The sequence below is a fragment of the Amblyomma mixtum genome, chromosome 8 (genome assembly GCF_055824585.1).
Source record: "Amblyomma mixtum isolate Tamu chromosome 8, ASM5582458v1, whole genome shotgun sequence".
Classification (NCBI taxonomy): domain Eukaryota; kingdom Metazoa; phylum Arthropoda; class Arachnida; order Ixodida; family Ixodidae; genus Amblyomma; species Amblyomma mixtum.
The window spans coordinates 39269206-39397082 of record NC_143019.1 but is presented as its reverse complement, the minus strand read 5'-3'; the positions used below and the strand labels follow the sequence as shown (position 1 = coordinate 39397082).

General features: G+C 46.2%; 1 long non-coding RNA gene across 1 annotated transcript; it reads left to right on the top strand.

Moving 5' to 3' along the window:
- The first annotated feature begins 51650 nt into the window (after window positions 1-51650).
- On the top strand, window positions 51651-127420 carry LOC149332151 (uncharacterized). The gene is made up of 3 exons (XR_016284877.1): window positions 51651-52289; window positions 122964-123077; window positions 126714-127420. It is a non-coding gene; the product is annotated as an uncharacterized LOC149332151 (long non-coding RNA).
- Window positions 127421-127877: the final 457 nt, after the last annotated feature.

Here is a 127877-nt window from a genome sequence, read left to right as displayed (position 1 = left end):
GACAAACAAGGCGCCGATTCATCTCAAACCTTATAATCTTGAACCCCATTGAATCTCTGACGATATTCAATGGGGTCAACGTGGATCATCTCCGGTCCGCTTGCCCCACGGCCACACGTTCCCCACACTACCCCAACCTTCCTCCTCTCCAGTGGCGGGCGTTGTCGGCCTCGAGCACTCACGTCGACCAGTTAGCACTTCTCCAATTTGCAGAAGCATATTTATTAGGTCTTAATGCGACCGTTCAGTAACGTCTTCATCTCTGCCTATCTTTGTGACCCTACTGAGTACCTGACATAATGAAAATGCATCAAAAACGAAAAATACACCCTTTGCCAGGATGCACAGTTGGATTTATGCCAAGTTGCCGTTACCTGGTTTAAGGTCATGTTTGTAGCAAAACAGCGCAATAGCACAGGACCAACGAAAAGCAGAAGAAGGAACAGAATTGACGAAAGACGTTGCGCTGCTATGTTAAAAACATGGCGTGAAATAAGCAGTACCAACTGGCCCATTATTTAACTCTACTAAGGTAGAATCTAGAACATAGGATACAGTTTGCGAAGTATGCTGCTTTTCTGTTCAGATGACTATCAGGGATGTCCGTGCTAATACTTGAATGCTCTAAGTTCTCCCTTTCTTTTTCTCTAATCGTTCCATGGTTCAGTATTGTGGGGAAACCATCAAATACGTTCCCAAGATAGTCTCACCTACTAAAACCGACTCTGAAAGCTCATCCATGTCTCCTGAACTGCAAGATGCTTGTGCACTCGCTTGCCTGCTGTGGTTTGGCAGATAGATAGCTGGCCTTCGGTGTCTCGCTCTAGACATGCCGAGCAGAATCAATGTGGTCTCGTTGCCATCGATTTTTTCCACCATCTCCACCGAAGCACCGCGATTGCGCACTTGGCACGGCCCGGGACGTTACCTAACATCTCTTGCATGTCTGTGCAGGTGATATCGTTATACTCCATTGCCCCATAACTCTTCCGAAACCGAAGGCATGTTCGCAGCACTGAATACTTGATGAAGAGCCGCTCGCCACTGTAACTGAATCACGGCGCTGACTTTTGACCTTAGCAGCGACTGAGGCGCAGTGATTGACGTCAAGGGCGTTTCCGGAAAATCCGCGAAACAAGTAGCATCTACTATCTCATATGTCAACCCGCTACCGCATGCTCATTCCCAGCCTTTTCTGCTTCGCTCTACGCAGAGCTATTCGGCAATCTTACTTAGCAACGAATGGTATGAATAAGGATCACGCGTGAAGAATGTTTCCCAGAAACACAGTTATGCACAGCCTGGTGTTTTACAGCGGTGATTTTATATGGAAGTGGGTGATTGTATATGCGAAAAAATTCATGGCCACAATTTTTTCGGATATTTCAAGATTTCACAATAAGAATCAATATATCCGCATATCTGACGTAGGCAGGGTTGTATTTTTTGCGCTTAACGACTTTACTATCGTACAAAGTGTTACCCTTTCTTTTTCTCTGGCAGTCTTAACTGCTCGATGCGAGCGACGGTAACACTATAAAATAAAGAATTTGCTGCAGATCGGAAGAATGGGCCATTACGTTCAACATTTCTCTGCCAGTAAGTTACAACAGTTTTTCAATATTCAAAATTTTTGTCCAAGAATGTTGGACATGTGCTCTCTCAGATAACATGACACCCATATGTAACACACGCACGCACGCACGCACACACGCACACACACACACACACACACACACACACACACACAAGCACACACACACACAAGCACACACACGCACGCACACACACACACACACACAAGCACGCACGCACGCACACACACGCACGCACGCACGCACACACACACACGCAAGCACACACGCACACATACACACAAACATGCAGCGGCATTTGGAGAAGATTATACGGGGAGGGGGCAGTCGACTGCGTCAGCATCTGATGACATTCCGCCGCGCTTAATCAGTTCGGCGCTCTGGTCTCGGGGCAAAAAGCACCGAGAAGCTCAGTGAAATCATCCCAGCCGCCTACGTATGGAGCACCGCCACTACGGTCCCGTACCTCTCTGTTTCTAATCCCGAGAACAAACGTGGTCATTAAATGCCGCCGGCAGCCGCTTCCTCACGGTGCGTGCAAGTCCGCAACTTTTTCTTCTCTTTCTCACAGCCGCAGCCTTTCTCTCCTCTCCCCCGCAACCTCAACGAGAGCCGCATTTGTCTCGCACCCCCACGCACAGTGACTAGGCAATGCGCTCCAAACAAGCAGCTGTGAAAATTCCTTAACACCCGAGCCGGCTAGCACATCTACAAAAGCTGGCTAGTACAGTCCATGACTGCAGCCCCACCAACTTTAGCAACTGAACTAATTGCCGCCGGGGCATATTAATGCGAGAGCATTATATGGCTCTGTCGCATCAGCAAAAAGTGTCCGCAATTTTGTCCGCACGATTACGTTGTTCTCTCAAAATAAATGTGCGAAAGAGTGATTGCGACAGATAGTTTGTGATAAAATGTCGCCGCGAGAAAAATTTGCTTCATAAGGTGTAATTAAAATTTGCTTGATTAGGTGTTGTTACTTAAACGCGAAAACATGCGAAAAATACACTTAGATGTCAAAATAGCCACGGACGTCGATATAGTACATGAACGTCACAACAGCCACGGACGTCGATGCAGTATGTGGATGTTTTGCTTTCGCATTGCTCCAATGCGGGTCGCCGCAGTGATCGCAAAGTTTTGTTGTACTGTACGAATGGAGCGCTGGTTCGATCGCCGATTTACTTTGTGTAAAATCTATTACTTTCAGGCGGTCGCGTTATTTTTTTCTTCCATCCTTTGATTAATGTCTTTACGCTAATTCCTGGCCAGACTTTTTATGCGGTTTATTTCCCTTTGGGTGCTCCGGTATGAGCGATCTGGGAAATGGGAAGACATATGCTCTCCAGTCTACAGTTTATAGATACGAAACGGGGCTGAGAGCTCGCATTCTGCTCACGGTTGTCGGTTTCTGCGATAAGCTCAGGTTCCGCTTTCTTGCCAATCCTGGCAACGGGCGCGTATTGGAGATGCACGAATCCGTGCGCAACTGCTTCGCCAATTTCCTAACGAATGCTCGTTTAAATGAGGTGTGATTGATGAGCAGTTCTGCCACACTATAGTTGCTCAGGCCCGACTCCTAGCTGGATCGCCAGTTTAGTGTCTACACTATGTTTTTGTTTAGTGTCTACACGCTAGCTATGCGCCGCTACTGCGCATGCGCAACTGGCGAGCGCGGCGGCGGCACCTCTGAGTCACCCGCGCAGCGATGGCGGCGGCGCGCCAGCTGTGCGCCGTGTGACGTCACTGCTCCTCGCGCATGCGCAGTATGGCCATTCCTCGGCTCAGCGAAATGGCTCGGCGACTAGCGTAGTGTTGCTTTCGCAACAAAAAATCGGAGGGGACGCTTAAGCTACCTCTTAAGGATATGAAGCGATAGCTAATGCGCTAATGCACATATATGCAGAATTGGGCATTATCTACTCAACATTCAAATTTCCCTGGGAGTCTTCCTACCACTCCTGGTGCAGTGGTGCAGCGGTTAAGCGATGCGCCACTGCCCTGCGACGGCAGGTACTCCCAGCGTTCGGCCTTGTGCAACCCTGGTTGCTCTTTCCAGCAACCTCTCTCGAACAATCATTAATTTAACTACCACCTTCCACGGTATGCATTCTGTCACAATCCGGCAGGCAGGTTGGGATGACGCCACAGTGTCACGTGACCTACGTGGCCCACCTATCTCCTTGCTAGCTACTCTGGGGATTTTTCGCTCACGGTGAACAAAACCGACGACGTCGACGATGACGCTGAATTTTTTGCGACACGATCTCCTTGAAGCAATCGCGTTAACGAATGGTCATGAGCTTCTAGTAGCGTACAGGAATAACAATGGATGGCTTTCCTCGCTTAGTGCTTCATGTGAACGCTTCGCTGATAGGACTTTCGCAGGAGGGTCCGGGTGCGATCATAACTTAACCTTGAGCGCGCAGTACTTGACAACGTTTTGACTGTGGTGAATTTTTGTTTTGCCATTCACCAGACAGCTTGGGGTGATCGTTTTCTCTGACAGAGCAATTTTACTAAGCTATTTGCTCAGAAAGGGTTAGTGTGTTGTATGAATATTGAAAACGCAGCCAGACGAATTCGCGCACCGGATTTCTCAGCGTTCCTCGAAAGAATGTGGTACGGCGATTTGGACGGATGTACGGAAACCGAGACCAGAATCGTCAAACTGGACAGGCCAGGACATACCTGCAAGAGATAAAGTTATGTGGAAGATGAATTAAGGATAAAAGAAGAATGAAATGCTCGGAGCAAAATGGCGAAATTTAGAGAGTCCCTAAGGAAACGGGGAATTCGGGTCCCCATCTTCGCGGAGAGACCGTTATTATGTGCGGCCGAGCCGAACTTGGGAGTGAAAGGTTGAGCGGAGATGATTGCGAGCCGGAAACGATGCGCGCTTTGAAGTTCCTCAGCGAGATCCCCAATCGAAGCTGGGCCTCATTTGGGTGCATCGCCTCCAGCAAATTGCAGCTAGAGGGAAGAAGAGGGTCCTGGGCAGGGCTGAAGGGAAACTTTTTTCTTCGGGTTAGAGCTTGATGTGATGCCATGACGCAGGCACTAATTGCGCTTTCAAGGTCACGACCGCTATAGAAAACACCTCCCTGCCCCTTCCCCCCCCCCCCCCCTTCATATACCAACACAACGTCAAAAAGTAATGCATCTCAGAACACGCTTGTCAGTTTTTCTCCTGTATTTCTCATTTACAATTCTTGCAGTTCGTTTTGCGTGAATACCTCACCGCTTTTAGCATCGTTGAAAGAATGCAGGCAGCTTCTTTACTCACTCTGCCGCAGATGGCGACGCAATGCGAGAGTTGGGACTCACAACGAGTCATTCACTATATCGAAACTAACAGGCGATAGTTGGTTGACCCCGTCCCGACTCCTCGGCGTTCCAAATGCCGTGATTTACATCTAGACGGGACAACGTTACGAGAAATCGACGCGAGCGGCATACCATCCGCGTTAGTAATCACAGTAGTTCCCGCCATTGGTCTCTTTCGCAGACTGTCTAATTGTTTTCTTAAGTGCACCGCGCAGCATGCATCTGATACCTCCATTTATTCGCGCTCAACTTTCTCTGCCTCTGCAGCTAAGGCTAGAGATTAAGGGAAGGAGATGAGTCTCTGTCTCCTGAGGGCTGGAGGACAGAAGCTTATGCGTCAATGCGCAGCCGAATATAGTCCTGAAGACAACGGTGACGGCGCCAACAAGTTCACAGAAAGGAATCGACCCCACTCACGTTTAGCAACTAAAAGACCCCCTCCAGTCACCGTTCGCAATTAGAGGACTAAGTCATTGGTCGGGAACGGGCGGGGGACAAGGCACGGCGGGTGAAGGCGAATAGTTTTTGGCCACCCCCTCCTCACGTTTACTGCATGAACTACTTGGCGCAGTAATACATCACGGCCTTGTCTCCTTCCCTTTCCTGCTCAACCTCGGCTGCAGTGGCAAAGAAAGTTCATCGCGAGTATTATCGCCTCTTCTCCACCGTTCCTTATGGTTCGCATCTGCTGACGTTGCTGTAAACTACATCAATGCTTTAGTGTGTTAGCTCTGAGCTTACATTTATCCGCTTAATCTGTTGTGCGTGAGGTCCCTCTCTGTACCCGCCGAGTTCTGGACAACCTGCCCTACGGCACCCCTTTCTCTCTTACTTCCTTGCCTTATGGCGCCGTTGAGGTGTCCACCGCGTAGTGAGACAGTTACTTCGCCATTTCCTTCCCACATAAACCACTAATTAGGTGGCCCACCTGCCACCTAGGTGGCCCATCTAGATGGGAGGTGGGTCTCCTAGGTCACGTGACCATGTGACGTCATCACATCCTGCCCATCCGATTGTTAGGAAACTGCCCAGCGTGGCAGACGGCAGTTTAATTAATGACTGGTCACGAGACAGGTGGCGTTGCACGCAATACGGGTTCGCTGCGCACCCGAGGGATGGCAGTAGTGTCACTCGCGTCAGGGTCATCGCAAAGTCGGCGCGATTTCTTCCAACACACTTTTGCATGGATGAAGAGGTATTTGCGCCACCTTGTACGCGAGAGAGGCGGTGGCGTTATGGATGCTACGGGAGAACGGTAGTTAGCTGCTTCGTAATACACAGAACCCTGCGGATGGGAAGGAGAAAGCTAACACAGCCGTGCAGCAACCGGCGCTGGAGCTCCGATACATGCACCAGTGAGTGCTTGGAATGGTAATACATAGTTGCGACGTCAGCGATAATAATATAAGTGGCAGAAGATTGTTTGGTTTGGTTTATGGGGTTTAACGTCCCAAAGCGACTGAGGCTATGAGGGACGCCGTAGTGGAGGGCTCCGTAAATTTCGACCACCTGGGGTTCTTCAACGTGCACTGACATAGCACAGGCCGCCGGCGAAACCAACGCGGCCAGCATCGAATGCGACCATCCCGTGCGGCTGGGCCGCTCCTAAGTCCCCTCCCCCGTAAAGGGGGGGGGGGGGGGGGGAGACAGAGCGGCACAGGCCAGCGCCATCTTGAATTTGCGCAGGCGGTGTGGTGATTATCTGTTGGACAATAAAAGTTTTCAACAACAACAAGGAGCGGCGTGTGGTCTCGAGTTCAGTTCTTCGACTCGTGGAATGGACGAAGGTGGGGTCTTACGGCACTCCCGCTGATTTTTGCGATGTGCGAAGCGTAGCATAAAAGTTGCGCAGTTTTTGTTGGTGGAAGCAAGACAGAAAAGGCCAGAAAAGGTCATTAGGAGGAACGTCTCTCTTCTGGTACTCCGCACTCAGCTAAAGGAAATTATACATGAAAAGAGAAGGTGAAGGCATAACGAGGTGACTCCACGAAGCAATTAGCATTATGTTTATGTTATTACAATTGAAGTGTGTGTATGCAGATAATCGCAGAGACTAATGGTTATGTGGGTGCCTGCTAGCGAAATACTGATGTAGTTAATTTCTTTCGTTTTGGCACACTTATCCCTTTTCATGCAAACCTGTTCCTCAGCTTTACGGAACGCGTTGAACTCACTGAATTATATTTCTGGACATGAGTAACAGAACAAAGTGAACAATGTTCAAATTTGAAAAATGAAAACTGATTTTTTTTTCTTCAGTGGGTTAAATTTCTTTTATATGTGTTCTTTTCACGTTTATGCACCAAGAAGTAATCGTTCCGCCGGTTATTAAAGGTTGTGTTATTTTTATAGGGCCAAAGCAGCGACGAGGTTGTCTAAATTATGCGGAACAACTTCAATGTATGAGTCTGCGTTTTGGCGCCCTGTACCCATGATGCAATTCGATGAACTGCGCTGTCATCTTCTGCACATGTAGAAATATAGAAGGCCGAAAATGATCTCCACTGCAGAAAACACCACAGAAAAGTGCAAAGTAGTTCGCAGAAAGTCATTAACTGTGCAACTTATTCATTCAGCCGAAATAAATAGCCGTGAACATTAGGGTAATCGCTGAAGCGTACAAGAAGCTAGCAGACTGAAGGGAGCATGACTTATTACGAATATTTTTTGTTTATGCTTTGTTTCAGTGTCAACATAACTGTTAAGAGAAATTATTCAATAGAAGGCTGCTCATTACAAGCTAATGGAACATCTTTACGTCCAGTATAGAGAAACGAACGAAGAGTAATGTTCGCCTTTGTAGGGTGATATACCTCGGCGTTAGCAGTCGCTAGCGAACAAAATATTGCGATAAACGAGAGAAACAAATGCTGGCCCATGAAAGAAGCAAGCAATAACTAACTTTATCTAGGCGCTGCTCACTATTGGTTCAATAACTCAAGCGTCGTTCTAGTCAAGATGGGACGACCACTCTCCAGTCGAAGGTTCAGTTTTGATTGGCCGTGAGAGAGGTTATTCTGGTGCTCGCGAAGCGCACGACGGAGAGAGAATTACAAATAATTTCTGCCACGATTTTCTCAGCCGGAGAGACATCGTCGAAAGCGCGTTGCGGACGGCGTTGAGGGAAACGTGCATGCGATAACAAAACTTGTGATAAGGAAAACAATTGGAAGAAAAATTTAAAAAGTTGATGTTACACGAAGCCAGCCGGGGAGGGGGGTGGGGGGGTGGGGGGAGAGCTAATAAATCTAAACGCTCTGTAGGCAGCGAAATAAATCATTAAGCTAGAGACAACACAACGAACTAACATTTACACCGTGTCCCGTGACACTAATATTTTTCAGCGTCGCGGGAGCTGAAGCCGGCTTAGGGCAATCAAAAATTGCCGAAGAGGTAACACCGCTGCAAGGCTGGTTGATGCCCTTTCTCTGTCCCGCCGTGATTGGTCAATGACTAGAGCCAATCACCAGCCGCCTGTCCTTCTGAACAAAGCCTGTCTTCTCATCAGGCGTGCGTTGGCGCCTGCAGCACTGAACTGTATATTAGTGAGAATGACTTTAGTTTCAGTGGGTTTCATCTTCAAATTTGGGCTGGGTTGGAACTTTTCCGTGTAACTCCGGCATATTTTGGACCTGAATACAAAGACCAGAAGAAAGAAAGAAAGAAAGAAAGAAAGAAAGAAAGAAAGAAGGAAAGAAAGAAAGAAAGAGAGAAAGAAAGAAGGAAAGAAAGAAATAAGGAAAGCAAGAAAGAAAGAAAGAAGGAAAGGAAGGAAGGAAGAAATAACGAAAGAAGGAAAGGAAGGAAGGAAGAAATAACGAAAGAAAGAAAGAAAGAAGGAAAGAAAGAAAGAAAGAAAGAAGGAAAGAAAGAAAGAAAGAAGGAAAGAAGGAAGGAAGGAAGGAAAGAAAGAAAGAAAGAAAGAAAGGAAGGAAGGAAGGAAGGAAGGAAGGAAGGAAGGAAGGAAGGAAGGAAGGAAGGAAGGAAGACAGAACGGGAGAGAGAAAGAGAGAGAAAGAACGAGTGAAAGAAAGATGGAAAGAAAGAAATATTTCAACCCGAAAGAAAAAAAAATACGTCAAACAAGCGAGTGCCATTTCCCGAGCTCGTGACTTTGTCTTCAGGCTATTTATCATAAAGCCTGACATTTGTCTCGGCGGTTCCCCAGCCTCCCCTTCACTCAGAGGGAAAAGGGGAAGCCGGAAAAAAAGCGGGAAAAAAGGAGAGGCGGTGACTTCTCAGGCATTCCGGAAATAACGCTGATTGCAGATGACGTGGTTCCGTGACGGCGGGCGACTGCACCCGCCAGGCTGCAGGCGATGGGAGATCGTTCCTGACGCGCCCACCGTTGCTCGAGGCTGTCACCTTCCGGTAAACATGCCGACGCGGGGTACGAAAAATTCTTTCCGCGCCTCTGGCCTGGGGGAACGTTTTAAGGAAAGAAAGAAGTAAATATTCAGATGTGAGACCGACTGGCAGATTACGTACGATGCGACTGCGGTGTCGTGTCAGCTAGCCCGTGGGGATGTGCCTTAAATCTTAGTTTGTTGATGAGCTGTCATGAGAAACGCACTGAGGAAGACGTGAAAAATGAATGTTTCCTCTATGCGAAATGAAGGAAGCATTTTCTTTTCATGGAGACTAGCCTTGCAGTGAAATGCGTCAGGTACGCATGCTCCCCGCGGGTGAATGCCGATGGTGCTCCAAGACCCACACAACTAACCAGTTGCTTCACTCCACAGTGGAGTCTGCCCTGCCGCGGTGGCTCAGTGGTTACGGAGCTTAGTTGTACTGGAGAGGAAAATAAAGTATTGAAGACTGCCGTGTCATCCAAGAAAGAGCAAGCGGTCGAATAAAATTTCAATTTCATTTCATATTTTGATAAACCGTCTCTGAAAAGTAAGCATACAAAATGCCTCTCCCAAGAGCTGGCAGCGGTGGAACGTAAATTCACTGCCGCGCCACTTATTCTTGATTCCACACGCTGATGGCAACAAGGCGCAGACATCCAGCCAGGCCTGCACATCCCGTCGAGTTTAAGAAAATCCTAGTGCATCAACTGAAGTGAGTTAAGAAAAAGTCCATCTGTTTCGAGGTCACACAGGCGCGCGCCGTCTCTTTTGCTTAAGCGTTGACGAGAGCAATGCGCTCCCCTTCAGGACACTAATCAAGTTGCCCTTCACTGCGCGCGAGCCTAAGCTCCAAAGTTTAACGGAAAAGTTTTCCCTTTTTGGGGACTCGTCATTCCATCTCCCCATCGATCTCGCCTGTGACGACAGTACCTCGTCATTCCTGTAAGTATGCAGGGCTAAAGAAGTTATTAGGCCTACTCGCGCCAGCCAATCATAACGCGATTTCATGATTGAAGTGGCACGTCACTGCCCGGCACACTTACGCTGGCCAGTCATTGACTGCCACCGATGCGATGACCAAGACGGTAACCAATCGCGATTCCGATATATGTACACGGCTTCGCGGAGGTATCTCTATAGACCAGAATCCAGAGCCGTTCCCCGGCACGGCCATTTTCCGCCTACTGGCGCGCCGCGTTGCGGGCGTTTCTTTGGGGACTGCGAAGCTGCGGCAGTTCCGCGGCCGCGCCTACATATAGCCGCGCCTCGGGCGCAAAAAAAAACATTGTCGAGCATACTTCCGCAGCGTGGCTGTGTTGCAGGAAGTATTTACGTTGTCAACAGGTGGACACTGATGCATTTTAATGACATTTAGTTTGACATTCACGTTAATTGTACCGGCGCTTAGAATGCGCTCGTGCTTATATCGATACCGTATTGGTGCTCCACCGCAAAGAAAACTTTTTGTTCAATATCAAGCATTAGGTGTGCGGCTAGCAGGTAGTTCCAATTCCCATGTACTCTTAATCCTCCCTGCCGGCCATAAAGCAACTCCCCCCCCCCCCCACAAACAGGGATTTCTTGTCGCGTGCGTGGTGCGCCAGTTTATCAACAAATTACCGCTGTGAGCTCAACTGAGTCGCAGCGCCAACAGAAAACAATTTTTTTCATGGCTTATGCAACCTGATGCATAAAAACGTACTTTCGCTCAATTTATCGAAGCTTGAATAGATATTAGCAGAGAAGCCAGCTTTCACGAATTCTGAGGTCGAAGTCGCGTTTATTTTATTCGGGAACTCTCGCCGCGTGTGAAAGCGTTGCGTAGCCGTTTGGCTAAGTGCCACAGAATGTAATAAAAGCACGTATATTTTCCTATGATTAAGGTAAATAGAATCAGCAGAAAGATACTAGGATAAACCCTTTACACCCTCTGGCATGCGTGCGGAAAGAAAAACTGAAATTGGTAGCGGTCGTGCTTACATACCTGTGCATGAAATGTGCTGAACAGAAACAAGAGCAAGCTCAGCGCTAGGAGGCCGAAAACGTTCTGGTGATCGAAAACACGCGCGTCGTATACCGACAACCTTCAGTCTGCAGCTGGCCTATCCGGTTGCTACACTATTGAGTCAAATCAGCAAATCTACATTCTTATGCATAAAGTTATCATAGATGATAGCGCACGTAAAATACTGCAACAAACGACACGCCAGCGTAGAAATCTGCTTATGAGTACCGGCTTCCAGTCCGTACCCTACCTGGTCGACTACCTCGGTTGTCACGTTAACGAGTAACTGCGCGCAAGATAAGCGCAGTACAGTCTGGAAGAGGGAAAATGTGAATAGTGACGCATAGCACACACTCTCATACGTTCGGTGATTCAGCGAAACAGCGACCGAAGGGAACACGTTAACACGCGTTCTACGCGCGGCGCCGGTGTGACCCGCAGTCCATCGGGCCGCGCGTGCCGACAGATGGCGACCGGTGTCGAGAGTAGGAGCGCGCCCGCAGCCTGCGTACGATGGTAAAATAATCTGGTCTATAGCAGGGATTTAATGGTATGCAGTGACATTAACTCCCTGTAGGGGAGTCAATTGTCATCGTAAGGGAGCCAGTAGTCAATGTAGGAGAGCCAATAGTCTTCGCACCAAGTATGAATCACCAACTAGCCTAACACTAGAAAAAAAAAAACGTTCTTTGTGTCCTGTCGTTTTCCCTTCTGTGGTTGCCCTTTTTGCGCTGTCTTCGTTCCAAGGGAGTCAACAGGTTAATTCAGGAGCATCCACAGATCCAGGAGATACATAATTAGGGATGATCCCTAGAGGATACGCATTCAATCCTATCGGCCGTCTGGCTTCGATAAAGTAGACATGAAGCCATAATTCACAAGGAAAGGTAAAGTCCTGTGTGCGGTGACCTCGTTTCAGGATCTCACGAGGCGGCGAAGGTAGGACGCGCCGCACTAATGGAACCTTTGGGCGAAAATCAGTCTGTTCCAGGAAGTATACTTGGTGCTGATGAGTGAAGCTAAGTCGATTGGGGGTTGGAAGGCCCTTGGAATTTAAAATTAAAAAAAAGGCCGTTGGCGTACGGCGGGGGAACAGTTCAAAGTTCAGCATTAAGCGGCCTTGGTTAGCGCCCACCATTTGCACGATTTGATAAACCGCACGTACCTGGCAATTGTGCTGTATGCACCTTATAGATGGTTAAGAAATGTAGAGCACATTATATTGAAATCACAACTGTGTTGGGGGGAGGGAGGGGGGGAAAGGGATTCATAAAAGCCGTAAAAAGTCCCTAATCAGCTAAACTATGCTGTATGCGCACTTCATTTAGATGATGACTACCATAGCGTACCATACCATAGACCACCACACAAAAAGGAGGTGCTGCCACATCGTTCTCTGTTCTTTTGTGTGTGATGCCACGGATAAATGCGCCATAAGAGAGCCAACCGCTGGTTTTCGGCCTATGGCATTGCTGAGTACAAATTTTGGCTAAATAAAAAGCATGCGAACAGTTATTGTTACTTGTCAACATTTTAAGCAAGGTTTGTGCGCGAACACGAACGCAAAGCGCAGCATTTAGATACTCTCCTTCTCGGACATTTTATGGCACTGGCCAGAATTAAACATAATTTTTTTACAGGTTAGAGCACTCAGCTACTGAGCTGGAGTACCCGGGTTCGAATCCAATCGTGGCGGCTGCGTTTCGGCGGAGGCAAAACGCCAAAGGCGTCCATATGCGTGTGCTGCGTGATGTCAGTGCACGTTAAAATAATCGCGAGCCATCCACTACGGCCACGGTGTAAGAAAATATTCTTATACCGTGACTACGGCACATACTTCTCTTTTTCGTCTTTCACTCTTACCTTCTTCCCTTCTCTTGCGGCGCGGTTGAGGTGTCTGCCGAGAAGTAAGAGTTACTGCGCAGTTTCTTTTCCTCTATAACCACTAACGTTCTTTCAGGAAAAGAAATGGTGGATCACTTCTCCATTCGATAAATGAATTGTCAAATGCGAACTTTAATTCTCAATGCTGTAAGCGAATTCAGTTGAACAGAATTTGATGACACAAAGTGTGTCACAATAATAGCGCACAGCCCTCTGCACCAATCGTAATAATCGCCTGTTCTTTTGATATTTTTTTTTTCAATTAGGAGAACTCAACCTTTCTCTGCCTTCGCACCTGCGCCGTTGATTGTAGCTGCTATATTTGCAACACCAGCAAATTTCAATCAAACAGACAAAAAAAACATTGTGGCTACACCAAGTCTAAAACTACGCGGCTAAGAACTCAAGCACAGGTTCTTTCATAACGCCAGTACTAGCTAGGAATATTTTAACTAGGAATAACTATAAAGAAGTAGGAATAACTAGGAATATTTTAGTGTAAAACTGCTGGAGATAAGGCCTTTGTACAGAAACTTCTGACCAGTGAGACTGAGCTGCCAAGCGTAAACATGTTTGCAGTGCACAAAAGAGGAATTATATATATTTTTTTGCGCTTGTAATCATAACGACAACAGCGCCAGGAAAGGATTCCATCAACTTCCAGCGAAGCGGAAGACAGGGAGATTTTACGAGAGATGTTAAAAATGCATTGTTTATGAAGCACATTATTAGAGCTTGCTCTCAACTCTCCCTATTCTATTCAAGATAGTCATCTCTAAAGAACTGCCCTTTAGTTGCTGCTTTTTCATCACCGCATTTTGTGGACGCCCATGCATGCAAACTTTCACTAACCGGACGAAGTCAACGTGGCGTTGAATGCGCGGAAGAAAATTGGATTCTCCGGAAAATAAAGCGGGGAAAAAGAAAAGCATTCGCAGTAACGATATTAGGCGAACAACTTTACGCCTGTCACATAAATATCACTAACAATCTGGCAGACCCGTAAAGAGCGTAAAGTAGAGGAGAGACCTGAAACACTGGAGAACGAACGACTAGAGAGAAGGGACATAAAGAGAAAAAGGGGAGAGGAAAAGAGGTTGGGGGGGAGGGGGGAGTGTTGACGAGGCCCGAAAAACGCCACCCTGATTCCGTGAAGTTACGGCAGCGAGGGCAGCAATGGGCCGTCGTTTTGTTGCCTTTTTTTTTTTCGCACTGGCGACGAAAATTTCAAAGCAGGAAAAAAAAAAACTAAACTGCGAAGAAGCTGTTTTCCGGGAGGGAACAAAAGAGCCTTTGTGACGAGAGTCATTAGGGAGCTGGGTAAAACCGGGGAAAAAAGGGGGAGAGCAAGAGAGAAAAAAAAAAATCTCGAAGCGGCGTCAAAGAACATGTACGAACAGTTCAGCACTGCTTGAAGCTCAAACATAAATAATAGAAGAAAGACGGAAAGAAGGAAAAGACGAAAGGAAGAAGCGAAGAAAGAAAGCTGAAGCATAAGCCAGAGTAAAAAGAGGGAAGGGGGGATGAGGAAGGCCCATAGAAAGTAAAGCGGTATAATGCATTGCTGACAGACTCTAAAAGCTTTGCGAAAGAAATGAAAGAAAAAAAAGGAATGTGCAAAGAAAATTCTGCAAGGGAGGTAAAAGCCAGGTATAGAAGCGACGCTTGAAAAAAAAAAACGTAATAAAACGAACGGATGCTCAAGTGTCGTAGGTGAGGCCATGAAAAGAGGTTAACAACAATACCAGTGGACAAAAGCTACAAAAATCAGTGAATAAGAACGAACAGCTTAGGGGAAAATCGGGAGACGAGAGCGCTGCATGGATAGGGAAGCATCACTCAAAAAGCATTTTTCGAAACGTGCGAACAATTCTTGCACTGTGATAGTAGGCAGTCTGCCAGCTCACCATGTCCGTACTCGTGGAAGCGACAGTTTTGTGTAGAGACGCCAAAGGTGAGAAATCTCCAAGGTTCAGTTTTCGTGGTTACCGGGCGCATTTGAAAAAATGCTGACAAGATGAATGTTATAAATATTTACTAAGAGCCAAAAGTACACCGAGGGCAACACGGCGGGTCATAACGACGGGTTTCGAGTTAACTTCAGTCGCTTTGGGTTATTTAGCATCCACTGAAACTTTGGTACACCACCTTTACTGCATTTTACCTAGAACTGAACCTGCGACCTCGTGTTGAGCAGTAGAAAGCCACAAACACTTCGCCATTCCAGTGAATGTTTCGAAAAAGCATCGTTTAATTTTTTACACAATCGCTGGTGGGTGAGCATTCAGCCGTTTTTTAAGTTATATCTCTCAAATAGTTATTAGTATTTCCGCACTGAGACGATGAAGTTGATTTTGAGAAGATGTGTGAGCTTCTCGTTAAAGCTGTGAGGTCGCATTGTTCGTGGATATATTTTGTTTCGACTTGTTTCTATGAGCAGTCTGACGCATGTACGTACACTGCTCAACAATCGGTCTTGCATCAGCGCTCGATCTTGTAATCCCCTTTGGTATCACTTCAGGGTGGACAGAGACGATGGCTGCCTAGGATTCTATGCATACGACATAAATGGAAGTTTGGGGTAGTTACGGGAAGGTCTGAATAGCCTGGACTGTACAATTGACGTTGATCTAGGTGGAGGATGCGTCAATAGCCATAGGTAGGTATATTTTTTAGGTGTATATTAGTCAGGGGTACGCACGATGTACGCGGCGGAGACGATATCTCTTATGTGACTTAGCACATCGGTTCACGCCACGTTGCTTGTGGAGAACAGCTGGAAGGTGGGGGGGGGGGAGGGGGGGGGGGGAGGGGGGGGGAGTAAGCATGAGCCTGACCTTGCCGTTATCACACCTGACTGCCCCAAGGCATGTTTAGTAGAACGGGAGAGGCGCAGAGGCTGGAATGAAACGGAGACACCGTGGCATAGTGTCGGTTGGGACTGAAGGAACTCAATCTTAAAAGTGCAGAATAAGCTACCCCAAGCCCAATCCTCCATGGCGTCGCAGGTTGCGAAATCGTATATGTAAATCGGCGCGGGTCGGATGAGTATACGCTAAAACGAGCATGAGTCTCGGAAGCTGTTTGTGCGCACACTCATCAGAGGCTGCAAGCAGCAGTGAGGCAAGTGAAGAATGTCTTCTGTCTGAAAAAAAAAAAAAAAAAAAAGCTTTGTTGCACTGGGAACCACACAAAAATTTTCCATATATTTGGCGTCTCCCACCTCGCTTCAGTCAACAGGGACCTTGATGCAACAGTTATTGTCCCTCCTCCTGACCCTAACTAAGCCCTCACACTTCCCAGTTTTTCTGCGTGTGCCCATTTTCCCGCTTACTCTGCAGGAAATGATATCAGAAGGCACACGTTGGAAAGCATTCATGGCCAGCATGACGTGACACCACTGGGATCAAATTCAGTGCCCTCCAAGTGTACGGAAGAGTTTTTGGTCATGACCTATTACGCCGCGGCAAAAGATGTAGAGGACGTGACTAGGACGTCTAACGCGCACCACTCACAGTCGGTGGCCTGTATTAGGCTCTCACCACCCAGTCAGCACCAAGGGAAGGAAAGCGTAATCAACGAACGGCTGAGAGCCAGGCGGAGGGAGGAGCTTCCAGAATTTCCCACCATCGTATGGTGGCGCTGTGTATAGGTGTAAGTCGGGAATTATTGGAGGTGCAATATTAGACCCCTTTATCCTGTAGTGGACTCTACCGGGTCGATGATGGCAATTATGATGATCACGATATTAAGGCAACGACGTCTTACGACGTCGTTGCCTTAAGAAGTCTATAGGTCAGTTATCGCCTGCAAATAAAAGCCATTGCGTCCTGGGAATATAAAACTCTGTATGAAAGGGGCCACGGATTGCATGCCGAGGATGTATGAACTGTGGTCGCCCGTTGCGTGGCTTGCGACCATCATCATCGCCGCGGAGTCGCGGAGCACTTTCCTCGTTCTTTGACCGACTCGCGTGTCCTGGTAGCGTTGGCTGCTCGCGGTTCAGTCGTTGGATTGTTCCAAAAGAATGTCCGAGTGCCTGAAACACAATTCGGCGAGCGACGCATGATTTGTGCAATAGATGCTGCAGCAGGATATCCCGTGAATTTTTGCCGTGTGTTGAAGGGTTCCGTTCAAGATGTGCAAGGTGTGCATTAATGGCATTAGTGAGCAGCACTCAACTTTTTCAGTGCATCATTCAGCCCGTTGCAGTGCGTAGGAATCATTCACCTTTTGTCGTAATCCGGCATGGTAACAGCGCCTGAAAAGAAGCGAAGTTGAAAATTTTGTTTCCTTCAAGTGCCCGTTCTGTCCGAGCCGGGATGAGGTTTGTCTATGAATAAAACGAGAAATCATCACCATAACCATCAGCCTAACTTTGTCCACTGCAGGATAAATGCTTCTCAAATGGCGTCCATTTAGCCTCGCCCCAGCTGAGGTTACCACCCTGTAACAAAAAGTGTCCTGGCTAAGTGGATTTTCTGATATCTATTTCTTCTTGGATATTATTAGCCTGAACTTGTTCTGTAATCCACGCAGCATTCTTCTTCTTTGAACATTACATACACCATTTCACTTCAGTTCACTTTACCTCAAACACTCCATTTGGGGCGTTACATAAGGATTGTTGCAGTAGCCTGTTCTACTGACCACTGGACCGCAGCAGGTGGTGATAATCAAGTTTAGGTGCAGACTGACTAGCCACATTAATTGCGTCGGCAATCTCTCCACGGGTGTCTCATGACCTTAATGGAAGTGCACCTGCGACTATTGCCTCATAAGGTAAGTAGCAAAGAGCACCTTTGTAATAAAACGTGCCTCTCAATCCGTGTGTCCTCCTGAAAACACAACAGGAGCTAAGTTGCACTCAGTTTCATTTCACACGGCTTCATCTCGAAATTCAAACTTAACTGTAGAAGCGTACCCCTAATAGACGTTATTTTAGTGAAGAAAGCAACACTGCGCTAGTCGCCGAGCCATTTCGCAGAGCCGAGGAAAGGCCATACTGTGCATGCGCGAGGAGCAGTGACGTCACACGACACACAGCTGGCGCGCAGACGCCGTCGCTGCGCGGGTGACTCAGAGGTGCCGCCGCCGCGCTCGCCAGTTGCGCATGCACACTAGCGGCGCACAGCTAGCGTGCCGGGGCCGCCGGCTCGCAAGCTGTGTGTAGTGACGTCACTTGCCCCTCACACATGCGCAGTATGGTCGTGCATGAGCACGCGAAACGGCGAGACTGTGGGCAATGTAGCTCACGCAACAATACATGGCTACGCGCAGATGTTGCTTTCGCAATCCTCCAGATTTAACCAGAGCTAAACCACAGCCAATTTTTCCCTGTAGCATTCCTATTTACATGCATTCATTCAGAGTACAAATATGGTCTGTCGTCTTCGTTTATGTGGTTGAGGGTCTAGTTCTAACTGTTTGAGATGATGACTTCGAAATGAGGCCCGCACCCCCAAGCAACTGTTGCAGTTCGAGCACTACACTGAGTGATGCGGAGCACATAACTAAAAACATAGTGTTTCCTGCAGTATTCCTACCACCAGGAGCTTCAATCGCTGCTTGGCCTTCTCTTTGGGTTGTTTTAAAGTGAAAGCTCTGTAGCAGAGGCATTCCGCGAAGGAGCCAAGCGTATCTCCGTCACGCTGTTTTGAACGCCTAAAACCGCAGGTGGCATGCGTGTGCGCAAAGTAACACGGCCGAGCTCACACTCTGCCAGAATACAACGAAGTTAGTGCGAACCCAGCTCTCTGGCCAAGCAATTTCTCCAATAAGGCCATGATACTGACCCGCGGGAACAGCGGCACAAGGATACGGAGCTAGTAGATTCGGCTCTCGCTCATCCCCGCTTTCAAAAGCGGCACTGTACGAGTCGGCATAAAGTTGATCCACGTATAGGGACCACACTGGGCGTCGCCGACAGTTACAGGACACAGCTGTGCGTGAACGTCCAAAGGGACAGCAGGAGTCTTCCTTGGAGGCTTTAGCGTTCCCTGTACCATCGACGTCCACTGACGAACTGCACGGCAATCTAAGGAAGATGTTAGTCGGCTTCCTCGCATAGCTGCGCAGCGGAGAGCATTGACAGAGGCAACGAGAAGAGGCTTCGACGAACATTAGCGGGTCGAGCGACGTGCTATCGTCGGCGTTGCCACCAGTAACGATTATGTTGTATTTTTATTCCTTTTTTTTCAGACAGAATTCAGATAAGTAGTGTTGTTTTGTTCTTGAACTTTTCGCCTTTACAATTTTTGTATTCTACCATTAGTCGTGCGTCCATTTGGATCATGTAACCGCACCTCACTTTATATTTCTTCATGTTCACCATCATCATCATCAGCCTGACTAAGCCCACCGCAGGGCAAAAGCCTCTCACGTGTCTCTCCAATTAAACTTGTCCTTTGCCAGTTGGGGCCACCGCAAACTTCTCAATCTCATCCGCCAACCTAACTTTCTGCCGCCAACTGCTACGTTTGTCTTCTCTTGGAATCCACTTCGTTACCCTTAAGGACCAGCGGTTATCTTGCCTTCACATTACATACCGTGCCCTGGCCCATTTATTCCTCTTGATTTCAACTAGGATGTCATTAACCCGCGTTTGTTTCCTCAACCACTCCGCCCGCTTCTGATCTCTTCACTTCATTAAAAGTTCCTGTTGAGCGAGTTGGTAGTTCATCTTGAAGTAGAAATGTTATAGCGCAAACAAAGACCCGGACAAGAGAGACGAAACACACACACAAGCGCTTGTGTGTGTGTTTCGTCTCTCTTGTCCGGGTCTTTGTTTGCGCTATAATATTTCTATTTCACGACCTCTTAACGTTTACACCTATTTTTTTTCTTTCCATAGCTGGCTGCGTTGTCCTTAACTTAAGCTGAACTCTCGTTGTTAGCCTCCACGTTTCCGCCCCATAAGTGAGAACCGGTAAGATACAGCTGTTGTATCCTTCTCTTTTTAGGGATACTGGTAAACTGCCATCCATGATCTGAGATAACCTGCCATATGCGCTCCACCCCAGTCTTATTCTTGTAGTTATTTGCCTCTCATTATCCGGATCAGCGGTCACCACCTGCCCTAAGTAGACATATTCTCTTATTACTTCCAGCACCTCGCTACCAATTGCTAACTGCTGTTCTCTTGCTGGATTGTTGAGCATTGCTTTGGTTTTCTGCATGTTAATTTTTAGCCCCACCATTCTGCTCTGCCAGTCTAACTCATTGATCATGCTTTGCAGTTCATGTCCTGAGTGGCTTAGCAAGGCAATTTCATCAGCGAATCGCAAAATGAAGTAACGAAAGCCTTGGGAGCAAATGCAAAGAGGGAAAGCAGCTGGAAAAGTGCAGGTAACAGCAGATTTGATGACGGACGGAGGAGATATTGTGCTAGAAAAACTAGCCACCCTTTATACTTAATGCCTTGCGACCTCGAGAGTACCGGAATCTTGGAAGAACGCTAACATTATCTTAATTCATAAGAAAGGAGACGTCAAGGACTTGAAGAATTACAGACTGATCAGCTTACTGTCTGCTGCCTGCTGCCTGCAAGGTATTTACTAAGGTTATCGCTAATAGAGTAAGGACAACCTTAGACTTCAATCAACCAAATGATCAGGCAGGCTTTCATAACAGACACTCGACAATAGACCATATTCACGCTATCAATCAGATGATAGAGAAATGCGCAGAATACCGTATTTACCCAATTCCAACGCGCACCTTTTTTCGGGGAAAATACGTCTCAAAATCGCATGCGCGTTGGATTCGAGTGCAAACCGAAACTGCCCCATAGCTGCCCATCGTCATCGCCATTATACGATGTGGGAGCTCACTAACTGCTGGAAACATGGGAGCACGTTTGCTCGTCGTTTTCTGCGTCGCAGGAGCCGTTTTCAACCGGTGTGGCGCTTGTCATTGGTCGCGTGCGCAGCGATCACGGACCGTGTTCACGGCGACGGTATCCCGTGCACTGCCGCGGGCGGACGCCTCATCACTGCCGTTGCACGATCCAAGATACGCGGATCGAAGAATATGTTGATGAAACAACGGTTATCCGAAACGCGTCATTTCGGCGGTAAAGTTCCAAAAACGATGAGACTCCTTTCTGTTTTGCGGCCGACTCTCAGAGATTACATCGTCCGCAGGCAGGGCACGCCGCGCCGCTGACGAGGTCGTGCATCATGCCGATCTCACAGATAACAGCGCTCCCGCGCCCGTTTTTACAGTCGAAGATCTTTATCTTTCGCTCAGACGCACTGACGAAGTCATCGATGCTCCGCAAGAAGCATCGCCGTTGCCGCAGTTACGCCTAGCAGCAGACGAACCTCCCGTAACCGGAGCTCTCCGCTTGCGCTTGGGGCGTCTTCCTTTATACTGATGCTTTGTCAGGAAATTGCGTGAGCGAAAATCTCGTTTCTCAGTCACATCCATAGCGGAGATAGGAGAAAAACCCGGGCAGAAGCGTTGGTTCACGTCTCGGTGGCGGCAGAACGAAGAAAGAGCGTCTGCGCCCGACCGTGCGGTGGAATGCTCGTAGCCAATGGAACGGCTCCGATCGTACCACGTGATTTGAAGGGCCAGTCGCGACGCTCGACTCGGGCGGGAAACGATCTTTTTTTTCGTATTTTTATCAAGAATGCGCCGCTGCCGAAGTGGCTTCTCGTAGACGATGGGTAGGCCTACTTCCCCGCGAATATTCAAGAGCGGGCGACGCCGTGGAGCGAAATGCCCGGTCAAATTCGCACTTTCGCGAGCCACCGCGAGTGCTTTAATTGTATTTTTTACTAACTTCCCATTGATTATCGGCTTTGATTTTTTTACACATAAAAGAAGAGGCTTGGGGGAATACAAAACGCAAGAAAATACAAAATCGACTTTATCGAAAAAAAATCGCGGTTTTTTCACCCGTATCTCCCCTTAAAATATAAAAACGGTTGCAAATTATTTTCATTCGTAGAAGTCACATGCACGTTAGAAGCGGGGCTTGTAGTTTTTTTTTTATTATTACCAATATCGGGCGCGCGTTAGAATCGGGGCTTGAAATTTTTTTTTTTTTTTGGTGCCGTAAATTGGGTGCGCGTTGGAATCGGGGGCGCGTTGGAATTGGGTAAATACGGTATAACCAACCCCTATATATAGCCTTCATTGATTACGAGAAAGAATTTGACTCAGTGGAAACCGCAGCTGTCATGCAGGCATTGCGGAATCAGGGTGTATAACAGTGTTATGTGAAAATATTGGAAGATATTTATAACGATTGCACAGCTACCATAGTCCTCCGTGAAGTCAGCAATTAAATTCCAATATGAAAAGGCGTCAGGCAGGGAGACCCGATTTCGCCAATGCTATTCACCGCCTGTTTACAGGAGGTATTCCGGGGCCTGAAATCGGAACAGTTGGGGATAAGAGGTAACGAAGAATACATGAGTAATTCGCGATTCTTGACGTTACCTGCATGCTATTTCGTGTTTTGGATCTGAAACTAGGCGATGGCTATAGGCCGAAACAGTTTCGAAATTCTGAACAAATAGGAAAAATAATAAAGAAATAAATAAAGAAAATAATAAAGAATAATAATAAAGAAATAATAAAGAAAAAAATCCACGGTGTGCAAAGAAAGACAGAGCGAGTTGAAGATATGAGGATGAGATAACGAGGGTATTCGGTCGGCCACTCGTTGTCCAGATGCGGCAGTCTGGGGTTCCAGCGAGATCTTAAGGCGAAAGCCTTTAATGGCTGATACTGTCATCCGTCCGTTAACAAAGCGTGTCCCACGCGTTTAACTCAGGAGCTAAAAAAGATAGAAGAAAACCAATGGTTGCTTCAGACAGAAGAGGAAAAAGTGAACCTAGAAGCCAAGTTTGATGACTGTAGATGGATTAGTTAATTAATTATAGGCACAAATTTCGAAATTGCTTCGAAATAGCGCGGACATCGATATAGCCACGGGAACGGTGTGACGTCACATCCATCGGAAGGCATAACGGCATAGTAAAAATATCCCAGAATGTACGAAAAAACGCCGAATTTGGGTCAAATTTGATGGAAAAATATGTAGTTAAGCGTAATTAACACTTAACGTCTCCGAAAGTTGTATAATTTGGGTATCGATATAGCCACACGAGTGGTGTGACGTCACATCCACCGAAAGTCGTCACGGCATAGTGGCCTCGGCTTCCGCCTCTCAACACTTTAGTTGCCAAAGCGTCCTCGCAATTTTTGCGCCCCTGCAACCGAAGTACTCGTAGCGGTTGCTTCGGAAATCCCCGACGGAGGATCTGTGCATGTTTAAACTTTGTGCCACGCGCAATTAGTCGGCGCGTTATGGTAAGGTGCCGCTCCTCTCCGACGGTTACACGAATCCTCCTTTCCAGGCGCCTCTGCCAGAACTCAACAGCGTAATTATATCAACAGCATTCGCCCCATTTCCGCTCTCTTTAGTGCGTTAAGTAAACAGGAGAGCGTGACCGACGCGTAATTGTCTTTATTGACTCATCGAGAGGTTCGCTTTTGCCGGTACGCCGGTGTGAAGTGTTTACCAACCAGCAAAAAAACTCGCGAGTGACTGGAAAAAAAAATGGCTGAGGGTGAACTTGGTTAAGCCTGGAGAATGCGAAGCATCATCGTGTCGCGTAATTTGGAGGCGCACAACCACAGCGACGGCGCGAGGTGGGCCCCCGTTTCTCCACTGTCGTGATGTCATCGTGTCACGTGGTGTGACGTCATGTATCACGTGATTTGGAGGCGCACAACCACAGCGACGGCGCGAGGTGGGCCCCCGTTTCTCCACTGTCGTGACGTCATCGTGTCACGTGGTGTGACGCCATGTATCACGTGATTTGGAGGCGCACAACCACAGCGAGGGCGCGAGGTGGGCCCCCGTTTCTCTACTGTCGTGACGTCATCGTGTCACGTGGTGTGACGTCATGTATCACGTGATTTGGAGGCGCATAACCACGGTGAAGGGCTGAAGTGGCAGCTAAAGTAGTATGCTTCGCATAAAAAAAACCGAAAGCGGAGGGGAATATTTTATGGGAACGCGCAGTGCGGCGGAATCAATTCTCTTTTTGACACGCGATAGCGTCATGGGCCCCGTGTCGCAGAGAAGCCGGTGTCGTCGTCGGCGGCCGTGAGCGGAAAATTCCAGATGCATTAATAAATAAAATTCTTTCGGGTAGTACCTTAGATTAGTCTACAAGGTTTTAACTGATCTAAAGTATTCACTACCCGGACATAGAGAAAGAAAAAATTCAGGGGGCACTTTGACTGCCTAAAGTGCGTAGAGGGGAAAGCGTTTTCCGCACCACTTTGACTGCCTATGTGGCACTGGTGACGTCACCACTGTATGACGTCACACACAATTAATGTCTAATCACTAAGTAATGACAAATTACTAATTAATAGGTAATTACTGATTAATGCTAATTGACCGCTAATTAATGACGCTTAAGCTTCGCCTTTAGGAGTGGAACGCGACAGCGTGCTCTAGCGCTGCCAGGGAGTCCACGGAACACCACCACCCGTTCGGCGCGATGCCTCAGCCTTTGAACAAACGCTTCTTCAAATCGAAATTCGACCGCCGCGCTCAACCCGCGTTTTTCGGTCATTACCGCGCAGTCATCCCACTGCTGCTGCAACCAGTTACTTACACATACGCGCCCCTGAGCGAGGATGTAAAACACGCGTGAGTTCCCCGGCCATGCCTTAATTTCTACTTCCACTGCTGATCTGCATCCTTCCGACCGAAGGCTAGCACTCCACTCTCGCATGTGATGCCTCACAACCCGCATATCTCTTACTCTGGGTTAAGGTTAAAAAACAAAAAATGACATGACGGTCACCACGTGTCAACGCGGTATTTAGCGAAACCTGTTAATGCGATATGCTGTGGTTGCGAATATAGTGCGACTTCTTATCTGTGTATTCTATGGCGCTCTTTTCAGTATCCCACACGCAGTCGTTTACGCACCAGCTAGTACAGCTCGTTCGGTCGATAATCCGCCGGCGTCGTAGTTGTAGTTGCCGGCACCGCTCGTCGGAAAAAATCGTATCATGTCAACCATTTGCCGCAGAATGTTCCAGATAGTGTAATACCATTCAGCCTTTCGAGCAGCGTAAACGTACTGTTAAGTTAGCTTGCTTGCGGCAGGCATTCGAACCGGCACCCTTTAATCGGGGCTGTGGGTGTCCGCCGAGTTGTGTGACAGTTACTGCAACTTCCTTTCCTCAAATCCAATTTTCGTTTCCTTCATTACGGCACCTCTTTCTCTCTCTTTCTCTCTTTCTTCACTCCCTACCTCCTCTTCCTTACGGCCGGGTTCGGGTGTCTAAAATGCGTTGCGTTCAAAGCTGTTTCCAACGGGCAAGGCGTCGCGCTGAACGGGCGATGGCGTTCCATGGACTCCCTGGCAGCGCTGGAAGACTCTGTCGCGTTCCACTCCTTAAAGCAAAGCATCAGCATCCTTATTCTTGCCTTGTGATCAGCGGAAAACACGTGATCTGCAGCCATCAAATGATGATCGTTGGTTACCGCAAAATGAAAGGCGCGGTAACTTTCTCATTTCTCGTTGGACACTGTACTGAAATTCCTTGATTGAAACATGTATACGCGCTCTTCGTCTCGTCACCTCTCTCTCTCTCTATCTCTCTCGCAAATCCTTTTATGTTCAGTCAGGCTTGCCCTTTCCCCAAATCTATAGTGCGGATCTTCACGACAAAAGTTAAATAAAATAAATAGAAATGCAAAAAAAAATAAAAAGTGCAGCCGTGTGTAGGGCTCAGCGTTTTTTTTTATGTTGCTTCTTATCTACCACGGATTGTTACCGCCATTTCTGGCTATTTTCATGTCGTAAGAGGGGAAAAGAAGGAAAGGGCAGCAGTGCGGGTAACAACTAAAAAGTTAAAAAGGAGCGAAAGAAGACGAAAAGAAATACCAACTACGACTCTAAACATGAAAAGAAAATAATTAGAAAAATGAGGAAAGTCGAGGAGACATTCGTTGTCTCCTGATTTGGTTGGATGGTTTATGGGGTTTAACGTCCCAAAGCGACTCTGGCTATGAGAGACGCCGTAGTGGAGGGCTCCGGAAATTTCGACCACCTGGGGTTCTTTAATGTGCACTGACATCGCACAGCACACGGGCCTCTAGAATTTCTCCTCCAAAGAAATTCAACCGCCGCGGCCGAGATCGTCTGCCGACTTCCTTTTTACTTCATCACAGCTGCGTCTTATTCTAAAATATTTGCCGCTTCCAATCTCTTTCATTCCTCTCAATACAGTTTGCAATTTTGATAAAGGAAGCAAATAAATAAAACAAGCTGGTACAACACGGTGTTTCGTTTATTCCTCATACGGGCGCAGTTTCACCGTTTATGCATATAAATATGTATCTGTAATAAGAATCTGATAGAAAAATTCAGGGGGCACTTTGGCTCTCTAAAGTGCTGCAAGGCGTTTCCTGGCGCACTGTTTGTTTTGATTTACTTTTTTTTCATATTTTGTTTTTTTCCCTTTTCTAATTTTTATTGTGTTTATTTTTATTTCCATATCTTGTTTTACTTTGTTTTTATTTTGTTTATTTTTCATTTCTCCTTTTCTTCACTTCATTCCTTTTATTTTATATATGAAACCCATGCATTCACTAGATGCGCCTTTATTCATGCTCGAACCTTTAGCCTTCGTGGCGGAGTGGTAGCGTCTCCGCTTCAAATGCCAAAGGCTCTGGTTCGATTCCCACCCTCGGCGCAGTTTCTTTTTAAGCAGTTGCGCCGAAAGGCGGACAAATCTGCCGACGCGTCTGCTAACGACAGTATGAGGCATTAAAGGCTTTCGCCTTAATATCGCGCGTGCTGGTTTGCGCTCATGGGGTACTTTGACAACATTGTGCCAGAAAAGCGGCGCTGAAGCCATAGGCCGTCGGCGTTCATTGTGTTCATTGGCGTTGACAATGTTTTACACTCCGACCATTTTAAGTAAACGAAGTGTGCATAATGGCTCCCTGGGTCAGTGGACGCCTGAATCGTGCTTATAGGTACGTGGGGTGATGAGAGAGAGATGTGAGCTGCAGGCATTGACAAGGTTGTGCCAGAAACGCTGCGCTGAAGCCATAGGCCGTCGGCGTTCATTGGCGTTGGCGTTGTCAACGTTTTACACTCCAACCATTTTAAGGAGAAGAAGGCGAGCGCGCGTCGCTAGGCACGCCTGCTGCGCGTAGTGACGTCACTTACTCCTCGCGCATGCGCAATATGGCCGTGCAAGCGAGCACGCGAAACGGCGAGACTGTGGGCAATGTAGGTCACGCTACAAAAAAAAAATAATTAGAAAGCAGCCGCGCATATGTGAACGAAACCGTGCTTTAATTAACGCTTTATTGGGTTACCTTACCCGTAAAGCCGTAACCCTGGAAGTAGAAGGGCTAAAGAAAATGCAGTAAGATTACTCGTCTCCTTTCCGAAGTTAACTTTGAATGAAATTTTCTCCAATTAGAAAATGCAAGTAGGTTTCCGAAGCAATTACCCTTATATACGAAGATATTAGCATTACGGCTTTCTTGGGCTCTGGGGCAATAACGCTTTCATTGGTACAAATGAGTGCGGGGATTGCTCTCGGTGAATTAACGCGTACTTCTGTTTTGCACTGATCTACACTGGAGTTTTTTTCGTGTAAGCGTCGACATCGTAATATATCGTGACTAACAACTGCGGCGTTCACCTTCTGACCAAGACGATCGTTCCACCTGGTCATGTGACCCTGCATGGTCACGTGACGCAGTGGAGCGAAGCTGTTGGTCAGCACAGAGTCGTTGGCCCTTCTAAGGTCATCGCGTGATACGAATGGGTCTCGGGCACGTACACACTCTAAACACGAATACACCTATATGGGGGTAAAAAGGGGTTAAGCTGTCCTCTAGGTGTGCGGTAGAGGACAGCTTTACTCCCTTTTTATTCCTTTCTGTTCAGAGTGTAGGCACGGCCGCTTGATGAAAAGCGCAAAACGAGGTTTGTGCTCTTGCATCAAGCGGCCGCGGTGTAGGCCTTATGTGCACGACCTTGCAAACCATGCACAACTATTGACACGTCAGCGTGCTGTTTACACGGCCATAAGAACTTTGACAACGTCGAACGTTGAAGATGGTTTGGGTGTTCGAGCGTGCCCCTTCATTAGTGATTCATTTTACCTCACCCATCCGCTTTGCAGAGTAAGGAATGGGCTTAGGCAGGGCGTGTAATTCGAAGATAAGATAACCCCTGGTCCTTAACGGTAACGGAGTGAATTCCAAGAGAGGTCAAGCGTGGCAACAGGGGGCGGCAGAAAGTTAGGTGGGAAGTTTATAAAGTTTTCGGAATTAGGAAGTTTTCGGGGATACGGTGGCCGCAGATGGCATAGTACACGGTTAATTGGAGATACATGGGAGAGGCCTTTGGCCCGCAGTGGGCGTAATCAGTCTGATGATGGTGACGATCCACGTTTCAAAAAGCTCAACCAGCATGGTTTAACGCGTATTCGGTGGCTACAGCCTTTAACGCAATATGAGTGCGACTATGTCTAACGGAGGTTCTCGCTTGCATTCTCAAATATTATGCACACAGATATGGCGAATTCAAGAAATGCCACCGTAACGGCCTACTTTGGTGACAACCTCGCCAGTACAAATACATTCCGCCGTGCGTGCGACATGAAAGCTATACCTGACCCGAGAGCAACATCACAGCGGAGGTTCCAAGAGGAAGAACCACCGGTTTAGTCCCAAGTTCCTGAGAGATGATGTACATGGTGGAAAAACAGCGCACACTAAGACAGAAAACACAGAACGAGAGGAGAGACACTACAAGCGCTGACTCGCAACTAAGGTTTATTAGAAAAAACAGCGCTTGTAGTGTCTCCCCTCTTGTTCTGTGTTTTCTGTCTGAGTTTGCGCTGTTTTTCCACCATGAATTCACACCAACTAGCCAAAATGTCTGCTTTGCTACAGATGATGTACAACTGCAACAAAACATTACGTCCAGCAATGCGCGACATCGAAGTTAAACCTGCACAGTGAGCAGTGTAAGTGGCGGGGCTCAAGCACCAGCTACAACCAAACGAATTTGCGACGCAATGCGCGCAACTTGAAAGCTACACCTGTAGAGCCAGCAGTGTGAACGGCGGGGCTCAGGCAACACGAAGCGCGAACGAAGTCCAACTACAACCATGCCGAGCGTAATTCACTGCAAAGAAAAGCTGCAGTCGCTCTTGTTTTACAGAAAATCTTCAGGAAATACGACTGACTGTTCAAGAGCGTCCACATCCCTCACAAAGACGCAGTTCAAGCGCATTATCGAAGTTCGCCCGTCCGATCCTGCCCAGCCATAAACACGCCTTAATGGTGAAATGTGATAGCTCCCACTCTTTATACCATCCATATGAAGGCATCACTGCTCTCAGAGGACCCCGTGCGCAGTGGAAACTTTCCACTCCGCTTCCTTATGGCCGAATAACGACGTCACACTCTAACTCACAACGCTCTTGGCGGCCTCCGCGAGGAGTGGGCCTCTTTCGTTTTCGCAAGCTGCGCAACGCCTCCGCCGCTGGTGCTCCTGGGGTTTTTCAGGCACTAACGACGCGACGTAGATGCGGTAGCCTTGGACTTTGCGACGCCGGTGAAGCCGGTTTTTTGCGCCTCACGAGCTCCTAAACACTCGCGCTAAAACTTTCGGCGTCCCGCGTGGGTTTTGGCGGATGACATAACGAGAAGTCTTTTCCTGTTTCCTCCTCGGTTGTTGCACCCATAATCGCGGCACAAGCTCGGCATCGCCGCAAAACGTAAATGCCGTCAATGCTGGCGAAACAGTTCTCGCCAAAACACAGAGCACAAAAACAAAAATGATGTCTTCATACCCGTGAATGGCGCCGGAGTCTGCTGCTGAGAAAAAAAACGCGAGCGCTAACACGTGACTAAGGCGCCCCGGCCAATGGGAGACTCTCTATTCGCTCGCCATGCCACAGGAGAGGAGAGAAGCCAAAAAGCTCGAAGCAAGTCGTTACTTTTGGTTCGTTCAGTATGGTGAGTGCGTGTACTACGTAAACGTCCCTGCTTCCGCGTAAGACATGCCGTTAGTCGATACGTACACTTGCGGGACAAGCAAGTGGACGCCCACGAAAACCTAACTGTGATAGCGAAACACACAAACTCAGAAACGTGCACAAACGTGCTCATGCGCACAAAAATTTCGCACGTACACACACGCAGAAAAACAAACGCACAAACACGGCTTAGTGGACGCAGTGGGTGGCGATGTACGACAAGCAGCAACGGAAACGCGAGAAGCTGTTTTCCCCAATGAGTCTTTCCACTCTCCCCATCCCAAGCGGTTCCCGATCGGAACGCCTCTTCCCTACTCCCACTCGTTCGTACAGGAAAGTGTTGTTCCTCGCCGCTTGTCAAAAACGCTCGGCAAGGCAAACGCTTTCAGCCCGATTGAGTCTGAGAACGCCCCTCTTAGGCGGATGGCTTGCTTTACCGCCGCCAACAGTGGTCCGATCGTAGAGGACGTGCGTAGTAAGCACAGGCGCGGCCGGCCGGAAGAAGGGAGAGAACAGCGTTTATGAGCTGCGTCACCCCGAGAGAAAATGGCGGCTCTTGGCTCTGGTGTAATTAGTTGTTGCACGTATAAAATGATAGCATGAGAGAGGGGGGAAGTGCGACGTAATGCCACTAGGAAAAAAGTTTCTTTGCGGAGATGTTTCGAGTTCTGAGCTGTGCAACTCTCTGGGGAGAAAAAGATTAAGTAGGGATAAAGGGAGGCGACGACGTGCTGAGTGGGTAGTGGAATTCCAGACAAAGAATTCCAGACAACTAGCTTTCCAGACAAAGGCACAAGAAGTTCGTTTTCTGCGGATCAGAGATCCTCAGGCATTTATTCTAGAGCGGTGGATATCTGCACCCGGTGTCAGATGTTTACGGGCCGCGCCAGTCGCTGAAAATAGCCGTTTCTGAATCGCCGGGCTCCACTGTCTGAAACTGAGACGCGCTCTGATATGTTCCCTCTTTAAGCTGGGCTGCAGAATTCAGTTTCTGATAAGACGGCCGCGGCGGTCGAATTTCGATGGAGGCGAAATTCTAGAGGCCCGTGTACTGTGCGATGTCAGTGCACGTTAAAGAACCCCAGGTGGTCGAAATTTCCGGAGCCCTTCACTACGGCGTCCCTCATAGCCTGAGTCGCTTTGGGACGTTAAACCCCAATAAACCAATAAACCAAACTTTCTGATAAGAAGTAACGAGGGGGAGAAATTCGCTTTTTCCGCGATTCACGTGTCCCGCAAACTTTGGCGCCTGTTGTTACAGTAATGTCCTAGGGACATATGGCCTCGGTGATGGCGTAGATATATATGTTGTGGCAGAAAATGACCTCGTTCACCTGTTAGCCTACAAAGTTGGTCGTTATGGCCTCGCAAATCAGGGCGGGAATAGCACTGTCGAAAACGAGTGGACATGCGATCCAAGAGAGCTTTCGAGTGAATGTTCGTGTCGGCAGACGGATTGCGTTCTGCAATTTTTGCTCTGACATCTGCTGATAAGACGTCGGCGAAACGTTTTCCTTTTCCTGCTGTTGGTATCTACCGCACTTTTCCGGTGCTAGACTACTTCTAGTGAAGTAGCCTGCTCTAAATTTGAGCCGTTAAAATTTGCTCCGCATGGCACTGAACATCGTTGAACCAATGTAAACCGCTCAGAACATTTTTTCAACCGTGAGACGCCATGACCGCTGGCCCATCGTGAACTCTACACAGCATTCGTTCGTAGATCGACTTAGTTTCTTCTCGCTAACACTTTTAGCCCGAAAGCACTTCTCACCGTACTCCATGGGTTTCAGCCGTGTCCCTGTGTGTGTGTAAAAAATGTGAGTAGCAATCGTAACTGGCTCACCGAATCAGTGGACAGCTCAGTCACGCTGTGAGTAGGCGGTGGCTTCCATTCATATTCACGACAAAAAAGGTGTAGTACTTTCAAAAACACCCCTCCAGTACTCCATTTTCCTGAACAAAGTTCCTCGAAAAAGTTGAGCCCAGGAGTATATGAAATGAACGTTCCGACGAAAATGCTTTCAAGCAGTTCAGCATGCTGCCGCTCATATCTAGGTCTGCTAGTTCGCGTAGGTTCCCGAAGCTCCATGTAGTGTCGTAAGCTTTTTACAGATAAAAAAGGGAAACAAGACAGCGTGGTCTGTGTATAAGTGCTTTTCTCACTTTATTTTCAAAGGGGACAAGATGGTTAGTTATTGAACAGACTTTTTTTTAAATCCGCACTAGTGGACGTCAAGCAGTTCACGATATTCAAGAACAAACATCGCCCTAATGTTCGCAACGCTTTCAAACAATTCAGTGAGAAAGCGTGTAAGGGATATGAGCCTCTAACTGGTAGGGGAGGCGAGTGGTTTTCCAGGTTTCAAGAATGAAGCAATAACGACATTTTTTCTTTGCTTTAGGTACTTTTCCTGATATCCATTTTTTTCTGAACAATTTCAAAAGTACCCCTATAGCGTCTTGGGAGTGATGAGCCAGCATTTCATAATGTGTTTCGTCAGCTCCTGGTGCTATCTGTTTACCAGCGGACAGTACTTTAAGGATTTCTTGAAGTGTAATCAAATTATAGTAAGGCTCGTTTATGCTTGCACTTGTCGGAAGCCTTTGGTTTTCTAATGTGTTTTTTTATTTCAAAAATAAGTTTGTATAGCACGAGAAACTGGAGACTCATTAAAAAAATTCTCCCCTAGTTTGTCTGCTTGTTCGTGAATACTTGTTTGTTGTAACAGGCGATGTTAGGAAATGAATTGTGAAGGGGCATAAGCTACCATTAATTTAAGAACTTGCTCCTACATTTTGTACGATGCGACCGAACAGTTTATGATTGAGAAGTACTTTTTTCAGGATGTTTTCTTAGCATTGTGAAGGATCCGCCGCGCATTAGCGCTCGCCTTTTTAAATTTTTTAGGGGTCCTCTGCGTTCGGTGTCTAGGGAAAAATTCTCGAAGATTTATTTTGTTTCTTTTTTCCTTCCCTACAATTTTGCGCGCACCAAATTTTGTGAGTTTGTCGTACTGCTCCCGAAGACTGAATAAACAAGAGGAAAATGCTATGGGACTACGCCAAACCTCGCAAGGGACCCAATGGCAAAGCACATCTGAAATACGATGTCCTTTACTTGAATAATGTCAAGTACATTTACGACGAATCTCAGGGGCAGGTAGTTCGAGCCTCTTGACAAGTTAAGCCGGATCACTCTGTTTTGTCGATTCTAGTACTAAACTGCAGAAGTATTAAGAATAAAGTGGACAAGCTACATGGTCTAATTGACATGGCGAGACCTTCCGTTGTGATCGGATGTGAATCATGGCTGGATGAAGATGTTAGCGATAGCGAAGTTTTTCCGAGTAACTATATCAGCTATCGAAAAGATCGAGACAGGCACGGAGGAGGCGTATTTATACTGGTGGACGTCTTAGTTAGTTCTCGTAAGATGGAAATTGATGTTGGGACATGTGAGGCAGTATGGGCTCAAATTAGACTTTTAAATGGTAAATTACTATCAGTTTGCTCGTTTTACAGGCCACCTGGAAATCAGCTTGAACCCATCAGCGACCTAACTGATATGATTGAAACTGTTAAAACTGACTGTTTAGTTGTTGGAGGTGACTTTAACATTCCTGAATTAGACTGGAGCTCAGGATGTCTTCCGTCTAGAGCCAATTCCGCAGTAGGCAAAGAATTGTTAAATCTGTGCAATTCATTCAGCTTATCCCAATTAGTGCTGCAGCCAACCCGTGGCAACAATGTTTTGGATTTATTATTCACTAACCAACCATCGGCAGCTTGTTCTACCCTTGTAGTGCCCGGTATCAGTGATCACAGTTGTGTTTTAGCGGAAATGAACTTTCAGTATGTTAACCTTGAAGACTGTGGCAATCGGCGCATTTACAGTTACCGAAAGGCAAATTTCCCCGAGATAGCCTGGGCACTTGAATCCTATGTCGATGTGTACGAAACATTGTCTGATTCACTCAGCGTTGATGAGCTGTGGCGCACACTGACAGCCAAACTTTTTGATTTGCGTGAGCAGCATGTGCCGTCATGGGTGATGACGAAACGTCGCAGCAAAAGCAAGCCATGGTTCACAAAAGCGCTGCGCAGAGTCGTTGAAAAGAGGCAACAACTATATGCGCGCTTCAAAAGAAATCCGTCGGAAGATAACATGGATCAGTTAAAAAAGATTACAAAGGATATGAATGCTTCGGTCAAAGAGGCTAAATTTACCTACTTTCAGTCTTTCGACATGCGTATCCAGGATCGCCCTAAAGAATTTTGGCAGTACATAAAAAAAAACAGAAAGGATGAATTGTCTATCCCGCCACTCGATCACAACGGAAGTATCGTTCATGATAATCTGGAGAAAGCCAAGTGCTTTAACACGTTTTTCAGCTCAGTTTTTTCTGCTGAGGACAGCAATAGCCCTGCCGATTTTCGCCTTGCCTTGAACTGTACGGAACCCATGGAGAACATTGAATTTGATCAGCGAGGAATTGTGTCGCTCTTAGAACGCTTAAAAGATAACAGTGCCACCGGTCCGGACGGCTTACCCACGATCCTGCTCTCTTCTTGTGCTTTTGCGTTGTCAAGGTACCTTCAAATTCTTTTCACAAAGTCATTACAGGAAGGCTCCTTGCCTGATGAATGGAAGCTTGCTAATGTTGTACCTATACATAAATCGGGACCTAGGAATGTTGTTTCAAATTATCGACCAGTGTCCTTGACCAGTGTATTATGCAAAGTTTTAGAGCATGTGTTTTATACTAGTATTATGAATCATCTTAGTATACATTCATTATTAAATACTAATCAACATGGCTTTCGCAGTGGTTACTCGTGTGTCACCCAGCTTACCGAATTTGTACATGACCTGTCAAGTGCTTTAGATAAGGGATATTCTGTTGACTGTATTTTTCTAGATTTTAGGAAGGCCTTTGACGTTGTATCACATGCCTTATTAATACAAAAATTATACTGGTACAACATAAATGAGAACGTTATTAGGTGGATAAAGGAATATTTGAGCGTTAGGCGTCAATGTGTTGTTGTCAACGGGAAACAATCGCATGAGGTGGCTGTAACATCAGGGGTGCCTCAGGGATCCGTCTTGGGCCCATTACTGTTCATAATTTACATGAATGACATCTTTTCAGGTATTTCTTCATACATGCGTCTTTTTGCGGACGATTGTGTATTGTATAGAATTATTAACGATCAAAGTGACTGCGATGCATTACAACAGGATTTGTGTAAAGTGGCCCAGTGGTGTGAGAACTGGGGAATGCATATTAACTTACAAAAATCTGTACATATGTGTTTCACTAAAAAGAAGGTTCCCCATATTTTCACTTATAACATAAATAATAGCAGACTGCTTTCAGTGTTGGAATTTAAATATCTTGGTGTATATTTAACAAGTTCAATGTCTTGGCATCGTCACGTGCATTTCGTTACTGCCAAAGCCTGTCGTGTTTTAGGTTTCCTGCGACGTAACGCTAAACTTTTCCCTTTAAAGACTAAAGAACTGCTGTATAATACAAACGTTAGAAGCATACTTGAGTATGCTTGCACAGTCTGGGATCCGAAAACCTTGCTTGACGTTCAAAAGCTAGAAAGAGTTCAGAATTTGGCTGTTCGTTTTGTTTTCAATAACTATGGGCGATATTTTAGTGTAACGAGCGCGAAAAAATCTTTGGGTTGGGACTCACTTCAAAAACGTAGGAAAGTACTGCGTTTAAAATTATTTCATAATATATTTCATTCTAGAACTGGAATAGACAGAACCAAATATATAGCCAACCCTGATTACGTGTCTTTACGTAGAGATCATTCACTTAAAGTTAAAGAATACAGGTGCCGGACTGACCTTTTTAAAATGTCTTTTTTCCCCAAAACGGTTTCGGAATGGAACAAGCTGCCTGAGGAAGTAGTGTCCATATTATCAAATGATTCATTTTCTTCCATGCTGTGACATTTTTTTGTGTATAATTCCGTGTTCTTTCTATCTCATTGTTATCTTTTTTTTTTTGTAACCACCTGCACGCGGTGGCATTTGTGTACTTTTTCTTCTACCCCCCCACTGTAATGCCAGCCAATGGCGCTGTGGGTATGATGATAAATAAATAAATAAATAATAGCTAGAGCTAGGCGCGAAGCAGCAATGATGCAGGTTGCGAAAATTTCATTGAGTTCGTCAACGCTAACATTACCTGAAAATACTTTATCCACACTAGCCTTTTCTCGAAACAGTGGTCAGCAAGCTAAGTGCAGCTTCCAACGACGTGGTTTATTTGGAATGATTGATGGCGGTGATGACAAGTTAACGCAGGAAGATGATCTCTCCATACGGGTTGTCGAGAACACCCCATTTAAAATCAGTGAAAACAAAGGGTGAACTATATAGACAGTCTATGGAGCTCAGTTTTCCCAAGCTTATAGAGCTGTACGTGTGCCTCCCTGTATTGAGCACGCAGACATTTTGCGCAGAATAGTCCCGTTGTGGTGGCTCAGTGGTTAAGGCGCTCGGCTGCTGACCTGAAAGACGCGGGTTCGATCCCGGCCGCGGCGGCCGAATTTTGATGGAGGCTAAATTCTAGAGGCCCGTGTTCTGTGCGATGTCAGTGCACGTTAAAGAACCCCAGGTGGTCGAAAATTCTGGAGCCCTTCACTACGGCGTCCCGCGTAGCCTGAATTGCTTTGGGATGTCAAACCCCAATAACCAACCAACCAATCTTATCTAATACTCCAAGTTCTTCGTACAAACAAATTTATTTACTTCCTCTTACCTTCTGATCAGTTCACACGCACGCACAAATTGAAATATGGCGACCTTGGGTGATCGGATCTCTTCTGATAAACAAGTTCGGAAAAAACTTTAAGGGAGGGCTTCGAAAACTCAAGCTATTATTTTTCATTTCCAATGCGATACGCGCCAAAGGATACTTTCCTTCTGTCTATGTTTTTTATTGTGCTACACTGCAAACACTTCCATTGCCATGCTGGCACATTAGATAAATGTTACTGAAATGTGTACATCAATGTAAAAAAAAATGTGCGCTAACAGGGCTGGGGTCACCAAAAATAATGCTGCACTTTAGGTGAACGGCATTCAGGCGATACCTTCTCCCCTTCTAGAGAATGATTTATATTCTGTCAACATGTACAGCCAGCTTACTGGCTCAAGCGTCAGACAACGCAGTAAAAAAAGGGGGGCATGGCTCAATGTCATGGTTATCAGTCAAAGCTTCCACATTCGAGCAGCAAAATCTTTCATTAAAGCCTACGCTACTGAATATTTTTCTGTCTCTTTAAACGGCCGGATTGAAAGCACTTGAATAATGGATCAAATGGGAAATATGAATCAGCGGTCGACAGGTCATCCATCGCAGGCCATGAGGTGTGGGATTATGTTCGGCCGGAGAAAACGGCAGGAAGGTGTAAGAGGGGTCCGCTTTGTCGCGTATAGTGAAGATTTTTTTATCACGTGTTTAACCTTCTTTAAGGTCATTTCTTAACGCTAGGGGAGTTCTTTTTTTGGAAAGTTTGAGAAAAAACAACGAACGAAGCACGCCTATGGAGGGCTTTCTTTTTCCAACATAAGTTAAGTTTGATGCGGTTTAGTTTTGCAGAATGGTGGAAGTCAGTCGCCGCAAAGTAGTAGACTTTACGCAATAAAGAATGTCAGTCGGGCCAGCCACTCCCTAGTTGCTTCTGTTGAATGACGCTACAGGCTTCATACTGACTCGGCTGAACTTTAGAGGGCATTCTTCAGCTTAAAGGTGACTCCCCATGAGCTCGACGACTTGAGGTAATGTATATGACCATTTTCCTTTGATGTAAGGCAACATTCGCGACAGTTATGATTCCCGTTCACTTAGGAGCGATGGACCGGAGTGAATTTAAGCCTTATTTCAGATGAACAAATATGCAGGTGCCGTCAGATGTAAATGGAAGGCAATATTAACAAAAAAAATTAATCATTGCCCCCTCCCCCCCCCTCCCCCCCCCCCCCCCCCCCCGTCCCAATTCATGCATCCTTGATATATATGTGCAGCCTAATTGTGATTGTGCGAATCGCACTGTGCATCAACAAACATGAACAATTATGCTTTAGATTTAAAGAAATATTTTTTTTTAGACAAAGTCGCCTTCCATTTACTTTTGACGGTGAGTGTACAGCCTTCACCAATAATATACAGCCCAAAAGGTTTGCTCTTAAACAGAGGATTGTTTCTATTGCAAAACCCGTGCAGGTGCCCAGCACCGCAGGTTCGAGGACCACCATGGCTCCCACCTTTGAAAAGTTTGGACTGAAAACACGCCCCTCTGAATGAGTGGGCTTATGTTTATGATACACCCTGTAAGGTTCGTCGCTTAGCAGTACGCTGTGTTGGTTCTCTCATGGGCACGGCAGAACTGGGGCAAGGGGCCATGCACTCCGGCAAGAGCAATTCCACACATCGTTTCTCTCAATAAGGCAGACTGGCCAGAGACCGCTCGAAGCGCCACACTTCGGCATCGGGCCGGACCGTCGGAGATCGTGGGCCTAAACACGTTAATCTCTCTGCGTCTCAAGGTCAACTAGCCGGGCCTTCGCGTGGGAAGGGCGTCCTATGGTTAATCCGATTTCGCCACACTATCCGCTCGCCTTTTTCCCCACATCGCAGATCCTAATCCGGCGGCTGCTGGAGCGCGGAGTCGTGGCTCTGCCAAGGCCACGTGCCTGGACCACATCCGAGAGAACATCCAGGTCTGTGGGGCCGGGACGACAGTTGGCACGTGTTTTGTTATACTCAGTTTATGCAGCCATGATCACCGGCTTAAGTATACGAATAAAAACACAAAGACCTTGAAAATTGTTTTCTTGGTGGTGCAATAAACCTCCAGTTGTTCAGGTGAGCATGTTAGTTCAGTTGTGGCCGCATTATTCAATGAGTGCAAGAGATTGATGAAATAAATACGAGAATAGTTTAATAAAAAAAGTATATCGTGTTGCCACGTGTTATAAGGAAGGGAACTGAGCCAAACGGGAGAGATTCGTCAACGGCGATAATAGTAACGCGAACATAATGCTAATGCACCATTTTTCCATCTTTTCACAAGATTTGGACTATGCAGCTCAACTGAGCAGAAGCTTGAAATTCTTTGTGTATATAAATGTAAAACACGTGATAGTACTTGACTGAATCATCAGTAGATCACTCGCAGACACAGTCGTCGGGATTCTTTACCGATTAATCTCTAGATTTGCAAAAATGCGATATCTAGCGTAATACTTACAGTAGCCGCCATAATCTACAAAAGTGTGGATTATTGTAATTTTTGGTGCATCACTTTTAAAACCATCCAGCATAGCAGAAATAAAAGACAAAAAGAGAGAAAAGCTCTCGTGCTGTTATTTTCTGTGCCCGTCTCTTTTTTTCCACTGTTCCCCTTCTTAAACTGTTAATCTCGCATTGGAATTTTCCGCCCCGCAGTATATCGGCTTATACACGGAAAGTCTCATGGTAGAGGGGCTGCAGTCGAATACCAGATCTCAATCCCCAGACATAGAAACAAACAAGCTTCACAATCACTTACAAGCCTTAGGACCCGAAAGCTAACAGCTCTATCTGCCATAGTAATATTTCACAGTACGCCTGAAAAACACTAAGCACTGCTTTTATTGTAGCAGAAAACGTATCCACGCCGACGGAGATTGAAATCGTCGCCCACAAGCCTCTGAAAAATAGGCGTAGCGATGTGTTTTTCTATTGAGGACAGCACCATATGTCGGAACACGGAAAGAAAAAAACACTACTGTTGTGCTCCATGCATTGATAAGTGAGAAATATTTGGAAAGTGAGGTCGAACAACGAAACAAAAAAAAAATAGAGCAGTCACACAACCCGGCTCTCACACAGTGACGGAAAACAAATGTTGTTTACACACGTCTTTTTTTCTGAGGCGACCAGTTTAGCTTTTATTTAGGTTAGGACGCTTAGACAGGTGGTAATGTATCGAGCCGACGTGACTCCAGATCTCTTCGCTCAAGTCTCCCAGAATTAGAGGAAAAGGAAGTCTCAGTCACACTCACAGGCTTCAACGCGTGCGCTGTCACTGACGCCGCCCAGTGCTTTTGACGGCAACTCGTAAGGGATAAGGGCGAAAACTGATTTGATTGATTGATTGATTGATTGATTGATTGATTGATTGATTGATTGATTGATTGATTGATTGATTGATTGATTGATTGATTGATTGATTGATTGATTGATTGTGATTGATTGTATTTGATTGATGGTAATTTTAATTGATTGTGATTGACTGATATTGATTATGATTAACTGATTGCTTATGACTGGTTTATTGTGATTATGATTGATTGATTATGATTTATTGTGATTTATTTATTTATTTATTTATTTATTTCAGGTTCCTTCATGGCCCTTGGAGGGCATTAGAGAAGGCAGTGAGCAGTTTACAAATACGTACAGAATATATACACAACGGGTTATTTAGAACAATAGCTAACGCGCGTATTTAGCAGCATCATTACACAAGATTTCGATGTTAAGAGAATACAAGTAAACAATATTGCAAAAAAGTATGAAACGCGAAAAAACTTTAGGTTTGAGAAACAAAAGTATACAAAGTAGTGTTAAGGCATAAGGCCATTTAGAAATACTCATAACACAAGCTATAATACAAAGCAATGACAACACAGTTAGCAACAGTAAGCGGCAAAAATAACGAAAATGCATTTTTAAAATTGGCGAAATCGCTGTATACAGGATAGCAACGTGAAAATAAATAAAATGACCATTTTATCTAATCTACGACAAAATGATCCCGCAACCGTTTTTTTAATTTTTTAAATTGATTGATTGAATAAATGAATCAATGAATGAATGACTGATTCTTACAGCTTACAGGCTTATGGCTGACTGCCGCACGCGCTGTAATTCTTCGAGCTGTGGGTGATGACGCCAGTGCTCTGACTGGGCTCTAGAAGCACCTGCGCCTGTCTACCTACATTCACCGGTCCGTGCGGTGGTGACCGAGACAGCCTGTTTATAAAGTGTTCGCGCGAAGCAGTTTTTTAGAAGAAGCAGTCATTCGGCGCACTAAAGAGCAAGAACTAAGCTGTGCTGTTACATTCGAAGTTTTCTCTTCGCAATAAATTTGCGAGATAAAATTTGGTGAAAAGGAAATTTTTACGGAGTTTCAGTGAACTATACGAACCGAAATTGTCTCGCTTTTTTCATATTACCGGATTCAAGCTGCTCCAGGAAAAAAGGGCTTGAAATAAGGTTTCTGCGTTCAAATTCAGGGAATTTTCGGTTACGGCATAGAACATGACGGGAGTTAAGCATGTTGCTTGTTGCTTAAAGCGCGTCACTCTTGTCCTCTGAAGTATAAGAATGAACCGCCTTCTACGTAGCGTTTCCTTGACTAATTATTTTACATCAGCCGATAAGTATTCATTGATAAATGTGCCCTTTGCAGGAATCCGCATCTTCGTGGGTATTGAACCGCGTATTCCTTTGAAGAAGCTGGAATAATAATCGGGTGGGATGGAGCAGTTTATTTTTGCTAATTGAATAAACGCAAAAGAAAAACTCATTCCTGGAATGCATTTCAGGAACATATATATTTGATTTAATACTTTGGAAGATTAATAATACGCGGTGAACTGATTTCGCGAAACAAATTCTTTCAGTGGCACTTTCAAAGAATTTCATAATAGATGCCCGTATATAGATATGCCTGTGCATATGTAACGGTGATTGCACTTTAGCAAACTAAAATGTTCTCTTCACGCCGGTCACTGACTAAAAGAAGAGTACCCTTTCTAGTAAGCAGCAAAACATCACGGGGGATCATCTGTACTTACCTCCGCTGCACACCGAGAAAGAGGAGCGTCGTTGAGTATCATAAAACTTTTTTTACGTGAGAGTAGTTTCTTGATGTGTAATTAGGTGCTTTTTGTAAAGGCTTGAGATTTTGTTATTACTATCTAAGAAAAGTGGAAGAAAAAAAAAGTGCAGGTGCACAAATTTTTTTGTCCGGCTTCACCTTTAGCACGCCAGCCTAACAAAAAAGCAACATTGCGGTTTTACTTGTGGTATTATGACCTGTAATTAAAACGCGACTCGGTTACTCACGAATAAGATAATAATGTTCAATCATTCATTCATTAACACGCCGCAGAATTTGTTGTCCGGCAAATTAGAAACCGGGTTCGATCGAAAATTCTCGTAAATTAGCCGGAATGGACGGCAAGGGGGGGGGGGGGGGGGGATGAAACTTGCGAGTAGTACGCGTAACAGTTGTCCAGCAATCAAAGGCATAGCAGTGTGAACACTCCTGTTGTAAAGTCCTAGCACAACTTACATAACTCTAATAGGAGGACTAGACTGCATTGCGAAGTAAAAACAACTTAAATCAAAGGGTGAAAAACGTAGGTGGTTAACGTAACAATTAACAGCTGACAATGCGTGTGTGAGGAAGGATTATAACAGACAAACATTTTTCCAGCAACGCAGATAAGAAAAGAATCTCTCGGAAGCAGGGTGTAAAATTAAGTGAAGGCACGCAGCACAATGCATTAAACGGTCACCGCCAGATACAAACTGAGCTTGTATCAGCGTCTTACAGACATAATGCCTTAGCTAAACACAAATGGATAAATAAATAAACAAACAAACATTCAATAAACAAACAAAAGCGTTGACACAGTGTAGCCTACCCTCGCATAGGCAGTCGATGCTGGTGACGACTAACGCTTTCCACAAAGAAACGTCGTAGCAGACGAAACACAGCCCAGCTGTCTCGAGCGCCTCAGGCAGTTCCAGTAAGGACAAGTGTGATCCATCAAATGCAATGAGGTGAACGCGAAGACCGCTGCAATCTTCGGAGCAATGGACATCGGGAAGCCAAGAGAGGGGAGAAGGTGATTCCCCTAAGGAGGCGGAGGCTGCGAAAAGCCGTGTTCTTGATCAGCGTACCAACAGGATGGAAAGCATTCCTTTTATATTACTTTACCTTCCTTCCTGATCTACCTTCCAGGACGTTACCTTCGTTTTACCCCTTCTATACCTCTCAGCTTGGACAAACGAAAAGATGAGGCACATGGACCGTTGCCTAATCGCATCACCTTCGCCTCAACCACTGTGTGGAAAGTGAAGGCAGGTGAGGGAGAGAGAAGATCGCGATAAACAAACGAAGAAAAAGAAGTGGAAAACCAAAACAATTGGTTATAATTGCTTTCCCTGGCCAAGGACGTGGGCCTGCAGCTGGCCAGGCGAAGGAGCGCACATAAAAAAGCGCCCCTGTTTCTGGCCCCAGCGTTCTGGGGCGTGGCGGTGTTTGTGTATTTTTGCGACTCGCCTGCGTGCCCTGCTAAGCGGGGGGTCCGCCGTGACGTCATCACCACGAGGAGGAGGGTTGAATCATCAGCCCTGAAACGGTTCAGTTCCTGGTACGGGGAGAAATGCCGGCAAGGTTGTTTGCACCGCTTTGTTGTGCACAGATAGAAGCAGTATTAAGGGAAGCGTCTCAATTGCACGTAACCCGCAGTTAATCATCGAGTGTGAGTGAGAAATAAGTGATTCTGTGTGTGTAGAATGATCGCCGTATTATTTTACAATTTTAGAAGCTATCATGCAGTGAACTATTGCGTTACAACCCTCTTCAATGACCGCACTATGTTCTACCACCCTTTTTCCATCTTCACTCTCCTATTCTCTCCCGAACGCAGAGTAGCATGACAGCGAATATTCACGCAGGTTAAAATTTCTTTTTATTTAAAGACCTCTCTCTCTCTCTTCTTTCACAAATCGGGTATCTCTACATTGAAGCGCTATTGCCGTTTATTCTCGTTTATTAGCTGTATATTTTCTCTGAGTTACAGAAGAGAGCAGTGAGCAAGGTACAGATAAAATAGCGCTGTACGGAAAAGGTAACAGAATGAAAGAAAAGGAAAACAATCTGGGGCGCAACGCCTGAATGCAAAAAAAAAACGAACTAAATCCAGGTAATAACGGCATACTAAATAGCCCGCCGTAGCTACTAAAGGTACGTAGGGACTAAATAACGCAATTTCGCTTCGGACACGTGAGGCATGCACAGCCGACAACAAAATTGTTATAAAAGGCGGTCAGATAGCGACGTCCGCTTCTAAAATGGTATTATTATGCACCATCGAAGGATACATGGCTCTGTTTTGTTTGCATGTTCCAAACGAAACAAAGTTGCACTACGTTGTTAAAAAATACTGACGGGTTTAGATTACTTTTTTCGCTTACTTATTGATTGAGCTGTGCACCGCTGTGAACTAACGAAAAGGAAGAACAATTTCAGCCACAAGATTAATCAAGAAAACTATACAGCCATCAAATCGACACCATATAGGGAAGAACAAACGTACATGAGAGGCAAACAAACGCATATATATAGTGGGGATGAGGGATAACAGAGAGGTAATGCTGCGTAAAGGCGGGTGAAGAAATGTACCTTCCCTCCTGTTACCCTCCTCTCCCTCATCCCTAATATATATGTGCCTATTTGCTTTAATTAAATTAATTTATTAGTCAGCCTCGTGTACGTGTGTCCTTCCCTTTGTGGCGTCGATCTGTTAGCTGTAGTTATCTTGGCTCATGCACCAACTAGCTCAGAGCCAAATTCTTCTACGGGATTATTATGCAATTTGTCGGGCTCCTGATCCGCCGGCCATAAAGTTTTTACGGCGGGAGCCGTTATACGGTGCCCACGCTGGACCGACGCGCAACTGAGGTCCGTGGAATTTATCCGGTGATGGAGGCTTCACTCTATCTCCCTCTCTCCGTCTCTACCTCTTCCTCTCTCTCTCTCTCTCTCTTACACACGCAGGTACGCACACACACACACAGACACACACACACGCACACACACACGCACGCACGCACGCACACACACACACACACACACACACACACACACACAAACACACACACACACAGGTGTTTTCTTAATTGGCTGCCATACCTGTTGTGTCAAGGAAAGCTTCTCCTTTGAAGAAGCAGAAGAAAGAAAAATATAGCAGATTAGAATTTGAAATACTAAATGTGACTAAGTAGAAAAGGAAGACGTGAAGCGGACCTATATATTTTCTCACCATCAATTTGCGTAATCTATGGATCCTTGCTAGAATCAGCTCGCAAAAAAAAAAAAAAGGAAGATACAGAGGACTGAAAATGATTCGGTTTGATCCTCGCTTCTTTCCCCTTGTTGACACGCTTTTTTTTGTACCTTGCTTTGATTTAACCCATTAGCGCCCAGTGCACTTTTAAAAGTACAGTTAAATTTTTTATGATTTCAACATGAAAGATTGGGATTTTCTTTTCAAGTAGATCTTGCTTTTGTTACCACAGGACCGGCCGACGCCCCTTAACTAAGAAGGCACGTTGCCTATTCTCAGTGTGTCATCTTTGCATGGTGAAACTTCAAGATGTTTGTTTCCCACGAACTGCACCGGTAGTCACTGGCTTATAATTTTCTGGCGTCCACGTTTATGTACATATTATGCTAGTTTCAAGTATAGAGCAGCACGAAAGTCGAAAGTAAACAATAGATGCTTTGAATGTCCCGCAACTTTGGCTTTTTTGCGCTATGATGAATTATATGCTTCTGTACTTTCTATAGCACGCTGGGTCTCCCTGTGTGCCCAACGGCGCCTAATTATTCCAGGTCATAGATCTTACGGTTTCTTGCAATTCCTTGAAAAAAAAAAACACTTCGTCTGCTCAGCGAGGCCTCAGGGACTGCTATACTTGTCGCTAGCTATCGTGAATATGACGATTGTGTGATTTTAATTGGTTATATTAAAGTTTGGTTATAAGAACTAGATGTTCTGCACAACAGACGGTTACTGCTATGCATTTCACACCTACTGTGGAAAGTCCTTGAGGTCGGAAAAGAAACTTTTGTAAGCGCGCGTTGTCCTTTCGTCGCCAGAGGTGATCTCAACGCTTATGTGCTATTTCATCTTTTTTGGCAGACCTTTTACCAGTCAACACATTCTTGTAACGCTCTTCAGGGAGGAATTCCGGGTTACAGGAACCGTTCACCAAAACGGGATCAGGAAGCGCCCACTCGACCCAAAGAAAGCAGCGGAAAAGAAGCAGCCAGGAAAAATTGGTTCTTGCTTCAGTAGTGTAGGTTACGTGCAGTTATTGAAGTCTAAGGACAACAGTGTAGTCAGTATGGCCTGCAGCGATAACAGCATTGAGCCTACGTGTTTCGTAAAGCGGTAGTGTCCTAGAGCGAACGAAAAACAGGACCTTTATAAGCCAAAACTCCTTTCTTTTAAGGCGGAAGCCTTTAATGTCCCTCAAGAGCAACACAGCTACTTATCAATCTCAGCCAAACACACAGACTAACATGGACACCTGGTCACGAAGGACTAGCTGGAAATGAGGTAGCCAACGATCTAGCCCGAGATAACCCACCGGGCGGATCCTCATCCCTACCCCACGCCCATGCCTAGCACATATGGTGACAGATTAGAATACATTCGGCTGGAGCGCAGAAAATACCCACCCCCTCACATAAAACTAGACTCCTCCGCAGCCATAGACTGGAGGAAAATTCAGACCAACACTTTCCCTAACTTGTTCATCCTACACAAGATTAGCCCCACTCAATATCAGAATACATGCCCTTGGTGTGGAGCTTGCCCTACGCTCTACCACATATCGTGGGAATGCACAACGAAACCAAAACACTTAACTGTATCCAACCCGACATATGAGCAGTGGGAGGTGGCCCTGACCAGCGAGACCCTGGATCAGCAACTTAAGTTGGTTCAGCAAGTCCGTCAGTCAGCGAAAGCCAGTGGCGCCTTGGACTAGGGGTGCCACCCAAGTTGCTCGAGCAACCTTCGTCATTTTAAATAAAAGTTTCCTCTCTCTCTCTCTCTCTCATCGTTGTAAGCAGCAGTTGTCGACAGAAAATGTCACGCTTTTCAATTGGTGGAAATTGTCGTGACGTCACAGTGCGCGAATTTCAAACGGGGCCAATTGTACTTTGGCTAGTAACCATGCAACCAATTGAAGGGATCGTATAGTGATGCTCCAATTAAGTGGGACTTAGTTTAGTTAATTGCTTAATTACCCAATTAGCCTAATTAGCTTTACTAGTCAGGCCATATAAATAAATAAAACCGATTAAGAAATTGGTCGAGCTCAGGAATCGAACCCCGGTCTACGGCGTGAGACACGAGCATGCTATCCACTCCGCCATGCCAGCTCGATGGTTTGGAATGAACAAAGGCGCGTCTAGTGAATACGGTGTCTTCACTCACTCTCATCCTCCTCCATTCCCTTCCCGCGAGGTTTAGGTGTCCACCGACAAATGAGAGACAGATACATTTCCTTTCCTCAGAAACCAATTTACTGACGAGCGAGGCGTAGAACCGAATGGGCGATGGCGTTCTATGGACTCCTTGGCAGCGTTGCAAGACGCTGTCGCGTTCCACTCTTAGGGGCATCAGTGACCACACTTTAGGTCAAAAAAGTGCCCCCCTGAATTTTGTGAGACAGTTACTGCGTAATTTCCTTTCCTCAAATACAATTTTCATTTTCTTCATTACGGCTCCTCTTTATCTATCTTCTTTCACTCCCACTTCCTCCCTTCCTCTACGGTGCGGTTCAGGTGTCCACCGAGATGAGAGAGAATTACTGCGCCATTTCCTTTCCTCAAAAAGCGTTGCGTTCAAAGGGCAAGGCATCGCGCTGAACGGGTGGTGTTCCGTGGAATCCCTGGCAGCGCTACAACGCGCTGTCGCGTTCCACTCCTAAAGGCGAAGCTGAAGCGTCATTAATTAGCAGTTAATTAGTATTCAGGCATCAAGCAGTAATTAACCATTAATTAGTGATTTGTCATCACTTAGTAATTAGTACTCAATTATATGTGACGCCACCGGTGCCACAGAAACAGCGAAGGTGGTGCGGAAAACGCTTCCGCCTCTACCCACTTTAAACAGTCAAAGTGCCCCCTGAATTTTTTGCAACAGTGGTATGCCAGGTGTCAACCTTTCGGATCAAGCCGTCAACTGATACTACATCAGCATCAGGGTCAAAAAGTGGAGGTGGCTGTTGACACGAAAGCTGCACTTTGCAATTGTTAAAGCCAGAACAATCTACTAAATTGATAGAGACGAGTCTGCTGACTATTTTTGTTTTGGGAAGAAAATTTCTTGCCATTATCTACGCCTTCACATGCAGCAACTAGCGGTTCACAGACACTCTCTGGCTCAGTCATGTCTGATGCTATTGTGAGAAGGAGAAAGCTTCCCGCGCAAATTATAGTAACTGTGGTGCCAGTATAGTCCGGAAAGATTCATGAGAGACTGCGAGAAGTGTTACATCACCCTGCGTAAAAATCACGGACACATTAATAAAATTTACGCCACCAAGTAGAAGTGGAGCGTAGTAGCCACATGTGCAATGGGAAGGACCCAGCGTACTATAAAAAGTACACCTGTGTAACTTCGGAACGAATGAAGCAATCATAACGAAATTTACGTGATATGTTTTTCTTTATAAAAGAGGAATAGGTGCTAAAAATAAATAAAATCGTTCTGGTAGGTTTTCCTTGGGCCCTAATAGTTTATGTCGACTACAGCGAAGGTAGTTGTAAGGCCAAATTTCTACACATTCACTGAAGACGAAGTCAGCGTCATTGTTACAATAACCTTTGGTACCAATAAACCGACATTTCAAAATTAGTGATCTGGAATTAATGACAGAGCACCTATTTTGCCAGAAAACACTCCGGCGTTCACAACTTCACCAATTGCAATGTTATCCGGATGGGCTTTTACGGAAGAGGGGGGGGGGGGGGGGGACATAGGGGGACGCTGCAGCTATCATTCTGCCCTCTTCACCCCTGAAAAGGGCTAGATGTCTGAACGGTTTCTTTGTGTCACAAAAAAAAAGAGTGTTCTTTCCACAATGAGTGGGATTCCTCATTTTGCTTTGGGCACAATCCGCGAGACCTCGAAGAAATTATCTGTGAGTCTTTCATCGAACTAGCAGCGACAGGTGTCTGGGCCACTAATCCGAGCTAGACGTCACGACTCCTCTCGCTTTGGATGACGTCGGATCTCAAAGAAGACATTATCTGGGAATTTGGCATCGAATTTGCGGTGACAGGTGTCTAGGAACACTAATCCGAGCTCTACGCCACGACTCTCCTCCGTTTGGACGACGGGTAGAACCACCACCCGTCGTCACCGGCCTAATGTCCAGCGCCCTCTGTGCAGTCAGCCAGAAAGGAGAACGTTTATTGGTCCGGACCTCCCTTTTTTCCGATCGTTCCTTTTCTCCCTTATTTCTGTTTCCCATCCAGCCTTCTCTCTCAATGTCTATCAGTCTTTCTTTCCTGTGTATGCTGGAGCACCTTGTGAGTTTGGTGTTCTTACATGACCACACTTTATTTAACACCTGTTTTCCCACTTCTCCAGTCTTGCCTTACTTCTTAGCAACCGATTCTCGAAACCACTCTTCTCCAAAACACCTAGAATAGATCTTACTAAACCTCACTGATGAAAGCTGGGCTCTCGCTTACAACGGCCTGGGGAGAACAGAAAAGGCTATGCTAAAGAAACGTCGGCGTCGTGTCTGTCTGGGTGTGTCCTGTTCTCCCCAAGCTCTCCTTCTTAGCTATTTTCATGTCGGCCAAAAATGGACATCCGACTGCTCGGCGGTAATATGTTCGCAATATAGGAGGGACCCTTCGTTTCGTTTTTCGGTTCTTCCAGGAAACACCCAGCTTGGAAACGGCTCATTGGATTCTGCGAACCCCGTTCTTACGAAGTGACCCCGGGAAGACGCTTCTTTCTTGTAGCTTTGAGTGACGTCTCGTGAATGTTCTAATCACGGCGAGGATGGTTGACTGCCACCCTGCAGTTTTTTTATTGAAGTCGGTGCAGCTTCTAGGAAAAAAAAAAGTGGATTTTTTTCCACTTGGCACATGGTTACACACGCAGACCTGCGCAAGAAAAAAAAAAAACAGCTGGCGGACAAATCCCAAAGAAGTTGCGCTTCACTGCGTTCTTTTCGTTTTTAGAGATGCATGTCGAAGGTGACTGATTGTTTCTTTTTTTTTTGCCACTTAGCGCGAATTTTTTTTTAGCTTAATGGCAGCTTTCACCGTTGAGCTACGTTCGTTGAACGAGGCACTTAGAGGGTCGATTATTTTTAATTTCGTTGAATTTTTCTACTCTCCATTTGTCTTTATAACAAGATGTAGCAAATACGCCACATTCTACGCCTTACATTATTTGAGGCCTGGTAATCATTATATTCGGGCGCAACTTACCGCCAACAAAGAGCTATGCATTCAGATGCTAAATGACGTCACTGCAAGAAAAGTAATTTGATATTTTCTTTGGTATGCTCTATTTGAGCTCACTGATGTCCAAGTAGCCGACAGACCTAAGTTGTATATTCTCTAGACAAATGTCTAGAGAATATAATACGATCTCCACCCCAAACGCCTGAAAATCTTTCGGAGTAGCCCTTTATAGGTGCTAATCTACCCCGGAGCTTCAATTTTTGTTAACCCGTTTGAAGCTTCCCTCGTGGGTTCAAACGAAATCTGACGACGACTGTACTGGACTCAACTTAGACATTCAAAGGAGTTGGAAACGGTGCAGAAGAGTTGCTGTATACTGGCAGCGCTTGGGATCCAAATGACCGTGATTATCGGTGAGCGGTGTCAGCGTAGAAAGGGCCACCTGGTGGCATACAGGTAGAACCTCGTTATAACGAAATGGTTTGTAACGAAATAATGGATATAAAGAAGGAATGACAGTTCCCCTTGCAAGCTCGGTCAACACGGGCTATAACGAAACTACAACTGTAACGAAGTAATCGTTGGGCCCATTCAACTTCGTTATAACGAGGTTCATCTATCTGCATCCCTTTGCGCTGGAGTTGGTTGTTTTTCAAGGAAATGAGCAAAAGAATACCTCCCTCAAACAGCAGTCCACACTAAGTTAAAAATTTCTTTATTCAATTTTTGTTAATAAGTCATCAGGTTATCGACAACTATGACGTACATAATGCCCGCCTTGCTGTGGAGTCGACCTGCACAGACCTCACCGACGTCTGTCTCACGGTTTCTTAAAATACAAATCTGCAACAAGTAAACAGAGCAACTCGCATATTGAAGCAAGGTAGGAAGCGGCGGCGCGAGCTCCGGGGCAATACAAAGCGTCAGCGCCACCACATTTTGTAGCCCGTGGCACCACCTCGCGGCGGCCTTCGTAACCAAAATCAAATCCCCCACCACAGGTCGGAGCCCCGAGGCAGGCCCGAGCTGCCCGAACTCCCGCTCGTTCGCCTCGCCTAGCGTCGTTATCGACTGCAGCCAGGCAGGCAAAACCAGTCGGGAACCGCACACGCTCGGACGCGGCTGCGTTGGCCGAGCTGGGGCACCTCTCTGGGAAGAAAAAGAAAGCGCGGCGTGCTGACTACGGCAGCGTGAATTCAAAACTCCCGTTGTTTCGACGTCGCCGTCTCTCTTTTTCAAGCGCCGTGGGAAAGTAACATCTGTCAGCTGCCCTCTGCCCCTCGACTCTTGTTGAAGACCTCGTGCGATCTACTGCGTTGCTGCTGCTGTTTGGTTCCGTGTTGGTGTTTCTAGAGGATTCCTGCGCGAGCTGTGACTCCGGACGGCTTGTCTCCTCTCTCCCCTCACCCGCTCTCCTCTCAACTAGGGACTCAACGGCTCTCGGGGGCTTGGCGTGCTCGTCGCGTGCTCGGTTTGAGGACGGCGCGCAGCGCTCGGCCGCCAAGCCGATGCCGGCTGCGGCTGCGGCGGGCCGCAGGCTACGGTAGTGCCGCGCACTCACCGATGACTTCGGGACCTGTGCGAGCGCTGCCGTCGCTGATGGTATGCAGCATCGTGCGTCGTGCCGCCTCGTCGCCGGGACAGACAGCGCCTCGTGCCTCTCGACACACATCTTTGCCGCGCTGTTGGCGCCGATCCTGTTACAGCTGCTGTTCGCGGTTCCAGTGACACCGGCGGCCTACATCCGTGAGTCTTTTATAATGCCCTCGTGTCTTGCTCTTGTCATTTTTTATGCATGTGATTTTTGTCATTTTTATGCATTCTTTATGCAAATTATGCATGTAGCGGTTCTGATCATCTAACGCAGTGTAGTAAACAGGCAGCATAGCTCAGTGAGGGGAAATAAAAAAAAATTATCTGATATTTTAAAGATTTGCAGTTTGATTCTCTCTGTAGATACGGCTTGATATAACAGTCCCAGCTTGTGGACTGCGCTATATCCAGTTTATATCTATATTTAAAAAAAAAAAAACAGTTTCCATTATTATTCAGGTCAAATTAGTCAATTTGCAGTATTGCTCTTTGATATGTGATTCAGCCGTTGATTTACTGCCCATTTTCATAACTGTACTATTGGCGAAAAAAGTACATATCTTTAGCAAAACTTGATCCGACGTCCTAAGTTAGCTGTCTTCTGTTTGCATATTTATCGTACCTGACGTTCGTACAGTATTCAAACGTTTTTAGCCTACAGGTTCTACCATAATCATTTCTTTCTGCGTAACTGCCTGTATTATGATAAGTGGTCCATAATCGACTTAGGCCTGTGAAACCACTTTTCTTGCAAATACGCGAGTGTAGAATCACTTATGAAGTAAACCGGTAACAATTGCAAAAGTGGTTCATTCCTGCGGCATGATTCTCGTTCTCCGAATTGACGATAGCAAACAACGTTCAAATATCAGCGTCCATTCAGCTCATTTTTCTTTCTTCCTCCGTCGCTCCTCGTAACGTCCCCATTTTTGTTCTGCGAAGCTCATATCGAGGCACTCTTACATTTTTGTGGGCGGCGAAGGTCGACCTAGTTAGTGGAGGTTCGACTGCTGGTTCGTATCGACCACCACGGGAGGTTTGACGTTCTCGGATGTCTGAACACGCAGGCATTGTTTGCTTCTTTTCTTGTTACTGTTAATTGTTCTGCCAGCACAATGTGTCCACCAAGGCTATGCAGTAAAACTCGCAACCTGAGAAGCTTGACAGCATGAGGCGATAATGGATTTGCCCGTGCGACGGGTAAATTGTTTTTACAGCTAGCCGACCTTCAACGCATTTTCTTGCATGATTCCTGGATCATTGTTCCCTTCGCCGCCATCACTGCATTCAGTATACGTCATCGAATGTAATCGTCATCAGTGCCGATTATATTTAAGCAATCCACACCGGCATTCAGATATCGGCATCTCCGTTTTGTGGGCATCGGGACAACACTGCACACTCGTTCACATTCGGGCTTCATCGGTGAGGTTGAAGCCCTGGAGTGCAACTGCGCATGCACAGGAACGATTCACCATCGCAATCGCTTCTTGCTTCGAAGCTCATCACCTGACACTGCGGGTTGCTTCCAGCCTGCCGGACTATTGACGGCTCTCTTGGACGCATGCCCTTGAACTTCGAGCCTCATCAGTAAATGGGACAAAGGTGTCCCACTTCTGCCAAGGTTCCTGAGATACAAGTCCAGGAGACCACTGACAGGCTGCTTCTCAGGCCTACATGCATCGTTCTTAGTGCGCGTTATATCTTTTCTCAGCTTATACGCCTCCTTAATTTCTTTCCTTCTTTCTCTCCTTACTTCTTTCTTCCTTTATTTCTTTCCTTCTGTCTCTGCTTCTGTCTGCACTTCTTTCTTTCTTCCTTTATTTCTTTCCTTCTCTCTCTGCTTCTGTCTGTACTTCTTTCTTTCTTCCTTTATTTCTTTCCTTCTTTATTTCCTTCTGTCTTTGCTTCTTTCTTTCTTTCCTTCTGTCTTTCTTTCTTCCTTTCTTTCTTCCTCTCTTTCTTTCTTTCTTTCCTTCTTTCTTTCTTCCTCTCTTTCTTTATTTCCTTCTTTCTTTCTTTCTTTCTTTCCGTCTGTCTTTCTTTCCTTCTTTCCTTCTTTCTTTCCTTCTGTCTTTCTTTCCTTCCTTCTGTCTTTCTTCCTGTCTTTCTTTCTTTCCTTCTGTCTTTCTTTCTGTCTTTCTTTCTTTCCTTCTTTCTTTCTTTGCTTCTTTCTTTGCTTCTTTCTTTGCTTCTTTCTTTGCTTCTTTCTCTCTTTCTACTTTTGTTTGTTTCTTCCTTTCTTTCTGTCTTTCTCCACAGGTAGTGAAACGGATCTCGTCCGCTTTCGCGGGTTTTAGCGGACCTGCCTGCCTTTCAGTTGCCTACAGAGAGCGATACAGTTATCGCGCCTTTCCTTTCTTCATAACTTTTTCCACTTTTTCTCCTCTCCACCCAGCTCTCCTGCCGCCTTACCTTCATTTCTTCTCTCTACCTCTCTCTCTATTACCTCAAACTACATTTCCAACTTGCTTTTACGGCGGCGGCCCTGTTTCGATGGGGGCCGAACAGTAAAAGCAGCCTTGTGCTGTGCGATGTCATTACACGTTACAGATCCCCAGGTGCTCGAAATTATTTTGAAGCCCCCCCCCCCCACAATGGCTCCTTTTTTTCTCTCTCTCTCTCTTCTTTCACTCCCACTTTCCTTCCTTCCATCACGGCAAGGTGGAAATGTCCACGGAGAAGTGAGACGTTACTGCGCCATTATCTTTCTTCGAAACTAACTGTTTTCGTTCTTCATTGCTTCTTTTTACTACAGCAGTTGTATGAGGAACATTCCGCGAACTTTACGGCACTCGTTGCTCGTAGGCGGTAGCACAAAAATCCCCCACCCCCGCACACACAGGTACACACAAAAAAAACAATAAATGAAAGCAGACACACCAGCCATTAAACACCCTCGCAGCAGCAGGCTTGTTATGTGTAGCTTCTTCTTCTGTGCAGAAAGCTTGGTCTATGGGTTTTCTAGGCCGGAGTGTCACAGCGGCTCTTGTCCTCTGTGTGCATTTCGTCCTGGTCGTCCGCCGAACCAATTGGCCGATCGCAAAAACACCATGAGCACGTCGTCTCTTGAGCCATTCACAAATGACGGAGAAATCAAAACGTAAATACAATCGATGTATTATTGTGTACATGATAGATAAGTATCTGCTGCGACATTAAACCACTGTTGCGTCTAAAGATCACAGAATGAACATTCGTATCATTTCCGGCATAGACTTGATTTTAGGCTCCACAGCACAAGCTGTGGGCGAGGAGAGACGGCGACAAGATCGAACTGGCGAAAGAGGGGACTAACGAAATGTTCTACAACAAGCAACTCTGGCGATAGGCGAAGAACGGCGTTTAAAATGCTAAACATAACGTAACAACTGTGGTAACATCCCTTGCTTGCCATGCAAAGGCTTCCGCTACAGAGACAAGGTCGTTTACGTTGAAGTTATGCTTGGAAGTTTTATGATTTGTGCATTCTTCTCCCCCTAACCTTGCGTGTGGCTAGTATAGCATTGGTTTTCATACTGGTCCTTTTATTGGTGCCTAATTACTATTCACTGGGTTGATCTGTTGCCTTCATTTCTGGTGGCTGTACTGCTGTACTATAGGCGTATACATTTACATTTCAAGACTCTTTTTCCCTCCTCCTTATTTTGTTTCGTCTTGGCGTGGTTCAGGTATGATTGGGGAATAGTGTAATGGGAAAGTGAAGGCACACTAATTATCTCACTCAAAGTACACAGCGGAGTTATGCCGTTAGTGAAGGGCCACAATTCAAACAGTTGCTACCTCTTCCCCCTTTCTCATAACCTCTCCTCCTCCATCAACGCTGTCTCTCCCGTACACACACACACACACACACACACGCACAGAAAGAAAGAAAGAAAGAAAGAAAGAAGGAAGGAAAGAAAGAAAGAAGGAAGGAAAGAAAGAAAGAAAGAAGGAAGGAAAGAAAGGAAGAAAGAAGGAAGGAAAGAAGGAAAGAAAGAAGGAAGGAAAAAAGGAAAGAAAGAAGGAAGGAAAGAAGGAAGGAAAGAAGGAAGGAAAGAAGGAAGGAAAGAAGGAAGGAAAGAAAGAAAGAAAGAAAGAAAGGAAGAAAGAAAGAAAGTAAGAAAGAAAGAAAGAAAGAAAGAAAGAAAGAAAGAAAAAAAGGAAGAAAGAAAGAAAGAAAGATGCGCGGCAGCGTTTCTTCTTTTCCTAACAAGGGCAAGAAGGATTATGTCACGTGCATCAACGATCCGTGAAGTGGTCACGAAACCCCTAGCAAGTGGATCGTTTCGCAGTCCTCGCTGGCGGTGCAATCCCTCCTTTTATATATCCAACAAAGCCACCACCCGACCTCGTTATAACCTTTCAAACGACCTGTCAATTTATCAAACCGTTCACGACTGAAATGATTGCTTTCGATTCGGTTCTCCATCGATCGACGTATTCTTAGCTCCAGACGTTCTTGCCTTCCTGCTCTGACGGAGCTCTCTTTCGTACTTAACACAGACCCACGACACGGGCTTACAAAGACGAAATAAAGGAGCACGTCGGGGCGATAAGCCGAGTAAACTCTGAAGAATATCGACTGCGCCTGGGCACACTCATTTGCATGCACCCGGTGCTGTGATTAGGGGAGCAATCAATGTAACTTCCGCTTCCTTATCCCCGAACCCCCTCTCCACCTTTCCGAGCCGCTCTTACGGTCAGGCCAGACGCGGTTAATGAGTTGACCTAATCGATTTTTCTTCGGGTCTCTTTAAATATAACATTTAGAATTTTTCCTTGCTTAGCCGTTCCAGCTTAGCGAATCTCGTTTGATACAAACCCCACTGGAAACTTCCTTCGAAAGCGCCTTCTCTACTGAGAATAAAGTTGCTTTATTTTCTTCCGGCCCGTGCTAATTGTGAATGCGACAAATTACAGCGGTGCAGCCATGTTAGTAGCACGGCTTTTTTTTTTTTTCATTTTCCCGCCGAGTATTCTCAACTTCCTTGGTAATAAATTATCTCAAGCGTGGCGCCAGCCGGGAAAGAAGCGCATAATTCTTCTTAGACTAGATAGGGCTTTCAAGAAGTAAGGCTACTGTAAAGACTTATTCTCTTGATCTTTGAAGCCGCACGCAACGACGACGATCTGACGAAGCACATAGAATAGCGAACTCGTTATTTTGCGACATTTAGTTCGATGAGTCACGTCAAAATTACAGGCACATGGAGGTTTTGTAGCTTCGTGCATTTGGGTCACCTGTGGGGCAGAAACATGGCTGCTAACGAAATGGGTTTAACTTACATTGAGAACAACGCAGCAACCTATGGAAAGAAAAATGATAGGTGTAACCTTAGGGGACAGGAAGAGGACAGAGTGGGTACGGGAACAAACGCGGCTTAATGATATCCTAGTCGAAATTAAGAAGGACAAATGGGCATGGGGAGAGCATATAATGGGAAAGCAAGATAACCGCTGGTCGCTAAGGGCAACGGAGTGGATTCCAAGAGAAGGCAAGCGTAGCAGGGGGCGGCAGAAAGTTAGGTGGGCGGATGAGATTAAGAAGTTTGCGGGGATACGGTGGCCGCAACCGGCACAGGACAGGATTAATTGGAGAGACATGGGAGAGGCCTTTGCCCTGCAGTGGGTGTAGTCAGGCTGATGGTGATGGTGCATATTGCCACGTATCATTGCAGTGTATGTTCGTTCACACTCAAGGCAGCAGGAAAGGGTCGTTATCACTTTTGTTCGTGGCGCGAGAAGCGACCAGACTAATCTCGATTGTTCGCAGCCATGAAAGGCTGCATCTAGGTTTTTCCAGATTACCGTAGATGATCTTGACCTGTTATCTGGAAGTTTCCTTGCCGGCTTTAAATTGAGCGATGCCGCGAGCGGCGGACATTCGTAGTTCGTCGATTGACGAGCACACTTGTTGCTTACGCCGCCACCGAGTGATCCAGTTATTTTGCGGGCGCAAGTCAGCCCAAATAAAGAGCTTCGTTTGCAAGTCTTTCTTGTGTCTTCCTGACCACTGGACTGCCGTCACTACAACGTGACAATATTTTGCAAGAAGCTTATGAGCTGAGTTTTCCACTTCTCAGCAAAAACTTACCGTGCCCTTTACGAAATGTTTCAAGAGATGTAATGTTTATATTCTAACTACGGAAAAATTTTTCCAGTGAAGTTTGTCGCCCGAATTATAAACAAGCTAACAAGCGCTATTCATTCAGAGTGTACAGTTGCTAAGTTTCGAAGAAAACCAATTTGAACAATGTCCGATAAGGATACGTTGTGAAAAGAAAGGAATAACGCCGACCAAAAGGGAGTTGGCAAAAGATGTAAAGGACGTTTCGGCTTCCGTACGGAAGCCTTGTTTACTTCGTGGGGAACAACAAGGCTTGTTCACGGAACACGAAACGTGATTTACATCATTTTCCAACTCCCTTTTGGTCGGCGTTATTCCTTTCTTTTCACACATGAATATACTACTCGACCAGAGGAGATTTCGTCAAACCTTAGGTTTAATAAGGATACACTAATAAAGCTCGCCATTCAGAAAAAAAAAAGTGCTCGTTGAGAGACTGGAACCGAGCCTTCGCAGCCGCCAGAGCACATGCTACTCTGCGAGCAACGAGAATAACAAACTGAATTAAAAGGAGAAATTCATTGCATTTACCAAAAAATAATCCTTGCTCAGGTTCGGGATTCATACGCATAGCAGTGGCTCAGCGACTGGAGAACTCCCGTTGCTTAATGAGAGACCATGAGTTCGATTATGTACACAGGTCTGCATGCCCTTGGGAGAGTCGAGTGCGTGTGAATCTACATACAGCTTTGCATTGCGGGCCAACGTGGTTGGATCAATAATGCGCCGGGACTTAACCGCGGCGCCCAACCTCGTCTGGTCTTTCGATTGGTTTTGCTCCGCGGTCAGAAAGAGGCGATGGTACAAACGTATCAGGTATGGTTGGAACCTCACAACCACGTCCAGTGCAAGAAAATTTGCCCTCTAGCTCTGTACACTTTTCTATAAAATACTTAATTTGGCATATTTAAGACAGTCAGATGGGCGTTCGCTTACTGTTTGTGATTTCTCATATAAAGGAGCATTTACGCAGGTTTCGCGCATTTTCGATGCGAAGGCAAAAACGGCGCGAGGGCGGAGGTAATTAACGGAACAGGGAGGCTAATTAACGAAACAGAGTTACTCATTAGGCTTTGTGAAAACCCACTAGAAGGTACTTTCCTCTGCGTTTAATCGCGCAGTTCAAGTCTTTTATTCCTTGTTAAGTTTCTAAACATATTTTCGGATACGTTCGCAGCCCAAAGGAAATACGCTGTGAGACCACTTGGAACACTCGGTGCCACAGAAGCAGTAGCGCTGGTTCGCTACGAGAAGCGTAGATCCAAACTTTAGTGTTCAGAACCGCTGTAGGTAATTAAGGGAAAAAAATAAACTATGAAAGTACTCGTCCCAGCGTTTCAAGTAAAGCGGTTTGATATACCTTCAGAACATTTTTTGCTAACTATGTGCACAGATTACGTTCTAACAGTTTAATCGCGTTATAACGAAGTTGCAGAAGCCCAGCGCTTACATCGTTATAGCCGCAGTTTCATTATAGCTCGTGTTGACCGAGCCTCCAAGGGGAATCGTCATGCCTTCGTTATTTACAATATTTCGTTATAGACCATTTCATTATAATAAGGTTCAACTGTACTTGAAGGCAAAGGGCTATATTGCAAAACGCTTCGTCATCGAGGTATAAAGCAACAAAATGTTATTGGATCAAGTGTTCTGAAAATACAGCGCAAAATCCTGCAAGAGTGAAACATATTTGGTGAATGATGCTCTGAACAAAGATAAAGCGGAATAGGCAACTCGGCTAGGTTGTTCTAGCAAGTAGATTCACTGGTGAGCCTTGTCTGGTCATCGTCCCTGCTAACCAACAGCGCGAATGCTTCCGCCTTTTCCCCACTAGTAAACACGTGCTTTACGCAGGAATAGCGCGCAATCTCCTGCTGGCGCGAACCCTTCCACCAGTCCAGGCAATGAAAGCTAATCGAGCCACTTTATCTATCCTCCTCCGGCTAACGACGTCCGGGGAACGTCCCGGCGATATCCTGATTCGGAGCGCATATGTCTCAAATGCGTCCGGATAATGTCCAGTCCGTGTAGCTTTCGCGAGGCCGTGTGTCTAGCCAATCCTCGCATGTGCCACCGACGTCCGAAAATAAAAAAAAAAGCAAGGAGCAAAGAAATGGTGAAATGAGGGATTGAGGGTAAACCGAAATGGATGCAGCTGTCTAACGTGTATCAGTCTCGTAGCAGTATACCGGGTGTCCCAGCTAACTTGAACCAAGGGTTTAAAAATGAAATATTGGAGTCAGGAGAGTGAAACTACCTGCATATTGGTGATAGGCATTTGGCGCACCACGGGAAATTTTTTGTATCGCAATTACTTAACTAGTAATTAAGATAATTTTTTTAAATTTTTTAATATTGACTTTAGACACTAAATGTGATTCGCAAAGTTGGAGAGCACTTTCAGAAACCCGCATTCCATTATTCGCCATAAAGAAAACCTTACGTGTACCTCTTTTTCCGAGCTCGAAAGAAAGCCCGCGAAATACAAAAAAAATCACGTGACGAGCACATTTGCGCGTCGCGATCGTGCTGCTCTCAACCGTGCTTTCAGTGAACGAAATCAGCTCCGGCCTTTATTCGACGGCCCCGTTGCAGCGGCAGGCCGATATCTTGGCGGGGGTTTTTCGTCCGCGTCAGCTAGTTGGCACCCGGCGACGACGACTTAGTCCCAATCTGATAAGATACTGAGATGGCGAGTCTGCTTTGTCACTCAGAAGCAAAAGAGAAATACAGGGAATAATGTTTCGCCGCGAGGTGTTGGCGGCTGTGTGTTGCAGTTTCCTAATGAGGATTTTGAAAGCTGGAAGCAGCGGTGAAGCACAGTTTGTCGTGTGCTCTTCTTATGCCACTCTCATGCGAGACTGAATCTTTGGTGTAGTGATTACTAGCACTGCAGACATGCCGTTTACAAATGAAGAGAAAGCAGACATGGTTCTGGCTCTAGGTGCATGTCATGGGAACAGAAGGCGCGCTGCAGACCTTATGCAACAATGGCACCCAGGCAGGCGGCCAAGTTCAGTAACGATCCTGCGTGCCTTCGAGACGCTGCGACGGATGGGCAGTTTTACGTCCACACGACACAGAGCACCTGTTTTTGACGAGGACTTCGAGACGCATATTTTATCGCTGTTCGCTCTGGAACCCCAAGCAAGCGTGCGCAGCGTGAGCGAGGATACCGGAGTCTCCAGGTCATCAGTTTGGCGAATACTGCGCAAACACCGCCTGCATCCGTACCACGTACAGCTTCATCAAAATCTGTTGCCACGGGACTTCCAAAACAGGACCGATTTTGCTAATTGGATTCTGATAAAGATGCAGGACGACCCGGATTTTTTGAACAAAGTGATATGGAGTGACGAAGCTAGTTTTTCGCGCAATTCACAGGTGAACCTGCACAATGCTCATTACTGGAGCGATTCAAATCCCTACTGGGTTTTACAGACGCAGCACCAGTACCAGTGGTCATTTAGTGTTTGGTGTGGACTTTTCGACGGTAGTTTGATCGGGCCTGTGTTTTTCGACCAGACGCTGACAGCAGATCGCTACACCAATGATATCCTCAGAGGACCCGTTGACGACTTCCTTTCGGATCTACCGCTCGCCAGGGCCACAAATGTGTGGTTTCAACACGATGGCGCCCCCGCGCACAGCAGCGCCAAGGCTCGGACCTGGCTCGACGCAGCGTTCCCGCAGAAATGGATAGGACGACTAGGTCCCGTGAACTGGCCAGCCAGGTCTCCTGATATGACACCTCTGGACTACTTTTTGTGGGGTCATATCAAGGACAAGGTGTACAGCACACCAACTTCCACACCGCAAGACCTTAAAGACAAAATAACGGAAGTCTGTTTAAACATGCCTGAGGCTGTCATACGAAATGCAACGGCTGATTTGGTTACAAGATGCCATAGCTGTATCGTCGCACAAGGTGACCTATTCGAGCACTTTTTATAATTGGTAAGAAACCGAAATGAAATGGAGTCAGGACAACCGCATGCCACGGCTGTCATCGCCGCACAGCCAAGCCATAAACCGCCACTTTTATTTTCTTTGCAACTGGCAAATAAAACTCCTCTCATTTGAAAACTTCGAGCTTGGCAGTCTTTATCGCGACTGCAAAGCGCAGCGCACTCGCTGCAATTTACACCGTCACGCGCGAACTGGCTGACACGGCCGAAGAAACCACCACCAAGATATCGGCCTGCCTCTGAAACGGGGCCGCCGAATGAATACCGGAGCTGATTTCGTTCACTGAAAGCACGGTTGAGAGCAGCACGATCGCGGCGCGCGAATGCGCTCGTCACGTGGTTTTTTTTGTATTTCGCGGGCTTTCTTTCGAGCTCGAAAAAAGAGGTACACGTAAGGTTTTCTTTATGGCGAATAATGGAATGGGGGTTTCTGAAAGTGCTCTCCAACTTTGCGAATCACACTTAGTGTCTAAAGTCAATATTAAAAATTTAAAAAAAATTATTTTAATTACTAGTTAAGTAATTGCAATACAAAAAATTTCCTGTGGTGCGCCAAATGCCTGTCACCAATATGCAGGTAGTTTCACTCTCCTGACCCCAATATTTCATTTTTAAACCCTTGGTTCAAGTTAGCTGGGACACCCGGTATAGTGTGTAGCGTTTCGGACAACTCTATACGATCTCAGAGCCGGAAGAGGGCGCGACTGTATAAAGCTGCTACATGGAAAGAACCATTACCGTTATTAAACATAGAGGAGGGAGCCACTGGGTTACTGGAACAAGAAAATAAGTTCAAGCATAAAGAAAACTCAAAAGAAAAAAAGAAACCATGTAGAGAGATAACGTTCCCTGGAGAGATCAATTGTGCGGCACGCGTTGGTTTGAGCTGGGTCACCGGTCACGTGACATCGATGGAAAGGGAGCGTGCCAGGCGACCATCGATTTCAGACTGCGACCGCGGTCGAATTGAAGCCCTCCCTCGGTCGAGCAAAGGACACTTTCGGTTATACGGAAAAACGCGGCGGGAAGTTCGGGTGCTGTTTGTTTCTTTTGTAACTTTATTTTTGTTCATTCACGTGCCGACGGGTTGGTTGGAGTTGGGTATAGAGTCAGCATGAACGATTGCATTTTGCTACTTCATTATTAACAGCGTACGAGCGAACGCCCACCCAGTTACTGTAGAGAAGCTCACGGCACAGATTGCAGAGAGGTTGTTGCGGGGTCAGAGCAAGATGCATACAGGCTGTTCGAAATTACGCTTTCTAGATTTTTTAAAAAAACAACACACGACAAACAGAACACAAAAACTGCTTTCGCATGGAGGTTAACCGACCAGGCGGACACAAAGTGAAAGGATAAATGTCGTCGTCGATTTCCTAACTGGAATAGAGTACTGAACTTCTTAGGCTGTGCATCTGGTGTACATGCTTTATTTGAAACTTAAAGGAGGTCGCATTCATAGACTATCCGATTCGGTATGATTCTGCTACCACGCGCGTGTTTTGAGATGATCCCAGTGGGCACTGAACCTCCCCTGGACGTCCCACAGATGTCTTAAACGTCCACAAGATGTCAAAGGGAGCTCCAGTACCCATTGGGATATTCGACTCCAAAGTTTAAAGTCAATCTGCATAATTGCGCATGCAAGCCGGTGACGATCAGTGCGACACTCGTAGTTTGGCAAAGCTTTGATTTAGTGTTTCGTGTGCCTACGCCGTTGAACAAGAGGTGACACTGCTGTGGGTTTACCTTAAACGTTCGGCTAGCGAAATAAAAGTAACGCCTTACGATACAGCTTCGTAACAGTAGGTTGGTTGTCGCGCCGATAACTACCAGGTCAAACGCGCAATTAGTGGCATGGTGGTAAAACCTAGGAGGGGGGGGGGGAGTTGGGGGGGGGGGATAATTCGACAAACTGGTGTACTTAAAGCAACCTCCTGTATGCATGTTTCAATATAAATATGCACACTACCTGCATTTGTCTCGCAGTTTGCCTTCGCCTGCTTTCATAACCAGCTGCATGAGAAAACAGGATTCGTGTAGTGTTCGTCGTTTGGTTTGGTTGTTGGTTTATTGGGGTTTAACGTCCCAAAGCAACTCAGGCTATGAGGGACGCCGTAGTGAAGGGCTCCGGAAATTTCGACCACCTCGGGTTCTTTAACGTGCACTGACATCGCACTGTACACCGGCCTCTAGAATTTCTCCTTCATTGAAATTCAGCCACCGCGACACAGATCGATTGTTTAAAAAAAAAAGATTTCATGACTAATTCTGGATGTCATGTAGTTTAAGAAACAACTAATTTGAAGCAAACCACCCCAAACGCAATAGTAATTTTCTGTTCTCATAAAAGGCCAAGAAAAACGGATGCGACACAATGCAGCTCCTCACAGATCTTGGTAAAGGCAAATGAAAACATTTGATCCAAATGATAAGTAGACTCACATTGGAAGAAGGACTACCATGGTCTGTTAAAAGATCCTACACAATATTGCCTGAATATGTTAATAAAAAAAGTAAACAAGCAGCTCTATACATTTCCAACCCCACCTCTCGAAGATCTCTCCCTCTCTTTCTCTTTGCGACATTGGTCGTTGATTCGTTGTCACCGAGTGCTGAAGAAATTCTCGGACACTGCAGCTGCTTTTTGGGCAGGCCATATACATGGGATGGTGGCTAACCAGGTGACGGTGAGCAGGTTGATGCCAGATCCAGATTTTTTTTTTTGAATATCAGATGTATTTTGCCGGATGCCAGTTGAAGAGGATACTGAATTAAGTTCATCGACTGGCTTTTATAAAGGAAGAATAATGCCACGTATCATTGTAGTGTTTGTTCGTTCACGCTCAAGGCAGATGTCACGTTGTAGTGACGGCAGTCCAGCGGTCAGGAAGACACCAGAAATACTTGCGAACGAAGCTCTTTATTTAGGCTTACTTGCACCCGCAAAAGAACTGAATCACTCGGTGGCGGCTTAAGCAACAAGCGTGCTCGTCAATCGTCGATCTACGAATGCCCGCTGCTCGCGGCATCGTTCAATTTAAAGCCGGCAAGGAAACTTCGAGATAACAGGTCGAGATCATCTAGAGTAATCTAGAAACAAGTAGATGCAGCTGTTCATGGCTGTGAAAAATCGAGATTAGTCCGGTCGCTTCTCGCGTCACAAACAAAAGTGATAACAACCCTTTCCTGCAGCCTTGAGCGTGAACGAACAAACACTACAATGATACGTGGCAATACTCTTATCCCCCATAACCACGCCGGTCAAGCTGTTTTCGAAGCCACAACGAGTGGTCAAATGTGAGGCCTGTTCTTGGACCTAGCTGTGCCCCAGAAGAAAGGATAAAGGATTAAGCTTTACTTTCATCTTGATGTTGAAGTACTGACCGGAACAAGTGAGGAGTTGAACAGTGCGGGACATTCAGTAAGCCTGCCGAGTTGGAAAACAACCAAGTTCGTCGTCCCGTCCCTAATCACGCGACCATAATTGGCACAGTCTCAAGCGCGCCCACTAAATGTCCCACAATACGAATGGCGACTCAAATAAGATATCTACTGGATATCCAGTGGACATCCACCTGCATATGTTGTGCACACGACCACGCATGTGTACGATGGAGTTTTCTCTTCTGACATATTACCCTTCTCTATTTTACACCTCTCCTTTACATTGTTGCCGACGAATCCACCAGGAAAGAAGGGAGCAGAGTCAATATTCCGGCCACCGCAGGCAGCGTCGGTTCAGTAACAAAGCTTGACAGGCTGGACTGGAAGCAGGCAGATATTACATTAGCATTGCAACGTTCCAGGTCGGTATTGCCTGCGGGCGACGCGGACGCTGACTTATTACACGAGTTATTGGTGCCTGTTGTGTGTGCAAAACTCTTCCTTCCTCATCTTCTCAACTCTTTCTCCTATTCTGTAGTTTTTATACTTTGGCGGCTGCGTCGTTTTTTGGAAGACTGCCCTTGCAGTTTTAGAATCGTGCAATCAACACGTCTTCAGGGATTGGTGGCGAGGGAACGCGAGCAGCTTTGTTATGCTCGAGCTCAACTAGGATGCGTGACTTGCTGCCCATATTTGTGTTGCTTCGTCAGAGAGGCTTCATCACGGCTTAGGAATCACACCCGTCAAATGAAGCAGTTCTAGTTATGGCTTCAGCTTGCATTGTTTCATAAGTGTCTTCGTCATCGTATTCGTCGTAGCCATTGTTGTGAACACTCACAATCAGGCTTGAGTCCAGTGCCCCATAAATACATCTTACAATGATGGTTAACCATTGCTTCTTTATGTCAGCATCGAACCCATTATCTCACCAAATCTCCTAAGTCCTTTGCTCCATATCCCTGCCCGGACCACGTGTTCCTTCGCTCGGTATCAGCATTAACACTTTTACTACTCGCTGAGCTGTTTACAACGGCGCAGAGCATTTTTTTTTCTAGTTGCTCGATTGATCCTAACTCCATGGCGCCGTTTAACAGAAATTTCCTTCTTGAAATGTTTTGCACCTATTTCGAGATGCAATATATAATTGTGACTCTAGCTTACTGAATCAGCTCGAAATCTGCATTTCAAGAACACTAGCGAAGCACTAACGAGGTGGTACTTACTTTCCTGGCTTGCAGGTCAATATAGTAGAAGCGTAGGAGCGGCAATGGGTCCTCGTTAAATTTAAGAAACTTTATCGGAAGAAACTATTACCTCAAAATTACCTTTAACAGCTCTCGCGTCACTCAGGCGGTCAAGTCATTGAGTTGTGGCGAGTTACAGGCAGCACAAGTGGGAAGTTATGTCACGCCAGAAGTGTATTCAATGTCGATCGTTGTCGAAACTTGGTACTTACATTTCGGTTTTCTTTTAATAAATTAAATAGAACAATGTACGAATTCGCTACTGGCTTTCTTCACATTTCCTGCGTTCTTCCTTTTTCTTCTTCATTCATCATTTCGTTTCGACCTCGTCGTAAAGTTTACAGACCTAACACGAGCAGCGATCATTACGAAATCAATTCCAAAAATCAACGGGGTATAGCTTCCTTTTGAAAGTGCCAGCTATTTAAAAAAACTTTTCTCTCGCTCTTGAGCGCTACCTAAATAAACTGCAACTGAAAGACTCACGAAGCACAGAACATTGAAGATATTATACAGGCAAACAGTGTTTATACACACTGTTTCAATCTAGAGTCGAAAAAAAAGTACCCGGCCGAGTTGACTCAGTACGAGTACACCATCGTTTGAACACGAAATAACAAAAATGGACCGGAATAACTTTGTGCAAAACTGTATTACAACTTCCACTTCGTATCTGAAATTGAGGACGGGATTGGTTCGGGCTCAAAGGCGTGACTATGAGGCTCTCAGCAAACTCTGTTGCTTTTAATTCGGTCGGGATTGGAACCGGTTTTCCAAGAACTCACAGCCGAGGCTACACAAACGCTAAAAGCTTGAGCCATGGCGCGTTTCGAATGTGTCGCCAGTAAAGTTGAAAAAAAAAAGTGCATAAAATAAATTTTCAGTTCAAGTTTCTCAAATTGCCGCGCCCTCGACGCGAAAGGGAGGAACTCCTCCATATTCAATTAACACCCGCGGATGAAGTTCTTTTGTTGGGAGGCGCCGCGAAGACATGATTTATGGCGAAGACGTCCGGTTATCGCCTGCTGAACTTTGTTTTTAAATTTCTCCTCTTTATCGCTCCTTTTATTTTTCTGATCGCACTGACTTGCCTTCTTGGCTGTTCAGAACCTTGTTTAGCTAGCCTGTCTTCGTTTTGAATTGCTGCCCGTTTTCTTGACTAAAGTGTCGGCTCAGAAAAAAGTAACTTCTTTCAATTCACGATGTAGAAACCCAGATCGAATTATCATGCCGGAACTAAAACTGCGCACAACTTTTGTGCGGCAACAGAGAATTCAACGAAACGACCTAAGCAGCTTCTCGTCGCCTCTCGCTTGTTGTTATTGCGGCATTGAGTATATATTTATTTGTTTATTAACGGGTCCATCTTTTTGGCCGTGGAACTTCGAGAAGAGTTGTAGTACCTAATTTTGCGCGCTCGTATCTGTAAAGGCCAAAAGGCGTGTATTTGCAAGCACGGACGCACATGAACTACATGAGCGTCAGAGGCTGTCCTTAGAGTGTGTACTTACCTCATAGGACATTTAATGAATTAATTTACGCAGATGCAATGATAAATACTGTAGAATTGAATGGTTTAATTATTGATGAAAAGTAGGGTGACCCTAAATGAAGCTCTTGAAGCGATTCGGCGCTAATACTGGCATTCTTAGCAATCTTTAACTCATTACTACTGTCCGCAAGATAGTTCTGGGCACTTCAGTTGAAGCCAGATAATAATAGAAATAAGCATACTAGAAAACAAAGTAAATGTACAAAATAATACAATAAATGAAAAGAAAAGCTATGATCCTGCATACTGCCTATAAGAGTGAGGAAGATACTTCTGGGCACTTCAGTCCGTGCCAGATAATAATGGCAGTGTGCATACAAGGAAACAGATCAAATTTACAAAAGAATGCAATAACAGAAAATGTATTAACATACTACCTACTGCCTATAAGAGTGAGGATAAAGGGGCGTTCTTCTTTTCTAGAAAGCAAAAAATGTGAAGCTATCAAAACTACGCGCTCAGCATCTTTAGAACAGCCACGTCTTGAGGAACGCCATTTCCGTCGTGTTACACCACAGCTGAAGAAAGAGTGCCCTCATCTTTTCACTTCCGCACTGGCTGTTTTCTTTTTAAAATCTTTCTTCTTTCTCTGCGCTCTTTCTGCTCACTAGTTCGGTCTATTTCTGTAACCGCCATATCCGTATTCGATGCCTTAGCTTATCTCTGTGTTTGCATTCTGCGCCCATTTCCCTTTATGCGTCTCTTCTTCTTTCCTCTTTGCTTCTCTCCTTCTTTGTTTCTTTCTTCCATTCTTTCTCTCTTTCTTTCCTTCTTTTTTAACATCACCAGACTAACATCACCAAGATGGAAATGGTGCAAAGAAAAGCAGTTCGCTTCATATATAATAGCTTTGGACGTACATCAGTAACCGAACTACTAATGAAAGCAAACCTGCCACCATTAACGCAAAGAAACCGTGTATCACGACTAAAATTCCTCTTTCAACTTATTAACGGTCATTATAAAACCGACCTCACGGGAATAATTAGTTTTCATCTGGGTATTCTACAAGGCAGAGGCACAGTCGCACAATAACCGCCTTTAGCACCCATAATAACTGTTTTAAGTATTCTTTCTTTCCCCGAACAGTAACTGAATGGAATCTACTAACCAATGATCAAATTTCAAAATCGTCACTGTCGGCATTTGTTTTAGGTATTGTTTAGAAACGTGTTGTCTTTAACTGTTTATACGCTCCATGGATCTAATTTGTATTATATGCTTTGTCTGTGCTATTGTTTTCATTATGTATTTATTGTATCCCACCCTGCTAAAATCCCCAGAGGGGATTGCAGTATTGATAAATAAAATAAAATAAATAAATTTTCTCTCTTGCTTTCTCGCTTGATTTTTTTGTTTATCCTCATCCTTTTGGATTTGTGAGTCAACTGACCTTGTTGACAGCTGCTCTAAATTCGGGGATTTGACAGAACAACCTGATGTCTGTCAGGTTTAGAAAGCGTGTGTGTGCTTTCTAAAAGCTCGCTCGTCCGGCAAAGGAGAGACGAAGAACGCAGACTGCGTATTTTATGGTTCTTGTCAAGAATCTTGTCTTCGGAACTTCTGAACCGCCTCTCCTCCACCGCTGCAGACGTGTACAAACAAGCCCTCGTTGCTGGAGAATACCTTGTGTACAAGCTTAGTTTTTTGTTTCTGTTAAGCTCGGTATAAAAAAAAAAAATGTGTCTGCGATTGGAGAGCGTTCTGCGTTGTACAACCGTTTAAGGAGTTTTTAAAGACTGCCGAAACTAGCCAAAGTGAGCTGACTTCAGATCCCAGTCAGTTTAGAAGAATATCGCAGTTGGACATTTTTATTTATTATGGAAGAGGAATTTTGTTAGGGCCGGTTTTCTAACGGCGCCTACATCGCCGCAGATTAGCAGCTGTGATATGCGCGGATTGAATTTAGAAAAGAGAATAGACGTTCGTGCAATACATGACATAGCGGTCATTTTTCAATAAATTCCGGGCAAATAATTATTTCTCGCTCAGTTAGTTATTTTAATATAGATGATTAAAGGTGAGAAACAGTAAACAAGAGGTGATTTGCATTCCGCCTGAAAATGGTAACCATAATTTTCTTGAAAGTGATCAGAACTAATCGAGCCGGTGATCAGCGGAGGGAACAAGAGAAAGGCCAATATGACATAATTGTGAATAAACGACGTTCAATCAGAAATACATTCTTGATTGGTAACAAACTGCGCAGCTATATGACTCTTCGAAAAGCTTACAGTCTCTTGCATGCCGCGGCAGAAGGTGAGTCGGTTATTGCAAATATCCTGTCCAACTGTACTTCTTTTCATGTCTTTCCCGTCGCAACGTTTGATATCTCCGAGAAGAATTTCGCCTTCTCATGTTATTCACCTACGTCTTAGAATTTTTATCTTTATAAATTTTAGAAATTCCATGATGTCTAGAATTTCTTTTATTGAGGAGAAAAAAAAAGGAAGCGTGGCACAAGTATTACACCTGAAAGCCGAGTTTTTTTTTTAACCATTTTGGCTGTTGATTTCTTCGACTTTTTTTCATCTCTCCTCACCATCCCACACCCTTGCGGCAAGGAATTTAACTAGCCATCACTACTGAAATTTTCCATATGGCGAGTCCCATAATTCCGTACGTTTCAATAAGAAATTTTTTGAATTCATATGGAGTCATATATTCATATATTTTTTGAATTAGAGCATATGGAGTCGGTATAGACTATAACAAAGCGGATACGGAAATTTGCGGACTCCATTCGACGTAATGTACAGCCTTTGTCCAAAGTGTACAGCCCAAGTGACCTGCTTCTGAGCCCTCCAGCGCTGCTCCTCTCGTATACTCAGGGACCCTAATCTCACAAAGGCAGGAGGCATTAAGCCCACAGCCCTCCCAAGCTCAGGTCTGTCAAATGTGATTAAGAGCCCCGCCACACGGCTTGGAAACAAATCCCTTGGGCCGTATACTTTTGAAAAAGACTGTACACTGTATAAAAACCGTATAGAAATTATATAGAATTATTATAGATTCCTTACAGAAAAGATATTTATTGCCAAATATGCTACCATATCTTATGGACTTCCATACGTGCCATACGAGCGGCTCATATAGAACATTTCAGTAGGGATCGAACCGCTATGGTGGCTCGGTAGATATCGCGCTCGGCTGCAGACCCGAAATACGCGTGCCCGATCCCGGCTAGAGGCCTGCGTACTGTGTGATGTTAGTGCAGGTTAAGAACTCCGGGTGGTCGAAATTATCTGGAGCCTTCCTGTACGGCGTCCTTCATAACCTGAGCTGCTCTAAGACGCTAAATCCCAGAAACCAACCAGCCATCATGTTTACAAAGGCACATACTCGCGCTGTTTGTCGCATCACAGAATCTCGTTAGAGGGGAAGAGATTCCGCAACTGCCAAAAGCTGCTTTTCTTGCGGGAAATTCTGTTCCGCTTGCAAACACACTTCCTGTCTATACGCCTGCAAGCATGCGCGGACTTATCCTCGAACTGAAAGAGAGAAATATGTGTATACATTCATCACGCGGAAACGACGGTCGTCGCCGCAGGTCCAGCGCACGAGCGGCGATAAGCAGCTTTACTCTTACTGCTTCGTGTCCGAAATAAGCGTAGAAAAAGCAAAAAAAAAAAGAAATAAATACGCAGTTTCCACCAGGGCACTCCCGGCTGACCTCGCGGAGTGGGCCTGCATAATATAACGTCCGAGGGACCATGATGTGGGCTCGCATATGCAGGCCCGGCAATATTGCCAGGGAAATCCTGGACAGTGAACGAAGAAACGATGACGAAGTGGAAATATGCGCGTAAGCGTGCGCCGTTTAAGCCTCTCTAGGAGCCCGTGAAGAGCGTTCGGTATATTTATTTATTTATTTATTATACCCTCAGGGCCATTTCGGCATTACAGAGGGGAGTGGTTACAAAAAATGAAATTTAACAAACAGGAGTTAATTAAACAGGGAAAGTACAAACATGACTACTACACATACATTGTTAGCTAAGGCATTCAGGGAAAGAAAAAAAAACAATAACACAGTATAAAATACATCCTAGTTAAACAATGTTAGCTATGGCATTCTTGAATAAATGATGATCGGTGATGGTGGCCGTCGAAGAAGGAAGGTGATTCTACTCATTCGATGTGCGTGGTACGAATGACTGAAAAAAAGTTTTTGTTCTGCAGAAAGGGATGCCAACCTTATGAATGTGATCTAGTCTTGATGATAAGTACTGAGGGGGTGAGATAAGTTCGGTATGAAACTGCGGGTGATAGAATAACTTGTGAAAAAGGGAAAGGCGAAAAATTTTGCGACGTGATGATAAGGATGGTAAGCTAAGGCTAGATTTCATGGCACTGATGCTTGCTGTTCTGGTATAGTTAGAAAGAATGAAGCGAGTAGAGTTATTCTGAACCATTTCCAAAGCTTGTGTTAGGTTTGTTAGGCCGGGATCCCAAATTGACGCGGCGTACTCGAGTTTGGGCCGTATTAGAGTTTTGTAAAGCAGTAATTTTAAAGAGGATGGTGCTTTAGAAAAATTGCGTCGTAAGTAGCCAAGCATTCGATTAGCATTGGATATTATATGCGCGATGTGAACGGTCCACGTTAGATCAGAGGTGATGTGAAGGCCAAGATACTTGTAAGTAGTTACCGGATCTAAAGGTGCGTTATTAAGAGAATACACAGGAAGATCATAAGCATTTCTTGAGACACGCATAAATTTACACTTGTTAACATTTAATTCCATTAACCATAACTGACACCATGCAGAAACAGCGTTAAGGTCGGATTGTAGTCTGGTTACATCGTCATCACAAGTTATTTCGGTGAAAATTACACAGTCATCAGCAAAAAGGTGAATGTGGGAGGAGACGCAGGAAGGTAAGTCGTTAATATAAATGAGAAATAAAAGGGGCCCAAGCACAGAGCCTTGAGGTACACCCGAGTGAACTGGAGAGTGCTCCGAGGTTACGTCATTAACTGAGACAAACTGTGAGCGGTTAGTCAGGAAAACCTCAAGCCAGTACAAAATTTTGGTATCAAGGTTTAGTTGATGCAATTTATAGATTAATAAACTATGACACACCTTATCAAATGCTTTGGAAAAATCTAAAAATATTAAGTCAGCTGCTGAAGAGTGATCAAGTATTAGGTGCAGTTTATGCGTGGACGAGACTAGTTGGGTTTCACATGAGTATGTTTTGCGAAAGCCGTGCTGAAATTGTGAAAAAAATGAGTTCGCTTCTAAAAAGTTGGCAATCTGAGAAAAGAGGATATGTTCAAAAATTTTGCATGGTATACTGGTTAAGGAAATGGGCCGATAGTTAAGTGGGCAATGTTTCGTACCTGATTTGTGGAGTGGAATCACCTTCCCAACTTTCCATTCAGCAGGCAGTGAACCTTTGTCAAGTGATTGCTGAAAAATCTTTGAAAGTATAACGGAACAATATGAGTTAGTGTTTTTCAGAAACTTTGGATTAATGAGGTCACAGCCAGGAGCAGATGAAAGTTTCAGTGATGTGATGACTTTTTCTACGCCGACTGGTTCAATGGTTAAAGGGTACATTACAGCAAAGTCGTAAGAGTGTGTAGTTGGATGAGTGGCATGGGTGGGTTTCGAAAAGTTGCGTGTAAAAACCTCATTAAAGATGGATGCAGAATCGGTAGGTGAGATGGCATTTTCAGCGTCATCAACAAGGGTTATTATGTCGCCATTCTTTGGGTTAATGGTGCGCCAAAACTTTTTCGTGTCAGTAGATAGCATAGATGGCAATGTGATTTTTGAAAAGTTATCTCTTGCAGCCCTAAGCGCTGTGATGTAGTCGTTAGATGCACGTTTGTAAGCTGCCCATTTTGCAGTGTTAGCAGACGTTTTAGCTGATCTATATAAGCGTTTCTTTTTGTTAGATAAGCGCTTTATGTGAGTGTTGTACCAGGGAGCGTGACCGTCGGAGGAGACAGTGTACGTAGGGATAAACTTTTCTGTTAATTCAGTGGTTTTATCCATAAACATGTCCCAGTTTGCTTGCACACTGCGGTCGTCGAAATCTGTGAGGAAGGTATCAAGAAATGTGCAGAGCTCTTTGTTAATGGAATCAAAATTTGCTTTCTTGTAGTCGCGAATGATCTTTGTTTTCTTTCTGATTTTTGGCCGTGAAATGTTGATGTTGAAATTAATCAGTGAATGGTCGCTCAGGGGAGGTAAATAACAAATGTTCGAAATAAATTCGGGCCGAGTAGTTAGCAGTAGGTCAAGAGTACTAGCAACGTGTGGTGAGGTTCTGGTAGGCTGTGTTATTAGTTGACTGAAAGTGAATAATGCACACAAGTCAAGAAAATCTTTTGCTAACGTGGAAAAAGGGCGTATGATAATGGGTTCGTTATTCCATGCAATGTTTGGAATATTGAAATCGCCAAGCAAAAACAGGGGCAAGAAAGGATGGCGTGTTATGACGATGTTGATGGCATCTTGTAATTCGTCAACAAAGGAGGCAGAGTGACTAGGAGAACGATAGCATGCGCCAATTATAATTTTTTGGAAGTTTATTTCAATAATTGCCCATACTATCTCCAAGTTCGTAGTAATACTAATATGCTTAGAGGGTAAGTTTTTGTTAATAGCCAGAACACCGCCCCCTTCTTTTATCGTGCGGTCGCAGCGATAAACAGAGAAGTTATGAGCGGTTAAAAAAATTCCGTGGTCACGAACATGCGCATGCAGTTTCACTAAGTACAATGATATCTGGGTTACAGGTGTCTACTGCAGAAGTGAACGAGTAGTGTTTGTTTTTAATGCTTCGAATGTTAGTGAACAGGACTGATACAGGGGATAAACGACTACCACTGCCCCTCACGCCTTGCTACGCACTGCCAGGGGATGAAAGGCCCTGTTGCGTATCAACATGTGTTTGTGAGGCGCATTCTGTCACGCTGTCACTTGCATGGTCGTACATGTAGAGTTTCTTGTTGACTGATAATTTGTTGTAGCGCAGATGAAAGAGGGGTGTTCCTGGCAAACTTTTACCAAAGGCTATCAGTTTACTTCGTGCATGACGGGTGGCGGATGAGTAGTCATCAGATATTGCTATGTCTTTTTCTTTTAGTTCACTGCGTACGGAAAACACTTTTTCTTTTATTTTGTAGTGGCTGAATTTTGCGACGATGGGACGGCATTTGTTAGGCGAGTATGAACCGAGACGATGAGCGCGTTCAATTGCCACGTCGGGTAAACTGACGTGAAGGCTTGTTAACATGTTGACGACAAGGGCTTCAGATTCCTCCCATGATTCCCGAGAATCAGGGAAACCGTGAAAAATAACGTTATTTCTTCGTGATCTGTCCTCTAGGTCGGCAAAGCGAGATTTCATAGAATCAAGCTCAGCGTTGCGGGCTTCCAAAGATTTTTGGAAATCCGTAACCTGCTCTTCAAAGTCATCAAAGCACTTTGTTTTTTCTTCAAGGGCATCAAGTCTTTCTTGGATGCAGCCAATCTTAGATTCAATATTTTTTTGGCTAGCTTTGATTGATTTAACATCGGCCACCAATTCTGTCTGGCACTTAGAGGACTGGACAGATCGCAGCTGAATATCCTTGAGCAGTTTGAAGATAGCGGCCATCTGTTCCGAGGGTTCGTCAGGCAAAGTCAGTGTTTCTAGATTGGATTCAGAGCGCGTGTTAGGGCCAGGATTGGATTCGATGTCGCCGCAGCAAAGTAAGAGCACAGACATATGAAAGCACTCGAAAATAATTTCAGAAAGCACTTGTGGGCACGGGAGCAGCAATAAGCAGATATCATCGCTTCTCTTAGCGTACAAGGAAAAAGGCTTACACACCTGCGAAGTGCAGAAAGGTGGAATGTAGAACATGTTGGTGTTGCTACTCCGGTGCCCACTGAAGACGGTGTCGCACGGCCAGGAGTTTAAATAGGCGCAGGGAATTGACGTGAAAAAAAAAACAGCAGTGAATTTCAATTTAGCGATGTCAGCGATATTTTGTGGACCATCGTCGGGCAGAAACGACGAAGACCATGCGCGTACGGTCGATGTAGATAAGTATTTTCGCCCCTGCCCGTCCACGTGCCCTTTACTCAAACACCTACCGTATTTTGAGGCGAAGGCCTTTAATGGCTCATACTGTCGTCCGTTAACAAAGCATGTCACACGCGTTCAACTCGGGAAATATAAAAGATAGAAGAAAAGGTTGATTCAGATGGACGAGGGAAAAATGAGCATTGAAACCAAGTTTGATGACTGTAGATTAATTAGTTAATTAATTATAGGCAAAAATGTCGAAGTTGCGTCGAAAAATCGCGGACGTCGATATAGCGACGGGAAAGGTGCGACGTCACATCCACCGGAAGTCGTGACGGCACAGTGAAAATTGTCACAGAATGGCCGAAAAATCGTCGTGTTTGTGTCAAATTAAGTGGAAAAATATGTAATCAAGCGTAATTACCACTTAAGATCCCCGAAAGACGCATAATTTGGGTATCGAAATAACCACGGGAACGGTGTGACGTCACACCCACCGGAAGTCGTCACGGCATAGTGTCCTCGGCTTTCGCCTCTCAACACTTTAGTTGCGAAAGTGTCCTCGCATTTTTTCTGTATTTCTTGCTGCGTAGTTATCTGTCAGCGACTCAATGTAGCAATGCAGTTTTGTTCGGCGAGCAAAAGGTCACTGTAACGGAGAGAAATATACTTGGCAAATGAAATGTTGACCGCAGTTTGCTAGCAGAGAACTCACTCTTTGCGTGTACAGATTAATAACATAAACGACTGCTGGAGTGGCTCATTTCTTCGTCGTTTTTCTCTGCTAAGCCTACACTATACCGTACAGAAAAAAAAAAGTTGTAGGATGCAATAACCTCATGTGGTTTCTCAATGAAATCTCCTACAATTATCTTTCAAATGTCTTACAGATATTAATCATTTCTGCAAAATCATAAATTTTTGATGTAGATCTGATACAGTATCACACAAATAGAATTACAAGTGTATGAAGAAACCTGCATGAAATTATTGCATCGTACAACTTTTTTCAGCAGTGGTATACGCTTTTGTGCTCCATAGAGTCTTCACAGCACATCACCCCATTCCACATATTTTTGTCTTACCTCGAAGTTCTAACTATCAAAGTACTGACGGGATGTTCGCTCTGATCCTAATTAGCACCTGCAGTGGGCAGAGAAGTCTGCCTTCTGTGGTAAACTACAGAAATCACGATTATCACTTTCCGCGTGGATTACATGATGCAGCACACTTTAAATTGTAGTTTTTTGCGTGGCTGACGCTGTTACGCATAAAATGTTTTAAACAGGGAGCGTATGACGCTTTGTTCATATTTCACGCCAAGGAAAACTGCGCGCACTGCATCTTTCTCCGCTGTCCAGTAATTAGGCACCACTGACCTGCGTTAAGCTAACTACCCCTGGATTCTGTCATGCCAGCTGGGGCATGATTTCTGGCCCAGCATGCTACTATGGCGAATTTACGTTGGAACCAAGTGCGAAAACGAAACTATAAAAACCGCCTTCTCTTCGCTCCAAATTTCCGAGACAATGTTCCACCGCTGTAGCACTCGTATGCTCGCGCCATACGCTGCGCTACTTTTCCGACGTGTTTACAAAGTTTGTTTCCGAAGCACTGCCTGCGGGCGATGAATTACCGTCTGCGCGCCCACGCTTATTGCGCTCGCCAGCGTACAAATGGCAGCGAGGAAGGTTTCCGCGGGGCAGACATTCTGTGCTTGCAGTCCCTGAATTACGTACATTGGAGTGCCTATGTTGGCGAGAGTCTGAACAACTCTGTGCGCCGAAAGTTGGGAGCAGTCCATTACATCCAGACATTTCCTTTCTCGTTTTCTTCCTACGTTGGTGCTCTAAATTCCTGGTCTGTTCAAAATATATGCCGGATGATTCGTCGGATTACTGACATGAGTCTGGGACTGGGTGCCCTCGCAGAGGTTGCGGCACAGCTGTCGGTGTCAGTTTGTCAATAGTTCACTTTCGAAATCCACTTTAATTCCAACCTACAAGTTGGGGGTCCCCCAGGCAAAAAGCTGTCACAGACAGCTTGCCTGGGCCCTGGGGGCCTACAGGCAGCATCACGCAGTGGACTTCACAGCACAAGAAAAAAAATATGAAGATGAAGCTTGTACCTAGAGCAAATGCAGTGTTTACACTTCCTGATGAGTTATACAATAATATTTAATTATAATATGTTTCATTTCAACACGTTTAAAAAAAACAATACAAGCTAGCACATTACGATGTAAACAAAAGTTAATCGATTAAAAACCAATCAGTTGTCCGTCGGTCGAGTAGTGGTGTTAGTTCTTACTAGTCAGTGTCATTAGTTTGGAACACAAACTAATATTCTTTGCCTCATCAGAAAATTTGTTGATTCGTGTCTACTAAATGTGTTAAGCGGGGTAGTAAAATCAATGTGGATTTTAAGTAAATTTCAACCGTGCCTCTTTTAACGCAACAGCGTTAAAGGCCCCATTCTTCAGAAAATCCAGTGTCGGCGTTGTCAGCGTCCACGTTTTCGGCGTCGGCGTTGTCGAAGTCGGCGTTGTTGTCGTTGTAATCGAAAACTCACGAGCATGGCTCTGGCAGGTGGTCCCCAGAGAGCAACCTAGGAGGCAGGTGGGCCGTCTAGGTCACGTGACCTTGTGACGTCATCACAGCCTGCCCATCGGATAGTGAGAAAACTTCCCACCGTAGCAGGTGGCAGTTAAATTAACGATTGGCCGCTCGAGAAGAGCAACCTGGGCCGCACAAGGCCCCCGCCGGGAGCACCTGCCATCGCAGGGCAGTGGCGCATCGCTTAACCGCTGCACGACTGCGCCAGGAGTTGTATGAGGACTCCCAGGGATCTATGAATGTAAAGTGGAGAATTTCATGTTGTATATATGGGCATTAACCCGTTACGCTATCGCGTCATAAGCTCCGCCTTAAGGCGGAGCTTATGTGTCCGCTCCATTTTTTTCCTCATGGGTCGCGTTCTATAGCCGCTATTCGTTTACAGATGCTTTAATATCCGCTGTATTCTCATGAACTTCGCACCCCTGCCGCTTTCCCACTGATATCACAGTTTTCTTTTAAGCTCCAAATATTTCAGCTAACATTGGATTGGCCTGCAATCCCACTTTTCTCCATCCTGATCTTCGGACACCTATGGCCGGTCCTCTTGTCTAGCTTCCTTCACTACATGCTCACTTTACTCGTTATTTGCAATATGACCTGCTATCCGCTTCCTATTGCTTCCCATTTTTCCGTATCCTAGGCAAACCAGGCCCTCCTTTTTACCTAAAGTTCTTGAAATTTCCCCTTTTAACAATGACCGCGCCATAGCCATACCATTTCCTAACGACAGGCAGCGCCTATGCCAGGGCGTTGCAGAGTAAAGCCGCTTAGCTGGCAACAAGGCGGCGATAGTCTTTTGATCCAGGAAAAGATAGTCAAACTAGACATTTTAAAAGCGAAATAGAAGGAAAAGAAATAAAATTGGCAGTGGGTTATCTCGATTATGCCAGGATATACGTAGCGAAAGTGAGCGCAACGACGAGGCAAGCGGTGTGACGTCATACCAAACGGGGGCGGCGGCTCCGCGGCGAGGCGCGCGGTGTGACGTCATGCCAGATAGCGAGGCGAGCGCACGGCGTCCGCCAGCTGCGGCGGTTGCTAGGCAACGGCTCAAGGTCGGTCGCTGTACCTCCTCGTAGCACCGCCACAGCGAAATCGCAAGTTCGTGGCCAATGTAACTTTTGCTACAAAAGTTTAACAAGCGGGAAAATGTCGGCTAGGTGGCGTAAGCTGCCGCTCGATACAAAAGGTAATGATGCCATTATCATCCATCCATCAATCCATTCATCCATTCTTCCATCCATGTCATTTTCACGAAAAAAAAAACAATACGCACTACAGGTGATATCGCGAACGGCTGCGAACGGCGGTGTTTTGAGAAAACAAGTTAAAAATAGACCGGTTGCCACTTTCATCTCACATTTGGCGCGTTTCGAGCGTCCAAACAACGTTCGACGCGCCCGGCAGGGGAGAAATTTTTGGCAGCAGCAGCATCTCCCTCAAACGGCGTGTTGGGAGAGTACAGCGCTCTCCCCCGCCCGCGGAAAATGGAAACCGATCTTTGCGACAGTTTTCCAATAACTCTTCGTCGAAGAGAGCATTTCGCTGCCAGCACTGTGGTGCCGAAACGTGACAGCACTGCGCTCTGTTTCGGTCGCGTGGTTTGAAAGGGAAGTTCGAAAGTTGGAAATGATGCCTACGCAAGAAGCGAACTGGCGACAGTTTGTGGAGGGGGAGGGAAGCGAATTGAGAGAGCGTAGTATCGTGATGAAAGCTCGTGACAATAAATTGTTAGTAGAATAAAGGCGTTAAATCAAATAGTTTATCGTCTGCTAAGACGTTTCACGAGAAATACATAAAGAATACGAAAGAGCCCGTCCGTCTGACTTCAAATATCTGTGCAGTATAAACAACAAAAGACTAACCTGCGCAGGATTTCATGACTGCTTACCCTCTGTAGTATTTTTAGGCTAGAATTAAGGCAAGAATTAAAGGGCTTACAGATTTCTCATTAGTTTTGCAAATTTGTCATCGGTTGCTGTCTCACGTCCTCTATGCGTTAAGGATTTGTTTTTTTTTTTTTATTCCGTGTTTCTTGCTATGATCCTGTTCGTGTTGTTATCTTGTTGTATTTCCTTGATGTGCCAGAAAAATCGCTTGCATCGTGAATAAAACAAATAGAAAAGGCAGTCGAAACGCAACGTACTGCCTGACGATGAGACAGTACTCTGTCACATCACCGTCACAAACCATGAACACTGGAAAACAGTGTTGTTTACTTGGTTTTGCTGAAAAAATCAAGCAGAATTTGACAAAAGTATACTGCATTTGACGCAGACATATGTGCAAATTGATGGAATCACAAAGCTGATACGACCAAATGACACTGTGCAAAAAACAATGTCGAATGGATATTGAAAAAGGGCATGCGAAGCAGAATTGTGCACGCATCACTTGGAAGGATTAGACGTCAAGCGATGCATTTCTATTGTAATACTGCTTTTTTTATTACCGAAATATTTTTATGCATGTGTACCATTTGTAGTCAATCAAGATATAGTGAGAACTGCGTAGATTAATTTTGGAAATAGGGCAGTATTATTGCTGGGCCTAGCGTTTTCAAGTTATACACTTACTCTTTTTGACAAACCGTGATAATGTCAGTGATATTCCGGAGCCTGATTTACAAATTTAGTGGGTCAAGAGTCAAATCAAGGAACTACCTCCCCCCCAGTTCAAACGAGAAATATCTCATGGAGAGATACATATGGACACCATTTGTTTGGGTGATATAAGCACAAGAATTGCATTTTTGAAATACATTTCATGCAGGTTCAGTGGATTAGCTACATCTTTGTTTATTATTTGTTTCTGAAGAGAGCCAGAATCATGAATCCATTGGATTTTTGAGAGGTTGGCATAAAGGAGGCGGCACTGACCTATAAAGCAAGTTCATGCTGCAAGCCTGTGTGCTTATTTATTAAAGATAATAAAGACGCAATAAACAAATAATTTCTTCCTACTAATTTTACCTCGGATGGCGACTCGCGTTCATTCTGAGACGCACGCTGCTTTCCTTCTTAGTGGGTCTTCGAGTTCAAAACAAAACACGTGCTCTTAGCCCCAACATTCAGTGCCGTCATTTATCTCTTTGCATAAACAGACCTGCAGCCTTCAAACAAAGCATTTGGTCAGACACAAGGATCGGTAAATTTCCTCGCCGTGGCGCGTATTTGCGCAGTTACAAGAAAGGCGACGATCCGCATTTACCAGCCCTCAACGTTCGACCACTCTTCGTGGTCAAATATTAAAAAAGATCTCGACTGGAACAGCCTGCGTATTCTCGTGTAAAAGACTCGAATAAAAAGCAATAGTATTCAAGGCAATGTCAACAGACCTGTTCGGATCCCCTTCAGTGTCAGTGGACGTTTGTTTTGAGGAGTGGAAATGCATAAACAAACAAACAAGCAGACAGCAGCTGATAAATAAGCGAACAAAAGTAAACAAGCGAAGGAACGGCGCACACAAACAAACCAATGAAACCAACCTTTATAAATCTAAAAGTAAAGGAGCAGCCATGGAGGCTGATATATTCTCCCACGCGTCTAACCAGGCAGAACAAACTGCGCCATACAACACTCCTAAGGCACCAGTCTCAATAGGGATAGGATTCTTCCAGTGGTCCCTGTGCTGCTCGAAAAACGGATATTGCGCTTTCCAACTCCACCCTACACAGATAATACGAAGGGAAAAAAAAGAAAGGGGCGAGGGGCAGATGAAGAAAGAGGCCGCAGGGAAAGAAAGGAGACAAAAGTAAAAAAAAAAGAAATGTTACGGAGCACAAAGCGTGCCCAAATGGATCCTGGGTCTGAGCCAGTGAGCACTTTGCGACGGAATAAAGAAAAAAATAGAAAGAAGAGAAATCAGTCTAAATCGATGGCAGTGGAGAGGGAGAGGGGTGGAGGGAGTGTCGCCATATCGAAAGCTTTCAGTTCGGGATCAACACAGTGACCGCCTGGCGGGTTGCCCCACGTCGTACCCCCGCCGCCCTCCGTCGCAGCAGTCGTTGAGGGCCTCGCAGGTGCCTGGGCCGGCGTGTACGTCGATACGGCGATAGCCGCCGCCTCTGTCGCTGCTCTCCGTAGGCTCAGAATAGAAGGAACCAATTGTGCGACGTGAGCGAGTACTCGAACGCGGCGCTCAGGGCCGCCTTCCTTGGACTCGGCTGGAGCCGCCGTCTCTAAGCTGTCTGCTAAGGTGCCCGGTCTCACGGAAGACCAAGCGGCCTTAGGGAGGAGGTTCTTTAAGAGCTGACGTAAACCAATGAGGAAGTCGAGTTTAGTCCTCTTGCGCAAGAAAGCTTTCCTAACGATGCACCAACAGAAAAAGCGTTGGTGCATCGTTAGGCTATCCGCTTTCACGAAACTTTCTCGCGCAGGAGAACTAAACTCGACATCCTCACTGGCGTCAGCCCAAGCGCCGGTGCATCTCGAACCTGAAACCTTGGACTCTGTTGATTATCTGACGTTCATAATCATCAGAATTATCGAGAAAGTTTAAAAAGTAAAGCTGCTCTAATAATCCGGTCAGATGTTTAATCCTCAAGGTACGCCAGTGGTAGCTGTATAAGGGACGTAAAAGGTTGGAGGTGGTGTGTGGGGGTGTACAGGGACCTCAATAGGGGATGTATCAGGACCTGTATAGGTAAAGTACAAGGTGTAACTTGGCGTCGGTGTCTTCATAACCGAAAACTCCGGTTTCAAATAACACTGGGATGTCAGTGTTACGTCAAGGTTTCCGTCGCCAGTGTAGAACCTGTAATATAGGAGACAGTTGTGAGAAAATGAAATGAAATAAAGAAAGTTTGTCAAGGACACAGTTTTTTAAGTTCAGATGATTCTATCGAAGACGTAAGTGACAGTGTTTAAATGCTGCAAGTTCTCCCTTTCTCTTCGTTTGTTTCTATAACCGCTCAGCAATTCAGTGTTGTGGCGAATCCGCCGATATTCGTTCGCGAGATAATCTCACCCCTTAAAACATACCCCAAAATTTCATTCATTGTTTCCGCAGTGATCGATGCCGGGACACCTTTGTTCTTGTCTTCTGCGGTGCGGAAGATGACTGCAGCCCAAGCGGCACAGTTAATTGGCCCAATAACGGAAATGGCTGGTTCAACTATGACCCTTTGTACTCTCATAAAAATGCTCTATAGACAGTCTATCGACTTCTTACAGACTCTATTGCTTTCGTGTAGGCATTAAATTTTGCCTATTCAATAATCAATAGACTGTCTACAGACGAAAGTCTACTAAAAGTGTATGGCCATAAATCTATGGATTGCCTATAGAATGTCTATAGCATTTGTATTGCCTATAGACTATAGTCTATAAGATTTGTCTATAAGAGTCTATAGACTTTACAGATAAAAGGCTATATGCCGCCGCGGTGGCTCAGCGGTTATGGTGCTCGGCTGCTGACCCGAAAGACGCGGGTTCGATCCCGGCCGCGGCGGCTAGAATTTCTTTGGAGGAGAAATTCTAGAGGCCCGTGTACTGCGCGATGTCAGTGCACGTTAAAGAACCCCAGGTGGTCGAAATTTCCGGAGCCCTCCACTACGGCGTCTCTCATAGCCTTAGTCGCTTTGGGACGTTAAACCCCATAAACCAAACCAAACCATAAAAGGCTATGGACAGTCTATAGTCTGACTAAAGTAATTTCCGTAAGGGTAGAACCGGCATTTGCCAATACATTTCCAATATTGGGCGATTAGCTGAGCTGCTGGGGTGGCGTGCGGCTTATCGTTGCAGTCATGCCAAGCCAACTCAGTGCGGTCTCGTTACCATCGATTTCTTCCGCCCTCTCCACCGACGCATCGCGACTGCGCTCTTCGTACGGCGCGAGACGTTACCTAACCTGTCTGGCATGTCTGCGCAGGTGATATCGTATCCTCCATTGCGCCACACTTCTCCCGAAAATGCTCGCAGCGCTGAATACGCGATGAAGAGCAGCTCGTCGCCGTCTCTAAATCACGGCGCTGACTTCTGACCTTAGCCGCGAGTGAGACGCAGTGATTGACGTCAAGGGCGTTTCCCGAGAATGCGCGAAACAGGTAGCGTCTGAATTATGATACCGGCTACTGCTTGCTCATTTACAGCCTTTATTGCGTCGCGCTACCAAAGAGGTATTTTGCGGAAATATTTCTTTTGCGACTAGTCGCGTGAATCTGGATCGCTCGCGAAGAAGCTGTCTTTGACCAAATGTTTAGGGGAATCCCCCAAGGTGGAGTAGATTTGTAGTAAGGGAGTAATTACTCATTGACACCCACCCGAGCGCAGCCATACGGCTACAAAGGAAATCTATACAGCTTTCTCAGAAACTTCGTAGTTAAAGAAAAATTCGTCCTGGTCCGGGGATCGAACCCGGGACCACCGCTTCACCGGAGCAGTCGCTCTACCAATTGAGCTAACCGGGACGGCAAGCTTATGGTAGGGCGAGAGCGAATTGATCAATAACTCGAAGTGGGAACAGTGTTGACCAAATGTTTAGGGGAATCCCCTAAACATTTGGTCAACACTGTTCCCACTTCGAGTTATTGACGAATCCCCTAAACATTTGGTCAACACTGTTCCCACTTCGAGTTATTGATCAATTCGCTCTCGCCCTACCATAAGCTTGCCGTCCCGGTTAGCTGAATTGGTAGAGCGACTACTCCGGTGAAGCGGTGGTCCCGGGTTCGATCCCCGGACCAGGACGAATTTTTCTTTAACTACGATGTTTCTGAGAAAGCTGTATAGCTTTCTTTTGTAGCCGTGTGGCTGCGCTCGGGTGGGTGTCAATGAGTAATTACTCCCTTATTACAAATCTACTCCACCTTGGGGGATTCCCCTAAACATTTCGTCAACACTGTTCCCACTTCGAGTTATTGATCAATTCGCTCTCGCCCTACCATAAGCTTGCCGTCCCGGTTAGCTCAATTGGTAGAGCGACTGCTCCGGTGAAGCGGTGGTCCCGGGTTCGATCCCCGGACCAGGACGAATTTTTCTTTAACTACGAAGTTTCTGAGAAAGCTGTATAGCTTTCTTTTTTAGCCGTATGGCTGCGCTCGGGTGGGTGTCAATGAGTAATTACTCCCTTATTACAGAAGCTGTCTTTGAAACACATAGTAGAGATTGGCCAGACAGCTGGTTCCTTGGCACTCACAAAGTGAACAAGGGAAGGAAAAACCTCAGAGTGCTTGACAACGTTTCGAACAATAGTACTCGTCTTCTTGTTGGCAAGACGTTGGCAAGACGTTGGCAAGCAAGCACCCTGAGGCTTCCCCCTCACGTGTTCACTTTGAAAGACAAAATATAAGTAGAGTCCGCTGTTTTACGACGGTGCTTTGTGCTTGTTTTTACAGCTAGTGCCAATGTCATTGTACAAGTTCAAAAAAAAATGTTAAAACATCACACGTTTGAATCCTTAGATATTTAATAGGTTTTTGACTTTAGAAATTTTGTATCACAATCATCTGCTGTACATTTGTTTGTCTTTTGCTCTTCGTTTCCTTTCTTTTTTTCACCTTGGATTGCTGCGCATTCGCTGGTATATTATACTCTGTTCATGTTGCCATAGGAGGCCCTATTTGCAGTTTCGACTTTTATGACTCCGGCTGTATATATATCCTATAACCATGTACTGTACCGCAAATCTGAAATAAAAATCGTGCTTGTAAAAACAGAAAACTGGGATTTTCGTTGGTCAGAGAAGGCAATCAGAATTACTAGCTGGTTTAGGTCTGCACCGTGTTACGAGGTTTCGTAAATCCCGTTCTCGTTACGATTTGGCGTCCCATTCTCTAGGAGATTAACGCAACGTCTAAATGTAAATTCTTGGTGCCACGAAAAACGCAAAGGCCGCTACACTCGGAGCAGATTATACGGGCAGTGGTGGAGCGACTTTTTCAGCAGCTAATGACTTTCCGCCGCGCTCAAGAGAGCTCAGCCCGGCGGCCTGGCGCTCTGGTCTCTCGCGCTCGAAGCAGCGAGAAGCTCGCCGAATAGGTCCTGCCACCTACGTTTACTAAAACGCACTACTAGCACCGTCCTGTCCCTGCTCTTTGTATAATCCCGGGAACAAACGCGCTCATTAGATGCCGCGGGCTGCCGCTTTCGCACGGCGCTTCTACGCCCACCACTCCTTTCCTCACTTTCTGTCTGTCGCATTCTTTCTCCCCTCTCCTCCGCAACCTCAATGAAAGACGTAATTATCTCGCACCCCCACGCGCACTAGCTAGGCAAGCGCACGAAACCAGCACCTCTGCAAATCTCATAATACCCGAGCCGCGTAGCATATTTGCAAAAGCTGGCAGGTACAGTCTGTGACGGCAGCACCGCCAACTTCAGCAGCACAACTCATTGCTGCCAGGCACTACTGTACTGTTACACTGTACGCATGCAGATCTGGCTTGATACCCGAGTTTTTCTTTCATCTACGTCTTTCCGGCGGTCGTACTTTTTTATTTTCTTCCTTCTTTAGATTACTGCGGATTACTGTTTTTTTTTTTTCCTAATACCCGCACAATTTTCAGGCTGTTTATTACGCTTTAATGTCCCAGTGTACGCAACCTACGGAGTGGGAAGCCACATGTTCTTTCGTCTGCGATTTGTAGACACGAAACCGGGCAGAGAACTCGCATTCTTTTCGCGCTGCTTGGTTTCTCTAATAAGCTCGGGGTAGGCATCCCTTGCCACACCAGGGAAAGGACACACAGGGCAGATGTGCGCCTCCGTGCACCTGACCCTGGCCAATTTACTATTGTCGGTTTTTCTGGATTCCTTGTCGCTTGGTGAGAAATACTACCAGACTACAGTAGGATACAACTCAATAACGAAGTGGATTTTCCCCGTCAAAGGACCCCCCCTTCCAGCCAATGGCGTCGACCGATTCTCGTGAGCCTGCTAGCCTTACAATGCAGGGAGCGGCACAGATGAAAGGGCATATTCCCCTCCCTCCATGGTACCGAATAGTTCCCTCTCTTCTACTGTCATGCCACTCCCTGCATTTATAAGGCTAACAGGTTCATGATAATCAGCCGCCTCGATTGGCTGGAAGGGAGTCTTTTGATAGGGAAAAGCCGCTTAGCTCTTTAGTTGCATCGGACTATAGTACATCACGCCTTAGATCAAATTGGACGCCCGGCTTTTTGTATGCAGTGTGTTTTCGTGCCAGCGGCGATGTGCGCGTAGCGAAGAAATAAGCTGCCTTGAAGTTCAGGCGGCGGATATGCAAGAAAATGGCTGGCGTTCCTCGCTTCACGCTTCATTTGAACCATGCGCGGATCGTGCCTCCGCAAACAGGCCAACCCTCGATGGAGGGGTGCCTTGAATACTTGACCATACTTAATACTTAACCAAGGGCACTCTGTACTTAGAGACGTTTTGACAGTGTTCGGTGGGCGTTTTCTCTGGCAGAGCGATGTCTCTTAGGCTATTTGCTTAGAATGGCTTAGGATTTTGTGGGAAAGATAGAAACGCAGCCAGGGCAAATAGGCACAGCGGGTAGGGCAGTGTTCCTCAAAAAAATATTGTACAGGGAGTTAGGCAGACCGACGGCAACCAAAACCAGAATCGTTAGGCTGACAGGACGTCAGAGGACGTATCTGAAAGGGATAATGTTACAGAAAAGGTACAAAAAAGGTTAAAAAAAAGGAAATGGCGAGGAGAAAAAAGCAAAATGGGGAGGGATAGTCCCTAAACAGACGGGGAAACCGGGTTCCCGTCTTCGCGGAGAGACCGTTATTATCCGCGGTCGGGCCGAAGTTGAGAGCGGAAGGGTGAGCGGGGATGATTGCGAGCCGAAAGTATGCGCGCTTCGAAGTTCCCGAGCGAGATCCCTAATTGACGCTGTACCGCACTTACGTGCACCGCCTCCAGCTAATTGCCGCTGTAGAGAGGAGACCGTCTTAGGCAGAGTTGCGCCGAAATTATCTCCTTTCCTTTAAAACTAGATGCAACGCCACGACACTGGCAATAATTGTTTTCTAGGTTGCAGCTTCTAGTAAAAGACAAACACCCCAAAAACCAAACTGATCTCAGAAAGGTCTTGTCAGCTTTTGTGTCATTCTCAATTTAATTTATCACAGTTCTTGCAACCTGAATGCTTCACCGCTTTAAGCATTGTCCAAAGCTCGCTCCTTCGTAGATGACGATGCAATGCGAGAGTTAAAGTTCGCAGCGGGTCTCACATTACGTCGAAACTAGGACGCGATGGTTAAGCGCCTCACGACTTCTAGATATTATACAGACCGGGCTCTGCATTTAGACATGACATGGAAACGAGGAATTAATGGACACAAGCAGCAACCCATCCGCATTGCTGGCACTGTTCTCTCCGCTCTTGCTATCTTTCTTATTTATTTATTTATTTATTACCTCAAAGGCCCCGGTTGTGGGGCATTACATGAGGGAACAGTTAGACCTTTCGCAGAAGGTCTAACTGTTTTCATAAGTGCGCCGCACAGCACGCGTCTCATACCTCACTAATCACCTCTCCTCCGTCGCTCCTTGCAACTGACATCTGCAGAATATGCTGCAAGCTGCGCCTTTCTTTCCTGTGCGCCTGATAATCGGCGCTGACGGCCGTCTAGGGTGACGTTGTGAGAATGTAGGTATCAAGGAGAAATAGGTCGGGAAAAAGGATGAAAGGCTGGGACAGTAACCAAACGTTTTGGAAGGTTCGTTGTTGCATTCTCGGCTAAAAAAATTATTTTTTAAAATTAGGAGTACAATTAAGCTCCACCTTAAGGGTATGACGCGACGGTGTTTATGATTATTTGCTTTTCTTTTTTAATTAGTACTTCATTCTAATTACACTCATCAGCATACATCAGTAGGCATACTATACAACGCGCTACACCACATGACACGCAATGTCTCCCTTTAACCAAGTCAAACGAATGTGTCTCAGTGGGCTAGTGATTCCTTGTCTCTTAACTCAAGGAATATCATTTTAAAACTTAAGACGCAAAACAAGGCACAGGCTCATGTTACAAACAAGGCAAACGCGTGATTTTCTTTAGTAGGATAAATTTCGTTTACTTGTGTTGTTCTCACGTTGATGCGCGAAGACGATAATGTTCAGCTCGATAATGGAGGGTGGGCGGTATTTTTTGAGCACCGATGCAACGTCGAGGCTCTCTAAATTATCGCGAACAACTTACAGCGATTGAGGCTGCGTAGATGTGCGCGGTCCCTGTAGTCACATTTATAAGAACCGCGCTGTCATTTTCATCACATGTAGATATAAGGAGCAGACCCATCTCGGAAAACTATAAAATAATTTGCTGAAGGCCATTAACGGCGCTACTCATTCCTTCTGCTGAAACAATTAGGCATGAACATTAGGACAATTGCTTACGCGTACAAGAAGACTCTCCTATATTCATTTAGGTCTCTCTTGCTCTCGTACAAGAAGATGTCAGACTGGTCAAGGCATGCTCTATTAGGACTATTTTTTTATTCAGGCTTTCTTTCGCTGTCAGAATAATTCTAAGAGGACTCATTAAATAAACGACTGCTCATTGCAGGCTAGTGCAAGATCTTTCCGTCTAGTATAAAAGATAAACTAAGAAAGTGAAAAGTTTGCCTTCGCACAGTAAAATCACTCGACGTTAGCGGTCTCCAGCGAGCAAAAGATTGAGAAAAAAGAAAAAACTGATAGTGACGGGTGACAGTCTGGTAGTAGTTGGCTGTCTCCAGTTGCTGCTGATTAATCGTTCGATTATACAAGCGTCGTCGGAAGCAAGATGTGACGACCACTTATCTGCCGAGGGCGCCGTCTTCCTTTACCGCAGGAGTGTTCATTTGGTTTCTCCCGAAGCTGAGCACCACGAGAAAGCTAATTTCCCCAAAGACACTTCGCGGCCGACGAAGGGCCGCCGAAAGCGCAATGCGGACGGCGTTGCGGAAACGTACATGCGATAAAGCAACTTGAGATAAGAAAAAGATCGCAAGGCAAATGAAAAAGTAGCGAGCGATGTTACGCGAAGTGGGGGCAGGGGGGAGCGAGAGCTAATGAATCGAAACGACCTGCACGCATCGGGATAAATCATTAAGGAAGAGATGACATTGCGAACAGCCATTTAGGCCGTGTCTCGTGCAACTAAAATTCTGCAGCGTTGCAGGAGCCGAAGCCGGCATCAGCCAATCGAAGCTGACCGAAGTAGAGAAAGCGCTTCTCGGTTGGCTACCGCCCTTTTGCTGGCCCGTCGTGATTGGTCAAAAGGATCTGGCCAATCACGAGCCATCTGACCCCCTGAACAGGACTTGTCTGATCAGGCGCAAGTTAGCGTTTGTAGCACTGCACTGTACTTTAGTGAGAATGACCTGCAGATTTAGTGGGTGTCGTCATCACGTTTTTGGTGGAGTTGGAACTGTCTCGAGCCATTACGCACATCCCGAATACAAATTCAAAGACCATAAAGAAGAAAGGAGGCACAATATTTCAAATCGAAAATAAAAAAAAGAAATATGTCATACAAGCGACTGTCACTTCCCGAGAGTCCGTGGCGTGTCGGAAGGCTATTTATCATCGAGCCCGACATTTGTCAAGGAGGTTCCCTCTTTTCTCAAAGGGAAAGGAAAGAACTTGGCAGAAAGGGGGGTGGGGGGAAGAGAAAGAGAGGCGGTGACTTCCCAGGCATTCCGGAAGTGACGTTGATCGCAGATGACGTGTTTCCGTAAAGGCGCAAGACTGCGCCGGTGACAGACGATGAGAGATCGTTCGTGTCTCGCCCACCGTTGCTCGAGGCTGTCCTCTTCCGCTAAACCTGCCGACGCGTGGCATGAAACGTTTCTTCCCTCCTAGCTATCACGCCTGAGGAAACGTTTCGGCGCAAAAAGAAAGCAACAACAACAAATATTCAGACGTGAGCATGACTGGCGGCTTATGTATGATGCGACTGCGTTGTTGTGTCACCTCGCCCGGTAGGCATACGTCCTAGAGCTGTATTTGAAGACGGGAGATCGTGAAAAATGATCTCAGGAGGACGTGAAAAATTAATGTTCTCTGTTTGCGACGTGCCGAGAACATTTTGTTTTCATGCAAACTGGCCTTTCACTCAAGTGTGTGAAGTACGCATTCTCTCCACGAATAAAATGCTGAAGGTGTTCCTAGGCCTTCACAGAGAAGATGCGCTGCTGCGCCAGACCGAGGTGAATTCTTTGCGCATAACTCACAGGCGAGTTGAAGAGGCGATGAGAAATACTTCCTTACGTTTACCTGAACTGTAGAGACTTCGTTTGAAATCGCGAGCCCACTCTCTTACTTAAATCTCTTTGTGGGAAAGGCTTCATCGCTGAGAGAACACTGTGAGTTTGAACAAAGAGTTATGTGTGTCTGACGTGCTTCCATTTTGAATTCGCTCAATGAATGAGAAAGTTTCTAGAATGGAAGGGCAGTGTGGTGGGCAGGAAAATAAAATTCACAGAATTTTCGCGTCCTAGAGATGTATTTAGGATATGTCCGGTATGCCGTGCACTGGAGAACTCTGGATTAAATTGTCCATTTTTACCACGTAGTGAAACTTCAAAATGCGCGTATTTTCTATTCTTACTTCATCACAATATAGTGAGTGCGATTCAATCTTCTGTAGGTTGTGTCTTGCGGTTGTGATTTTACTTTTGCACGCACGCTGAAAGTTGGCTTGGTGTACCGGAGAGGACAGTTCAGTATTCATTCATTCATTCATTCATTCATTCATTCATTCATTCATTCATTCATTCATTCATTCATTCATTCATTCATTCATTCATTCATTCATTCATTCATTCATTTATTTATTTATTTATTCATTCATTCATTTGTTCATTCGTTCATTTATTTATTTATTCATTCATTCATTTATTTATTTATTTATTCATTCATTCATTTGTTCATTCGTTCATTTATTTATTTATTTATTTATTTATTTAGTCATTCAAATACCCTATGGGCCCACTGGGGGCACTACTTAGGGGGTGACATAAATCAGAGCACAATTTTTCAAAGACTAAAAACCACTTCAGGTGGTTAATGAGGCAAGTTGAGAAACAACATAACATAACAACGTAATAATGCATAACGAACTGAAGGCTGCTGTGCGATACAGTAAAGAGCGAGCTTCAGAAGTAACGATAAAATTTACATTTCATTTCCAATTTTGATAAGCCCGCCTCCAAAACAAATAGCTTACAAAATTCCTTTCCTATGTTCTGCCAGTGGCGACACGTAAAATTAACTGCCAGGCCTATTTTTCTCGATGCCACATGTTGACGGCAACAAGGCACATATAGCCAATCAGGGAAGCTTATCTCGTCAAGGTTAAACAAATGAGAGGGCATCAGCTCGCGTGTATTAAGAGCAGCAAAGCCCCGCTGTTTCGAGGTCACACAAGCGCACACCGTTTCTTTTACTTAAGCGTTAACGAGAACGAAGCGCCTACCAGCGGGGGGCTAATAAAGTCCCCCTTTACGACGGCACTGCTGGGCTTTTATGTGCAGCGAATGGGTGTTTCCTCTTTTGGGGTGCGCTTGGCTTCCGGTCTCGCCATCGATCCTGCCTGCGACGACAGTAGCGACTTCCAGAACAGGGGGGCCCTATCGGTTCAGGGTATGGGGAATAGCGGGGCACCAGTGTCCAGGTGCCTCTGGGGCAGACACGTGGAGGCTAACAAAGAGGGTTTCGCTTAAGTTAAGGACAACGCAGAGAGCTATGGAAAGAAAAATGATAGGTGCAACGTTAAGAGACCGGAAGCGGGCGGAGTTGGCGAGGGAAAAACCGCGGGTTAAAGGCATCCTAGTCGAAATCAAGAGGAAGAGGTGGGCTTGGGCAGAGGCATGTAATGCGAAGGCAAGGTAACCGCTGGTCCTTAAGGGTAACGGAGTGGATTCCAAGAGAAGGCAAGCGTAGCAGGGGGCGGCCGAAAGTTAGGTGGGCGGATGGGATTAAGAAGTTTGCGGGGATACGGTGGCTGCAGCTGGCAAAGGAGAGGGTTAATTGGAGAGACACGGGAGAGGCCTTTGCCCTGCAGTGGGCTTAGTCACGCTGATGATGATAATGAGTGTGTAGGGTAATAACACGCCTCGGGTTGTTGTTGTGCGCATGCGCACTGACGCCTGGTTATTCCCCTATCCCACTAGCCGAATAGGGTTTCCTTATTCTAAATGTCTCTAATACCTCGTCTTTCTCGTAACTGTGCATGACCTCGGTAGTAGTTGATTATGATCAGCCAACCAGGATCCGTGTCCACTAGGCAATTTACACGTAATTGGCCGATACCTGTGCGCTTGCCAATAATTCTTTGCCACCGATGGGATAAGCAAGATGCTAGCCAATCGCGAATCGCATATATGCAAACGGCAATGCGGAGCCGTCCTTATAGAGCGTATTCAATGCAACGCAATGCTCCAGGCGGGGGGGACAAGGTTAATTCGGGAGCGCACGCAGAACGAGGAGGTACGGAAGTAGGGATAATCCCTAGAGGACACGGTAATCCCTTCTACCCGCTGTCTGGCCTCGGTAAACTGGACACGAAGCTTTGTCTCATGAGGCAAGGTAAAGTGCTTTGCGCGGTGACCTGATTTCAAGATTACACAAGGTGCCGAAGGCAGGATGGTCCACACTAATGTCGCCTTTGGGCGAAATGTAGTCTGCTCCAGGAGATTCGTCGGGCTTAATTGGGAAGGTAAATCGGCTGGCAGATAGAACGTCCGTGGCATTTAAAATGAAAAAAGAAAGCTAGTGGGCAAACTTAGGGCATAACGCGTTAGAGTTAATCACTTAATGCATATATATGCGGATTTCATAAGTCTCTAATTCACACTAATAGATCTCATTAATAGTGATGCAGCGGTTAAGCGCTAAGTCACTTCCCTGCGGTGGAAGGTGCTGCCACCGGTGGGGCTTGTGAGGACTAGGTTGTTCTTCCCGAGCAACATTTCGCAATTAAATCATTATTTTAACTTCCACCTGCCACGCTGGTTAGTTTTGTCATAATCTTGTGGCCAGATTGTGACGATGCCACCACGTCACGTAACCTAGGTGGCCCACCTACCTCCCAGATTTCTCCTCTGGAGAGTTAACGTGAATTTTTTCGCACTCCACTGCGCCACCACTTTCTCCCTTCCTTCTTTCACTCCCCGCCCCCCTTCCTCTCTTCTCTTACGGCGCGGTCGACGTGTCCACCGGGAGGGGAGACGGTAACCCCACGGCATCAATCGCTGTGATCACCTGTGAGTTTTTTTATTATTTTTAAAATTAAGAACCGCTTTTGAGTAAAGCTCTCAAGAAATGCATAAAAAAAGTTAGAAAGAAATTTCAGAGGAAGCCAGCCCCGAACCAGAAATTATCGCAGGCAGAATCAATTGAAAATAAAAAGAAAGCGGAAAATGCGCAAGAGAAAATTTAAGAAAAACTCCACGATCGCCTGCGAGGGTTTTTTATTGTTCTAAAAATTAAGAAGACGAAAACTGTGTCTGCGTTTGAGCCCGCGTCTTTAGCTGTAGCCGTTATTTTAAGAACAGTGGCTAATCTTCATACATAGAAAAAGGAAAATTGCAACCACACAAAGTCAAAAACCGCGCGCCTAAGAACCTGTGAACAGGTTCTTTGATAAAGCGTGCACTAGTATAGAAAGTTTTTTACTTCTTAGCTACAGTTCCATACGGGCGATATGAATCGAAGTAATTATAGTTTTCGAGGTCGGCAAGTAGGGAAACGCGTTAATCAGCCTCCACGATTTTCGAGTGTTATTCGAGAGATACGAGGCAAAGTAGAATAATTCAGAGCCCCTCGTAGTTCCATTGGACGTGGATATAACATATCTATCTTATGCAGTATCAAGTAACACCTTGAACGAGGACGACAAAAATAAAAGATATTTTAGCCCAAAAGCTACGTCAGACAAGTTTTTTACAGGATTTTTCTCAGATCTTCGAAGCTAAGCTAACCAAACGTGAACGTGAGACCAGTACATAAAACAGGGATGATATTTTTTTTTTTCGCTCGAAATCAAAACAACAACGGCAGGCAAGCATTCTATTGTAGTCCAGCGACGCGGAGAATCGCGAGATTTGTCAAGACATATTAAAAATTCATTTCTTCTTAAACATATTACTTTAACGTGCGCCCCACCGTGGTGGCTCAGTAATTACGGCGCTTGAGTGCTGACCCGAAAGACGTGGGTTCGATCCCGGCCGCGGCGGCTGAATTTCGGTGAAGGTGAAATTCCAGAGGCCCGTGTATTGTGCGACGTCAGGGCACGTTAAAGAACCCCAGGTGGTCGAAATTTCCGCAGCCCTTCACTATGGCGTCCCTCTTAGCCTGAGTCGCTTTTGGACGTTAAACAGCAATAAACCAATAAACCAAACTATTTTAACGTGCTCTCAACTCTTCCTACTTTATTCAAGAAATTTATCTCCGAAAACTTGTCCTTTCAATGTTGCCTTTTCATCACCGGATTTTGTGGACGCCCATACATGCATTCACACTGCCAGTAATTGGAAGGAGTCAGCACGGTTAGGGAGGCTCGCGAAGAAATTGGACTGTCCAGAAAATAAAGCAATAAAAAAGAAAAGCATTTGTCGTAAAGATAATAGGCGAACAACTTTACGCCTGTCACATAAATATCCTCAACAATCTGGCGCACCCGTAAAAAAGTCTAAACTAGGCGAGAGACTTTAAACACTGGACGACGAACGAGCAGGGAGGTGGGGATACGGAGAGAAAATGGGGAAAGAAAGAAAGGAAGGGGGGGGGGGTGTTGACGAGGCCCGAAAAACACCACCCTGACTCCGTGAAGTGACGGCAGCGACGACAGCAGTGGGCCGTCGTTTCGTTGCCATTCTTTCGCACTGGCGACGAAAATTTCAAAGCCCGAAAAGAAAAAGAAAAAAGATCTAAACTGTGACGCTGTTTTCCGGGAGCGAACAAAAGAGCCTTTGAGACGAAGGTCGTTAGGGAGTTGGGTAAAACCGGGAAAAAAAGGAGAGAGAGGGGAAAGAGAGAAAACCGGGAAGGAGGAAAGAATGTGATTCTAAATCTCGAAGCGGCGTCGAAAGAACACGTACGAACACTCCAGCGTGGCTTGAAGCTCAGAAGTGAATGAGAGAAAAAAGATGAAAAAAAAAGGAAAACGTGAAACGACGGAAAGAAGGGAAGAAAGGAAGCTGTAACTTAAGCCAGGGTAAAAGCAGGAAGGGGCGGTGAGGGAGGCCCAAAGAAAGCAAAGCACGGTATTGCATCGCTAAAAGACTCTAAAAGCTCACTAAAGGAAGCCAGGGAAAAATATGAACAAAGAAGGAAGGGTCTCAAAACGGGAAAAAGGAAAACCCTGAATCAACGCTTGAAAAAAAGTACCAAAATGAATGGATGCTCAAGGCCTATACCTGCGGCCACGAACAGACTTGGAGCAACAAGAAAAGCCACTGGGCAAAAAGAAGAAAAAATATTTAGGGAATAAGAAGGAACAGCTTTGGGGACAATGGGAGAAGGGAGGGGAGCTGCATGCAAATGGAGGCATCACGGAAAAAGCATTTCCCGAAACACGCAAAGAATTCACCCGCTGCGGTAGCTGGCAACCAAGCAGCTCACCATTTACTCGGAGTTTCGATATACATATAGTTTCGTGCACTGGCGGGTAACCTATGGAAGCTCTAAGGTGCGGCTTTTTTCACTCTTTACTTGCATTAAAAAATGTGTTTTTTTTACTCCTATAAATATTTATTGCGTGCCAAATGTGCAACCGAGGTCAGCGTGGCCCAGCATAATGAAGGGCTCCGAATTAACTTCGGCCGCTTTGGGTTGCTTAACGTCCGCTGAAACCTTGGTACACGGTCTTCTTCGCCTTTCACCTCCATCGAATTACGAGCTGCACAGTTGGAGTCGAACCTGCGTCCTCCTGTTGCGTAGAAGACGGCCACAATCACCGCCACAGCGGTGGTGTTAATGAGAGCCATTGTTCCGTTCAATGCATTCGCTGTTGGGTGGGCATTCCGTGGTGTCTAGTTATCGCTGTCGAGTAAATACTAGAGTAGAATTTGAAGCCGTCGTAACGTGACGCTCTGTTGGCCCAAATCGGAATTAATGACAGATGCACTGGGAGCCATTGTCCTGCACTGGACTCAACTGAACTGATGATGGCAATTTTTAATGGGGTTTAACATCTTTTCTATTTCTTTTTTGTTGTTCTGTTTACTTCCTCGCTTTGCTGGTATTGTAGTGTGTCTACAAGTATTAGTACTCGTTTCTAAACTCATACTGAAATCATATGTTGTTTATTTAACAATTCTGTATGCTTGTGCTACTCCATAATTCATTGTTCATCGCATGCTTCATGTCAGTTAATATGAGTAATATATATTGATGTATGTATTGATGTAAACCACGACTGTCTTGTGGAAGGGGTCATGGGCCTAGCCAAGCTGTCGAGACAGCTTTTAGCTGTTCACCCTTTCGAGGGTGGAAGAAGTAACGAATTAAACTGAACTGAAAAAAGTGACTCAGCCTATGAGCGACGCCGTAGTACCGAGCTCCGGTTAAATTCGACCGCCTGGGGTACTTTGTCGTGCACTGACATCGCATAGTGCACGTCTCCATAGAAATGCGACTGCCGGGGCCGGGATCGCGTCTTTTAGGTCAGCAGCCGAGCACTATAACCACTGAGCCACCGCGGCGGGTCGATGGTCGCAATGATAGTGATTATGGTGTTACGGCAACGACGTTGTCAGACACGTACAAAGTTCATAGCTCAGTTATAGCTGCATATGAAAGAAATCGGCACCTGTATTGTAGTCGGGAACGTAAGGCTGCACATGAAAGTGGCTACGCATTGCGGGTTGATGACGTATGGACATGCATTCTACTCGCCCACTCGCGTGGCTTGCAACCATCATCTTTGCCGCGGAGTCGCGGGGCACTTTTCCCGCTCTCAGACTGGCGTGCTCCGCCCCCGTCGGATCCTCAGAGCCCTGCACTGGCGCTGATGGGATCAGCCAGGCCTCAGTCGCTGGTGTCTCGGAACGGAGAGGTCGAGTGCCTGAATCTCGATTCGACGAGCAACGCGTGGTTTGTACAGCGTAAGCTGCCGGATACCCCATATTCAAAAACCCAACAGAAAACTTTCTGTCGTAACAATTGATTTTGTGGAGTATACTGGGACGTGATCTTATATTAAATCCGAAATTCTGGTAGTAACAACAAACTTTTCTGCACTATAAAAAATGCCTTGTCGCAGCGACAGACCAGTTCTGTCGTCAAAACATGCCACTTCGTAATAGTAGAGGAAACTATGTCGTTGCGACAGGATGACACAACATTTTGCCTATTTCGGGCACGACTCTCTCCACAGCGATCGTTGGCATGCGAGAAAATAAGGTCCCGTACAATATGGTTGAGGTGTGCAGGACATCAGTGCGCAGGGCATCAGCGGCGGCGGCCCCGGCACTCTAGCTATGCGCCGCTACTGCGCATGCGCAACTGGCGAGCGCGGCGGCGGCACCTCCGAGTCACCCGCGCAGCGACGGTGGCGGCGCGCCAGCTGTGCGCCGTGTGACGTCACTGCTCCTCGCGCATGCGCAGTATGGCCTTTCCTCAGCTCCGCGAAATGGCTCGGCGACTAGCGTAGTGTTGCCTTAGCAACAAAAATGAGTATCGGGAGAGGGGACATGTTGTCTCTCTATACAGAACCACTTCTTCTGTACGCATACATAGGGGGACCGAATACGGATGTGATAAAATGTAGAGTGCGTTAGTTCGTGCTCTGGTTGCGCATTCTCTTCATTTGGGTTTTAACGCATCCGCTGCCGACAGAGAGCGTCGTTCTTCATTTCTTCGATAATTTAAGCAGAAGAAAAGAATGTCCCCTTAGCATCTGCACAAGGGAAGGAGGGGACGGCGATAAATCAAGGCAGGTAGAAAATAAAGTAAGAGAGAAAAAAAGAGAAAGAGAAAAGTCGGAGTGGAATAGAGGAGGAAAACGTGCGCCAAAAAAAATGAACCAGAAAGCAGCCATTCATATATGAACGAAACCGTGCATTAATTAAGCCTTTATTGGGTTACCTCACCCGTATGAAGCCTCCGTCGTGTAAGTTCGCTACTTTCGCACCGTTTAAACCGCAAGATAGAGACTGCAGCAAAGGAAAAGCAACGAGATTTCCCGGGCAATTACTTTTACATACGAAGATACATCACCTGACGGCTTTCGCGGGTTTTCGCGCAATAATCATTTAATTATTATAAATGACTGCGAGGAATTTTCCCGCGCTTAATGCGAACTTTCTTCTTTACATTGAAAGATGTGCGTGGGAGTGAAAAAGAGATTTTTACCCCAAGAAACATACTTTTGAGAAATACTTAGTCTTCCCTGAAACATCTGGTATACAGTCCCGCACAGTGAGTTACATACATGTATTTGATGGACGAAAAGGATAAGTAGTGAGGGCTTCAGAATAGCGCAGGTTTTTGTTTCGTGACGCAAACGGGTTTTTGTTCGGAGCCCCAAAGGCAGCGGGCTCACATATCTAAACTTCCTTGAGACAGCGCGCAAAGCGGGGCATATGTATGCAGTTTCCTCACTGGCTCAGTACCTACAGCTGACCTTCCTATAGTGAACTAAGCCTAAAAGTTTTACGCATCACGAATCCTAGTTCACCACGCTTCCGTCACGGACCAGAAATCCGATGGTGATGGTTCTTGAAACCTCTCCTGTACACGCTGCGTGTTGCTTGCTGATTGCTATCAAATGCTCGCGGGAGCAGCGCGAGTGAACCTTAAATTCGGTCTAACAGCTCAGAGCAGGTTTCACGCACACGACACCCTCATCGCGAGGCTTAGTCCCGCACTCACCTTCGATGCCGACGGCCTGGCTCGGTGTATTCCGCGGCAGTCGTCTGTCAGTCGTGAGTGTAACGGCTCCTACGAGTCTCCGCTGGACAGTGAAGACGAGAGAAACCCACTGGTAACGGGCACAGAATCATGTCTAGAAGCACTGCCGCTTGTAGGGCGAAAAACTTGTCTCGCTAGTAGCAACGAATCCCGACACAGCATTCGTTATCTGTTCACCTCATTGCATGACCTCGCCAGATCCATTTCGTTCTCTTCATTTCAGGAATAGGCCATCAGTGACTCTAGCTTGTTCTCTAAAATAAGCTGATCCTTCACTGTTGACACTGTGGTCCACGTTTCCAGTGCGAATAAGAAAAAGACGTGGACAGATACATGAAACCACGGACGCCAGAATTCAACTTGGAAGTCTGCTCCACTGAAGTTCAACCCACTGGCAACGGGCACATAATCATGTCTAGAAGCACTGCCGCTTGTACGGCGAAAAAGTTCCGTGGCTTGCAGCAACGAAGAGAGCGCGACTGTCTGACGGTCGCATCTATGGTCGCATTTTTCACCCGTGAGTCAGCTGCTTGCGCATGCGCTTTACTGTCGTCTGCAGGAATTTTCAAAGGTGATCCGCGCTGTCGCACTTATCAGCGATAGAAGCCATCCCCTGGGTGCAGGGGCCGGCAGTGACTGTGCACTTCGTGACAGTGACTGTGCACTTCGCCACGCCGCTGCTTCCATGGGCCGACGGCGCGTCGAAGCACTTCCTGCGCTGACTTTTTTCTTTTTTTCGTTGTCTCGTCTGGCACGTCTAGATGAAGTGATACCGAGAACGCTTTAGACGCGCAAGTTTGGCCATGCATGCCACACCATGGACGACGTTAACCGGGTGGCTCTTATCCGCTGCACTTTAAACAAGCGGACTGAAAGAAATACTTTTCGCATTTATTCGTTTCAATTCAAGAACCTAGTGGACTAGAACTTCCGGAGAGTGAACGCAGCGCCTTCAATGACCACAGAGACAGTTTTGCATAATGCATGTATACGGCGAGACACAGTACATGCTATTTTTCTGATTTCTTCCTAGGCCACTCTTGGACTGGCCGTGCTGTTAGCTCTTCGTGCGTTCTTCTCATTTTCTTCCTTGATTGCTTCGGCTGACATCTACGTGACGGGTTCGCAGTCATAAACAACGCTGTGTGGCTCTTTGCCTCAACGGGTGGCTCTTTGTCGGCAACGGGTAGCAGTCCCCGAGCTTCAAACCGGCGAGCAGAAAAAGAATGTCTCACCTCTGAGCTCGCGAGGTTATCTATACCTTCTCCAGCCGCCGCGGTAGCTCAGTGGTTATGGTGCTCGGCTCCTGACCCGAAAGACGCGGGTTCGATCCCGGCCGCGGCGGTTGAATTTCTTTGGAGGAGAAATTCTAGAGGCCCGTGTACTGTGCGATGTCAGTGCACGTTAAAGAACCCCAGGTAGTCGAAATTTCCGGAGCCCTCCACTACGGCGTCTCCATAGCCTTAGTCGCTTTGGGACGTTAAAAACCCCATAAACCAAACCAAAACTATACATTCTCCGGCTCAGAAGACATGCAGCACGATGGTGGATGGTTGTGAACCGACTTCCAGGATTTCGAGGGCGTACAGGCCTGAAGTCACCGAGCGTCCCAACAACATGCCAATTGCAGTGGGCAAGCATTTTCGTAACCCTTTTTTATGTAGCTGTCGCGGCCGCAGAAGACTTGAATCCCTTCAACGGGAAAACTTACAGCCTCTTCTGAACAGCTGGTTTCTGGGCTAAGTTAAGGAGGTCTGCATAAACGCCATAGGGAATGTCCTGTCTGTTGATGTGTCGCACCTGGAAACCTTGGAGACCCTGAAGGCCGTATCGAACTTCAGAAATATATGGGTCCCCATTTTTCGCCGATGGCTGATACGTGAGACAAAACGTGGCAGGTATGAGTTGAGCCCCGATATATCACTCTACTTTTACTTCTGGCACACACTGCATGCATATATATGGGCTCTCCACTTATAACATTTCATTGTTGTCCATATGTCCTGCTAAAATGCGCCAGCGCTGTTGTGTCACTGTACAAAAACTAAAAAACGCCAAAAATAATTAGGAAACAATGTAGTGGCATTTACCACTACAATTACAATAAGTGCTAAGCACAAAATATGCTCAGAACAAAAAAAGGTTATACGTCGGTTATTTACATTCCCCGATGAGATGCGACAGCAGTGGGTCTTATAGCTGAATTTAACTGCTTTTAATCTCCCGTCATTTCGTGCAGCTTCTGCATGCTCGTCTGATAGCGCCTCCACGCGCACGGATGGAAGATTATGAAGACCACCCCCTTAAAAAAATTTTTAGACAGTCTACAGACCGTCCACAGACATCTGCCTATAGAGAGTCTGTATACTCTCTATGGACAAAGTCTAGAGAGCAGTCTATAGACAGTCTATAGGTTTATGGCCATACACTTTTAGCACACTTTTGTCTATGGACAGTAGACTGTGAGCAGACAAAAAGAAATATCTATAGGAAGACAATCCAGTCTATAAGAAGTCTATAGACTGTCTATAGACCGTTTTCATTCCACACTGGCAATTTAACACGCTTGAACGCCGGTGGCTGACCAAAGTGACCACATTGCTAGCACAGCTCGAGAGCCTAGCAGTTCCAACAGGCAAGATGTTAAGATTTCTGCCAAATGTTGGTTCATCTGTGGGAAGTGTATGAACAGACCGACTTTAAATTGAACGAGACGGTCCGATCCGGTCCGGACACAGAGGCTGGCGGAGATCCGGCTTGGTTCAAACTCCGGTCTCTTTCAGAGAGAGGGGCAGATATCCCACTCGGTGGCGAGTTGTGGCCCGATGTAGTGTTCAAATTGTAGTTTGTGTGTTAGATTTTTGAAAAGTTGCAGGCTGACGGAGGGTATCCCGCTTGGTGTGGACTACGGCCTGATAGAGAGTTTGAGTTCGCAGCTTTTACTGGCAGTATATCTGCCGACCACTTTGCAACATAACTGTAAATAAACGGGTGCAGTTGAGGAAAGTGTCTTCCTCTTTGCTCGGCACAACATGTTACCGGGTCAGTAAACAAGCGGGAACATCAGCAACGAAGAACAGCAACATCGTTGCATCACCTAACCTCACTACTTGTTACGGCGAATTTCTTCGAGCAGGAGCTGCTTTAAGTGACGCTGCTGCAGGCTTTGTAGACGCAGCACACACAGCTCTCATTCAAGAAACCGAATGGCGAGAAGTATTGCATAACCAGGGGCGGCGGTACGGGGCGCAAACACGATCACAATGCGAGACGTTCCATCCGCGCAGCGATGGGTCGAATCGAGACAGCCATCCAATCCTCAACTTCCATCTTAAGTGTGTTGGTTCGGGCAGACGTGGCCAAATTTATTATCAAGGCGTTCACCAAGTGTGCCGACTATTTATGGCTTTTGTTCCCGCTTCTTGACCTTTTATTGTGTTTTTGCTTTCTCTTCGAAGCCTAGCTTCCTTTGTTTGATTCACAACGCAGGCGTGGTAACGGTGAAGGCTTGCGGCTGCCCGCTTTTCGTGTTCGCCTCGTGTGCCGCCTGACTGAAGAGATCAGGTCTTTCCCGAGAACCTTCGCCCTAAGTTACTGGCGGGAATGCACTACGGGCTGCACAGACAAGAAACGTTAGTCCAGAGTACGGTTTGGGACCCCACCCTCACCCTCAGACCGTGGCTCTCGCCCTCCCTCGTTCGAACCTCATACTGTCTTCCATCCCTCACCCTCGTCTTCAAGAATGTTCATGCGCCGATCCTTCCTCACTCTCACCTCACTGAGTGAAATCCTCATGAGGTGAGGGTAAGGACGCCCTAATGAGGGCTAGCCCTCGTGAGGATGCCCTGGTCTGCGCACAGCACAGCATCCTTTGCATTACGACGGTCGTTGTGATAGTTTCAGCGTAAGGACAGCGCCGCCGGTGAGAGCTGGGGCTGTTTTGTGCTTAACAAAGAGCAGGGAAAGACGGCGCTTCACAATAATCTAAGTGGTCGAAATATCGACATAAAACGGCATGAAAAACGAGTAGGCCACGCAGGCGACTTTTATGGGACGAAAGGAATAAGAGAGAAAGTTTCCATGCGTGCGTGCGCTATGTGTGTGTGCATGCGAGTGTGTATGTGGGTTTGTTTGTGCGTCGGTGTGTGTGTGCGCGTTCGTGCATGCGTGCGTTTGGGGGGGCGGGGGGAGTGCACGCACGTAGTATATGTGCGCATGCGCGCTAGAGAAACAGAGACGCGGTAAGAAGCGGCACACCCCAAAAGAAATGGGCGCGTGAAATCCATTCAGGGCTGAGGCCCGCACGGGCTCTTATCGCTAGCTCGCCGCCGAAGCGAACATGACTCGTTTAGGCCACACTGCGCTAGCTACTCTCTTTCCTTCTTTCTTTCTTTCTTTCTCTCTTCCTTTCTTTCCTTCTTCCTTTCTTTCCTTCCTTCTTCCTTTCTTTCTTCCTTTCTCTCTTTCTCTCCCTCCTTCTTTCTTTCTTTCTTTCTGCCTCACTTTCTTCCTTTCTTTTCCCCTCGTGTTCTTGCTGTTTTATTTGTCATTTTACTGCGCCTGCACGCATTCATCTCTGAAGCAACGCTTTCACGCCCTGCGTCCTTCCCCTGAGTAACTTGCGTGCAACGTCGTGGAAGATGCAGCCGCTATTGCGACGTATAGTGAATGGCCAAGAAGAAAAAAACGATGCGATTACTCCAGTGGTAATGCGGTTTGCCAGCGCTAGTTTCTCTACTGCGTGATTTTACAGTTTTAGCATTGCGTTGAACGTTGCGGTCACGGATGTGTGTGTTGACTGTGCTTCCGTTCTGGTAGGACCACTACGACCGCCTTGTGGTGCGGGAAAAGTGCTGTCACTGGCTTGAGCATTTTGTCGTACAGCGCATTTTCGGACAGAGAGCATTCGTGTACCCGCCGCGGTGGCTCAGTGGTTACGGCGCTCGGCTTCTGACCCGAAAGACGCGGGTTTAGTACCTAGCTTGTGAGTACGTATAGGAGACGCTGCTCCGAAAGCGACAAAAAAGGTGCGCAGCCACAGTTAATTTTTAGCATTTTGAGCAGCTTTTTTTTTTCATAATCGTGGGTTTGAATGGTGTAAATCTCTTGAAATGTGACAATGCATTATTTCATCGACTTTTCTTTTTTTTCGTGTCAGTGGTCATACGCCGAATGAAACGTGACTGTGTTACGTGACTTAATCCAGCTCACGGCTCGAGATTCAACAATTCGGATCGTAGTTTGTACCGCAACGCAAAGACGGCGCAAAGCTTCACTCAGGCTTTTGAAAACTAACGCGACGATACGGCTTTACTGGGATTGGCTCGCCTCAACGCCGACATCCGGCTCCAGGCGCCAGCGATGACGAAAGAGCTTTGTCGGTCTCACAACATCGATACACTGATACCCTAGCTGTCGTATACTGAAGGGCCTATTCCATAATCGAGCTTTGCGCACTTTCACAGCCGTGAAGGCCACTTTGCGACACAAAGACGTGACTATAAAAGAAAGAAAACAAAACAAAAATGAAACTTTCTGACAACAGCACCACCATGCGTCGTCCTTGTGAAACTAAGAGTCGTATCGCGTTTCCACGCGCGTCGCTAGCTGTCGCAACCCGCAGTGATAACGTGGTGAGTGCCCCTACCTAAAGCCCTGCTTCCGCTTCGGACATCTTTGCTTTGTCCCGTATAGTATACCAACCCATCGGACGTCGACGACGTAGCGACGAAGGAGCGTGCACTTAGTCGATGGCGTGTCGGCGCCGGCTGAAAGTCCCCGAGGCGCGAGAGTGGGGCTCGCATTACGGCGGCTTCCGAGAGAAAGCTCGATATGCTTTTCCGCTGCACACACACACACACACACTGCCTAAATCTACCTCGCGCGCACAAATATACATATAAAAAGGCGAAACACAGAAGCCTACCCCCAGATCATGTACAAACATACACGTGCGCCCAAAGCAAGTGGACGCTCACGAACACACACACTCAGATAGCGAAATACATAACCGCAGAAACCCGCACACGCGATGTGCACAAACGTGTTAGTGCGCACAAAATGCTCGCACGTACACACACGAACGAACAAACTCGGCGCAGTGGACGACGAGATACGGCAGGCGGCAACGGAAACGGGAGAAGCTGTTTTCCCCAATGCCTCTTTCCCCTCTGCCCCATCCCCAGTGTTTCCCGATCGCAACGTCTCTTCCCTACGGACCCCACCCCCTCCCGTCCGTCCGGGAAAGTGTTGTGCCTCGCCGCTTGTCAAACACGCTCGGCGAGGCAAACGCTTTCAGCACGATTGAGTCCGAGAACGCCCTTCTTTCTACGATGGCTTGCTTTACCACCCCTAACGGAGGTCCGGTAGCAGCGTGTGTTGTAAGCACCGGCGGGCCAGGCTAGAGAGGGGGAGAGAGCAGCGTTTATGAGCAACGCCCCCCCTCCCCCCCCCCCCCCCCCCCCCCCGAAAGGAAATGGCTGCTCTTGGGTCGGGAAGAATTAGTTGTTGCACGTCTCGAACGACAACACGGGAGGGGGGGAGTGGAAGAGATGTTTCTTTCAAGTACTGACGTGAACAACTCTGCCCAGAAAAAGGGATGCGTAGGGATAAAAGAAGACAATGGCGTACTTTGAGAATAAGAGAAAGTGGAGAGAATCGAAGTTGTTCGAATAGCATTCTATGCAAAGACAAAAGAAATTAGTTTTCTACGTATCAGACAACCCCAGGTAGTCCTTTTAGAGCGGTGCCGCCGCGGTGGCTCAGCGGTTATGGTGCTCGGCTGCTGACCCGAAAGACGTGGGTTCGATCCCGGCCGCGGCGGTTGAATTTCTTTGGAGGAGAAATTCTAGAGGCCCGTGTACTGTGCGATGTCAGTGCACATTAAAGAACCCCAGGTGGTCGACATTTCCGGAGCCCTCCACTACGGCGTCTCTCATAGCCTTAGTCGCTTTGGGACGTTAAACCCCATAAACCAAACCAAACCAAACCTTTTAGAGCGATAGACATTACATCCGGTGTCTAAAGCTGACAGGCCTCGCGAGTCGCTGAGAACGGGATTTCCAATGTAGCCTTGGTGCACAGCCTGAAAAATGATTGGCGCCCTGCAGTGTTCCATACGAAAAGCGACTGCAGGTTTCAGTTCCTGATTAGATGAAATGGCTGTAAGAAATTCATCTTTTCTGCGCCTCGTGTTTCCCGCAAACTTTAGCATCAGGTGTTGATTCGGTTTGGTTTGGTTTGGTTTATTGGGGTTTAACGTCCCAAAGCATCTCAGGCTATTAGAGACACCGTAGTGAAGGGCTCCGGAAATTTCGGCAACCTGGGGTTCTTTCACGTGCACTGACATTGCACAGTACACGGGCCTCTAGAATTTCGCCTCCATCTAAATTCAGCCGCCGCGGCCGGGATCGAACCCGCGTCTTTCGGGTCAGCAGCCGAGCGCCGTAACCACTGAGTCACCACGGCGGGGTAGGTGTTGATGCATTTCCTAGGAACAAATCACGTCGGTGATGACAACACCATCACCTTCAGCTGTTAGCTGGTAACAATGTCCCCTGAATGGGCGCGCGCGGTTATGGCCGTATGAATCAAGGAGCCAGTAATGCTATCGAAAGTGAGCGTCTATGTGATTCAAGAGAGCTTGTGAGTGAGTGTTCGCGTTGTAAGGAGAAATGAGGCGTAGTTTTTGCTTTCACTTCTTATAAATCGGCAAATGCACGTCTAGCAGTTTTCTTTTGCCTTTCTGTTGCCATCAACTTCACATTTCACGGGCTGGATCATTTGCAGTGAAATAGAGTGATCTATAAAAGATATCGTTAAAAGCTGGCGCGGTGGCTCTGGACATCGCGGAACGAATGTTGGTCACTCAGCAGAAAACCTCCTCTATCGTTAGAATCCATAACGGCCGGTCCAAACGTGCACTCAACACATTTGTTCGTCGCTCGACTTAGATTCTTTTCACGGATGCTTTTTCTCTATATGACAATTTACGACTACCAGTAAGACGAGATCGTGCTTACAAATTGCAATACGGATGAGAGCAAGAGTATCTAAATAGGAGACATTGGTTTATGCTGCTGCCTGTTCCTCCTGTCGTTCATTTACAACTCTAATTTTATTTCCTAGAAAATCATACGACCTCGATGGTTGGAAGGCGATCACGTGATCCCAAAGTGGTGACGTCATTGAGCTTTCTGCTACACCAGACGCACGAGCAGGAGGCTCGAAAAATGCAAAATATTTCGAGGTCCGGTTATCGCTGTAAAAAAAGAGCATGCTTGAATGAGCAGCATTTCAATATATGCACAACAGTGTCTCTCTTTCATCGCGAGCTATGTACGAAGCATAAACATCAAATGGAAGAGTTTCTGCCTTCTGGCTACCGGCCTGGTTTACCAAGGCGAGTCTTATAAGAATAGCCTATAGGCAGTCTATAGATTTCTTATAGACTATTGCCTTTCTATAGGTATTTATTTTTGCCTACTCATAGTCTACAGACTGTCTATAGACACAAGTCTACTGAAAGTGTATGTCCATAGATCTATAGATTGTCCGTAGACTGTCTATAGCATTTGTATTGCCTATAGCTTCTCTAAGATTTGTCTATAGATAGCTTACAGACTTTATAGACAGAAGTCTATGGGCAGCCTAAAAATTTTTTTGTAAGGGTGATGCCTTCAGAGAATATACTCAGCGCTCACTATATGCCTTATACACCTAATACACAGTATACACAGCATATACACAGTGCACCACCCGGTATATATGAGAGAGACACATCTGAAGGAAGAGTGACGGCCTTTGGGTTACGGGGCTCGGTTCACATTCAAGGCGAGGGATCCCTTGTGCAAATGCTGAGTCTTCAGCGTATGCAGCTAAGATCACCCCGTATGCCAGCAGACATCCGGCTACGAACCACAATCATTGCCGTCGTCCTAATAATCATCGTCTTCACAAATTCGAAGGCAGCAACTGGCTCACAGCACACCGCTCATGGAAGAGGGTCGGCTCAGGGCGTAGTCATCAATTAAAGAGGCACTGCGTCGGGAAGAATCCTCGGCTCGCTAAAAGCGATCCCGTGCCCCGAAGAGAGTGAAAGAAAGAAGGATATACAGAGAGAGCAGGAGAGGAGAAATCGATAAACCCTTCTCCCCTCTTTCCACCTTCGGCCTTCGCGTGACGAGGCGAATGCTGAAGCTTTGAAGGGGCCCGTTTTGGGGACGGGGAGGGGGAGGGCAGTGCATCTGGAGGAACGGAAAGTGAACGTAGTCGTTTCGATTCGCGTTAGGGCTCTCCGATTCGACGCGAGCCTCGCGTTTTCTCAGGGCCGCAGTGAAGACGCTGAAATGGGGGTTACGGACTAGACACCGCAACAGCACACGTTGGCACACGGGGCGCAACGTGTCTTGAATAGAAATAGCTTGAACACAACGCGCGTCTTTCTTTCGTCCTTTCTTTCTTTCTTTATTCCTCTCTTTCTTTCCTTCTTTATTTCTTTCTTTCTTTCTTTCTTTCTTTCTTTCTTTCTTTCTTTCTTTCTTTCCTTCTTTCTTTCTTACTTTCTTTCTTTCTTTCTTCCTTTCTTTCTTTCTTTCTCTCTTTCTTTCTTTCTATCTTTCTTTCTTTCTTCCTTTCTTTTTCTTTCCTTCTTTCAGTCTTCCTTTCTTTCTTTCTTCCTTCCTTGCTTTCTTCCTTTCTTTCCTTCTTTCTTTCTTCCTTTCTTTCTTTCTTTATTTATTTATCTATTTCTTCCTTTCTTCCCTTCTTTCTTCCTTTTTTATCCAAAAAGCGCTTTCTACAGCTTTGTAGCTACCATGTGGTTTTAATAGAGGCGAGCAGTGAATTCGCTTCTGCGTCGAACAAAACGCACCGTTGGGGATTTTGTTAGAGAACCGGAGTATATTCGAAATTTGTTACTCGTTTTTTTTTTCGTGAACTCTGCATGGGCGACACGTATATCCTGAACCTAACGCATCTTTCACTGTGAAAGACAACAGAACTAAAAAACATGTACATAGATGAGAAAATTGAAATTCCTCACACCTGAGTCTCCGATGTGCGTTAAACTTTTATTGCGTAGTATTTGCTGAGGAATTATGGACTCTCTTGCGTTTTGTGACGTGCTGAGAATGCAAGCAGTCAGAGTAACAAGACCGCCAAGCAGGAAGTAAAAACAGACAAGAAAACGGTGCGAATTGAAGTGTTAATTTTATGCGCGAGTTCTGGCTCCAAATTTATCTTGCCATATCAGTTCGTGCGTTTTGAAAGTACAATTCACTGAATGTGATCAAAAATAGTATAAATATATTCCATACCCAACAATTCTGGACAAAAGCTTTTTTGAAATGGAAATAGTTCATGAACGCTATTTTTTTTCATGTATTGCAAGTGCGGAGTACCTTAAGGGTAATGGAGTGGATTCCAAGAGAAGGCAAGCGTAGTAAGGGGCGGCAGAAAGTGAGGTGGGCGGATAAGATTAAGAAGTTTGCGAGGATACGGTGGTCGCAGCTAGCAAAGGACAGGGTTAATTGGAGAGACATGGGAGAGGCCTTTTCCCTGCAGTGGGCGAAGTCAGGCTGATGATGATGATGACTTTGATAGGCGAGTGCAACGCCAGGCTACTTTTTAAATCAAAGCCCAATAAGCGGAGCAACGGTTTAGGATCGGTGTCTGAGGGACAAAGAAAGATGCAAATCTAATGACGGAGTCGAGAGTACTGCTAATTTCATTGGTGACCTCCGAAAAGGTTAAGAGTAAAAAAAAAAGTAATAATAGAAAACGAGGGGAAAGCTACAGACCGGAAAAGAAAATAGATAAACGAAAAATTACTAACAAAGAAAACAAAAGGGTACAAGAACGAAAAAGAAGAAAGGGAATGAAAGAAGAAGCGAAAGAAGAGGGGGAAAGGCAGATTAGCGAAAGATTAAAGCATAAGTAGTGGAAAGAAAGATAAGCAAACAAAAGAAAAATGAGAAGACATGGAAGAAAGAAGGGCTGTATATGAAGAAGGCAAAGTATCTAGGAGATAATGATTACCAAAATGTATAGAAGAAGAAAGAAGTAATCACAGAAATAAGGAGCGAAGAATAAAAACAGAAACAACAGGGCAGAAAAAAATGCCTGCTGGACGAAATTGGAAGAGAAAACGCGACTAGTAGTGGGAGGAGTCCACCCGGATTCACCCTGTTTCGCTTGGCTGACCAACTAGGCGTGTCAGGGCATTCAAAGCGACTCCACGAGTCGCGCAGACAGCGCATACTGTTTGCTCCGGCACACGGAGTCGGACCGAGATTGCATTCGCCTCGAGATTGCATCTTTTTCCACCCAAAACGTGGCCTTTCCTCCGTCTCTCCTATGAACATCATGGTCATCATCATTATCATCCCATGTTTCTATCTCGTCTGGTTTTCATATCTTGATGGGTCTCGTATATGCACGCGTTACTGCCTGCCGAAACGTGACCGGAACTCCGTGTCGGGTCGATTTGGTATTCCAATCCGCCTTTTTGGAACCGCTTCTAGGTCAGACGTCCGCTCTGTGTGCAGTTGCGCCCGCCCTGTACGGATGAAAAAAAAAATATAAGCATAAAAAAATAAGCATGTACAGTTCTTCATCCTCTTTCCCGAAAGTATGAAGAAAAAAAAGAGGCGAATATAGGTCAAGCGGGTGATTGTGGTACGGGAAACATCAGCGGTGGCGAAGCAAGGCGTCTAATTTAGTTTGTTTCTCTAACTTAATCTGCCGTTATCCAATTCAGGCCAAAACCAGGCCGTAATCACGTAATAAAGATGCACGCGATTGTACGTGCATTTCTTTTCCCTTGACGGAAGAGTCTGACGCAAGCTGTACGCGAAAACACTTTACGAATCGAGCGAGCAATACTTTTAACCAAGTGTTAAAAACGCCGCGCAGTATTTCGTTGCGTTCGACAATTCACTTTACGCGATGTAAGACAACATAGACTTCACAAAAGCGGAACTTGGTGAAATGGTGGGAGATTGTTGTGTTTGATAATAGCTTTTGCTTTAGTTTAATTTCGTTTTGCGACGGAAAAACTTCCTTGTATATTGAATTTAGACGCGAAAAGCGCGCATTGCTTCCGCAAGTCTTGATGACAATGATTTAAAGCGCACTGAAGATTGTTCAGGCAAAATCGCGAGCAGTTTTGCTGCACAGTATCCGTAAGCGATGGGAGCTAATTTCATTGCAGCCTGTGCCTGAGCAATCCTCCTGTTTATACAGGGGGTTTCAACAAAGGCTGATGAATGATCAAGTATTATGGCACAGAAATAAATGGGAGGTTGATTTCTTGCGGAACACATTAGGAAGAACGCAAAAAAAACGTAAAAAAAACAGCAAGGAAACAGTAATACGAGCAAGTTTGCGAAATAACTATATTAAATCCGTCGGTCAACTATACCTGATTATTTATTTAACTTTTTGTATAGGTCAGCTTGACGCCCTTTCACGAACTGCTTCATATCCAACGCTTTTGGTTAAAAATTGAATATTGAAAAACTATAAGGTACATATTTATTGTAAGGTAATTATATGGTACAATTATAAACTAAAAAATGAAACATTAAAGCTAATGGTCCATTCTTCCAATGTATAGCAAGATCTTTCTTTTAAATTTTTTCCATCGCTCGCATCGATCACTTAAGACGGCCATAGAAAATGAACGGGAACAGGTTTTCCCGATAACAAAAACATTAATGCCAAAAAATGCAATCCTGTCGACGGTAGGCCCCCGGATATAATGAATGTTATACGGGGATCTTACAATATCTGAAAAAATTGCGTTCATAACCTCTTTCTCGTTCAAAAATCAATTAGTCCAGAATTGTTCGGTATGAGCACAAGTGAGTTCTTCCATGTCCTTATTTTTTTTACGCGTACTATCAGCAAGAAATGAAACGCGAACAAGACAACTGAACCATGCACTGCAAAATACGCAGCTCTTAGCCAGGTAAAGCTGAATACTAGCTCCTACTTTTATTACCGAAGGCGCGAAGACTCTTCTTTAGAAGTATTATTCAACCTCGCTTTTGTTTCCAATCCAGGAGGTAATACTCTGGTGTTTTTGTGTTGTCACCTCAGTTTTCTTGTACACGTTTCATTCGTTGCTGATAGTACGTTCGATGCGTGTTCATTTTTGGTAACTTAACTATTACAGGTTACTCACTGATATCAGAGCCGCACATTGTGACTGGTTATTATTCGATAATAGTTATCAACAGAAGTTTAACTCAAAGTGGCGGTATGCCCTTGCTCTAAGCGTAGTGACTCTAGATGCCTTCTTCCGTCGATTTCTTTTTTTTTTTTTTCAAGAAAGAAAAAAAAGCACGTGCACAGTGCGAGAAGAGGCGGTGGTCCCCGCCAGCCCTAGGAGCCGAAGCTTAAGCGTCCACCTAATTTTGTTGATTTTTTCTCTTTTTTCCTTTTCCTTTTGTATTATTATTATTATTATCTTTTATATTTACCTTCTCTTACCTTATGCTCTGCACCTCCTACCATCATTTCTCAGGAACTTTTGGCTTTCGCACTCCACGTGTTTCTCGTACACATGATTAAGTTCCGCGCCGTTCCTCTCTCTTATATCCGCGCTTCTTGCAGGTGAATATTTAAAGGATCTACTACTAGGCCTGTTAAGATTATCCCAGGCCGGTATATTTTTCTCCTATTTTCCTTTTTGCTCTATGCACTGTTTCGTTCAACTCGCTGGTAGGCCGAACTTCGGCGGAAGTGCTTCCTTGGCGGTATGCCCACTCGTTTATCAGCTCTCGCGCCGTGCATTAAGTCTACCTGAAATATTCAACATCCTGGCTTGCTTGCAAAGTGCTGGCAGTGCGGCGCCGCCGAGTTCGCCGCAAACATTATCGAGTGGTTGCGGTTGCCCCAAGCATAAGCTGTAGGTAACGAATGCGACCGTAAAGTCCATTGTGCGCCAAATTGGGATCGTTCATTGCCGTATTGGAGCGCCGTGCGCATGTTGCCTTGCGCCATGGTGTGTCGTGGTGCGTTTTGATTCTAAACTGATTCAATGAGTGAAAAAAATGGCTGGGGTTCAACGTGGCTTGAACCTAGTTATACGAGCGAAAGCTATGTCAAGCATGGTCTCCACTGTCTCTAATCAAATGTCAAGGTTAAAGGTCAAGGTCAGGTACCTAATGGTCATAATCATATGATCACATGGTCATACTACCATAGCTTTGGTCATACCACCACGCAGTTAAGTTCGGTTTGTCCTTGTGAGGCATTGAAGGTCATTGTCGACGTGGTGCCCACTGTCTCAAATTAAATGGCAAGGTCAGAGGTCAAGGTCAGGTATCCAGTGTTTTAGTCATATGATCACGTGGTAATAATACCGCAGCTTGGGCCATATCACCACGCAGTCAAGTTCTGTTCCACCTTCTGAGGCATTGAAGTCCATTGTCTGATCCGCATGCAAAATTGGAAGTTATACCCCGAGGAGTAGCACTTTCAGTCTGAAAAAAAAAAAACGCCATAAACACTTAAGGCTGCTTACGTGTGAAAATGCGAAAACTGGGCGCGTATGACACCACCCGAACGCTATACGACGAGCGGTTGCATTTAAATTTTGATACGGAAGCCTGGGAAGGCATACAATTGAAGGTACATATGTCGTCGGTTCGAATCCCTGTGACAAGCTAGCATCCATCTAGACTAGCACACGTGAACTATATGCAGCGAGAAATCGTGTGGCACCACCCATAGCGCTGTAGGACAAACGGTTGCATCACAATTTTGGCACGAATGCTGTCGGGAAAGTTAACGTCACATGGAGATCGGCCAATGGAGAGTACAATAGATGAACGACATTTATATAACTGTCTTAAGTGGCGGTGATCGGCTTGCTGTGTGTGTCATGTGGCCGCGTGATGACGTCACCTTATTTTGCTTGTCATCGCTGGGGTTTTCTGCACCATCGTCAAGTACACACGCCCACACACACTGCCAGCTTTTCTCGTAATGTGACTAGTAATGCTTTAGAATTAAAAAAAAAAGGGTGATTGCGCTTTACATCTGCCTCAGTACCTTACATTTAGAACAAGTCCTATCAAGGGGTAATATGTATGGAACACGCTAGCGAAATAAATAGCAAAAAGCACATGATTATTTTCTTCAGCTGTGGTACAAATATTTCAACACGCTCTGTCCATTTTGTTGCATTTAGTTTTCTTTTTGCACACAGTGCACCAAAGGAAAGCACTACAAAAGCAAAGTAGAAGGAAAATAACAATGAAGTGGAAGACCCTTGACGCAATAATGCTTTGCCTGCAATTCCTGCGGAAACCTTCACATTTTCTGTGCCGAGATTATCCAAGCTACTCCATCTTGGGGCCACAAAGAACGCCTTGATGTCCGAAGCAATCCGCCAGAACACCGCAGATACCAAGACTGCTTCATGGCAGTAAGAGATCGCCGAACAGAAAGAAAAAAAAACAGCCTGGTTAAGTTAGAAGGCACGGACACACATAGCCACTCACAGAAACGTACAAAGAGGTAGCCGCTAAAACCGACCTGACTTGCGGCGCGTCACATATTTCCCGCGGTCACCCCACCGAGAATTCCTCCTGCAGCCCAGGCAGTTTCTTCGCCACATATCTTGGCTGCCCCCTGGCGAAGCTTGCCCAGCAGGTTTCTTTTATCGTAGTCGAGCGGAGCAAAAGACGAGGTCTCATCTTCATCGACTTTTCTTTTGCCACCGTCTATTTCGTTAGTATAAAAAAAAAAAAGAAACGTGAGGCAACATCATTATCAAAAAACAAACAAGACAGAAAAGACGGCGACAAAGCTGTGGGCAGGGCGTGTGTCCACCGCCGGAACCGCCCGGCAGACAAACAAGCGACGACGACACAATAGAGAAGTTTATACGTCGTTGCTTCACTGAAAATGGCCGGTGAAGGTGAGGGGAGGTCTGGAGGTGTTGGAAAAAGGTTCTGTCTCATACCTCGCTTTTTTCTTATCGTGGCCGCTGCCTTCATGGTCTGACTCCTACGGAGCTAACGACCAGACAACGCTTCACCGGGACCGGTAAGGATGCGTGCGTGTGTGCTCAGGCGCAGTAAAAAAAAAGAGGGGGCGGTAATGTCGTCGGGGGTTGCTGCTCCTTGGGGAAAAACAAATACTATTATTCTCACGCAAACCTCCCCTCCATCTTCCTCCGCACACCCCTTTCACTACGCCCTATACTTTCTTCTCTCCCCCTCCTTCCCTCTCCCTTCCACATCGTTCCCTCTCTCTCTCCCCGCTCAGCACCTGCTGCGAGATAAACATTGCCACACCCAAGACTGCTCTCTCAATAAGCGGCCATACTCTCCACATCCCCGCCCTTATGGGCGCGCTATGCGTCCGGACGCGGTGCAAATTATTTTCGTCCCAAAAGTGCCCCGTGATGTTCTTCTCAAGCCAAGCCTCCAGGACCTGACGTCACCTCGTGCGTCCGAGAAGAAAAGACGAGAAAAAATAGTGACGTCATTGCTGGGCCACCGGAAAACAGACGACAGTGGATAAAGAGAGAACGCGAAAAGCAGAGCAGAATCGCGAAGAGAGAGGGAAAAGGGAGAGAGGGAATAGATGAGGAGCAGTGGAGGTGAAGGGGAGACCGACAATGCGGGGAGGGGGGGGGGGGGGGGGGGGGGGGGGGAGGGGGGACCACACCTCTTTGCTTCTTTCTCTGTGTTTCGTGCCTTTTTGTTCCGAGTAGAGTGTTCTTCTTTCTTTCGCTCGTGAATTAAACATCCGCCCCGTCCATATTATAGCTGCGTGCTCGTGTCGTAACGAGATGTCGGGAAATAAAAGTTCCAACGCGATCGTGCATTCGCCCGGTTCGCAAATTTCGTCGGCCGCTATTGGGGCTTGCATATAATTACGCGTCCGGCCCTGGGGTCTTTTCGGAATGCACACTATAATCAGTGCAGGCACGTTTTATGTGTAGAGTCTGAGGGTGGAGGCAACGTCTGGCGGTGTGTCGCTTCTAACTTCGAAGAGAAATGAGCGCAAGTGTGAAATTGGTAGGAGAATACGAAAGGGTTATGTAACAATGTGTTTAGTCTGAAGGCTTATGTACACTAGTAAGAATAATGGTGTGTGCATCCTGCCAGTACTATTCTTAAAGACTAAAGTGCAGGTCTGCGAAGAAGCCTTGAAATTAGGTTGAGGACTGTGCAGCGTGTATTATGGAACTAGAGTTAATTATACTGAAACGTAACTAAACAGCAGCGAACAGGCGGAATGTGCAATTCAGAGGAGCGAGAATCGATCGGACGTTTTGGTAACTAACAAGATTCAAAGAATAATGTATAGTATGCGAAGTTTAAGGTGTGCGAACGCTACGAGGACTGGCAAGAGAAGGTCATATGGCATGTGCTGCCCGGAGTAGCATCAGCTGGCGGGCACAGCAGAGCACGCGCCAACGACGCGCCATTTTGGAAACGTGCGCTTTCTGAAATACAAAATTTGTATAGCCACAGCATCGAAGTTTATCGCGTTTTCGAAATTCTCAAGAGTGACACTGCTATAACTAACGATCACCTACAGGTGTCTAATTGCAAACGTGCGCTCAAGTATATTTATCAGTTAGCTACATCACTGTAGTCGTTTACAACTCAAAAACGAAGCGGCAAATGCCCCCAGAGGAGGCCTTTGAGCCTATGGCGTCTACCGATTCTAATGACGTCGTGGTTATTACCCTCGGACCTTCTAGTTCGAAATGCGGAAGGGGGAGGGGGGGGAGGGGGCAGATGAATGGGGTTTAACCACAGATTAATCACATCATCCGCGAAGTCATGAAAATGGGTCGATACCATTCGCTGGAGGGCATCGTTCGAGCGTGCAGTAATCCATAACATAAAAACACTCCGCCACCGGCCTAAGTGACGTCATTGTAGGACAGAGGCCCGTCCCGGTGACCTTCCCTTAATTCTGTCGTACGCCAGCCTCGGCTAGCCTTTGTAACTTTCTAAATTCAATTTTTTTTTTCATTTTATGATCAAATCTGCTGACTAGACTCTCAGCCGCCCCCTGTTATGTTTGCCTTGCGTCGAAACCTACATTTTGTGCTAACAAAATTATCTACACACTTCACATTACATGATCCACCCAGGTACATCTCGTTCTCGTAAGTTCAGGTACGATGTCACAATAACTGGCGTTTCTTTTCTACAATCCACGCAATCTCTGTCTGCCTCTTTACGTTACCCCTACCATTTTTCTTTCCACACTGCGACTACGTGTACACTATACACTACGCAAATCCTCGAACAACGAAATGCACCGACTACGTGTACACTACACACTACCTCGAACAACCAAATGCACCGAATAGAGCTATGTTTTTGGATAACACTATGTGATGACACTTCCAGCGCGTTCGTTCAAACATATTTCAGTGTAGCTCAAGATTCGGGGAACATTGCATTATAGGTTGTGAATTCTGCTGACGAAGGGTGGATTCTTCTGGGGAAGAAAAAGACGCGAAATCCCTAAAAAGGGAAAGTACATCAGTGCCTTTTCACGACGCAGTTCGAATGGCACGTTCCAAAACGGATACGTCGGACGAAACACAAAAGCGGCAAAAAAGAAAAGAAGCATGCAAATAGGGTGAGCCAGTGTGGTTGGGACACATATTGTTCCGAGAACATATCTCGCGGGAGGCCTGGCTTGCATTGGCTTTTTATACACTTCACGGTTTCCAGTGACATCTCTGAATCCCCGAGCAGACGAATGGGGGTGGCATCTCGGATTGTGCGTGTCCTGGCGTTCAAAAACAATCCTTTTATTTGGTTGCTTTTTTTTCTTTTTTTAACGGCGTACAACCTTCCCAAGACATCGTATCGTCCGTATTTTGCATACGATTTGCAAAGGGAAGCGAAGCGAGGGACTGAAGATGTAAAAAATAAATTAAAAATAAAAGGAGCGAATAAATGAAAACATATCCGATTGCAGAGAAGCTTATCATTCACTCGGCCCAGAAACTGCGAAAACGCACAGCGGACGACACTTGTGCAATTCAAATGCGGGAAAAAGTGTCGCGCCCGGCTGGGCTCACGTCGGGACCAAGTCATGCGCGATAATGCTTGGCATTAGAGATAAGCAGATTTATGAGAGCTTAGAGAAATGCTGTTCGTAAACAAAACGCTTACACTTATCCTTTGCCTCGCTCTATAAAATGATGCAGCAATGTGGAGGCTATAGGGTTAGAGGCGGCGTATCAGAGGCCGAGCATATATGCGGACGTGTTTGTGAGTGTGTTAAAACCATCGGCGACAGGCCGACTTTTAATACAGATTTCGTTGAGTGCAATCCGCGTTCCGCTACCGTGATTCGCTTACGCGTGGACACAGCATGCACCTACGCAGTGGCAGGTGTCCGCAGCTGGCCAAGAACAGGGTTTATTAGAGAGACATGGAAGAGGCCTTTGCCCTACGCTGGGCGTAGTCAGGCTGATGATGATGATGATGAAATAGCATGCCTAACCGCAGGTAAAGCGTCAAATCACGGATAACCCCACCCTTATTCCTGGTACAGCTTTTACTGCGCAAACGTTTCCTGGATTATTAGCAGTGCGCCCTGGTTAAGGCCCATCAACAGATAGAATTGCTCAGTCATGGATACAGTACCTAATCATTGATCGATTGTCAATCACAGATTACACCAGCCCCGTCACGGATAGAATATCCACTTGAACCAGAAGAGTTCCTTGCGCAGCGGTTCTTGTTAGCTGCACATCGCACGCAGATGCGTAGTCACGGATTAAATTTCGCTATCACGTACACAGAGAGTAATCATGGATAGGGCACCCAATCACCTACAACGCCGGCCCAGACAGTGGCATAAATATTGTCTGAAAAAGTGTGTAGTGTATTGCGCTCACTGCTTGCAGCGCACCTCTGGTTGATGCCCACTAACGGGTAGAATTGTCCAATCAGGGATGAAGTGCCTAATCACGGACATATCTTCCTATCATACACACTGAACAGAAAGGAGTAAAAAAGCACCTTACTCCTTTACACCTTACTCCCTTTTTTACTCCCATATAGGCGTATTCGGGTTTAGAGTGCATCAATAGCTCAGCCAAGTAAAGAAGTTCACTTGCAGAACTGTTGTATGCATTGCGATTCCTTTTCTTAGCGCATGTCACGCTGAGTACCAGTCGCGAATAAAAGCCCCCAGTCACAGACAGAGCATCCAATAATGGACAACATCGAACCAATCTTGGATAGAATTGTTACTTGCGGAAGAGTTCCGCATCTTGCGCTGCCAGTCAGCACTCCGTCGCTTGCTGTGCTCAGTAGTAGTTGTAACACTGCTTTAAAAGATAGAGGGCCTAATCGCGAACAGTACAGGCCCGTCACAGATAGAAATTTCTCTTTCGGAAGAGTTTCGTTCATTTGGTTGTCAGGCATCTGACGCCTGCTGCATTCTCCTGCACTGTACTGCACTGTACTGCACTGTACTGCACTGTACTGCACTGTACTGCACTGTACTGCACTGTACTGCACTGTACTGCACTGTACTGCACTGTACTGCACTGTACTGCACTGTACTGCACCGTACTGCACTGTACTGCACTGCACTGCACTGTACTGCACTGTACTGCACTGTACTGCACTGTACTACACCGTACTGCACTGCACGGTTCTAGCTGGGGTAAAAGTGTGTAGGCTTTGGCAGTTTTGCATCTTCCTTTGCGCCGCAGTCATTCCGCCCGCCACATCCGCCTGCAAATTCAATGTGGTATCGCAGAAACGATGGCTCGTTCCGCGGGCGTTTCACGACACGAGGAGATCGCGCTTTTACTGTTATCTTCTTTTTCCATCGCATTGAATGCAAAGGCGTGGAGAAACCACTGGCGTCGATTGGTTTCGAACGGTAGCGGTTTCTCCCAATCTCTTCGCCAGATCTCTCTCACCTCTTGAGAAATAGCACTTGGCGCACCATTTAAAAGTTTCCATAACAGAATTCGCAGAATCGTTCACACCGTTTCCGCGATTCATCTTCTTTCTCTTATTATTTCATCGCTGCCCACGTTTACATGCGAAAAAGTTTTCTTTAAACTAAAAAAGTTAAGAGTTCGCTCATGGTTGCAGATGTGCAGTCGTAAAGCGGTATTTGGGCTACTGCGTGGTGAAGATAATACGAAAAGAGGCGGCTGACTTTGCAGAGATACCTACTCGGGATTTAACTTGTTAACTGCATCTGAGATGTGCCTCTGTACACAAGAGCAGTAGCTGATCACAAGGTTATTGCACTGTTAGTCCGAAAGCACTATTCTGATGCGTAAGCCCTCAGCAAGATCTTGGGATGTTTGTGGGTTTGCGATGTTCGTGGGTTTGTGCCAAGTGAGAGAAGCAAATAAAAATAAATGAACATGTGCGACCGGGATTCGAACCCATGGCGGCGCGAACAGATCAGCTTCGCTGGCCAATGCGCGAGAGCACAATGCTGCTTTTTTTCTTTAACATGTTATTTATTACAGCGAAGCAATGTTCCATGTACAGCCTTTGCCAAAAGTAACCAGGCTGCACGGTTTGCTTCTCAGTCGTATATTAAAGCTATTATGCCAGCCCTCAAGCTATGAATCTCTGCGTGGTAAGAAGAACCTCTGTCCTCACTTTCAAAGAACTTTTTGATTTTTAGGGAAGCCGTGGGGGCTCCACCATGTCAATGAGAAGCAAACCATAGAGCCTGGTTAGTTTTGACAAAGACTGTACGTGAAGAATGTACAAACCATGAAGAAAACAATCGCAAATCAACATAGTGCGCTTCAGCCATATACGTCTAGCGTTAAACAGCAACATACTCTGGCGGCGTGCATTGCACATCCCCGCCTTCATCAACTTCCATCTGCGGCGCGAAGAAACAGGCAGGCAGTTCTCTGTCAACATCGTCGTCGTTATCGTTCATGCAATTCTGTTTTCACACGTTCATAAAATGCAAGCCAAAAATTGTCCATCGGTTTTGGCCACAAAAATGTTATTCTGTTTCTGTGACTCTTTTGCAGAAAAAACGTAAAGTTTGACATTTTTATCTCTTTTGTGTTTCTGCGTAGACCAAGCGTGCGACAGCGATGTGGACTGCGAAAAGGTGCCAGACGCCTTCTGCAAGGGACACGAGTGCATCTCCCTGCCGAAATTCAGCCGTAATTACCCGCCCTCCAACGAGGGTGAGTTGCTCTCTCCACGCGATTATGTGATTTTGTGGCTGTGTTCTCTCCTGTTTTACGTACAAGACAGCCTCAACTTTCCGTCAACTCTTTGAATTCTCGTGTTTTTCTTGTTGTGATGTGTCTTGTAAATATTTACTTTAATTATGTCATTGCAAAAGTATGCACCTTCCTCCTACTTTTACCTTGTATAATTATGTGTTGTTTTTTGTAATGAAAGTGTATGAAGCTCTTGCTTCTTTTGCCGCTTGTCCTGAGCATTGTGTCGGGTGCTTGGGCCCCGTCAGGCAGAGTGCATCTGCCTTTTGCCCCTTTATCCGAGACCTTGTTGTCTAAATAAAGATCTATCTATCTGTCTGTCTGTCTGTCTGTCTGTCTGTCTGTCTGTCTGTCTGTCTGTCTGTCTGTCTGTCTGTCTGTCTGTCTGTCTGTCTGTCTGTCTGTCTGTCTGTCTGTCTGTCTGTCTGTCTGTCTGTCTGTCTGTCTGTCTGTCTGTCTGTCTGTCTGTCTGTCTGTCTGTCTGTCTGTCTGTCTGTCTGTCTGTCTGTCTGTCTGTCTGTCTGTCTGTCTGTCTGTCTGTCTGTCTGTCTGTCTGTCTGTCTGTCTGTCTGTCTGTCTGTCTGTCTGTCTGTCTGTCTGTCTGTCTGTCTGTCTGTCTGTCTGTCTGTCTGTCTGTCTGTCTGTCTGTCTGTCTGTCTGTCTGTCTGTCTGTCTGTCTGTCTGTCTGTCTGTCTGTCTGTCTGTCTGTCTGTCTGTCTGTCTGTCTGTCTGTCTGTCTGTCTGTCTGTCTGTCTGTCTGTCTGTCTGTCTGTCTGTCTGTCTGTCTGTCTGTCTGTCTGTCTGTCTGTCTGTCTGTCTGTCTGTCTGTCTGTCTGTCTGTCTGTCTGTCTGTCTGTCTGTCTGTCTGTCTGTCTGTCTGTCTGTCTGTCTGTCTGTCTGTCTGTCTGTCTGTCTGTCTGTCTGTCTGTCTGTCTGTCTGTCTGTCTGTCTGTCTGTCTGTCTGTCTGTCTGTCTGTCTGTCTGTCTGTCTGTCTGTCTGTCTGTCTGTCTGTCTGTCTGTCTGTCTGTCTGTCTGTCTGTCTGTCTGTCTGTCTGTCTGTCTGTCTGTCTGTCTGTCTGTCTGTCTGTCTGTCTGTCTGTCTGTCTGTCTGTCTGTCTGTCTGTCTGTCTGTCTGTCTGTCTGTCTGTCTGTCTGTCTGTCTGTCTGTCTGTCTGTCTGTCTGTCTGTCTGTCTGTCTGTCTGTCTGTCTGTCTGTCTGTCTGTCTGTCTGTCTGTCTGTCTGTCTGTCTGTCTGTCTGTCTGTCTGTCTGTCTGTCTGTCTGTCTGTCTGTCTGTCTGTCTGTCTGTCTGTCTGTCTGTCTGTCTGTCTGTCTGTCTGTCTGTCTGTCTGTCTGTCTGTCTGTCTGTCTGTCTGTCTGTCTGTCTGTCTGTCTGTCTGTCTGTCTGTCTGTCTGTCTGTCTGTCTGTCTGTCTGTCTGTCTGTCTGTCTGTCTGTCTGTCTGTCTGTCTGTCTGTCTGTCTGTCTGTCTGTCTGTCTGTCTGTCTGTCTGTCTGTCTGTCTGTCTGTCTGTCTGTCTGTCTGTCTGTCTGTCTGTCTGTCTGTCTGTCTGTCTGTCTGTCTGTCTGTCTGTCTGTCTGTCTGTCTGTCTGTCTGTCTGTCTGTCTGTCTGTCTGTCTGTCTGTCTGTCTGTCTGTCTGTCTGTCTGTCTGTCTGTCTGTCTGTCTGTCTGTCTGTCTGTCTGTCTGTCTGTCTGTCTGTCTGTCTGTCTGTCTGTCTGTCTGTCTGTCTGTCTGTCTGTCTGTCTGTCTGTCTGTCTGTCTGTCTGTCTGTCTGTCTGTCTGTCTGTCTGTCTGTCTGTCTGTCTGTCTGTCTGTCTGTCTGTCTGTCTGTCTGTCTGTCTGTCTGTCTGTCTGTCTGTCTGTCTGTCTGTCTGTCTGTCTGTCTGTCTGTCTGTCTGTCTGTCTGTCTGTCTGTCTGTCTGTCTGTCTGTCTGTCTGTCTGTCTGTCTGTCTGTCTGTCTGTCTGTCTGTCTGTCTGTCTGTCTGTCTGTCTGTCTGTCTGTCTGTCTGTCTGTCTGTCTGTCTGTCTGTCTGTCTGTCTGTCTGTCTGTCTGTCTGTCTGTCTGTCTGTCTGTCTGTCTGTCTGTCTGTCTGTCTGTCTGTCTGTCTGTCTGTCTGTCTGTCTGTCTGTCTGTCTGTCTGTCTGTCTGTCTGTCTGTCTGTCTGTCTGTCTGTCTGTCTGTCTGTCTGTCTGTCTGTCTGTCTGTCTGTCTGTCTGTCTGTCTGTCTGTCTGTCTGTCTGTCTGTCTGTCTGTCTGTCTGTCTGTCTGTCTGTCTGTCTGTCTGTCTGTCTGTCTGTCTGTCTGTCTGTCTGTCTGTCTGTCTGTCTGTCTGTCTGTCTGTCTGTCTGTCTGTCTGTCTGTCTGTCTGTCTGTCTGTCTGTCTGTCTGTCTGTCTGTCTGTCTGTCTGTCTGTCTGTCTGTCTGTCTGTCTGTCTGTCTGTCTGTCTGTCTGTCTGTCTGTCTGTCTGTCTGTCTGTCTGTCTGTCTGTCTGTCTGTCTGTCTGTCTGTCTGTCTGTCTGTCTGTCTGTCTGTCTGTCTGTCTGTCTGTCTGTCTGTCTGTCTGTCTGTCTGTCTGTCTGTCTGTCTGTCTGTCTGTCTGTCTGTCTGTCTGTCTGTCTGTCTGTCTGTCTGTCTGTCTGTCTGTCTGTCTGTCTGTCTGTCTGTCTGTCTGTCTGTCTGTCTGTCTGTCTGTCTGTCTGTCTGTCTGTCTGTCTGTCTGTCTGTCTGTCTGTCTGTCTGTCTGTCTGTCTGTCTGTCTGTCTGTCTGTCTGTCTGTCTGTCTGTCTGTCTGTCTGTCTGTCTGTCTGTCTGTCTGTCTGTCTGTCTGTCTGTCTGTCTGTCTGTCTGTCTGTCTGTCTGTCTGTCTGTCTGTCTGTCTGTCTGTCTGTCTGTCTGTCTGTCTGTCTGTCTGTCTGTCTGTCTGTCTGTCTGTCTGTCTGTCTGTCTGTCTGTCTGTCTGTCTGTCTGTCTGTCTGTCTGTCTGTCTGTCTGTCTGTCTGTCTGTCTGTCTGTCTGTCTGTCTGTCTGTCTGTCTGTCTGTCTGTCTGTCTGTCTGTCTGTCTGTCTGTCTGTCTGTCTGTCTGTCTGTCTGTCTGTCTGTCTGTCTGTCTGTCTGTCTGTCTGTCTGTCTGTCTGTCTGTCTGTCTGTCTGTCTGTCTGTCTGTCTGTCTGTCTGTCTGTCTGTCTGTCTGTCTGTCTGTCTGTCTGTCTGTCTGTCTGTCTGTCTGTCTGTCTGTCTGTCTGTCTGTCTGTCTGTCTGTCTGTCTGTCTGTCTGTCTGTCTGTCTATCTATCTATCTATCTATCTATCTATCTATCTATCATACGCGACGCAATCCTCTTAAAAGGAACTAGGGCACAATGAACTATTAGCTTGATTTAACCCTACCACTATTAAATGGAATCCAATTTCATGCGTGCTGCAACGCAACCCGTTTGTCACATGCAGATTATATGAGATTACACTAGATGATGATGATGATCAATTGGTTTAACGAAAGGGCAGCTGTGGCCAGAGCGCCAACAACGTGGACCATGCTGTGCACACTGATCAAATATTGCTGCGTCTCGCAGTCGTTTGACCGGACTGCTGTTGTGATCGGAGGGAGGCCCAGCCAGCGGAAACAGGCGAGCCAGGCAGGCGCCATCGGGCTACCGTTACCGAAAACGCTGCTGTTCGGAGAAGACGCAAGAAACGCTGGCGTGGGGCGGCTTCTGGCGACAGCGTCACCGTGAACAAAGGCAGCCAATCCTCTTTGACGGTGATGCTGAATGCGGCGCTTCTCCCGCACTGCGCATTCCCGTGGACCGACGGAGGAGACTGGAGTGGCGGCGACTGCAGAGGCGATGGTGGCGCTAACACATTGCCCGCGTGCCCCTGAGCAGCCCGACAAAGCGGGGCTGGACACGGCTGATTTGTTCCTCCCTCCTGAAGAGTCCTCCGGTGCGAGCCATCAGATGTCGTGTTTCCCGCGGCGGGATTGCCGCATAGCAGTCAACGACCTTTCGGACCTGGTCGTCTCGCGAGAAACCACGCAGTTCGCGACTGCAAGCCGCCAAGATTCCACTTTGCCAGTGCGTGTTTCTGTGAGATGTGCGCGGTCACGTGGTGAGGGCGGAGCCTATGAAGAGGCTAAAGGCCCATTGGACGCTCGACCAGCATGGGATTCCCTAGCTAGGTTCCTGGGGAACATCAACTGTATTTAAGCCTCAATCTGGAGTGTGTCCGATAGCTTCTTTCCTGACTCTCGATCTCCTTTTCTATGCTGTAAATATGTAAATAAAACTTCAAGTTTACTACCTCCCATGAAGGCTTCTCTCCGCAGTCTGCCTGCTTATTCCTCATGCGGTGCAGACCACGTCCTGATCCACCGAGGACATCACTGCGGGATGACCCTGAGGTCGCAAGCGTAAAGCTGCACCATACCGTATTTTCTAGATATAAGCAGGCAGGGAGTATGTTTCTTAGTTGTATTAGGTAGTACTTATGGCCACCCTCAAACTCTAAATCTGCGTCAGCTAAGAGGTACCCTCATACTCACCTTTCAAGACCGTTTGAACTTTCAGAGTGCCGCAAGGTCTTCACTATACGGCTCAGAAGTAAACCACGTTGCATGGTTCATTTCGCAATGGCGGTTCGTCTAGAGCTGGCACGCAACATCACGAACTTTATAAAGCCGCCGCTGTAGCTCACTTATTTTGGTGCGCGGCTGCTGACCGGAAAGACGCAGGCTCGAT